This window comes from Parasteatoda tepidariorum, chromosome 3 (genome assembly GCF_982258835.1).
Source record: "Parasteatoda tepidariorum strain Cologne lab strain chromosome 3, Ptep-v5.0, whole genome shotgun sequence".
Taxonomy (NCBI): Eukaryota; Metazoa; Arthropoda; class Arachnida; order Araneae; family Theridiidae; genus Parasteatoda; species Parasteatoda tepidariorum.
Window position 1 is genome coordinate 114,513,126 of NC_141757.1, and position 144,179 is coordinate 114,657,304.

At 29.7% G+C, this 144,179-nt stretch overlaps 4 protein-coding genes, 1 long non-coding RNA gene and 2 other non-coding genes across 8 annotated transcripts; 3 read left to right on the forward strand and 4 right to left on the reverse strand.

Moving 5' to 3' along the window:
• Nucleotides 1-1,946: 1,946 nt before the first annotated feature.
• LOC107457315 (dnaJ homolog subfamily C member 21) lies at nucleotides 1,947-21,252 on the reverse strand. The gene is made up of 14 exons (XM_043054092.3): nucleotides 21,002-21,252; nucleotides 19,872-20,000; nucleotides 18,167-18,255; nucleotides 17,198-17,317; nucleotides 14,432-14,617; nucleotides 13,877-13,927; nucleotides 13,545-13,624; nucleotides 10,529-10,644; nucleotides 10,316-10,385; nucleotides 10,047-10,226; nucleotides 8,153-8,234; nucleotides 5,139-5,287; nucleotides 3,963-4,053; nucleotides 1,947-2,601 (listed from the first exon to the last, which is right to left on the reverse strand). The coding sequence occupies exons 1-14, from the start codon at nucleotides 21,096-21,098 to the stop codon at nucleotides 2,449-2,451; spliced, it is 1,593 nt and encodes a 530-aa protein (XP_042910026.1). The 5' UTR covers nucleotides 21,099-21,252; the 3' UTR covers nucleotides 1,947-2,448.
• Nucleotides 21,253-29,887: 8,635 nt separating this feature from the next.
• Nucleotides 29,888-31,597, reverse strand: LOC147814204 (uncharacterized). The gene is made up of 2 exons (XR_015432711.1): nucleotides 31,464-31,597; nucleotides 29,888-29,950 (listed from the first exon to the last, which is right to left on the reverse strand). It is a non-coding gene; the product is annotated as an uncharacterized LOC147814204 (long non-coding RNA).
• Nucleotides 31,598-31,747: 150 nt separating this feature from the next.
• On the forward strand, nucleotides 31,748-46,409 carry LOC107457321 (ribonuclease P protein subunit p40). 2 transcript variants are annotated; one of them, XM_016075460.4, is made up of 8 exons: nucleotides 31,748-32,135; nucleotides 32,213-32,360; nucleotides 33,037-33,105; nucleotides 33,232-33,333; nucleotides 39,228-39,353; nucleotides 41,313-41,505; nucleotides 44,943-45,074; nucleotides 46,203-46,408. In XM_016075460.4, the coding sequence occupies exons 1-8, from the start codon at nucleotides 32,031-32,033 to the stop codon at nucleotides 46,372-46,374; spliced, it is 1,047 nt and encodes a 348-aa protein (XP_015930946.3). In that variant the 5' UTR covers nucleotides 31,748-32,030; the 3' UTR covers nucleotides 46,375-46,408. The 2 variants fall into 2 exon arrangements, with proteins under 2 accessions (XP_015930946.3, XP_015930947.3); XM_016075461.4 differs by lacking the exon at nucleotides 33,037-33,105 and having other exon boundaries at nucleotides 31,788-32,135; nucleotides 46,203-46,409.
• Nucleotides 46,410-47,251: 842 nt separating this feature from the next.
• LOC107457322 (uncharacterized) lies at nucleotides 47,252-64,394 on the reverse strand. The gene is made up of 5 exons (XM_016075462.5): nucleotides 64,043-64,394; nucleotides 50,930-51,030; nucleotides 50,013-50,071; nucleotides 48,205-48,320; nucleotides 47,252-47,637 (listed from the first exon to the last, which is right to left on the reverse strand). The coding sequence occupies exons 1-5, from the start codon at nucleotides 64,055-64,057 to the stop codon at nucleotides 47,482-47,484; spliced, it is 447 nt and encodes a 148-aa protein (XP_015930948.2). The 5' UTR covers nucleotides 64,058-64,394; the 3' UTR covers nucleotides 47,252-47,481.
• Nucleotides 64,395-71,188: 6,794 nt separating this feature from the next.
• TRNAT-UGU (transfer RNA threonine (anticodon UGU)) lies at nucleotides 71,189-71,261 on the reverse strand. The gene has a single exon. It is a non-coding gene; the product is annotated as a tRNA-Thr (tRNA).
• Nucleotides 71,262-72,665: 1,404 nt separating this feature from the next.
• On the forward strand, nucleotides 72,666-72,738 carry TRNAT-CGU (transfer RNA threonine (anticodon CGU)). The gene has a single exon. It is a non-coding gene; the product is annotated as a tRNA-Thr (tRNA).
• A 56,666-nt stretch (nucleotides 72,739-129,404) lies between these two features.
• On the forward strand, nucleotides 129,405-143,213 carry LOC107442984 (uncharacterized). The gene is made up of 3 exons (XM_016056705.4): nucleotides 129,405-129,551; nucleotides 133,464-133,567; nucleotides 143,004-143,213. The coding sequence occupies exons 1-3, from the start codon at nucleotides 129,462-129,464 to the stop codon at nucleotides 143,098-143,100; spliced, it is 291 nt and encodes a 96-aa protein (XP_015912191.3). The 5' UTR covers nucleotides 129,405-129,461; the 3' UTR covers nucleotides 143,101-143,213.
• Nucleotides 143,214-144,179: the final 966 nt, after the last annotated feature.

Genomic DNA, 144,179 nt, shown 5'->3' on the forward strand with positions numbered 1-144,179 from the left:
TTGAAATATGTTTAACAGTTACAAAATAATAACGAAAGATAGTTTTTGTTTGCATTGAAAGCCATGCATCCTTAAAAAAAAAATTGTTGTACTAATTTTATTCTATGTGTAGGTTAGGTTTTAGTTTCAAGATTTTTCAAATGGAATAACTGTTATTTTTAAACTTTTATAATGTCGCTTATTGATGTATGTGAGGATAACAATTATAACATATATACATATTTCTCTTAAGTGGCACCAAAAACTCTGGTATTTCTTCATGTACTGACGGTGTAATTGCTCATCAATAAAACATCATTTTTTGTTCTTTTAAAATACTTTATTCAGAATTTTTAGATAATTTTTCAATATAATATTTTGTTAGTTTTTACTTTCTATGTTTTCCTCATTTATTTATTTGGTCTCAGCATTTTAATCTGTATGCTGAATCTATTTACCAATATTATTTTAGCTCTTTGTTTTCCCATCTAATCTTCAATCATTATGGGATATTGAACCTAATTAGATTTAGGGTGTAATAGATGGCAATTAATAACTCTTCATGTGTACCATAACATGAATCATGCAATTGTAAAGTTCCATATTTTTTTTCAAGTTTGTCTGCCATATTAATTTTCTGGACCACTAATTTTACATTGTTGGTATATGAACCCTAATGATAAGTATTATTATATAAACATAATCTATAGATAGTTATTTGATTTTATCTAATTACAAAATAACAGAGTGGTCATTTAAAGTGTTGCAGTTACTGCGTAATATAGTCAAAGTAATTGGAAGAAAAAAAAGTTCAAATGATATACATATTTGCAATAAGTACAGATATAATAAGTACAGATATAATAAGAGGAAAAATATTAAAATAAACATCCTAAATATAAATGGTGGGAACAGGAATGAGAGGCAGAGTTCTGTAACAGGGACCAGTGCAGCACACTCCAAATTGTTACAACCATTATTGTTCATAAAGAGTAAAAATAGTTCAATTAGTTTAAACATCAGAGACTGCTAAAATTGTATGAAACCTCTCTTAACTTTTAAGCAAATAAATGAATTAATTTTGAATAAAATATCTTAATATAAAACTTTTAATTGTAATGAAAAATATTCCATGGTAAAGTGCAAATTGTTTTTTTTATGTAATTTTTTCATTGAAATGAAAATTTATATGCATAAGGAAATTGAGAATATAATTGGTGCAATTTAGGTAGACCGATTTGATAGGTGCACTAAGAATGCTCTCTAAGTTTCTGAAAATTATGAGTCAAACTTTATCCTTTTTTAAAGTTTTTAATATATATACAGTACAGAACCTGTTATCCGGAAATCAGAAAACCAAAAAACCGGAACGAAATTCGATACATTTTCCCGCCATTTTTTTAAAAAATTGCTTTTTTCCTCATAAGATTTTAAGATTTTTCTCTCTTTTTTGAAAGATATTTACCTTGCCATCATTTTGGAAATAATCATCAGTGTATTACTTCATCGTTTTTTCTTCTTTTCAAGATTATTTCCGAATATTTTTTTTATTTTTAGTTGGGTTAATAATAAAAAAGCGGCTTTTTGTAGCTATTCAGAAAACCGGAAAAATCAGTTATCCGGAATAGCGATTGTCCCGATCGTTCTGGATAATCGGTTCCCTACTGTATATATATACTGAATTATTTTGAATACTGAAAAATACCATACTATTTGGTGTTGAATAAAATATTTTTATAATGTAACTCTTCATTTAAAAGAAAATTTTGATAAAATATGTTATGTATTGGTAAATTGAAAATCTGATTGGTGTAATTTAGGTACACCAGTTAGACAGAGGCTGTAGGTACGGTTTTTAAGTTTCCGTAAATGATGAATCGAATATTATTATTTAAGTTTTTAATATATATTGTTATATTTTTTTTAAATCTTAAATATTAGATTTATCAAAAAAATTTAAAAAGTAATTTTTTTTTCTAAATAAAATATTAGAATTTGTTAAAACTATAAACAGGGTTGTCTGAAAAGTTTAACTTCTTTTACTTTATTTACATCATACTAGAGCTGTACAATGGGCTTAGAAAGCATTTCTAAGGGTGATTCGCAATTTGATCTTCTGCAGAGGGGATGTATGGTTCCCGACAACCCACACGTAAAATCATCATTAGAGTTTAAAAAGGACACTAATACCGTACATGCTTGGATCCTTTGCATACTGATCACCGTGGTCGCATACCTGACCATGGCCACTGATGTTTGACTTTGGCAATCTACTGGGAACCATGTCTTACAATCAGTCCACTGAAGGACAGAAAAGTCGAGTGAAAGTTTACAACATAAAAGTTGAAGATATTCAAAGAGCCCTCGACTAGCTCCTTGTTACAGAACTCCCCCGTCAACAAATAATTCAAAGTAGTATATTGAATAAAAATAACTACAAAATTTTAAACAATATTCTAGAAATTAGCATTAATTTCTTTTTCTTCGTTGCTTTTTGCTAGATGTAGCATTTTGTTTTGAGTTTACATTCTTATAACTGGCATGTCCACTTTCCTTTAAATGATCAAAAAGTTTGTTTCTTGATTTAAAATTTACATTACATGTTTCACAAACAGTAATAGGCTGTAAAAAGAAAAAGAAATAAATAATTATGGAAGTATTATAGAAAACATTTTCATTATATGGAAGAATCATTAAAAAAAAAAAAACTTTCTTTGGTCATAGAAAATAAACAATTGGGACTATTGTTAACTAAATTGATGTAATTCATTGAAAAAGAATTGTCAGTTTTTTATAGTGTGTTTAACGTGTTAACACTTGTAATTTCAGTCCATCTGCTGCATCAGTCATAAATAAAAGTGTACATAACGAATCTTAGAATGCTTTTAAGCAAGAACTATATAAAACGAAGAGCAAATATAAGAGTTTTTTTTTTTAGATAAAAAGAATTTTTTTCTCATTGTTAAAATCTTAATAAAAAATTTCCAGGTAAATTTTAACAATAACCAGATTTTTTCCTGGTAAATTTTAACAATAATTTAGATTAAGAAATTTACAATATAAGTACATTTTTCATATCTTTTTATTTAATATTTAAATATAATATTTTGCAGTAACAGATTCTAATCAAATGAAAGTTTTGAGTAGTGGATTTTATATTTTATAAAATTATAAGAAAAATCATTTACATAAGAACTGAAAAAATGCAACATTATTATATTAGCCATGAAATAAATAAAAAAAATTAAAACTGCTTTAATAAATCAAAATATACTGTAGTTTATTTGCAGAATCATATTACTGTTAAAGCAATAATTTATTTACTTATGATTAGGAATCAAAATTCACTTGAATATAATATGCTAAATTTTAACATCTATTACCAACCTATTTAAATTGTAATATTTTGCAAATATATTTCCATTTAAAGTTTTTTTAAAAACAAAACTGTTAAAAGAAAGTTCTGCTTATTTTGTTTGTACTAACTAATTTCATATGTTTTAAATTAAGTCAACATTATGATAATTTTAACTTTACAATGATAATGGAAACTTTACAAGAAACAACAGTAATTGATTTTAGAATTATTTACTCTAATGCTTTTACATAAGAGTAAAGAAAGAAATTTTCTTTTTGATTCACTTATATAAAGCTCCATTACAGGAACACAATTTATCCAATCACAATACACGTGATAGTAAAAATTTAATAGAAGTCTTGAAACCAGCTATAGAATGTCAGTAAAACAACCTATTGAAATTAAGTTAATCAAAACTACGGAATAAAATTAACAAATTGTTAAAAATAAAGTTTACTATCAGATAAAGGTAAATAAATAAATCTTTGTAACAAAATAATTATTGTATTTCTATAATATTTAAGTTAATACAATGAAAATAAAAAGTCTATTTTCCTTATTTTGCTTTTTCAAAAAAAAGAACATACATATATAAATACAAAACAATAGATATCTTTCAACAAACCTTTTCAACTTCTTCGTTTTCATTTTCAGCAGGAATTGAAATAATGGAGTTCCCTTTAGAAGCAGCTTTCCCTTTCTTTTTACATGCATTACTTTAAAAAAAAAGAACTTAAAATTTACTGAAATATAACTTAACATATCTTAATGATTATTTAATTAGAAAAAGGTTTGATAAAAAGGAAAGGGATATCCTGCGAAACATTATAAATTAATAATAAAACTACAATACAGTAAAACTTTGATATCACAAAATTGAAGGTAGACACTAAAAATGTTATAACTTTAGAAGTTAAGAATATCAAAAAATATAAATAATTGTAACATTTTCGATTAAGTAAGAACTGTGTTAGCATTTTAAAAGTTATATAACTTGTATTTACATAAAACAATGTCCCTATCTTTGCTTCTTCAGTTGAATTTAGGTTTTACTGAAATTTTTCTGCTTTGTCATCATTCTCTTTGAAGTATCAGTTTCTTTTAAATTTATAATTTAATTTTCAATGTTATGGACTAATGTTCTTATTTATGTACACACATCTTACACCTCGACTTCTTTTTAAACATGACAATTTGACGAACTAGTTCATAAAATTGCAAAAAATTTAAATTTAAGAAAATATTTTAAACTCTTTTAAAATTAGGGGAAATTTTTTTCTTCAAAATTATAAATGTTTCTTTAAGTTAGGGGGTATTGAGAAATGTGTTCCAGTTATAAGACGTTTTCTTTTCTCTTTTATTTGAATAATAAATGTGTATTGAAAATTTAAATTTTTCTATGCATCAGAAAATTCCTACTATTGAAGTTAATGATAGAAATTTGACAATATTACTGAAATATAAAATGAGTATTGCAAAATACATTTTAAGAGCATGTAAATTAAGGAAAAAAAAGTAGTCTGAACTTATGTTTGAATTTAGAGACATATAATTTAAACTTGATAATTCTTCAATGCATAACTTGAACAGGATAACTCCAGGCTATTCTCTAGCATAACAAATTCTATTTTCTATGTATGGCTTACACAGAGCATATGTAACAGCCACATTTAATCAAGAATTGATAAATAAATAATGTAAGAAATTTATAAAATTCATTATTATTGGCAAAAAAATAACATTAAAATTTTTATTGAAATTATATTCAATTTAAATAATATAAATGTAGCTTAATACTTACTTCTTTTTTGTTTCTTCCTCTGAGTCTTTATTATCTTTTATTTCATTATTGGTAATCGTACTCTCATTATCAATATTTATATCCTTGTTGTCATTAATATTCAAAGTTTCAAGTTTTTCTTCTACAATTTCACCTGTTTCGTATAATTTCTAGAATTTAGAAGAAAAATTATATTTCGAAATTAGTATTACAACTCAATGTATGATAGGTTACTTTAACATGAATATAATTTAACACTTAAGAGATCATGATAATAAAAATTTTCCCTTTCATAAAATGCAAAATTTATAATAAAATTTTTGATTAAACAACATCAATACAAAAATATTGCATATTTTTAAAATTCACAGTAAAATTAAAAAAAAAAAAAAAGAAAGCAGAGTTATGTATATTATTGAAATTTTTATAACTATATTTTAAAACTATTTCATAGCAAATTTCTTATCTCATCAATTTCAAATTAATATTTCTGAACCAAAAAATTATCTAATGCTATGTATCAAGAAACACAGTCAATTGACTATACCTCAATCATGAGTTACTGGCCCTTTTATATTCAGTTTGAAGTTAATTATTTTCAATTATTACACCTTTAAACTAAATCTGAAAAAAATAAATAACACTTTCTTGCAATCCATGTAGAATAAACTTAATGGGTCAGAACATGTTGAGTCAGCAAGAGAGAGAGAGAGAGGGTTAATAGCTGTGAGGAATTAATAAACTTGTTTTTTTTGTTGTTTGTGATGTCAGCATTAAAACTGCAGAATATAGCATTGGAATTTCGAAATTAAAGGATTCCATACAAATATAACTGTCAAAAAGGAAAGAACATTTGGAACTTTATTACGCATTATGTTTATTAGTATTCATTTTTTCTTCTTCTTTTAGTATGATCTGTGGCACAATAGTGCTGTCTGTGGTTTTGCAAGTGGCCGCCTTGTTCCTTCAATGCGTAGTTGTAGATTTGTGTTTATCCGTCAATGTTTAATTAAAATAGTTTAAGTCATGATGACTCAGGGGATAGAGTGTTTGCCTTCTAATGAGGCGACTCGCACCGACCACAGTGCTGACGTAAAATATCCTCAGTGGTAGACGGATAATGGGTTAGAGTCCCCTTGCCTACAGACTAACTGTTGGAGACTTTCACGCTTTTCCTCTCCATGTAACGCAAATGCGGGTTAGTGCCATCAAAAAGTCCTCCAGGAAGGCAAATTTCTCCCAATACTTGATCCAGCAGTTCCCTTGTTTTCTAAATTCGGATCAAAATTACAAGGTTACAGAGTTGAACATTGGCAGTCGTAAACCCAAAATTGGGTTGGCTGTTCAGCAACGGTTATAAAATAAAAAAATAAAATAGTTTTCTACTTTCAGCCATTCGATTTTGGATGTTTTTATAGACTTTCTTTTCTAGAAAGCTGTTCATCCGAACCGAAAAAAAGAAAGTCAACAGTAACTGTTCAAATATAAGTCATTCATTTCAATCCTACCAATTTCTGAATAAATTTTATGCTTTTTAATCAGACGTAAGCCAGTAGTTTTGGAAGAAAAAAATAGTGAAATTTTTTTCAGTAACTAAAAAGTTTCAAAAATATTTTTCAAAATGATAAATGAAACAATACTAATTACAAATTAAAGAATAATAAAATTTATTAAAGTAATTATTACATAAATAACATATAAATTTTTTATAAATATATTCGGCACTTTTAATTCAAGTCATCAAATTCCTTTTGTGGTTCAATTTATTAAACCGTAAAATTATAGTTACAAAGTATCATTACTTACTGAAATCTCATTTAGAATAACTTCTTACTAATCACCAACAATCTAATATTCAGTTTAAAATTGTAGTTTAGTGAAATATTTTTTTAAACACATATATTCCGTTTCAATTTCATATAAGTGTTACACTAATTTCAAATGTGACTAAATACTTTTTTCCAAACAAATTAATTTATGACTGACTCTCAGTTAACAATTCTATCATTATTCATTTGTTTTTTTGGAATAAAATCATGTTAAATTAACTGTACAAAGAGATCAATCCATATTGATGAACAAATATATAACCTTCAATTAACCTTTATAAAATTTCCTGTAAGAAAAATAAATACCTTATATATTTTTGTTTTTAATATCATTCAAGATTTATAAAAATTATGGAATAACCAATCTGGTAGAATAGATAAGATACTCCAATCACTTTTGAATAATTTGATTATGATTCCCTAGTTCAATGTACACATTTTTTAAAAATTATTAAGGTATCTTGATGAAAATCTGGTGAAATAAGTGGAATTTTCAGTATTGGCAGAAATGTGGCAGGGTTATTATTTGCTGTTAAAACTTGTGTAGGAGTGTTTATTGCTCAGTGAAATTCATTTCAATGCAAACACTTAATAAATATTTAGAATAGGCAGATTTTTAAAATTTTCGTTTTACCACTGTGACAAATTTTCTGCAAACGTTGTTCTCACATTTGTGTATATTATGCATATAGCTGGATATAGCAATAAGTTATGTTATTCCCCTGAACACTTTTTCAATGTTATTAAAAATATTCTAACAATAATAATCTATAAACTGATAGTCAAAAAGCATGTATTTTTAAAGATGGAATCAACTCTATTATTTATATAATTTTTTATTAAATTTCATAAATTTCCAAAAGTATTAATTAAAATGTTTTATAATACTCATTTTTTTGAAGTCAACAATTGACAATAAATCAATTTTCTGTTAAGTTGAAATTTTTAATTGTTTCTATCAGATTTAACGCATTATAAATTGATGGTAATGCAAAAAATATAACTACAACTTTTTTTTACAATTACACATAAAACTAAAAAAATCAATATTTAAATATTACTAAAAATTAAAATAATAAATGATTAATTAAAATAAATCCTAGGATACAGCTAACACTGAGTTCATTATATATGAACACATAATTACAAATAGTAATTAACATGAAAATTTATGAAGTTAAATAGCCATTTATTTTCAATTCTTACTTCTGTTACATTCAAATCACTTTCTGTATCAATACATTTGGCTTTTTTCTCTTTCTTCTTCTTTCTTTTTGATTTTGTTGAGCTATAAAAAATATAAGGAAAAATGACATAATATTGTTTTAAATTTTGAAAAAATATATCATACATGATTATGAAAGAAGATATACAGAAGAACACAAATAGAGTATCAACAAATACTATAAGCAATGAACTACATCACTCTAAGTATGTCTTGACAGATAGGATAATATATTTAAAAAATGTAATTAAAAGAGAGAAAATTGTTTTTCTCTAGAATGCATTAGATTGAAAGTTTACTAAAATTCAGAGTGAATACTGCGTAAAATTATAATGTGTAAAAGCATAAAAATTGTAGGATACAGACAAAAAATCGATATATAAATGAACAAAAAAACTTCATAACAAAACATCACAATTCAGGTGTAACTTAAACCAAGAATGATTACATTTACTTTTGGCACAGGTTTAGTGAATTAATATCAGTTCTTAGCTTGTCTGCTAAGGAACAGCACTCTGTAGGTACTGGCACAATGCACATAGTTTTATGAGGTTTAATGAGTGTTCAGTGAAGGTCATGCTAATGTCCAGCGAAAAGCCCAGTACTTTGTGACTACTAATTCTAATGTTCTTTAAAAACAGAGTTTGTTTCTTGAATTAAGTAAATGCACAGTTCTATTTTTTAGACAGTAATTTGTTTTATTTTCATTTCATTTTACATTATTTTATAATCAGTGCTGAATAGCCAACCCAATTTTGAGTTTATGACCATCAATGTTCAACTCCGTAGCCTTGCAATTTTGAACTCAAACCAAAAAAACCTAGATCAAACATTGGGACAAACTTGTCTTTGTGGTGGAATTTTTGATGGCATTAATCCCCATTTGCATTACATGGAGAAGAAAACCACATGTACCTCCCACGGTTAACTAAAAGTCAAGGAGGTTCTAATGCAAGATCCACCTATCACTGAGGATATTGTTCATCAGAATTGTGGTCGGTGCGAGTCTGGAACAGAATAACTACCAACGAGCTATCGCTGGGATTCAAACCTGGGTTATCTCATTGGGAGGTAAATGTTCTACTCCCTGAGCCACCGTGATTCAGAAAGTTCATTATGCGATCTTTATTTTAATTGTTAGCTATAAATTACCTTAAAAAAGCAAGATGTTGTGCTGAAAGCAAGAAGTTGTGCTGATAGTTTAACACAAGGGTTATTAGGGCCTACATGGGCTCAAGTAGCTCTACCTCAAAGAAGACAGCAAAAATCTCGGAATCTTGTCTTAAATGGAAATATTTCATGATTTGTCTCATGATCTTTAATGTATTTCAACATATGTTTTTTTCATTTGGATCATTGATAATAAAATTTGTTCTGTTCATCTGAATATTTTGTTAAATTGCATAATTCAACAATCTAATGAGTAGTAACAATGATATTTCAGACTTAGATGAAGACACTGGTGGCATAGAAAAACTTTTTAAAAGAAATTAATTATGAAATGTTGCTCAGAGCTTGCAATGTGCAACAGAAAAATTTGTAAAGAAAATATAAAACAAAAGCAAGCATCAATTAAGGACTTCTAAATCTAAATTAAAATATCATTTACTGAAAAACTTAGGATAACAATATAGAAAATACCTTTTTGCTACAGGTATTCTTCCATAGAGACTTCTTCTCAAAAAATATAAAATTATTGAATTATTTAAAAGCAATAGAATCTTACTTTTTATATATTTTATAAAAAGAAAATGTGAATTTGTGTAAAACACAAGTTGATTAACTCTTAAAGGGAATTTATAGAAATTACAATATCATATAAGAATGCAATAATTTATAAAATATTTACTAAGAGAAATACTTTATTTTCATCACCTTTTTATAAGATCACCTAAAAGAGTTTCACTAGATTCTAAATTATCAGATTCAGGTCCTGCTGAATTATCATCTAGTACATTTACATCCAATGAATTTTCCTCATCTTCTTCTTGCATTAGCAATTTCAAAGTAGCCACATTTTCCTTATGTTTCTTTGAATTTTTATGGTTTTTCATGCTGCATTTAATGGAAGGAAAAAATAAAATTAACAATACTAAAATGTTGTGAAAAAAAACAACAACTATGGAACAAATGTTCCTACATACGCTTGCACTGATCTGAAATCCTTTTCGCAAGCAATGCAATATAATTCTTCATTGTATTCATACTCCTCATCTGTAATCAAGAAAAGAATTAAGTTTTAAAAAAAATATTAATTATGGAAAAGAACAGCACTGATTAAAAGAATATAGAACAAAATGATAGATTATTCATTGAATAACATCAGGGATTAACTGAACCAATAATATTCACGTTACCTGTACAAGATGAATCTGCACCAAAAGTATCATCAATATGATTTTCTAATTCATTAAACTTTTCTTCTAACAGTGACATCGATGCCCATTCAGATTCTTGATAATTTTCTAAAGATCTTTAAAAACAAAGAAACTTAGTTTTCATAATAAAGATTAAATAATAGTAACTAAAACTCGTATACAGTGGTTTTATTTCCTTATAGTGTGTTAAGTGAATAAAGAGTAGTATATAAACAAAGAGTGTTAGCTTATTTTGATTATGAAATCTTGTACGTAGTAATTGGTCTTACTAATGAACACAATATGCCAACTACTAAACATAAGTTAATCACTTGGTTGTACAAATACAAAATGCTAATCTTTAAGAGCATTTTCAGATATAGCGTCATTTTTGTGCACTGTATGCTTTAAGAGATAATATTTCAAAAAGATAGATACGTAATGCATTAGTTGAGATTTTTAGCATAAGTTACATTAAAAGGAAATATGAATAAGCTTCAAATATTATTAAAACAATTGTCATGTCCCTAATCTTACTTATACATTGCCTGCTGCCAACTTAATTCTAAGAGTTAAGAATTGAAATCTAAGAGTTCGTTCGAAGATTTGATTTTATGAAGTGGATGATTTCATAAATTGGAATGTCTACACTTGGGAAAAACCATTCAAAGTTAGACTTTAAAGTTACACTAAAAGCCAAATTGATTAATACATTTATATTTAATATTTAGTGATTCTAATTTTGAGATTTTATTTAAACATGAACACATTACAGCAGGGTTTTAAAATATTAGCATATTTGTTTGACTCACAAAATTTAAAATTAAGAATTCAACATGGTTTGAAAATAGAATATTTGAAATTAGTTTTTTTTTGTAAAGTTCAATATTTACTTTTTTTTGCTATAAAGCTTATTTTAAAAATATCAAATGCTTTTCTGACATCTGTTGAAGATAGATTTACTTTACGTTGAATAATTGAGTAAATGAAGATTATTGATATAGCATTTCATAAGTTTTCTCAATTCATAAACAGTTTTCATTTAGATTTCTTTTGCAGTAGTATAATTATTATTTTCACACCACAATTTCCCTAAGAAGTATAATTCCCATCCATTTCTTTTGCTCGGGTGGGATAGAATGAAATTTGACACTTATACATTTTCATAACTTGAGAAAACAGAAAGTTCTAATTATTCAGATTCATTTTTTAAAATATATGTCCTACAAAAATGCAATAATTATTTTATTGAAATATGGTTTTAGCATGTATTTTTATTGTAATTATTCCAATCTGCAGATCTGATTTTTAAAAAAACTTGCTGATTTCATAACCGAGTGATGTTATTAGTTGCCTTCAACATGTTCTCTTAGAATATTTTTTTAAGCACACAAAACAAAATAAAGACCACAAAATTTATATAAATTCAATTGTGTGCTGGTTAATCTTATATTAAAAAAATTCCTTAGCATACGTCAGTAATTTGTAACAAAGGCAGAGTTCAAATATGATATAAGAATATTTTTTGGGGTATTTCGGACTCTTCTGCCCCTTTATCAGTAAAAATAAGCAAATAACAAACCCTAAGCCCCTTATTATGTGCTTACATAATATTTAAACAGCCCAAATATCCAGTCTAAAGTCTTGAAATGCTAGCTTAGCCTGCTGAGATCTATGTTTGCACAGTTTATATTTTTGAATAGTACAGTGAAGCTTTCAGGAGAGACCACTTTTGGGAGGCACAGAATTTTTTCCATAGACTTTGTATTCAAGAAAATCTTTAGAAGAGACCATAAAAACTTCTTCCAGCGACCGGACAAATAAGGTCAAAAAAAGAAACACGAAAAAATATCAAACTTAGAAATATTAAAAAACAAACAAGTAGATTCAAAGGTATTCAAAATATCTATGAGTGGCTATAATTTAGAGAGCTCATTTTGATGATTGCTGAAAGAGATTGACAAACTCATGTTACAGTCAGAGTACACTAAACACGATGCTATCAATGATTTAGTGTTAGAAGTTAAATTAGGAAAAAAAAGTTATTTTAGAGAAAAAAAAATTAAGCATCTCAAACAAACAAACCTCTCTTTTTTTAAAGTAAACTATTTTTATGATATAAAATTAAATGCCAACTTATATAAAAAACATAATTTTAATCATTTGTTTAAAGTAGTTCTATCATTCATAATTAGTAAATTTGTTTTTACACATAAGTATATCAGAAGATATTCATATAGATCATATCAGAAGATATATCAGAGTATATCAGAAGATACTCATATAGAGAAGATCGTATATAGATCATTTTTAATGACACTAAATTTTATTCATTGATCTGGTTTTAATGACGTCAACGCGAGTGGCATTTCCATACCAAGAAGATGACACAGAGTAAAATTAAAATTGCTAGGAAAAAAGCATGCACTTTCAATAAGATTTTGAAGTCAAAGGAAATAACCCTATAAGAATGACCAACCTCCATTAGCGACCATTTTACTGTGGAACCGAGTGTTCGCTCCCAAGAGGCTTCAGTGTACTTAAGCTTACAATTAAACTTAAAAAGGAAAAATAGTTAGTATAAAATGAAAATACGATAAAAAGGAAATAGAGGATAAAAAGAAATTAGAGCTATTTAGAAATTCTTTTTCAATCAAATTTAAGTTTGAATTACAAAAATACAATAGTTGTCTATTGAAACTGCAACTGAGTTCATTTAGTGAATATCTCAGTAATTTATTAAAATATGCATGTTTATGGCACATGTAATAATTACAAGAATTTAAGCTGAATGAAAAATATAGGTTTATACAGAAGTCAGTTAATAAGAATGATAAATAGATTAAAAAAAATTGTAATGTTTTATAACCATAATTCATCCAAAACATTTGCACTTTTCTCTAGAGAAATATTAAAATATAATTAGTGTGAATGTTATTCATCTAATGCGTGAAAGATATGAAGCGTTCATATACATCAAAAACACCTTTTTTAATAGTAAGAAAATATTACTAACTTATTACGTTCTAAAACTTGCTGTCTTCGCAGCTCCTCTGCTTTTTTTGCTTTCTCAATTTTCCTTTCTTCCTCTAATTTCTAAAATGTAGTATTTAGTTTATTTGGATTAAAATAAAAAGTAAAAATACATATTTTAATAGTATTTTCATAAATCTTAGATTGATCATAAGAGAAGAGAAAAGAAAAACATGCTATTTGACTTCATTTGCATAAATTCATATTACTTTTAACTGGTGTAATATTTTATACATACTTAAATTAACTAAATATCAATTAAAGTCTTTCTTAAATTACTGGGATGAAATTTTTAAATATAAGTGAAGTATTTACCTTTTGAGCTTGAACTCTTTTATCTCGTTTTCGCACAAAAGCTACTAGTTCCTATGTAAATAAAATGTAAAATATTAAGAACAAGCTCACAAAAGCTGCTATAAAAATAATGTTAATAATATAAATTTTTCAAATAAAATATTTAGCAATGTTTGCATTTCAATGAATTTTTGAAGAATAAAAAAAGTTATAATTGTATCAAGATGTACAAGAAAATTTAATTCGATGAGAAGCAAAGTAATAGCATTAAATTGACATAGTTTATTTAAAAGAAAATCAGTAAAATGAGTTAGTCGATTTAATCTACAAAACTAAAATTTTAACTTCATACTTAGTTTTCATTATTAAAAATATATTTAAGCCATTAATAATATACATTTGAAAAATAGAATAGAAGTTTTAATTTACACTACCTGCAAAAAATACAAAACATATATAACAGGAAAACAAATGAGAAAATGTAATGTAGTTACACCATATAACTTTTTTAATTTGGAAAACTCGTATTAAAGTAAATGTAGAATAACCTAAATAAGTTTAAATAAGAAAACATACTCTGACTTCCTCATTTCGGATTTTTCTATGTTGTTCTCTTAGTTTTTTATTTTCTTTTTCCATTGCACGGATTACTGGCCTGCCTGCACCAGATTTTCTAGCCTCAACTAAATCAAACTTATCATCCCAAGAATAAGACTTTACAGTACAATAGCTCTGCCAGTATGCATAAAAACTGTGTACAACCTATAATGGCAAAGTATTGAGTAAGCTTTGTGTTATATAAGAAATACTTTAAATAGACAAAAAAAAAAAAAAAAAAAAAAAAATGCTGAACAAAATGGACACAAAATAATACTTTGGAAAACAAATATATTATCTATTTCATTTGGGAATATCAAGTAAATAATATGCTGGACAAAAATGAAATATATAGATAAATTAAAATTTAAAAAAAATGAGTTTATAAATATAATAACACATTTTTAGCATCCTATTAATAAATTAGGAAGAGAGTAAAAACAAAACATACATATGTGGCTAAGTTATTTATTAGAATACAAACTTATATAAAAATAATAATTGAATAAATTGTAAATAAAAACTAATAATAACATGAAAGAGGCAAGGCGGAGTGAATTGAAAAAATAATACACTAAGAAACACTTATAAATTTTAACTAACACAAATTTATCTTAAAAAAATTGAAATTAAAAGATACATTTCATAAAGATTTCTTCAAACATTGAATATTTGAGAGACTTAAAGATAAAAGTTTTTCTTTTCTTTTTTAGTTTTAAAGAAATAGTCATTATCAAATGAAATATTAGTATTAACTTACAACAGCTAGCTGTAAAAGTTAGAAGCAACTTACTGTTTATACCACTAAGTTGAATTGGAAATTTTTTTATAGTACTTAAGTTCAGTTCTTACATAATATAACGATTTCTATATTATTTGTCGAAGCAGATAATCTATATCAATTTGTGGAAAGATTAAGATATTTCAATTTTCCCTTCATTCTCAGACTTGTCAATAACTCAATAATCTTCAAATTCAATTTTTAATTAATTACAAGCAACAACAAGATTATTAACAAGAAACTCATTTTCAGTTACATACAGTATGGAACCGATTATCCGGAACGGTCGGGACCATCGCTATTCCGGATAACTGATTTTTCCGGTTTTCTGAATCGCTACAAAAAGCTGTTTTTTTATTGTTAAACCCAACTAAAAAAAAAAAAAATTGGAAATAATCTTAAAAATTAGAAAAAATGATGAAGTAATACACTAATGATTATTTCCAAAATGATGGTAAGGTAAACATCTTTAAGAAAAGAAAGAAAAATCGTAAAATCTTATGAGGAAAAATTTCTTTTTTTTTTTTAAAAAATGGCGAGAAAATTCATTGAATTTCGTTCCGGTTTTTTGGTTTTCCGGTTTTCTGATTTCTGGATAACGGGTTCTGTACTGTATTAGAAATAAGTAAATACCAGACTTGATGATCATAACATAACAAGATAAAGCCCCATTTGATAATAGTAACACACACACCAACATTTAACCCTGAGCCTATGTCCTTAAAGGGACATTTAATCACTGATCGGTTAATGGTTAAGGTTGGAAGGCGAGACAAATAGAAGACAGAGAAAAATAGCAAAAAGCAATAAAGAAAAAAAAAGCAAATACAAAATTTAAAAAAAAAAAAAAACTAAAAAACTGAAAGAAGAAAAAAGATTTTTATAATAGTTAGGGCATTTTGATTAGAGGGTATCTAAAGCTAATTGGTTTAGTTTAGTTGAGGTTGGGGCTCACTATTGCATAATTTTGTCATTTTTTTCATGAAAATTACTTCAGGATTTCCTCGCATTCTTCTGGAAAATTAATCAGGTTGGTTGCCTTTTGTTTCAACTTATGATTCTTATAGATAGATCTCTTCCAGGATAAGAGGAATTCTAGCTTTGGTTGTTTAAAGTGGTAGGAGAAGTGGTAAGCGGACATTGTATTACATAGTGCCACACTGTTCCTACTCAACCACAGGCACAAGTGTAGTCAGTAACCAGGCAGAAGCGTTTTAGATATGGCCATGCTCTGTACATGTACTGTATGTTTGTGTATGCTCTGTTCATGGCCATGCCCTGTAAAGAAGAGGATTAGCTGCCTATTCCATTCTACTGGTTTGAATGAGGCATTTGGTAAAATTTCTCTGATTAATATTCTTAATTTGAGTTTGTGATGATGCCAGTAGTGTTGTTAGTCCTTTTAATTTTTTGCGTTTAAGCTTTAAGCTTAATGAATGAATGTGGAATTTTGATGTTGAAAAATTGCCTCTTGTTAATTGCCCCTTTAGCTAAGTTATCTGCTTGTTCGTTTACACTTGTTATTATGTGCTTTAATCTATGAAATTTGGAGGCCGTTAGTATTATTAAGTAGATTTTGGATGTCCTGTACAATCTGGTGAGTGGTATTATAATTCTTAAGTGCCATTATTGTTGAAAGGTTGTCTGACCAGATTGCAGTTTGGTGATAATAGTAATAAGTGCCATAACAAGTGAATGATATTACAAACAAACAGGACCTCAATTTCAGAAAAATAAATGTTATATCAAATTAGTTTACAGTATGCAACAAAACAAAATATGCTTATGAGTAATAAAGCTAAAAGGAATGCAAAATATTTTTACACTGAGTGAGACACCTAATGAATAAAATAAAATACAATAAATAAAAAAAAACATTTCCTATGTAGGCATTATACTAATAAAAAAAGAAGTTATGAATATCACAACACAATAAAAAAAATTGACTTGATAAAAAACATTACTTCTTCATAGGAGCTATCAGAAGAACCAAAGCTTGGAGCTTCAAAATCTTTTTCATCCATAAAAGGTTTGTCTTCAGTGGCTATTGTTTCAAAAACTTGACGATATACAGTATAGAAACCCTTGAAAATAAAATATGAAAAATTTAGAAAACTGAGATACATCATCCATAAAAGGTAAATTACATTGTGTCTTAAATATTGAACAAAATACAACAGTAATTCATTGCTGGATTATGTATAAAAAATTATTATTGAAAATTAAATCATAGCATTTGTTAAAATACTTTAGTAAGACAAAGAAACGCTTCCTTCAAGAAAAAATATAATAACTATAATTTTTATCTGTAAGTTATAATGAAAATTTTAAATGCCAAAGATGTGACCCAAAAAACAACAATTTTTAACCCTTTAAAGACATTTTTATATCTGCTTTATTGCATTATTCATTTAATCATAATGTACATATTATTCAAAATGACCACCTTACTGAATTTTTAATACTCATGTTGCATTACTGAAAAAAAAAAAAAAAAAAAAAACTTCATTTCAAAAGTTTCTTTTCATTTAATTATTTTTTTAATAATTTTTGTTGATTCAAATGACTTATAGTCAGCAGTAGTGATTGTTTTGAAAAAACAAAAATGTTTGACACTTATTTACAAAATGATTTTTAAGGGAATACCAATAAAGAAATATATATATTTTTTTTTGTCAAAGAGTTTAACTCACACATTGCCTCTAAGGAATAGTAAATAGAACTTTATGTATCCTGTCATTATAATGAAGGGGTTACTGTAATGAGAGGTCACTCTAGAAAGCAGACACTGTATAAACATGTATCACTGTCATCGAAGTTAAATAAGAAAAATTTTATAATAATAGATAAAAAATAAAATTACCCCCCCCCCCCAAAAAAAAAAAACAATTTCATCAATCTCACTGAAAAAAAAGAAGATAAATAATACTTGCTTTTTCACCATCATTATAACCCTTAAAACAACTTGTATTGAAATACTGATACACATTTAAGGTATTATTTTTGAAGGCTTCTTCTGCATCTAAAACATAATTAAAATGCATTTAATAGTAATAAAAAATGCAAGGCAATTAATTGTAAAACAACTCATATTGCAGAATAATTCATGAAGATGACAATACAATGTTGTTCATTCAACATCAACATTTACAGTTCTTTTTCTTAAATTATTAATTTTGTAAATGTCATCTGTTTTTCTTCTTCTTCTTTTTTAAACAAGTGTTGAGAATTTTTTAAATTTTTTTTCTGCAATTGTATACGGTGTTTGTTTAATTATAATTTTTTTTATTGTGAAGCAACACTAAAATTTTTATAAGTGTATAAAAATGCTAGAAGGATACTACGAACAATAATGGTATTTTTATAATCAAAAATAAGACTTCTATTAAATTATTAGAGCAAATCTAAAAATATAACTTTTAATTCTTAAAAGTTAAACTTAAATAACTTATACTTGTATTCTCTGTTGGTAAGCAGAAATAATTTAAATTTAAAAATCTATATATAATGGTAATATTGGTATCAAGTTTATTTTAGATAAACAAGACAAAACATTATGATTTAATAACACTGATCAACCATGTGAACTAAATTTTATTTCAATGAACACCATACATGAGCATTATCAAGTGGTTATTTTCTCATGTATTTTATTTTTTTAATTGTAATGCACTCATGCCAACATATCTGATAACATGTAGCAATTAGTACAATTTTGATGCATTAACAATGATTTTGCTACATAAAAGTGAACAAAATTTTGATAATAAGTTAAGTTTTTAAAAACTGTTAGTGAAATAATAGCAACAACATAATTGCCATATTATTACAAATTTCAAAGAAAGGTTAAAGAAAAAAAATCATTAAATATTGCGTTAAAAAAAATCAATGAAAATAAAAGGTGTTACAAGTGTCAAAACGAAAATAAAAAAATAATGGATAAAAAGTAATTTCTAGCTTATCTTTTGAGGCGATATTTTTAATAATTAACCTTGTTGTAATTGAAACAATTAAAGTTTATGAACTCAAAATTACTATGATTCATGATTTTTTTCTTTCTTTTACTCTGATAAATTCCAAGTGAATGTGCTTTCAAATAATTTATATTGGTATTTTTCTTTCTTTCCCCATAAAAAAAGAACAGAAAAAGACACGGTATATATACTGAATAGGAAACATTAATCATTTATAAATCATTTATTTGGTTTTATTTCTATTTAAAATATGTATACATTTGTACGAACAGAGGCCATTGACTATTTTATTAGCTACATTAAAATAGATCAGATAAGACTAAAACAGTACATTACAATAAATAGAAATTAATAGAGGGTAGAAAAAGTTTGATAGCTAAAATTTTATAAACGAATAGAATTTAATCTTTAATAATTTCATCCTTGCTACAGCCCTTGAAGGGCTCTAAGCTCTTTTTCCACTTTTCAAATGATAAGCTGCCTTCTTTTATTTTTGTTCTTCATAAATTAATTAAAACTAATTTCTGTTACTGTAGCCTGGTTAAACATATATAAATATATATTATGATCTAAAAACTCATCTAGTATACAGTCATAATTAAAAATTAAGCTTACATGTATCATACATAAAAAGAAAAAGAACTAATGTGTATAGAGAAATTACCTCCTCTTAATATATCATCTTTATGACGATCGTACCAAGCTCTTTCTTGTGGATCAGAAAGAACTTCATAAGCTTGTTGAATTAGCTGAAAGATTTCTGTTGCTTCAGTTAGTCGATGCAAATTTTTATCTGAAAATATGAAGTGAAGAACGTCAGTAGAAATCATGAAAATACTTTTAATTAAAATAATAAGGAAATCAATATTTAAATTTTAATACATTTTGAAAGGGAAAAATTTAAAAAGAAATTTAAAACAAAGTCATTTACATCTACTCTTATTTATTTTCAGTTACTTATTAACATGTGTGCCACTCTTCAGTCCTGGGGACTGAAATCAGTCTTGAGAAAAATCATTGGACTAAATTCCATCAATATTATTTCACATTTGCTTGTTTAAACTAATTTCCTTTTTTTTCCTTCTTAAAAATTTAATATATTTTCTATCAAAAATAAATTCATTTCTATAAAAACAATGTTATTTTTCACAATCATTATAAAATGATCAAGTATTGATGTCACACTGCAATTAAAGAGAAAGAATGAGATTTGTACTACTGCTGAATATAAATCTGAAGTTACAATTCTTCTCCCCCACTGCATTGGCCATAAATAAATCAAGATTTATTTATTATTATTTTTAATTTTAGTGATAGAACGAAAAATAATGGCGAAGCGAAAAATCAGTAGAGATTGAATAGTTTCCGAAAAAAGTTGTTAGTGGTCTTTTTATTCAGTTTTAGGTGCAAAAAATATACACGATTAGCTGCTTTTTTTTCTGTTAATACCACTAATAGTTTCCGAAAAAAGTTAGTAGTCGGTCTTTTTATTCAGTTTTAGGTGAAAAAAATATACACGATTAGCTGCTTTTTTTTGTTTGCTAAAAATTAATTAAATAAAGAAAAAAAATTAAAGAAAAAAAAAAAAAAACAAGTGATTGAGGCCATTATCACAAAAAGGTAAATTTTGGGGTCAGGGAGTTATAAATTTCTGAAAATTCCAGTAAACAATGCTGTACCATATTAATTTGCCAAAAAATAAGTGTCAAAGAACGAGCGATAAATATTAATGTTCTAAATGATGATTATTTAAGCTCAAATTTAAAAACAGTGTTTAATAGTTAAATATTTTACCAGGATGCCATTCCAATGCTAATTTTCTGTATGCCTTTTTCAGATCTTCGGATGAACAATCAGGGGATAATCCCAAAATTTCGTAATGGCATTTCATTTTGTAACAAAATTGGTTTGATATTTCAAGTCAAATACCCACCTTAATAGAAGCAATTTACCATTATTAAAGAAATCGATCTTGTTTCAAGTTGACGAACACGAAAACTCATTTGTTTACTTTTCAGGTATTAAACTGCTTGTTTTTGCTCAACTAACGTTCTTCTTATTCCATTTTCAATGCAGCAAGCCTGCTGCTTAGGCTGTTGCTTGGCTGACCGCCTTTTTAATAAATAGAGGCATTTGATTGGTCGATTACATCATCGTTTTCATCGTTATCTCTTCATCGTTTTGTCAGGTTTACTAGAATGGCGTTTTTAGCATTTTTGTTTGGCGCAATTTTAATAACGCGCATGCTCAGTTTGATAATTTATTCAAACCAATCTAAGTACTTCGTAGACAAAGAATATAGACGCTTGTATCCCCTCCTTTGCTCGTGTAACTCAAACAAAGACATAAAGATGGAAAGATCAATCACTGTACCAAACAGATGTCAAGGTGAACTTTGACACTGGACACATCACTGGTCTCTATTTTTTTTTATTTGATTTTCATAAATTGTTATGATAAATAATAACATTCTGTTACTGTGCCAGAAAAATCTGATCACATTTTTTTTAAAGATTTATAATTTGTAAATTTTAAATGAAAAAATTAATGTATTTTAAAAAAATGATTTTTATATTGTTCTGAAATTCAAATACTTGAAATAAATAAAAAAAAAAAAAACAATTTAAGTGCTTATTAAAAATATATAAAAAATATAAAATAACTAAAAAAATTAATAAAATGATTAAAATAAAATAGAACAGTTTTATAAGCAATCTAAGCTGCCCAAAGCATTTAATTTCATGATGAACAATAAATTGGAAAATGTTAATAATTGCTGAGATAGAGTCTCATAATTGCCTGTTAGCGTTCAGTTAGTTAGTTATTAAAACTTATTCATGATATTCATTTGTGCGTAATCTAAATTCTAATTATTTTCATTCAAAAAGTCTTTCAAAATATAATTTTATTCCTGTATTTAAATTACAAGTAACTTTGATATCTGGGTTGCCTACAAAAATTCAAAAAAGTACAAAAAAAATTTAGAGCATTTCACAGCATTTACTATTTATCAAAGATGATAAAAAAAATTATTGATTATTAAAAAATAATTTTATTGCGATAATCAACATTAAGCTGGAAACCTATTACTATTAAGCAATTTAAAAGACTTTTTCGTGGTTTTCCTTCGCATGTAACACAAATTTGATTACTTTAACTTAATCTTCATTAAAATAAATTATTCTTATAACTTTCATGAATTTGATTGTATTCTGATACTTAAATTGTTAATTACTTTGATTTCTGAATTGGATTAAGCATAATAAGGGTGTTTCATTACATTCACAAAATAAAAAAGCTCACACTTTGATTTCTGGGTTGAGTTAATAAGAAGAGCTTTTCGTTCTGTTCAGAAAGATGGTACCCTATCTATTAAGGATAATAATAATGAAAAAATTTTTATTTATAATTTTACTCCTATACTTAAATTGCAAATTATTTTATTTTATATACCAATAGCAGCAATCTGAAAAACATTTTTGTCTGTTTTTCATAGCGTATAACGCGAAATTTGATAATTTTAATTTCAATTTAATCTTGATTATAATTAATTATTTTTACAACTTAATTGTTTATTAACTTAATTATTTATTAACTTAATTATTTATTAACTTAATTATTTTAACTTAATTATTTAAAATTAATTTATTAATTAATTTATCAATTAATTAAAATAATTAATTAACTTAATTATTTTTATAAACATAATTATTTTTATAACGTATATATGGTTTTATTCCGATACTAAAATAGCGAGTTACTTTGATTTTCGGTTAAAAACTACAAAAATTTGAAGAACATCTCGTTATAGTCACAAAGAAGTCTCTCAAAGATGCTGAAAAATGATTCATTATAAAAAAAATTCATTGCGATTACTGAACTTCTAAATGGAATCAAGCCATCTGAAAGATATTTTCGTGGTTTCCCTTCACGTATAATGCAAAATATGATTGTTTTCTCAAATTTTTATTCAAGCAAGGAAGAAAAATATTTATACCATTATTAACCACTCCAAAAACCAGAGTAAATGCTTTATTATAAAACTGATGCGTCCAGAATTTGGAATTATGATGAACTTGCCTGTATATTTTGATTCAATAAATTGATTTATTTTCTGCTTCCCTTCTTACCATTATTATTTTTTTTTTTTAAGTGAAAAATGATTCTTCTTCATTACTGTTAGAAAATTTGACGGTTCATCAGGTTGTCTTTTGTCAACATCTGAAAATAAAATTCGAGCAAATAGTATTGTATTTGTAATGGCGAAAATATCCAAATGATAAAATAAACATGAACTTTTTTTACATTGTTAAAATTAAAAAAACTTAAGTACTCGGGTTCCTATGATTTTATTATTTTACTAATAACTTATTCTAGTATGTTATATTGAAATATCTGATATATGTTATATTGAAATATCTGATATATGTCTTATGATTTTATTATTTTACTAATAACTTATTCTAGTATGTTATATTGAAATATCTGATATATGTTATATTGAAATATCTGATATATGTATTTTGAAATATCTGATATATGTATATTGAAATATCTGGAGAAAAAAAAATTTCTAACCAAATGTTCTTTGAGTCAGGAAGAGACAAAAAATACCTGTTGATTTTTTTGAAATATACTTTCTATCACAAACGCCTTAAAACTTTGTTATCGATAAAAATAATTTCAGATGATTTTAATCCTTCATCTCTTATTAACCTCGTTATATCATGCTTTTGATCAAAGTTCAGCAGCGTGTCTGCGTTCTTTCTCTCCTAAATATTAATTTGATCCCTACACACGTTTTTTATTCCATTACTTATAAGGATTCGTAAAATATATATTAACGGCCCGGATTAGAGAACAACTGAATTATCTTCTTCAAAAATGGCAGTTATTTAATTTAAATTTGATACTTTTGTGTGTGATCATATCTCAGTGTCAACCATATCGGTGTCACGTATCAATGACATCCAATAAAAATCTAACTGTCAATGAACTTATTAACTGAGGTGAAGGGATTAATTGAATGCTTAATAAAATAAGAGCTTTCTTTGATGATATGTTTTTTAAATTAGTGGTGAAATCGTCTAATAATTATTTTGAAAAATCGTTGCAAGAAAGGTTTGCAAGGGTATTTTTTTTTCAGACTCATGCGAGTTAATTCAAATCAAATAAATATACTATATGTACTCTCTTTTTCTTTCTTCCGGATTCTAACGAATTAAAGAGTATTCATACTTATCAAGGTATTTTACAACAAAGTGCTAACATAGTACAAAGGTACATATAGTATTGATTTCTGTGCATAGATTTTTTTTTCCTTCTATATTTGCTTTCGGAAATTTAGCTGTATAATATTTTATACCCAGTTATGTAATTCTGTTGCGATCGTAATTTTTCTTAGAAAATTATTATTTAGATGATTAGTTGAATATTCATAAAGTACGTTAAGAAGAGGTTTGAAAAAAAAAGTAATCAATATCATGCGTAAATACTTTGGTTTTTTTTCCATCTTTTTTTAATAATGTGTTACGTTTTCTTTTTTTAAATCATTCATTGCCACTTATTTAATTTAATTACATATAATTTCAAGATAAAAACATATCTCAGTTTTTACATAAGCATGTGAAAATCTAATATTTCATGCAGTCTTTCTGGTGGTTTGTGTTAGAGTGATAAATATTTGTTTCAAAACTATAATGTATGTTTCTGCAACTCTATCTCAGTACTATGACCCTTAGCAGTGAGTTCATTAACTAACATTATATTCAAATGTTCTGTAAATGAAATGAATATAATAATTTTAAAATCTAATATTTTATGCAGTCTTTCTGGTGGTTTGTGTCAGAGTGATAAATATTTGTTTCAAAACTATAATGTATGTTTCCGCAACTTTATCTCAGTACTATGACACTTAACAGTGAGTTCATTAACTAATATTATATTCAAATGATCTGTAAATGAAATGAATATACGTATATTGATTATCACTAAATGTCAAGTTTACTACTATGGATTGCAAATTCATTCAATTTCTTCTATTCTTTATGTAAGTCAATTTCATGAAATTTTGAGAAATTTTTTGTACTATTTAGAGATAAAAGAATTCTTTGCATGCATTCTGAGATGTATAAAGCAAGATTTTAGAAATGTTTAATTAATTTTTTTTAAGTACTTTGAAAACTCTGGTATTTGATAACTCCTTTAATATTTACGCGATTTCGTTATAAATTTGTTATATAGATAACTATTAATCTAACTAAGTAATAACTATTGTTATTTTAATTAAGTAAAGTTAATAAACTGTATACGATTGGAACAATCATTTGAGCAAAGCACAAAACGGGAATAAATTTAACTATTATAGGTTATATTCTCTAAAGAATAACTACCTCGTTTTTTTCCCACAAAAAATTTACTGAATTTAAAAAAAAAAAAAAATTTTTTAAGAAAATAAGATCAATGCAGAAAAGATTATATAGACAATATATAATTGATTTTATTTTGAACTAATATTTATCTAACAGATAAATTTTATTTAGATATAAAAAAAAAGTTATAAGGATAGAATATCTCTTTCTAAAATTAGATATTCATGTAAATAAACTATTTCAGCTTAAAAATTGGCGTTTAACTTCTAAATTGAGTTAATATAAATGAACACATTAAGTTATATTTTTTAATCAAAGTAAAATAATATGTTTCTTAAAATTCAAGCAAATCTTTTTCGTGTATTATATGACCAAGTTTAATCATAATGCAAAACTGAAAATGTGTTTCTCTCATTATAAATATGTAAAGTCACACTTTAGGGCCAAATTAAATACTAAATAAAGAAATTAAAATCATTTTTTCTTTTTTAATTGTGTTGTTATGTCTTTCTGTTTTGTGCATATTCCATATAAATAAGAAAAGATTGGTTGCAGATAAGACATTAATGTATAATTTATTCAAAATAATTCATAAAGTAATCAAGAAGGATAAAATAAAATTATCAAGATCTCTGGAGAAGTTTAATTTTTATTACAGCATTGATTGTTATACCATGTGTTCATTTATTAGTTCAATAATGGATCAGTAAAAACTTATTGCAACATTTCACATATTTCAATAGCAGTTTTGACAACTGTAGAGATTTCTTTCCTCTACTATGTTAAATATAAGTTTAATCTGCGTAATTTAATCTACACAAATAATCAAATGAAGGCTATTAAATCAATTAACCAGTATGTTTTGGAAAGCTAATTATATTGCTTTAAATTCTGATTTTAATTATAAAATCAGAATGTGAGATATATAACTTGCAACATTTTAATATTTCAACAGATTTTTTCTGACAAAATTGTTATAAGTCGGAACAAATTAGATTTGACAATAAAATTCAGTATCATCCTCTTACATGTCATATTTTGCTGGCATTTCAGTATTTCTTTTTCTCTTTGAAAGATAGAACAAGTTTATGTTACATTGGAAGTAAGATAATTTTCAATTTTTTATAGGTTCGAAGTATATTAAAAACGAAAAATAGGTAATGGTTGTAAATAAGTTTTTGCTAATTTGGTTGGCTATAGTAATGGAGATAAACTATCCTGTTCAGTTCTTGCTAAATAGCCATCTAAGTCCTTAAGAAGTTAAACATGTGGCAGCAAAACTAAAAAGAAGTATTTTAATATGTGTATATTCACCACAACATTCAATATTTAATTTCAAAAACTTGTAAATTCGTGGTAACGAAATGTGTGATTTTTCAAATTCTAATTTTAACTTTATAATTACGACACTAATGCTACAGTTTTCTTAATTTATTAAGGACAATATAAGTCCTGTTAAAATATTAAGATACAGACTACTACAAGCATAAAAACTTAATTTTTCTAAATGAAATTTCAAATTTAAGAAAATAAATAAAAAGAGTTTCAAATCTTTGAAAAAATTAAAATTCGCCAAAAATTGACGTCCATGTCCTGAAGGTTCTAGTAAATTGCAGAGTAAATTTTACTTAGAGTTTTTCGTTGAGTTTTGCCGTTGTAGATTATTTAGAGATTTGCAAGTTTTTATTGGAGTTTTACTAATTTTAATTGAATTTAATTTTAGTAGAGAAAATAATGTTCCACTGCTCATACATTCTAAAAGAAAAAATAGTGGCACTATATAAAAATGGAAAATCCATCACAGAAATTAGTTGGGTATTGAATATGTCGTATTATACAGCTAGAACATGGCATTTGAGGCAAATAAATTGTATTTTTAAGTTGAAAATTCGTAATTTAAAGATATATATTTCGAAATAAATTCCTTATTACTTAAGTGTATTAAATTGTAATCAGCATCTGATTTTATTTTTAAATTTTTCATGTATTGTTGCAAAAAAAAATTAGTTTCTCAAAACTATTTGCATTATTAACTCTTTAAACGAACCCTCTATTTTTTTGTAAATTTATGTTAAACTACATTTCAGATTTTTTTGTAAAATAAAAGTTCATGGAGCCTATTATTTTTTATAGTTTGCCTAAAAGTAATTTGGTTTTTAAGACCTATGATGAGTTGTAAAATTTTACCTACAGTAAAGTATTGACCATTCAGTACTTATAAAAAACCGAATTAAAATTATGAATAATTTATAAACAAACGGATAAATATCCAAATATGCAAAAAAAAATTTTTTTTATTCAGAGAAAGTACGTTTCTGTGTCCGATTTCGAAACTTAATAGTTAGCACTAAATAATTTTCATATATGAGGTCACCCTCAGGAACCATTAAGATTGACACTTAGTATGTGAAAATCAGATCATTAGAACGAAAGTTATTGAGGGTGGTTATGAGGGAAAGTTATTATTATTATAATTATTTTTTTTTTTGGTCCACTGTACAATGCTAACATGAATTCGCAGATATTCAATTGTTAATAGTTTTAGTAGTTCCTGTACTTAAGTGAAAAAAGAAATATTTCTTAAAAATGTGTTTTCTTTCTCACAAAAGAGAGAATAAAATTGCCTAAATATAGAAAATCGTTAAGTTGTAGCAAAATACGAGGATTTTCTTTTGAGAAACAGTAGAGTATGATGGGAGTAGTGAGGTAAGAGATTTTTCTATATTCCTCTCACACATCGAATATGCTATCAATTTAAGAGTAATTGTCTCTAATACTGGAAGTAGATTAATATCGTACTTGAGAGCTATGAAGACTTCGTAGTTCATTTTGTTATTTATTTTGTTTCATGAAATTTCTTCAATATTTTTTTAGATAAATAGTAATTTTTCTCCCTATTAATTTCAACAAAATTTTAAAATCACAAAAATTTCGGGACATCTATGGAAATGTTTAATAATTAAGAATACTTTCTTTATCTTATTTTTTTAAAGGAAATTAAGGATTACTTTGAGCCCTGATTATGTACTACTATAAAGCAGTTACATGTTTTGGTGCATGAAATGTTCTGTTATAATTTAATTTTCATAGTGTATTTCAATTATGATTACTTTTATAAAACTTAATTTAATTAGTTATGAAGTTAAGCTTTTAAGTATATTTAGAAAAATTCAATTTATGTTTAAAAGTAGTATTCCTCTTCATTTTATAAATTTTTTTTTAGTAAACACAAAGAGAAAAAAAAAAGGAAGAGAGAGAGACTAAGTCAGTAGAAAAATCATTTATTTATTATAAAATGAAAACAATTTAGACATACATTTGGATCAAAAATACCACAGCTACCTACATTATAAGAAAAATCCAGTACATTTTACAAATTAAATAAATAAAATTTTTAGTCTATGAACAAAATGTAAAATTCTTCTTTTACAGGAGCTCTTTAAAAGCAGTTAAGATAAATAAAATACCAAAAGTAATACTTTTCGATGTGAGTGACAGTCATACATTTCATTCATAATTCTAAATATTTATTAGGCGCCTATTTAACTTTTGAAAGTTTTAGATTACAAGATATGAATATGATAGGCATGCTACAAAAGTTTGAAAACAAAATGACAAAAATTTGACAACAGTTTAGAACAATCATGTTTGAAATTACAAAAGTGCTGGTATTTCTTTTTAATGTTAAGACACTTTATGTAATAAAATGAAACAAAACATTCTAAAATACTATTTATATTGCAATACCAGAGCCATTATAGGGGTAGAGGAAAACAGAGCCATATGACTAGATCTCAATGATTTTACACTGAGATCAGGGTAAACCCGAAAAAAAAATTGTTTTTTTTCCATTGCTTTTTATAACAAATCAACTCTAGTTATTAAGTTTATAATAGAATAATATTTATATTTCCATCACTTCTATATTCTGCGCTTTAAAATTTTTTAATTAACTTTTTTAAAAACATTTATTATTAGAAGAGAGAGATAATGTACTAAGGTGTTGAGTTAATCAATCACAATATAAAAAAAAGGATGATATAAAAAAATGCTACTATATACTTTATTAACTCAAATTTACCCAAGTACTATTAACTATATCATTAAAACAAATTAAAATGTTCAAAACATTATTTTAATCAACATTACTTTCAAGTAGTCAAAATGTATACTAGTCCAATCAGCTTTCTTCATAACATTCATTTGGGTCACCTAGAAATATCTATTTCTGTACTGAGGGACCAAAACTGGATTTTCAACAAGACTGACCTGGCAGTCGTAACAATACTCAGGTCAGAACTGTGAAAAATTCAGTCAATGCAGGAGCCTTATTTCCACATGTAACTGATGATGATGACAACCTAGAACAAAACTAAAAGCATTGCAACTGAATATACATAACACGAAGCACAATTTGTGTTACAATACAACTTGTGCTTTTCAATATTATTCTAAATTTTAAAAATATCACTTATAGTAGTAATGTTATCATAGCAGCATCAAACAAATAATAAAATATGTAAACAGAGAACTTTAACACATGTAAACTAAGTTTTAAAACCAACAATATAATAAAATGGGAATCAATATTTTTATTTGAATACCATTTAAGCATATTCATGCAAAAAAAGTTGATAATTTTATTGGGTATTTTAAAATCACGGTGCAAAATATTATTAATGTAACCTTTTCCTCATACGAAATTTAAAAGTGGTTTCCTTCCAACCTTGTATTATTAAAGTTATAACTCATTTGTCACTCCTTTTTCCTTTCAAATAACATTCAAGAAAATTCAATACACAGAAGTAATTTAACAAATTACACATAACTCCCACTTCAGACATACAGGCACACTGAGGTTGTTGAAGGAGCTTTAAAATAATGCGTTTTATGAGTTGATAAGAAAGTCAACCTATAACAAAACAACACATCATTACATTACAAGTGTTACATATTTGTGCTTCCTATCAACCATCAAAATTTTATTCTACTCCTTTCGTATTATTCCAAACTATAATATCAATTTTCAAAATGTCACTTATAGTAATGTTTAATAAGCAGAATCTCACAAATAATAAGAAATGTATACTATATATAATATATTAACTCTAATTTACCCTAGTACTATTAACTACATCATTAAAACAAATTAAAATGTATACTAATCCAATCAGTTTTCTTCATAACATTCATTTGGTTCACCTAGATTTCTATTTCTGTAGGTACTGAAGGATCAAAACTGGATTTTCAACAAGACTGACCTGGTAGTCGTGACAATACTCAGGTCAGAACTGTGAGAAATTCAGTAAATGCAGAAGCCTTATTTCCATATGTAACTGATGATGATAACAACCTAGAACTAAACTAGAAGCATTGCAACTGAATATACAAATCACGAAGCACAATTTGTGTTACAATACAACTTGTGCTTTTCAATATTATTCTAAATTTTAAAAAAATCATTTATAGTAGTAATGTAATCATAGAAGCATCAAACAAATAATAAAATATGTAAACAGAGAACTTTAACACATGTAAACTAATTTTTAAAACCAACAATGAAAAAAATGTGAATCAATATTTTTATTTTAATACCACTAAAGCATATTCATACAAGAAAAGTTGATAATTTTAATGCGTACCTTAAAATCACGGTGCAAAATATTATTAATTTAACCTTTTACTCATAAGAAACAAAAAAGTGGTTTCCATCCAACCTTGTTTTATTACAGTTATAACTTATTTGTCATTCATATTTCCTTTCAAATAATATTCAATACACACACACACACAAAAATAATCTTTATAATTAACAACAAAAATTCTTGCTTTAAATAAAAACACAGATCCGACAATAATGCTAAGAAAAGTGATGAAAATGATACCTGCAATATGCAATGCTAGCCAGTAAAAATGTCGACACCAAGAGCTATTTTATATTAATTCAGCAAGCGCTGCAATACTAATGTCCAGTATCTAGAAATCACTTTGCATGAATAAAAATATTGTAGTAAAAAATATGTATTTCCTAGCGTATTCGTTACATCTTTCCAGCTCAAACATTTTCGCCATTTTCAATCACGTTCAAAATGCGGGCATCCAAGCAGTTGGCGATAGATTTCGTTTGGCAATCACCCATTTCACCAGATCGCCAAAGTTTAGGGTTATAAGAGGGCGGTCAGCCAAGACAGTGCGTGCTGCTTAATTTTATTTGTAGCTTACTGTAAGCTGAAAGCAAAATATAATTTTAAAGAATTATATTGAATTCCTTCAAACTATCAACAAATAAAAATATTTTATTTTGTAACCAAAATTCCTTCCTTTCTTTATTCTTTCTTCCTTGATGAAAATTTTAAAAGTTTATTTTATCTGAAAAGACAAGAGTTATGATTATCTGAATAATTATCGTGAATAATTAATACCTTTGAAATTTTTGCTCTGATATTATAAGCATGTTAAATTTTCCCCCGCCTGAGCATATTATGAAATTTCATGAATTCGATGAGGAATATCTTCTGAAAAAATGCAAATTATTTGATCGCATTCCTTTTCATTCAGTAAGCTAAAATCAATTTTCATACTGATAATTTCTTCATTCTATCATTGATATTTTCATAATTCATGGTAATTTCAGGTGCACCTGCTTCTTAGTTCATCTGAAACTCTAGTTGATGATTTTAAAACGATTTTGCTTTCAGATGAAAGTAACTATTTCTTCGCACAAAAAGTTCCCGCGTCTTCTCTTATTCATGAGTCGTTTATTGAGAATTTTGTGAGAAAAGGTTTGTATAATTTCACCCATTAATTTCTAAAAGTTAATACTTTATTAGTAGTAGTAATGAAAATGTTTGCAAATATTTCAGTTTCTGTGCAAAATTTGTGCTTTTTCTGCACCATAGAAAAAAAATTACAATGTAGAAAAAAAAATTATAAACATACATAATGATGAAATAATTTTTATTTTTTTGAATTATTAATTTTATTTTACTAAAGTTGTAACTTAAACAAGTCTCATTCTGTACAAGTACTTATAAATTTGGAAAAAAATTCTGTTACCGCTAAGTTTTAATTTATTTAATTTGTTAACTAAGTTCATAAATATACTTTTATTAAAGCGTACAAGTCCTCTTTGAAAATGTTAAGTGTTATCAACTGAATACTTTATGTGTGTTGACATTAAAAACATCAATTTAAAATGAATATCTATTAATTTTGTGTTAGTTGTAAAGAAATGTATACTCCAAAAGAATTTTAGTGTAATGAATAATTTCTGTGAGCTTATGGGCTTTTACAAAAACTTAACACGAAGCATTAATGGGATAGTAAATTAATAAAAGTCATATATGTACATAGATACACACAAAACATAGATAAGTTATGTAAAATTCATAATTTAGTTATGTTTAGTAAATAATGTTTCAATAAAAGTTTAGTAATTATGGCTTTAATTTAATATAGGTTTGTTGTGTGCACTATCACAAAGCAATAATGGAGATGTTGGCAATCTTATAACGATTACAGCATCAGGTAATCAGTTAATAGCTGTGAGAATTGAAATATATTCTTTATTTTATATATTTTTTTTCAAAGTTTATGTATTATGCTAAAATTATAAAATGTTTTTTTTATGAACTTTTTGATTATTAATTACAGGTAAGCTGGTTGTACAATTAGAAAACAATGTTGCTGGGTATTTATCACTTTTGAGAGAAAAATCATCCAACCATCATTTCAAAGAAACAAAATCTCATCAAAGTTAGTTTCTATGTTCTATTTTTTAATACTAACATTTTATTTCACATTCCTATTTTTTATGCAATATTTTTAAGCCCATCATTGGATATATTTTAATAATGATTGTTTCTTATACTTTTGAATCTATATGGTATGATTTCTTTCAAAATCAGAGGAGGTACTAAATCATATACTCCTTTCAGGTTCAATAAATGAGTTCTAAGTTTGTATGGAAAAACAATTAGTAGTTTATAGTCAAGTTTGCAATCAGCCATGATCCTTATGTAGTTTATCATTAGCAATTCAGCCCTGAAGGCTATAGAAGCAAATCTAAAGTCTTATTTTATCATTTCTAAATGTTTCATTCCTCCTGAGCAGGGAGGTCAAGTGAAAAAACTTACCTGAAAGAAATATGTTTCTTTCAACCCAAGTGCAAGAAATGTAGGAACCTTTTTTCAAAGAGAAATAACAAATAGCAATTATTTAAATGGTTTATAAATGAAATCTTGTTAAAATAATAATTTATTAGTTTCCAAGCTATTTATAATGTCATATTTGAATATGTGAAAACTAAAAAGCCACAATCAGAAAGAAAAAAAAAAGTAGTAAACTTCTTAAAATATTAAAAGAACTGTAGTCTTTCAAAATCAAAAGTGTAAATATGAATAGTAAAATCCTAATTTATTGTTGTATAAACTGTTATGATATCATAATCACACTTTATCACATATATACTAACACACTAAATTACAAATAGCACAAGTTTTTTATGTCAAATATTTTTTTAGTGTGAATACTCAAACCTACTTTTAAATAATATGATTTATAGATTACAAAATTTTATGTAAAATTGTAATAAATAATAAAAAAAATAGTTATTTTTATGAAATAGTTGAATTAACTATTAATTACTATTACTATTAATTTAACTTTCTGATACAATTTTTACTTTAATTTGTTTAAATTTAAGCTATTCTTATAATCTACTTCTTCTTTAGTATTGCTAAACAATTGTATTGGTTATTTTTAGTGTCTTCCATTTGGTTCACTTTCTTTCAGTTTTTTCCATTGTCTTGAAAGAAGTAGACCCCGTGGCAGAAACACGGCGACACAGCGACATTGTCGCAGAAAGCGACTGAGTTCTTGCAGAAAGATTTTTTTTATTTGGAAAATAAAAATTTTTGGTTTGCTACAACCAAAAGTTCTCAAAAAAGATTCTGCAGAAACAGAAGCTGTTTTACCAAAAAAAAAAAAAACATTTTCTACAGAAACAAAAAATTTCTGCAGAAGCAATAATGGTTCTGCAAAATTTTTTTCTTACAGAATTGTTTTAAATATTTTTTTTCTAGCGTACTGCGGAAGGAAAAAGCGCTCGTAATTCTCTGTTAATCTCCAACACAAACAGTTACTGGATAAATGGGGGAGAATTTTTTTTCCCCTTTATTAAGCTATTTTTCGAAATTTGCCAACTTCGGCCTCAATCGCTGGCGCAGTAATTTGCTTTGTTTTCTTATGAGAACAGAGCATTTTATATTTTTTGCACTTATGTGGAAAATTTCATGCGTAAAAAGATTCTTTTTTTAAAAAAATCATATCTAGCGAAAAGGTTATTTGTTGCAATTGTGAAGTCACAATAATCAAAACAAATTTGAAAACTGATTTTTCAAAGCGGCATACCGAAGAAGAAATAAGATGGAAGTCGACAACATCTAGTGATGTCAGAGATTTTTTTCTGGAAAGCGACAGGAAAAGAAGCTTCCCACGCTACTAATATTGAAAAAAACAAAACAAAAAAAACGTTCTAGATTCGAATAAAATATTTTTACTAGTAGCGATATCGATAGTAAGGATGAGACAGCATTTCCAACAAATCAAGAAATTTTAGAAGCAGTAAAAAGTAAAAAATGACTATATATATATATATATATTTTTTTTTTTTGTAAAGATAAAATGCCTATATCCTTTGAATTAAGTCGTCAATAAAAAAAGAAAGAAAAATCGCAATCTAACGATAAATGAAATAAAGCCTGAAAGATATCTCACTATCTACGATTTTTTGGAATGCGAATTAAAACCAGATTGGTGGAAAATATTTACTGGTGAAACACTTTCAAACAGGTTTCTATAACGCATGCGAAAAAAATTGCATCCAATGAGTATGGCTATAATACCGATGTTTCAGTACTGATAAAGACTATTTCGTTTCGAGATGTTGAATAGACTTGAGAGCATATTGAGTCGGAAACCGCTTCTGCATACTTCGTGTGGAATCAATGCTATATAGTCAATTCGCTATAACTCAAATATTACTATAACTCGATTTTTTTATGAGGTCCCGACCCTTTTATCTTCAATTTCATGTTAATTATTCTCGATTACTCGAATTTTACTCCCTTTAACTCGATTTTTTTTTTGGATCTTTTAAAGCAAGAGAAAAAACCTAGTAGCTGATATCTTGCCCCTTCCTTTGCAACACACACACAATGTCTTTCGCACTCTTCATGGAGAAGCTAAAGCTGTCCCTCTTGAAGTATGTGAACAGTGGTTAAATGAAACGTTACCAAATTTACTTCAAGGATACAGTGAAAAGGATGTTTTCAATATTGATGAAATGGGTTTATTTTTTAAATGTCTTCCAAATAAGACTATGATGTTTAAGGAGGAAAACTGCTCAGGGGGTAAAATGAGCAAAGAACGTTTGACTGTCCTAGTTGGAGGAAATGCGTCTGGGACAGAGAAATTGCCCTTACTTGTTATCGTTATCCCCGATCCGAAATCCCCGATGTTTCAAAAATGTAAAAACGTGTCCTTTGAATTACAAGTCTAACAAAAAGTTTTGGATGACATCAGTTTTATTTGAAGACTATGTAAGAAAATTTGATCGGAAATTATTCGCTAAAAAAAGAAAAGTGATACTCTTTATGGATAAATGCACAGCGCATAATGATCTACCTAATTTGAAAGCAGTAAACTTGCAGTTTCTCCCGCCAAACACAACAGCAAAGTTGCAGCCGATGGACCAGGGTATCATAAAGTGCTTCAAACAGTCTTATCGTAAATGGCTTGTCAGAAAAATAATCTTAAATATTGTAAGCATTTAGAAGATTTGTAATTAATAAGCATTAATTAAATAATCCGACAATATTTTAAAAGTCAAAAACCGAAACTAACGGTAAGTCGAACTTCCGATATGTCGAAGTTTTTCGTCAGTCCTATCAGATTCGAGTTATCGCGAATTCACCGTATTTACACAATACAGTGCAAAATCACAAACGCTGTGTATTTTTTTCGTTCTGAAGTTAATCTGATCACGAAAAAAGTTTTATTTACCTCCTTTTTTTTAAAAAAAATCTTTCAATAAGTCAGTACAATAGTAATCGAATCTAATTAATCTATAATTAATTCGATAAAATTAATTAGATGTAGAAAAAATTGAAACAGACATTGCTTTCATTTTTTGCTTTTAGAATTCGGTTATAGTCAATTCTATTTTATTATTTTGATTACTCAACTTCAATATTAATTTTTTCACCTGATTTGTTTCTGTACCTGATATAACTACTATAATGAAACATTAAACCATACTGTTTTAAACTGCTTTAATAATTTAATTTTGATATTGTTTTAAACTGATACTTCAAATTCAGTTATCTTGTTTTATAAATTTAATCTTTTTGTCAATTCTTAGCTATTTCTATAAGTTCTGTCTTATTACAGGTTCTGGGTAATCTTTACTAGTAAGCATTTTTGTCTGCAGATCTATACATTTATAACTTTTCGTTATTATCGAAGATTATGCAAATTTATACTTAAACAATTTAAACTTATTAAGAAATGTAAACTTATATTATGAAATTAAGAAAAAAAAATCTACACAGTTTTATTCTATGCATTTAGACTTATTTTATAAACACGAATTTCATCTATTATTATAAATTCATTACACATACATTTATAACGATAAAAATATCTTGCAGAAAGATATTGGTTCTAGTTAGGTTTGTCGCAGAAAGTGAGAAAAAATTCTGCCACAGGGGAAGTAGATTTCTTCTGGTCAAAATATCAATCAAGCTCATGATAAGATATATATTTTTTAACAAACCTTGTATTGTTACATTTAATTTCCTTTCTCTCATATCTTAGATTTTCTGAAATATTTAATTTAGCGATATTGTCTAAATTGCTTTTTTTGTTATTGTAAAATGATAAATTGTTTAACCCATGTTTTAATAAATACAGAAGTGTGATATAACAAGTGTAGCATATTATAAGAATTTGGCTATTACGACAAATTTCTGAGACACTGTCAAAATGTTGAAGTTGCAAAAAATGTATGATTAAAGTTTTCAAAAATTTTATGTTTATAATGAGTTAAAAATTGCTAGTCTTTTAAAAGTTAAAAAAAAAAAAATTTTTTTTTAGAGAAATGCATTTTTCTGTTGTTTAAGGGAACAATATTATACAAAAAAGGTTTGAATGTGAAACATTTTCATTTATTTATATCTGAAATCAATACAGAAAAATTAATAATATGATGAAACATTTGTGAAATGAATGAATTTTGTTTCCTTCTTACAATTTTAATCTCTTATTTTTTATAAAGCAATGTGAGAGCAACCACTGACTAAGTTATCTTCTTTCTAACAAAAGAAAAGTTCTTCTATTTATAGAAATGCTGATGCTTACTTCAAAAGAATCTGCCTTTTGTTGCCCACATATCTCTTATTTCCCTTTTTGGTGACCCCATGTACCATTTCCCATATTCATTCTTTTTTCAACATTCACTTTTATCAATGTCAAAAAACATTAACAGTTGAACCTTATTAATGTGAAACTGATGAATGTGAAATATCACCTTACATGAAATACATGTTTGGTCCCGTGAGTCAGCAATCAATTATTGTTGTATTTTACATGCTTAACATGAAACTTTCAAGCTGATTATCGCTTAACATGAAAAGAAACTGGGGATAGCACAGATAATAAACATATGAATAAAATCCCAATAATTCATTTTGAGGAATGCTATTTCTATTTTCTTGCTTTGTTAGAAGTAGCAAATGGGCAAATAAATGAAATAGAAAAAATAAAATAGTTTAATAAAGTTGTTCAAACTTTTAAGCTCATTCATGATGTGTCGGATAAAGCGAAATTCGGTTAACAGGAAATAATTATGATAGTTCTGCCGAATTCACATCAACAAGGTTCAACTTCATTTCAGTTTCTTCTTGCAAAAGCTTGTTATGATTTGGAAACTTTTATTCTAACATTCCTGCTCTAGACAATTCTGCCATTCTTAAAATACAGAGCTGCATAATCATGGGCATTGCAAAGGTCCATGTTTGAAGGGGACAAAATTAAATTACATGGACCCAATAATTCTCTAATTATAAAAAGAAATCTCTTAAAAGCGACCACAAAATAATGATGAATACAAATGAATACTTAAAATACCACACAAAGATAAATTACTTTATATCTCTCTCGTTTTTAATTGTTAGGAATTTAATTTGATGATAATTCGAGAAAATTTTCTTCGTTTGCCTGAAATATACATGGGAACTTATAGAGATTTTTAATTATTGAGGGAGACATTTCCACCCCCCCCCCCACCATCAGCACTTATTTATGTAATTCAGTCTACAATTTGTGAGCAAAAGTCTATTCTAGAAATGTATTTGAATCAAAATAGTTGTTCAATATTAAAAGATAAAGAAATAACTATGTCTATATAATTTTTAGTATTTTTATTGCTATTTTAATATTAAATATGTGTACTTGCTCACATTGATAAGCTCTCGATAACAACAATTTTACCTGCTGTTATGAAGTTTTGTCATAACAAACCTTTGCTGTATATATTTAATAGATTGTTATTATTTCATTGTTTTTAAATTTATTTAATATTTTTCTAGTTTATTCCATCAATATAAGTTCCAATGACTTTTCACCTGGAAAGAAATTGCATGAAACAGTTTCTTCAGAATTGCAAAAAATTGATCATATTAAATTCGATCTGCTTCTAAAATGGATACCAAGAGGTATTTAGTTATTAGTTTTCTCATTGTGTCACTTTAATCTTTATTATTATTATAGTTTTATTAATTGCTAATCAATTTTTTTTGTTATTCAAAACTGGATAGTAGTAGCTTGCTCAAAAGAACATTCTTATATATCTTTTTTTTTTAATATCTTCTGAAAAACGTATTAATAAACATATCTACAGAACATAAAATTTCTACCTTCTAGTTCGACATTAGTGATCTAAAGTTTAAAACTGGCAAGTAAATTTCTTGTTTTAGAATCTGAATTAACAACTCCTTAGTGAAGTCTGATCAAAAACACTAGCAAAACTGCATGGATTTACGATAGACTCAGAGTGAACAGTGTTGAAAATATGTTGGCAATTTTGAAATACTCTTGTAATATCTCTCGAATAGGTGATCCATTAAAATTGATCACCATTACGTAATGATCACCCATTACGGAAAGGATCAAAAGGTTTAAATTATATAGATTTCCTAAAATTTTGTACTTTTTAGATTTCTAGTGGGAGTAGTTGAACCCATTAAGGGGCGCAGTTTGAAATTTGTTTTTCTTGCTTGTCTTTTTAATAATATGCAGCGGTTTCTGAGACCATTGAAACCTTAAGATAACACTATTTTGAGTGTACATTATTATTGTTTTGTAAGTTTTTAAGTCTTTCATGGTTTAAGTTTTATATGGTTTTAAGTTTTATGGCTTTAAGTTTTTTATATTAAATCTGTAAGCAATTTAAAAATTGTTAATTTTTTTTTATAAATGTAAAATAGTGCTGAGCAAAATTTTTAGTTTGGCAAGTACTTTTAGAATTGAAAGTTCATACCTGACATATAGGTATCAAACATACAGGGTGTTCCGTAATGAATGTCCTTGATATGTATTTTTGGAATCCTTGCTAAAAGTGAAATTTAAAAAAATGTACTCATTAAAAGTCAATTTAATATTAAAGCTAGTAAAAATGTTATTGCACTTGAGATCTTCTAGATAATCTTCTAGATCACTTCTCGATAATTATATTAACTAAATGTTAAATAATAACTTTATTTTGTGATAAACCATTCAATCAGCAGTCTTTTTTTAGAATTGAAATCCATTTCAATAGTTCTCAAAATAGTTCCCAAGGCCATAAAAACTAGCCATTTTTTTATATTTTTAAAGTTAAAAGAGTGACTTTTTCTTCTCTAAATAACACATTAGTATACAAGGTCTTGGCTTTTGGGACTTAGTCAAGAAGTGAATGTGGTCGTAATGCATGTAAGACCCTTAAATTAATACATTGCTTGGAGGAACTTAATTTTGCTATAATATGAGGTTCATTGTCTTTATTATCAGATATGTAAGCTTTTGTGGGTATTGTGTAAAATTTTGAATTCAAGCATGTGTTATTTAGTATGTCTATATTCATTGTTAATTTTTATTTAGTAAAGATAACACTATTAACCCTTAATGGACACAAATGCCCCCATAAAATTGCATGGTACTTTTTTATACTGAGTCTAATGCCATGTGTATTATGAAAAAAAGACTTGTTATTTATATCATTCTCATTATTGTCACATTAACAATTAATTTAATAAGTTTAATTAAGTATACTTATAATTGCATTTAATATTGTAGTTAATTATTATAATTATCTTCTTCTTGGCGCTAGAGCCCAGAACAGACCCAATGCGTTTCTTCAAAGATTGGCCTTCCAGATGCTTGTTTTTCCCCAAGTTTAATAGGATGTAAGCTAGGAATTCTTTATGACCATTAAGTGCTAAATTAATAACAGTGAACACAGGAAACTTATTGCAGCAAAACAGTAAAATTTATACAATATCAAGTGGGTATGAAGGACGATAATAATATCTTCGGCTGATGATAACAACTTTGTAATTTTGTGCCTTTATTTTAATGCTTTTCAGTTTAGATAATTGCTATTAAGCCTTTTTTAAAGCGACATTTTGTATTTATAGGTGATGTATGTTGTGAATCTTTAAGAGAATATTTTGAAAGCAAAGGTTATGAGTGTCATCCATGCCAACCTCAATATAAACCAGAAATAAAATTCGACGTGCCCATTCCTCAGTTAAACTTCGAGAGTATGGATCAAACATTGGTAGAGAGTGCTTTGGAGTGGGTTGGTGCACAAGTCTGTGGTGTTGAATAGTAAGAGTAACTTTTATTTCAATTGTTGCATATTTAATTTCACTACAATTTCAGTCTATTTCCTTTGAATAGTACTGAAACAAGCACTATTTTTCACTTTCTCAATATCATTATCAACTACCTCAAAACATGAGTCACTAATGAAAAAAGATATTACCTTTTGTTGTTGATTTATTAGGCTAATTTTCAAGAGGTGAAGCATCCCTATTGAAAGCTGTTGTACAATTTTTAATATTCTTGAAATGATGACATTTTATCTTGATTTCATAAATGTTTTAAAAAAAAGTGTCCTCATTATTATAGATAGAGCACAATGCTTATTTACTAAAAGTTGATGGCACTACTTAAATTTGAATAAAATCATTATTTGTTGTAAGATGGTTTTTCATAGTGTGTTAAATGTACTACAGATTACAGCTATTTACTTAATTTTATATCAAACCTAATGCAATATCAATCATCTGTTAAGTTTTATAATTGTTGAAATTCTGGTATTAATTGTTCCAAAAAAAATTTTTTTGGCTCTAAAGGAAAAGTTCAATAGCAATTTTAATTCAAATCTATTGGTAGTTTTATATATTTCATGGTAGTTCTAATGACTTCTTTTAATGAATGCCTATTTGGCAAAATTTTTATTTATTTTTTTAATATTGTGTACTATTATTATGATCTTAATACTCATAATTGAACTACATTCTTCTTAAAATATTTTTTTAAATATTATTAATTTAAAATATTTTGTTTTATTTACTTTTAAATATTAAGGTTTTATCTTTTATTTAATGTTTAATTTTGTGATAATGTTTCAAAATTGAAAAAGTTGGAACATATATTTTTTTAGTGATGATTACAAAGCTGAATTTTTTTGTTTGATTATTACTGATGCATTTTTACAATTTTTTAAAAAAAGAGACAATACATGAAAAAAAGCTTATTACTTTTTTATTTTATTTATTTTTTTGTACTGTGTAGTATTTCTAATTTAGTTTATTGCGTCATTTTAAACTTATATTTTCTTTTGATGTCATTTTAATATATTGTTTGTTAATTTAGAAAATAATTTTGAAAAATATAATAATTTTTAAAAAAAAATTTAACTTAAATTGTACTTTATAAATTTGTCTACTCAGAAAGAAAAAAACTGACTATGTACACAATTGTAAAGATTTGTATACTTCTTACACAGTAAAACCCTGATTATCCGACCTCATTCTTCCGAATACCTCTATATTAATCAAAATTATTTAAAAAAAATTTTTTTAACATGCCACCAAATTTTTCAGTTTCAATAATATGCTATCATAACTAGGACTGGGCCATAAATCGATGTATCGCGACATATTTAAGTCGATACAGCGACTTTCGTTCCAGGCGATGCATCAGATTTCTGATGCATCAAAAATCTGATTTAAGTCTTCGAGGAAAGACGATATAGCGATATAAGACTAGCAAGGATCTTCCCTTACGTTCCGATGCCGACTCGGGGTGTTCGTTTCGTTATGTTGAGATGGCCTTGATTGATTAGCGGTAGAATCAGAACCAGAGTTTTGAGAATACTATATCGTGATCTCGCATGTTCGTTTTCGCACCTCTTACTTTTCTTTGTCGCGACTTGATATCATTTCTTGTAGATTATTTTCAGGGGGACTAAGTTCGTGATCGCTGCCGTTGCCTTGTTCTGAACGCAATCTATTATTGAAAAGAATTTATAAAGAGTTTCGTCATTAATTAGGTAATTTTTTTCAACAAAACTTTTTCTTATTTTTAAATGTGAAAATTATCAGAAATCTAATTTAAGGCGCCCATTAAGAATTAAGTTACAAAGTAATTAAATTTGTTAGGTTTTTTCTTTTCTTTTAATTTATTAAAAACTTTTTGGATAAAACTTCTAATAATTTAATGGGTTTTTGCGAATTTTATTAATTTTTTTTTCGTTTTATTAGAGAGTACCTACAATCAGTTTTTTTAAATTTTCTTTTAATATTATTAGTTAATTAGCTAAATATATTATCGAATATCACAATTCTTTTGTTTTTATTTTTAAGAAATTAAACCTTACTTTGTTTTTCAGTCATTATTCAATTTAATGTAATTATTTATGTGAAATAATAATAATAAAAAATAGTGATTTGAAAGCGTTTTATTATTATTATTTTTTTTTAAAATTTATTTAGCACTTTGTTTTGAACATACAATTAATTTTTAACGAACTTATTTTTTAAATTTTCTTTCTATATTGTTAGGTAAATATATTGATAAATTTCTATTTAATTTATTTTTTTATTATTTATTTTTAAATTAAGAAATCTTTCGTTATTTGCGTGATCATTTTTAGAAAATATAACAAACTTGTGTTTACTTTTTCATTTAGAATTTGAACATTACTATCGAACTTAATAATTATGTAATTATAAAAGTTATTTTTATATGGCTCATTTAGTAAAATTATTTTTTATGACTTTAAACTTTTTTTTCTTCAAAATTTCATTCGCTTAAACTAATTGATTTTCAAATAATTCATAAACCTATCGTTTTAAACTTTCTTTTATTTCTAGTTAAAAGCTTAGTAAAGTTACCTAATAATTACATAAATTAATTAATAATTAATTAATAATTTAATTAATTAATAATTTAGGTAATTAGGTACTTAATTAGACTGCTAATACCTTATAAACGATAAAGAGGTGCAAATATTTCATTCTGTATCTACACATTTTTTCACTAATTATTTTAAGTAAGTTTTGTGCATAGTAGTCAATTTATTTAATATCTTTCTTAAGCAAAACATATATATCTTCAAACTTATAAATTGATTTAAATCAATTTGAGTATGGAGTTTCGATAGAAATCTGACTTTCTGTGCCTTACAAGTAAATGAAATTCAAAAATACTATATCGCGATACATCGCTATATCGTGATGCAAAACTGATGATGCATCACGATATATAATTTCTAATATCGCCCAGTCCTAATCATAACTTAGCTATACATTAGGCTTTTAAAGTAGAAAATACTCTTTGTATTGCATGAAAACTTAGAATTGATTATTTTGTAAAAGTAGCAATTAAAGTAAAAAAAAAAAGTGAAGGAGTGGGGCAATAGTTAGTGCAAGTGATAATAATAATTTTAATATCTATTTAACAAAAAAGACAAAATTAGTAAAATTAAATTTAGTTATTAAAAAAAAGTCGTTTCAGAGTTTTGATGAACATATTTAAAAAAAAAGGAAAAAGATGTTATCTAAATATTTCTATTTTCCAAAGTAAGTCTCCCAATAACTTAAAATGATCGATGTCTTCTCATAATTTTAAAAAAATGGCTATAATGAAACATTCTCTGTTGTTTAACTACTTTAAAGTTATGTATTTGTATTTTTTTAAAATTTTTTTTATTTACCATTATTCATTTTATCTTTTTCTTATTATATTATTTCTAGTGCTGATGAGAGTGATGCATATGCTAGTAAGTTTCATGTGCCTGAGTTATCTGAAAAAGGAAAGCTTCACATTTATTCATTTCAAGGTTTTTATACATCAAGTGAAATTAACAAAGCACTACAAATAGCCAAGTAAGGCATTTTTATTGCTCATTATTATTTTTCTTAGATATATTATATTGGATATTTTTATTACGTTAAACATTTTTATTGAATATCAGATATCATTTATTAGTTCTAAATTTTCATGCTAAGCAATTTTAAACCACTTATATTACTTGTGAAGTTATTTAATTAAAAAGAAATGTCACAATTCAAGTTACATTTTAATTCGTGTTTAAATTCATAGTGTTTCATGTCTTTTTGTATCATAGGATTCATTTGATAACACCATTAGGTTACAGATGTATTCTCATTTATAAAATTCTTATTCTGGCAATTCAGTTTAAGGGATTTGGCCACTGGGGCTGGAAAAATTGTATTTTTTCCATAAAGAAAAGAAAGAAATATAAAATTTCCCCCATCACTCACATATGCTTGTCCTTCTTCTTAATCCATTGTTTATCTATCCGTAAAAGATTCATTCATGTAAAACTCATGTTTTAAAAAATTTCAAGCGAAAAATAATTTTTAAATTTAAAGAATGTTCACCTTGAAAGGAATCTAAAAAGTTTTTTTTTTTTGGATGCAAATTTTTGGCTTATCTGGTTAAGTGGAGATTTTAAGAATTTGCCGAAATGGGTAATATCTGCTCTGAAAGAATTTCCATGCCACATGGTTTCATTAAATATAAATAATCAAAAATTTAAAAAAAAAGAGTTTTATTAAAACTAGAGATTTTTTTAAATTCATTTAATGATAGACCTAAACAACAATATAATTCAATATGCTAATAGTAAATTACTTCTATAATATTTTCTATTTTTAGTGACAAATGTTCTACTATTAGATTTTATATGTTTCCAATTTTAAAAAATAATCATGTCAAATATTCTGGGAAATCCCCTCTATCTTTAATGAAACTTAAAATCAACTTTTTAATAATTTGTTTTTTAGTTTTTCGATTTACACAAAAAATATACTTCATATGGAATATCTTATTATAACTATTTAAATTGTGTTAAGCTTATTCCCAAAAAATAGACATCAATATAAAAATCCATAACTTGTCTTCATAAAGTCTATCTCTCCATGTGTTTCATAAATATTTTTGATGATTCACTTCTTTTCATTTAATTTATTACATTTCACCTTTTGCAGGAGTTGTTTTTCAAAAATCCCTAATCTTCCATTTATTACTTTAATGCTAAGTGGATATCAACAATGTTATGTTGATTCTCAAGAGTTTGGAAAATTCATCTCTGCTGATAAACTAATTTGTATATTCATCTCACCTCAATTTAAATATCATATGGTTACATTAAATCTATAAAAATTTCACTGTAATGTAATAAACTATTTTATTAAAAAATTTTGTTTGTATTTTTTTTTTACACTGGGGACACTAATAATAATAAAGTTGCAAAAGTAATATTATTTACATCAACTGGACTGTATAGTTTCAACTAGATATAAATAATGGAATGATGGTTTATGAAGAACGATTTTGAGGTAAATCTATCTAAAGGCAGAAAGTTCTCTTTTCCCCAAAAATAATTATCGTTTCATTACTGATTGATCTATATGTTAAAAATAAACATATTTTCAAAGTTTCTTCACAGCTTTCTGGATATTCTTTAATAATATAACATTTTAGTAAAATCCTTTTTATTTCAGACTGTTAAATTTTTAACTCGCTCACTGCCGACTAAGTAAAGGTGGTTTTGCTGTTTCTATCTTTAAAAATGGAAATCGATGAAGATAAATTCACAATAAATTATAGAAAATATAAATTACATTTTCTTGTTTTAGCAACCGTTTTAGTTTTTAAAGTTCACAATAAGTTTATTTCAATAAACAATGTGTTATTGTGAGAAGAAAATAAAAATAGTTGGTGGATAATATACATCTTGCCACTGCTTGATCTGTTTTATTGACACAAACTTTTAAGAAGAATTTCGTCTCGCGCCATTGAGGATTGGCAGCGAAATTGCTAAACACATTTTTAAACCTAAAAAGTCCACTTTTTTTCATTAAATGAAAATAATTTTTAGTAAATACTTGTTAAAAATATTTTATGGAGGAAATTATATTTGAGTAAATTATTTTTACAATTATATGTATCATAGAATTAAATTTTTAGAAATATGGTATGAAAAACAAAAAATGAAAGTAACAAAAATGAAATAATGAAGTGAATTAATCCTAAGTAGAACGTAGCAAACTACACATTTTATTTTCCTATGATTCCAATCATCAGTTATTTTTTGGACACTCGGTACTGTAATTCCCATTCATTTAAGAACTTTTTTTAAACTACATAGAAAAAGATAACAGAGAACTTATATGTAACTTATACAACTTAAACAAGTCATATCTTTTTCTTAAAACCATTTTGTTTATTAATAAAACCATTAATAGTGCAATCTGTGGTGCCCAATCAGAAGTGAGTATTCATAGCAGATTTTATTCCTAGTACACAGCCCCGTGTTGCCCAAAGACTTCGAGCTAATTTTTTTCTAAAACCTGGTTGATTCAGTCTCCAATGGTTTTTCTTACAAGGTGTTGATTCTTTTTTCATGCAAGCAAAGAAGTTCTGAAAAAAGCAATTTGTATATAGATAAAAAATGAATTCTTTTTTTATGAACTATTTTTAATATAAAATAATACTTCTTAGCTTTTTAACATATTTATATTTATGAGAGACAATTGATGTTTATGTATTTTACTAATTTATATTTTTTTCTACTCTCCTTTTAAATTGAAAAATCTAAATAAAATTTTAAATAAAATCTTCATTTATATACTTGTTTCAAATATCAATACTTTAAAACATTTCTAGGAATTAAAAGAGAAATTTTAAAAGTAGCATAATTTTACTTCAGCTCAAGGATGCATTATTTTTTTTTTAGAATTATGATTTCATAATGAATTTTATTGTATTATTAATTTTAGACTCTTGTATTTTAGACTATTGTTAATTTATTTTTCACCGGAATTCTAAAAATGCAGAGCAATGACAGTGTTAATAATTAATATATGTTTATGTTATATGCATTTATCTAAATTTTGTGAAATAATTATACTGTCTATTTTTATTTTACATTTCAAAGAAGAATCGCTATGGTTGATAATGGGATAGAGAAAATGTTCTTATTTTTACCTTTCTCAGAGCACACTTTGTTTCAAAAGATTTTTCCCAAGGTATATAGTTTAGAAGCCTAAAAACTCCAACTAAACTGCTTCCACATTTATGGAGTGTTGCATCATTGCAACTATCTGAAAAAAGAAAAGATAAATTAATAAAAATCATTAACAATTCCTATAATAGAACAAGATTCGTAGTAGTCCTTGATTTTCCTGATAGAAAAATATTTGTCCTCATTTGTTCTAATTTTTAGATTTTTGTCTTGATATACATTTTAATGTGCATTCAGAACATCTGATTTCCGTACACAAATCTACAAATACAAATTCGGATTTTAATAAAATTGGTTTGAAGAATCGAAAGGTTTTGAATTTTGATTTAACATCTTTTCATTTTAATTAATAATACTAGTGAAAATCGCAAGATTCGATAGTTTAAATTTGGGATCTGTTCACTAATTACACAAATAGTTCAGGTATATAGCTTTATCCGCAATATTCATTGTTTCAAACTTTTTAATAAGACATTCAGACATATTATGAAAAACTTGAATAACAATTTTGAATTATCAAATTTTTATGGTGATGAGTTCATGGGCCATATACTTATTTGTTATTTTCAACAAATACGGTGACTAATTTTGTAGGATAGAGTTTTGTAGTTTTACAATTATTGATTTGTCTCTTGCATCTGATTTTAAAAATAATCATGTGCTGTCAATATAGTAATCATACCATGGAATTTGCCTTTATAAAATTTGCTTTTATTATAGTTAAGTCGAGTAAATTATACTTTTTCTAATTTGTCATTTACCTTTTTGAGTGCCTGTGATAAAAAAAAAATAAATTCTTTTTCCAAAAATAGAATTTATAGAATATAATTTTTTTGAATGTTGTCCTTATTTTATCCTCTGCACACTGTGAGGCTTAGTAGAAGTTATTAAAAAATTTCCAAAATCTTTTGGTTTTTTTAAAACTACTTGATATACATTAATATTAACAGCATTCAAATTATGTAAATAAAATTAACAACTCAAATTTATTGCCGTATTGAACACTTTCAAATGTTGGGACTAGCAAATAGAATTTAGATTAAAATCATAATTTTAAGCGTTTACTGAATATTAAAAAATTGAATCTGTATCTTGAATATTTATTTCATCATTTAAGAGTTAAGTGAATAATGTTTCTAAGTGGCATATTTGAAGAAATTGAATCTTTTTTAGGTAGGGAAGAACTTTTTTAGTGTTATTTAACCTTACAACATTTTGCCTAGTCTTTAACTATCAGAAATCTTAGTGGATAATGTTACTAAGTTATTGTCTCTGACTATTTTTACAGTGGTGAAGTGCATTTTGCAAGAGGAAGTCTAGTGTTTAGATAGAATTTTAAAATGAGTGAACACTATAATGCAAGTAATTAAACAATTTGTAAGGAAATGTAGATACTTCCAATTGGAAATTAATGGATAAGAAGATTCATTTATCCTTTATGTTCCTAGTGGCAATTTAGTTGACTATCTCAGCTGGTCAGCTGTAATAGATCAGTCACACTTTTCACCAACTTCTGTTTAGTTCATCTCATTTTGTATCGTCGCATTTATCTTCCTTATTTCCTATTGCAAACTTACAAATTTTAAAGTTAATTTTTTCAAATTCACTAAAATGTCACTTAAAACTTTCTTCCAACCGCTTCATTTTTTAAAATATGTTTTTAAAGAAAAAGACATTTTACCTAAAAACAAGAGTAAAATTCATGAATTGGAAATTTTTTTAAATATTTATTGTTTCATATTTTATAGAAAAATATATAAACTTTTCTTACCATCATTGGTTTCACTATCAATAGTGTTAGATATATCTTGTACTTCAGATAAGTTTTCCCTGTAAAAAATTCAATAGATTACGGTATTGGTATATGGTATGGCCAGGAATTACGGAAACTGTAAAAACTTTTAAGTTTTGTAAATTAGTATACTCTACAATGCATACTCTCTAATATAAAATTATGAGTTGCATCGACTATTATTATACAGCTATTTGCATTAATAAACTATTTATTAAATTTTTTATGCATAAAAAAAGTCTTGTTATAGAAAAAAAATTTTATAAAAAAAAAGCCTTATTTTTTTTCCTCTTTTAAAGAGATGGCAAATATAAGTTACACCTTTTTTTTTCTCAAAAAAGCATTCACATTATTTTAAATTATGTTGAAAATGCTATTTTTGCAAGCTCTATTATTCAAATAAAATTGAATCATAAAAACATTATTTTATGGTTTGAAACACCAGCTAAACAGTTGCCAAGATTGTACCAGTATTATCTGCAACTTGAAAAAAATGTATTTATTTTTCATTTTTAAAATCCATTTTATTGTTCTTTTTTATTTAAGTGTCACATTTTGTTTAAGTGTTGCAAATTGTTAATTATATAGCTAAATAGTTATTAACGCAATAATTTTTGAAGTTCTGCTCTTTGTTTAGCATGTAATTACTTTTAAAATTATGCGCATTTAAAAATGATGCCTTTTGACATTATTACATATTTTGTGTAATGCATAGTTTCAATTCAGGTTTGTATAAATTAGTTCAAAAGTATAAGTTAAAAAGAAAACGTTAGATATTATTAAAAATTTACAATATTAATAGTGTTAGAATAATATTATATGTATTATTTTTACTACAACTTCATTAAGAAAGGGGTAAAAAATAAACTTATAGTATGTATAGAGAAAATGTTTACCTTAAAGTTGTTGAAATAAGTATCACTGAACGATTTTCCACAGCTTTGCAATGGGTGATGAGAGACAAAATAAGCAGCAGCTGAACAAACTTTAAGGTACTCTAATAAAAATAAAAACATGATTTTAATTATTTGGTTTTGATTGCTTTAAAAAACTAATTTTTAATGATTTAGTTATAGCTTTGTAATGTAACTAATAGATTACTTTAAGGGCTACTATGAATGAATTTTCATGACCCTAATTTTTTTAAACTAGCTGAATACCCCTTCATAATATGGTTGTTGTTAATTTACGTAGCACTAGAGCTGCACAATGGGCTATTGGCGACGGTCTGGGAAACATCCCGGAGGATGATCCGAAGACATGCCATCACAATTTTGATCCTCTGCGGAGGGGATGGCACCCCCGCTTCGGTAGCCCGACGACCTGCGCGCGAAGTCGAGCACTTTACGGTAGCACAATTTAACGAGGACCAATACCGCACACCCTCGGTCCCTACACAGACTGTTCCAAGTGGTCACCCACCCGCACACTGACAGTAGCCAGTGATGCTTGACTTCGGTGATCTGCTGGGAACCGTGTCTTAACGATCAGTCCACTGCGGGTCTTCATAATATGGGGTGAATAAAGAAAGAAAATAATCAATCAGTCAGTACTGATGAACAATACATGCACAGGATGAAAGGCATATACGGACACTATTAATACAGCTAAAGTAATTCCACTTGTTTATTTATTATTATTTTTGATCCTTGTCGGTGGCTTTATGTTATTAGATTAAGCGAAACACCTTTTTTAGTAGTTCATCATATCAAAATAGCAATTAACTGTATTCATTACATTTCGGAATAATGTTATTGCTCGAGGCGAACGCATGAAGGTCAAAATTTATCGCAATCAAACGATTTTCTATGGTACTTATACCTTTCAAAGACCCGTAAAAAAAACCCACATCTTCTACGTTAAAATTTCACAGTATTAATTAGATTTTTAAGTTTCCGAAGGCTGTTAAGTTCCAATCAGAAGTTTGGAATTTAAACAGTATTTTACGTTTATAACCAAACCAAAACTTGATTTAATTACCTTTGCTGAAAAATTTCTGTTTGTTATTTGGACTTTAAATACTTGGTTTTTATTGATTTAATAGACTGATTTCGATTGATTTAGTTTTACATAGTTTTATAACGGTACTAATAGCTTACTTTAAGAGCCACTCTTATTATAGAAGAACCACTCATATTTTTTTACATTTTCAAATTATGACCATTTGAACTTAATAAAACAGCATAGGTTTCTATTAGTAAAATGTATCATTCATCAATTTTTTCATAAAAAAAAGGAAGAGGTTCATTGAAATCTCGAATTTTTCTTTCAAAATAAACTAAAAGTGCGACAAATAATTTTCTTAAAAATTCTGGACAATTTTTCGTGAAAGCAGACCAATTCCCGAGTAAACATTCATTTTTGACTTATCATCATATAAGTTAATATTATGAATTTGTAAGAAAAACTCACATTATAAAAAAATTGCGGTGTATAACGAAAAAATTTTCAGTAATCTCTTTCATTGAAAATTTAGTTAAATTCCACCCCCTCCTAACGTTACAGAGGAAATTTTTGATTTGAGATTCCGAATTTTTTCCCACAGTTGCTGAGCAACGAACTTTTCTAAAAAAGAGTTTCCTTAAAAACTGAATGTCTACTTGTTGGAATGCGTTATAGACGGGAGCAAAGGTTCTCAAGCTTCTTTAGTCGCAGAACCTCTTTGAAGTAGGTAATTCTATTAGTGGTATGAAATTATATCTCGCAGCTATACTGTATTTAGTACTTTCAACGACAGAATAGCATTAACGATGCAAAGTCGTTTCGTCAATTAAGATTACTGGGTATTAGCTATCTCTGTTTAAAGATTTTTATTTCTACGCTTATACATCCCATTGCACGCAGTAGAAGCGTGCACGATAAAATAAAAAAATTTAAAATAAAAAATAATATTTTTAAAAGCCACGTTTTTGTAGTGGAGAATAATAATTAAAAAAAAATTGAAAAACAAAAAACGTGGGGCGCATGAAATACATAAGAGTAATGTTATATTAGTGTGTGTATGTGTGCTCTTGAGAATATGTGTATGGTATATCAGTAATTGTAATTGTATCTGAATGTGGATGTGGAATATGTTTGTGTATATGCATATGTATGTGGATGTATATGTGGCTGTGCATGTGTATGAGTAAGAAAATGTGCATATGTATGTGTATATTTACTGTTATGTATTTCATGCGCCCCACGTTTTTCGTTTTTCAATTTTCTTTTAATTATTATTCCCCACTACAAAAACGTGGTTTTTAAAAATATTATTTTTTATTTTAAATTTTTTATTTTGAATTTTTTTATTCTAAATCATAATTTTTTAAATTTTTATTTTATATTTTTCAAAAATTATTACTTTTCAATTATTATTCTTCACTACAAAAAACGTGGTTTTTAAAAATATATATTTTTATTTAGATTATTTTTCTTAGTCAAGAGTAGTCAAGACTACTACAAGACCACTACTAAAATAATAGAACTTTCGTTTTAACATAGGGATACAAAAATCTTTATAGAAAAACAATACCTTTACGACTTTCATTAGTTTTATGCTGATGACAACCAAAAAAATCTGGAAATGAATGAGGAAAAACTGGATCCTACCACGGGACTTTTCAGCCAATAAAAATACTCCGTCAATAAAAATCTTTTCACCTGACATGTAATTCGCGATCGCAACGAACTATAGGGGGCGTTGTTGTATGAGACGCTTACCTGCGATTTCTATATGAACCGTCATTCAGTTACTCTGGAGACGTCGTTAATGTAGCGTGTAGCATTGCAACGTTCCTTCTTTAATGTGGCTTATTAAATTTAAAAAAGAAAAATGCTTGATATTCTTTCTTGTACAACCGAAAACAAAATGGTATCTCTTTTTATTAGAGAAGGAATATCCAAAACACATCGGAAAAATATTTGTACATTAACAGAAAAAAATATGTATATTCTTATAAGAGTTAAAACCTAATGACCGAGAAATAGTATTACTAAATTTAATGATATAACATGAAAGGCCCATTTAAACTTTACATTCTATAGTTTTAAGAATCATATTACTTCAAAAATTAAAATGAACAAAAAGTATACATAAGCTTCATAATTTTATGAAATTTAATTTTGTGAACAAAGTTTTTTGACAACAATTTTTATCAAAAAATTTCAAGTTTCAATAAAAATCATTATTTAGAAACGAAGAAACGTAAAATAAAGAATGCTGACGAAGCAAAAACAAAAAAACAATTCTTTTTTGTCGCCATTTTTAGTGCTACGAAAATTCGTCTTTGGGATTTGCCAAAAACAAAACAAGATGCAATTTTATTTTTTCAGGAGGGAAATATTTTACCGAAAAAACGAAAATGTACCAATTCCCACAACATGAAACTTTATCTTGGTAAAAGTACGTTTTGGAAATGTTATTTCATTTGGAATCTTATTTATCAGAGTTCATATGGCGATATGATTGTTTTGAATCTATGCTAAACTCTATATCGGCTCATTTTCCACCGAAATCCGATCGACTATTTTGATTTTAAATAAAGTGTTTTATTTTATGAATTGTGCAAAAATTTTAAGTGTAGATTGGCGGCACTTAAAAACCGCCAAATCTGTAGCGGCGGTGGCGTTAATATGTAAGTACCGAATTTTTATTCCATACTTTTCTGAATCATATTACTTCAAACATTGGAATATACAAGAAGTATACATAAACACATAATGTTATACCATTTAATTTTTCAAAAAAAGTATTTTGAGAACAATTTTTATCAAAAAATTATAAACTAAAAAACGGAAAATAAAGAATTCTTAGGATAAAAAAACGATTTTAAGAATTCTTTACATTGAAATAAAAACTTCCATATTGTTTCTTTTTTTATTATTCTTATAGTTCTTAATCAGACGTAAAAAACCATTCTGTAGAGAACCATCATCAAATGAAAAAAAATATTTACAAGCAAATTTTTTATTGTAAAAATCATTGCACTTACCTGATTTATAATTCCCGGAGAATTCCAAAACGATAAGTTCCTTGTTTGAAAACTTTATTCTCAAATAATAGATACATAGTTTATCACTTCATTACTTTTAGATAACATACTACACAGCAAAATTTTATAATTGATATGAATTTGAATATGTATCTTAAAAACAGAACAGCTGAATTCTAGTTGAAATGATCTATTCTTTCAAAACTAAAAAAAACTTACCAAGAAAACGATTCAAATTAATTAAAAATCAGCACAAATGGCACTATTTCAAGTAACTTGGATAATTTTTTATTGTTGTTTTCCGAATTATATGGATACAAAAATATATACTATTCTATAACGAATAAGAATATGCTATAACTATTACAATTCTGTATGTTCTGAATTCATATTTATTCACTGGAATGACGAAAGCAATGTTGACTTCACTTTAATTCGTAATGAATTGAAGACAGAAGAAATGCATTTTACCTTAATACACACATCTGTAACAGTATCCGAAATCGGAAGTCATCAGTTGCAAGTTTGTTGATAATAGAAATAAAAAATTATTGAGGAATTTTTCTTCAAATGTTTGGCATGTTCTGTTCCTGAAAGATTTACTAATATTCTGGAGATTTTTTTCAAGTTCTTCGGCCTTTTCCTTAGGGAAATTTTGCTTCTTATTTGCTGCTAAAAAATGGCGTCTGATTCAGTCAATGACTTTGATGGAACTAAATGAAAACGTGATAAATTAATGTCTGATATTTACAGGCTCCCGCTAGACGGCGTACTCGAGCGTTGCGATCGCGAATGCTAATTTGAAATAATGGAATCGACAACAAAAGACAATCTCGAAAATAATATTTTTTTTAAAATTTTAATTTTATTTTACTTCGTATGTCTTTTTTCTCTTCATTTTCATGCATTGTCATCCAATTCTGAACTATGTGCCAAATTTGAAGTTTGTAGCTAGTCGGGAAATTAGTTTAAAACTGATTACAAAATTCCACCCGGACAGACATACACGAAGGCAAGTTTATATAAACGTGGTAATAAAATAAAATAAAATAAAATTAATTTAAGGATATATTGCGCATCCACAATTTGTTTGTTATTTTATCATTTTGATTCTATTACATTTGTTAAAAAAGAACTTTAGTTTGTTTCGTTGAGCACAAATTTAATAAGAAGAGCGGGATCTGAAAAATGGAATTAAATGTGACTGACGTTCGTATAGTGTTGTCTGGTATTGCCATTTTTGCGTCAATTAGTTTTGTCAAATGTTTGTTTTGTGAAAAACTGACACACTAAATGCCAACTTCCTTTTTATCCTGCTTCTCCTAAACGTTGATATAGAATCGATCTTCGATTTTTTTCCCCTCCTTCAATCACTGAGAGCTCAAAGAATACAATAACGGTATAATCCTGTTTTTTTCGTAAAAAATATTTTAAATTTTGAAATATGTCTTATAATTTTTTTAAGCTTTAAACATATCCTACCATACTCTATAAACATATACTCTAAGTACTTCGTGGAGCATATTTTTTTTTAAAATTTTATAACCGGCGTTGAGCATCCGACTTAGTTTCGGGCATACGACCATCAATGTTCAACACCATAGTTCTTTAATTTTTAGCCGAACCAAGAAGGCAAATAAACTCCTGGATCGAGCATTAAGACAAACTAGCCTTCGTGAAGGACTTTTTGATGGATCCAACCCATGGACGGATCGTGAATTTGTGGGGCCCTGGGCTGAAACTACTTTGGGGCCCTAATAGCCATTTTGTCAAAAAACTGTTTTTTATAGTGATGTAGATAAGTATATAGAAAAAAATAGGACAATAAAATAATTTTATTTACTTTTTTATTTATTTATTTTTATTTGTCTATACAAACAGCAACTGTACAGCATTATTGCAAAAGAAATTAACAGGTTATGTGTAGTTATGCTATATAAATTAAAAAGCAACTTTCTGCATTTTTGTGCTGCAAATTTCATTATTTGCTCATCACATTGTAAGTCCTTCGTTAAATCACAATTTATGGAAAGAACTGATAAATGATTTAGTCGATGGTTCGACATTGTTGTCCTATATTTGTTTTCTATACATGTTATCCTGGAGAAGGAGCGCTCAGCTTCACAGCTAGTGATTGGCAAAGTTAAAAAAAAATCCTTAAGATAGCGTAGCAATTTGGGAAAACATCAACAAATTTCTTTTCATAAATTAGCATAAAAATTTCACTGCAAGAGGTGTAAGACTCTGGCTTAGACTGAAGCAGGGGCATACGCAATGGGGGGGGGGGTTAGGGGTTTAACCCCCCCCCCCCTTGAGCTCAGACAAAGTAAATTTACGAAATAATACAGACAAAAATAAAAAAATTTGTAGAAATTATGCGGGTTATTATTTTTTAAGACTATATATTTTTATTTGCCTTATGCCTACTTTTTTTTTCTCACGGTATTTCTCAGAATACTGATAAAACATTTACTATAATTGGGTTGTATTTCTGAAACCAAATTCACGTGATACTGTTACGGGCGAGCCCCGATCACTGGTTCCTTTCTGTCCTGCCGGTCGCGATAGTTTTCGAGACTGGCTGGCATTCGCGAGGTCTGGAATCCTAGCCGTTCTGTCGTCTTTGAGATAATTCGAGAATTTTGTAGATGCGGTTAAAAAAAATTATATGAAAGGGGGTTACATTTATTTTCGATTTTAGTCAGATTAAGAGTTATCTCTGCCGCTTGTCCTTCGGAGCTTGTTTCTAAATCTGTTTTGTTTTGGAGACTCTGTGCTCGTTGAAGATATTCATTCCGGCTCGAAACTTTGAGATCGTAGCTTAGTGGATATTTCTGTGCCAATATATATGTATATATTTTTGTTGTTCTTGGATCTTTAGGATGTCTAAACGCAGGAATTTAACAATTTTTAATTACTTGAGAAAAAATCACGACCTGAAATTAGTGAGGTGACAGCATCTAGTACCAATGTAAGTTTTTCTGTTGAACAGAAATGTGATACTTCCGTTGAGAAAACGTTTCTAGCTTAACAGAATCTGATGAATGTGAAAGCGTGTGTTACTTCCCACCCATATGACATTGGACTTTTTTCAGAAGATAATACATGCGAGGATAAAAAAACTGGATATACTTAAAAATGTTTGGGAACCCAATCCAGCATTTGTTTTTCCTGAAAAAGGAAAAAGAAAATTGAAATTTCAGTACAAATGGCTTTATTGCTGGAAATGGCTTGCATATTCAGAGGTTAAGGGTGGTGCTTTTTGCAAATTTTGTGTACTTTTCGCCCCAAGTGGTGCCGGTTCTGGAAAACAACCTTTAGGCCAACTGTGCAATGTAAAATTTGACAACTGGAAAAATGCTGTAGAGCGATTTTCTGAACACGAGAAATGTCTTTATCACAAAAAATCGATCGAAACTGCTGGGACATTAAACGATATTTTATTTGGAAAGATGAAACCTGTGGATGAACAAGTTGACAGTGCAGCAAGCAGAAGAAAATTAGAAAATAGAAAAAACATTACTCCAATCATTGAAACCATCTTATTTTGTGGAAATCAAGGTCTCGCTCTAAGAGGACATAAGGATTCGGGAATAATTGCTGGACAACCAGGTGAAGAGAACGACGGAAATTTTCGGGCATTGCTTCGTTTCCGGAGTAAGAACGATTCGACTCTTAAGAACATTTTAGAGTCAAGCAGAAAAAATGCTCAGTATACCAGCCCTCGATTTCAGAACGAAGTTATTGAGGTTTGCAATATTTTAATCCTGCAAAAACTAGTCAGCAAGATAAATGATGCAACTTGCTTTTCCATTCTTGCAGATGAAACAACTGATATTGCAGGTATAGAGCAATTATGGTTATACGTTCGATATGTCGATAAAGAAAATTTTAACATCACCGAACAGTTTTTGTAATTCATTCCGGTGCATGACTTAACCGGAAAAGCAATAGCAACAACAATATTAGACCAATTACAGTCTATGAAAGTTGATATAAAAAAGTTACGTGGACAGGGGTACGATGGTGCTGCATCAATGAGTGGAAAAATTAATGGTGTACAAGCCAACGTAAGAAGTATTGTCCCCTCAGCACTCTATGTACATTGCTCTGCTCATAGCCTCAATTTGGCTGTATCAAATGCATGCGCGAAATAACTGGCATTAGAAATTGCTTAGGGACAATTAAAACATTATACGACTTTTTAAATACGCCAAAAAGACAGTATGTCCTATCTTCAGCAATAGAGGAGATGGAAACCAGCTCTAAGAGGGAGAAAATTAAACAGCTATGTGCAACCCGTTGGATGGAAAGATACGACTCAGTAACCGCTGTGGTGGAACTTTTCGAGCCTATCACCGAAACACTACAAAAAATATCAGAATGGAAGGATAAGGAATCAGCTACCCAGGCTAATTATTTACTGTGCACATTATCTAATTGCCAGTTCGTAATATCTCTTTTGTGCATTTACAAAGTTTTCACCATAACAATCCATCTCTGTAGATACCTACAAAAAACAAGCATAGATTTGATAGAGGCAGTGAGTCTTACAGAAGATGTCATTAAAGATCTAAAATTAATGCGTGAAAATGCCACTGAAACATTCTCTGAAATATTCAGCTCTTCTTCTCTTATGCTAACAAGCATTGGATCTTCCCCTTCCATGCAAATCCCTAGAATAACAGGAAGACAGAAAAATCGCGATAATTTTCCCTCATCGACACCGGAAACATATTTCAGAGTTAGTGTTTTTATTCCATTTATAGAAAATTTTATAACACAATTAAACTTAAGATTTGTATCGCATCGTGATATTTTGAAAGGATTTCAGTGTCTTCTACCTGCCGATCCTTTCATTTGCCAACCTTCAAACATAAAGGCTTTTGAAGCATTAGTGGAATTTAACGCTGGAGATTTGGATACCTGTAAAGAAAGCCTTAAGTCTGAACTAAAATTCTGGTATAAAAGATTAAAAAGGATTAGTGAAGACGGAGGTAGTGTTCCAAAAACTGCGGCGGATGTTCTTGGAATGTGCAATAAAGATATAACACCAAACATTTTCAAACTCCTAGAAATATTGGTCGTTCTACCTGTTTCAACGAGTGCAAACGAAAGATCCTTTTCGACTTTGCGCCGTTTGAAGACTTATTTACGCAACTCAACGGGAAATAATAGAATGAATGGATTGGCGCTCTTAAGCATTCATAGAAAATTTACCCCAGCTGTCGAAGACATTTTAAACGAACTTGCAAAAAAAACCCCATCGTTTGGATATTACAGTATAAATCAATAAATTTTTAGCGTGTTTGTATACTGGTTTAATTCCCCATCTGTTGGTAAGTCATTTTTTAGTTAAATTCATTGGTTTTCTGTGGAATATTCACATTTATATGGTTATTATTTAGGTAGCTGTTACAGTATGAGTAGTTTTTTCTGGCTTGATTTATTCCCACTTTTTAATAAAAATAAAATATTTTAACTAAGCAATGTTGTCTAAATAAAAAGTCAAAATTGTCTAGCTGTCTAAATTAGGGAAGTAATAGTGCTTTATTACATACTCGAATTTCTTTTAGTAATTTCTGAAAATTATGAACCCCCGCCCCCTTGAAAAAATTCTGCGTACGCCACTGGACTGAAGTAAATAGGATTTTAACCGAATGCACACATTCACTAAATGCTCGTCTACGTCATCTGGATAATAATCAACAATATTACGTACACTTTCCAGATCTATGTTTTCCATATTTTTGTCTTGCAAATCCATTAAAAATTTGAATTTCTTACAATACATCTCATAGACTTGGCTCCTTTTGTTTAAATCCATAATCAGCTTATCCAACGCAACGTTTAGCGTGTCTCTTTTAAATTTTTCTGCGCCGTATACTGAGAATTTATCTGTAGACTTATCTGAAAATTTTGGAGTAATGCTTCTCTTGTTTATGTCATTGTAGTCTATTCCCGCACTAGTACTTAATTTTTTAGCTTTCTCTTCGCATTCCTTTAGCTTCTGATCTGATTGGAGTCTTATGTTGTTCACGAAGTCTTTTAATGATACAATTAACTTGTTGCCTTCACAAATAACTTGTTGCCTTCACGTGTCAACCACACTAACATTGATTTCTTATGTTCATTAGAATTTTCATGATTTTCTAAACAAGTTTCTATGTGTTTCCTATTAGAAAATCCGGTTGCGTATTGAGAAGGGATTTTAGAAAAAAGTTTGCTAGTCAAACAAAAAACAGTACCAACCCTGGTTGAATAACATAACCAAAATCTTTCCAGTGATTGACCATTTTTCATTTTCTTAATGAAATACCTATTTGAAAATGTTCTGTTTTGTTCCTTGTATTTCTTTATTGAAGCTGAATATATATTTTTCGGATCTTTATTTTAAAAGTCAGTCATTTCATGTGAGAGTATGTCATTAATAAAATCATTATTTAGCAATTCTGGCCACAAGCCCACGTCAACATATTTCTCAAACTCAAACTTAATGTTCTCTAAATTTCTTTCCGCCTCGGTATTACCGTCCTCTTGCTGAACACCAATATAGTTTTCAGTGGGATCAGAGGGTTTCTGGTAGTCAAGACAGTTATTAATAAACTAAACAAGTTTGTCACTTTGACGACGAGAACAGAAGTGCTGAAAAAGAAACAAAATTACGTCCGGCGTTAAGCGGCGCTGCGGAAGTCCCCCGTAATAGACGCGAAGAAATACACTGACCAAAAACAAGCGACGGGTAATTCCCCGTTCCGTTCGATAGACGCGCACATGCATGGGATGATTGATCTCAGGATTGCCAACCTTATAATATTATTTTTTTTTAATATTAGATATTTGTTTTAATTCAAAATATCACCTATTGTTTTCAGTGGGGACTGGGGCCCTTTGTTTCCACGGGGCCCTGGGCTGCAGCCCAAAAAGCCCTTAAGTAGATCCGCCCCTGATCCAACCCATTTGTGTTTCATAGAGAGGAAAACCTCGAAAACTTGCCACAGATTTGGCTCAACGTTAAGGGAATTCTAACCCATGATCCGTTTCCTAATGAGGATATTTTAAGTCAGTACTGTGGCAGAATTCGTATCGACCACCTATCGTCGGAATTTGTTCTTGGAACATCTCTTTGGGAGGATCTATCACTTGAGCAAGGACTGGAGGCTTTATTGATATATCGAGGCTTTATACTTATAATATGAACTTTTTTAATGTTCTTTCCATGTATCCCATTTTATCTTCAAAACTTAATTTTAAAATATTCTATGAACAGTACATGGAATTAGAATTAACTTTACTTCACACCTCTCTTTTTCCCCCCCTAGGTTTATTGGTAAATTAAACAAAGTTTTTTAGAACTATTTTTAATTTATAACAAAATTATCATTTTAAAATTTAAAGAAAAAGAATCGTTTAAAAAGGTTCAGAAAATATTTTTAAAAAATTCATTATTTTGTTGCCATTCGTATTTGGTAACTTAAGTAAAAAACCTGATTTGAATTTCTTTAAATTTTATTTTGTTTCTTTAAATTTTAAGTTTCAATCAATTTTGTAAATAGTTTTTGTAAATTTTGAAATGAAGCTCTGAGTGAAAAGGGGTTTTCCACAAATTCCATTTTGTATCATGAAACAAAATTTATTAACTTATGATAATACCTTACAATAATCGTCCGTATGACAAAATTTGAAGGTAAGTAAACATGTCAAAGAAAATGTACTTTCACAGGGGATGATTCCCCATAATGAAGACGTCATTATTAATAAATCTTGCTTAATAGTACAAAATGATATTTGTGGAAAAAACCCTTACCATTCAGACTTTTCTTTCAAAATTTACAAAAAGACTAAGAAAATTGCTCGAAACCTTTTGAATTTTTAGTATATTCAAATCGGATTTTTTCATCAATTTTCAAATATGATTCACAAGAACACCATTAAGAGTTGTCTCACTCTTCAAGTAACAAAAAGTGGAGGAAAAACAATATATTCCAACAATATATATTGCGCCACAATGACTCAGGGGATGGAGTGCTCATCCCCCCAATGAAGTGACCTAGGTTTGAATTAATCCCAGCAATGGCTGGTCTATATGAATTCTGCACTCGGCTAACACTGACCCTTGTGCTGACGTAAAATATCCCCGGATCATGGATTAGAGTTCTCTTGCTGTCGGACTAACCGTGTGAGGTTTTCCACTCCATGTCACGCAAATATGGGTTAGTTCTATCAAAGAGTCTTCCTCGAAGGCAATTTTCTCCCATTACTTGATCAAGAAGTTCCTTTGTCTTCTGGATTGGATTCAAAATTACAACGCTACGGAGTTGAACATTGGTAATTGTAAACTCAAAAATTGGGTGGGCTGTTCATGAACTATTATAAAAGATAAACAATTTACTATATTCGTTTCTCGAAGCTATTTCGACAAGGAAAATAAAGAAGCCACCAGTTCACATTTGAGGCAGAACTAAGCTTTTAAACTACATATACCATCTTGCCATAAAGAGCTTTAGAATGGACTAATAATTATTTAGCGTGATTTAGATGAAAATTATCATTATAAACGAATAATTCTCAATTTTTGGAAGTTTTTATAATCTCAGATAATACAGCGCTGGAGTTACTTTTTAAATATTAATAAAACAAATCACAAAACCTTTTCATTTTCACCAAACTATAGTTTAACTTCCTATTAATGTTTTGCGCCATTTTCCGAGAGTTAGCATAGAGGGCGCTGGCTGAACATAAGACAAACTTGGTTTAACAGTCATAAATAACTGTTGCTATGTCATAACAGTTTTAAAAATAGCATATTCACAAAAAAAAAAATAATTTATTTTATGCGACGATAGATTCTGCGAAAAACAGCCTTATGGGTCTGTATTTCAATGAACAAAATTGAAGCTGTTTTACTATTCAAATGAGGTTTTCATAGATATTATTGAATGATAAGATGTGCTGACTGTCTAAATTTATTTTTCATTAAAAATAATCAGTAGAAATCGCTTTAAGATAAACTTTAAACAAAAAGAACAAACTTACCCTCTGATGTAACATTTTGTATTAGCTAATGTATTCTACATGCACATTGTCTTAAAAATCATTTTCATCTGTGGCTTTTCACCCAGTTATTAAAGCTTAGAGTAATTTGAACAATAGATCGTGTAGAATATTGCTGTCTATAAAAATAATGACGTCACCAAAACCGGTCCCTCGGTATTTGGTGGGGCAGGCAAATTATTATTTTTTTTTTTCTTCTCATACTGGCTATCACTTTATGGAATCTCATACTGCGTTTTAGAAACTTAACGGATGATGAGTTTTGGAAAACAAAATAAAAGTATATTTTTTTTCTTCTCTCTATTCTATCCCGTGTGAGTGTTCATTGAGATGTGACCGTAGTCCGAAGCATGCAATAGGATTGTTGTTCTAATCTTCGGTTATTGTTCTATGAAACGAATGTCAAGTTCAAGATAACATTTGGTTAAATGTGTATCATTACAACTGTTGAGAGATTGTGGTTCGATAAGGTTATTATACCCGTCTATTTACCATCAAAAAACAACAATTCCACGAATCTCAATTTTTTTAAAACTTTAAACTAAATAAAATGTTCTATTATTTATTTTATTTACTTTCTTTATGGTCCTAAAATTCACGTTAAAAAAGCGGTTTTTTTTATTAAAAAATGAGAATTTTTTACTGACTAGGATGCTCAGGCCCTGATTATCGCCTAGGTCCAATAGGCATGGGCCTAGGGCTCACAATTTCTGAGGGGCCTCAAAAATGAGTAAAAAGTCTAATGAAAGGTGGGATACCGTCATTCGGGGCTACTTTGTGCAGGATTTCGCAGTTTTTGAACTTTGACATGTAAAAAAACTATGTTAATTCAAACTTTAGTAAAATTTATCGATATTATATTCATAACTGGACTCAGACGAGTGAATTTGATCAATATTGGCATTATTTGTATGTAATATTTACGAATAATGAGTCAAAACATACCTTGCACAAAGTAGCCCCCAAATGGGGCTACTTTGTGCAGCGATAGAAATTCAGTTTAATAATCATGTTTTTAGTAAAATATTGATATAAAATTGCTAAAAAAGTTAATTGTTGACATTTCTAAAGACAAAAACATCAAGATATGTAAAGATATTAGTTTGAAAATAATTTTCAGCGTTAAAAAAACATTTTTTTTGAAGAATTTTTTCTTAAAAAGAATGTTTATTTCAAAACATTTGAGTTTAAACAAAAGGAAACCATATACATTTTTTAACATTGAAATGGATGATATTTCAAAAATAATAATTATTACATATTCATTAACATTTATAATATTGATACATTTGAACATAACATGCTTGAATGAACATGTAAGAACTTGCTCTTCAGTTTCTGTCAAAATCACCTGATGTCCTATAAAATATATTTTTATGTGTTAAATCGTTTGATTAATTCATTAGAAAACTCTTTGTAGAAGAAAAATAATAGTTTACCAGCACGTTTCATGTTTTTCTTGTGAATTTTATTAGAGATAGTATTTCTGTGGATTTTGTACTTCCGAGAAGCTTCTGCAATCGACATACCACCAGCAAATGCCTGCAAACATTGTTGCAGCTTTTCTGAAGTGTAATCACGGTAGTTTCTCGTTCAAAGTATTTTTTTTATAACGTCTGAACATTTTTCTGTCGAAAAAAAAACGAATGAAACTTTGCACAAAGTAGCCCCAAAGTGCATTTTTTTTTCATTTTCCGTTTATTTGTTATTAATTTTCCAATTTTTTTAACGCTAACATGATATAATTGTTTATTAATATATAAATAAAAAATTTCGCACTTACGACAATTGTTTTATCAACGTCTTTGCATTTCACAGCTAAAGTTTCCACGCACACTTTTCGACATCCGACGTCCTCGGAAAATTGTTGGCATTAGATGAACGAAACACACTCTGAGATTGTTTTAAAATTCAAAAAAATGTTTGTAGTAATAGAAGAGACTTCTATCTTCAAATTCCACTTATTTTTAACGTGAAATAAACATAATACTGAATAGCAGCACTTGAAAAATGCCAAATTCGAATTTGCACAAAGTAGCCCCCGCTGCACAAAGTAGCCCCGAATGACGGTAGCTTTGTGTTGGTTTAAGTCTTGGCAAGGTTTAAGTACTAAATAAAAAATAATTACAGCTTACTATAAAAAATAATTCAGATAATCAGTGATTTTTAGCAAAAATCACTGATTTCAATTGTTTGTGGTCACCAAACTATTTTTATTTTAATATAACATTGTTTTGTTGTTTTATATTTTGCTTTAACTTATAGATACGTAAACTTTATCTCCGAAAAATAATCTTCAATTGCCTGCTTTAAAAATTTCCTAGAATGTTTATCTTGAATCATGCAGTTCAGTAGATTCTTTTCTATTGTTAGGAGTAATTACTCAAAATATTACGTTAACTTCAGTGATTTAATTTCAAAATATTTTGTAAGGGGCCCGGAGAATTTGGTGGGCCTTGGGCCTGAATTTGTCTTGATCAGTTCCTGAGGAGGCTTGTTTACTCAGCTCACTAACCTCCACAGTTGCTTTTCCTTCTCTTAAAAGTCGATTAAAGAAGTTTATTTTGTTTTCATAATGCATAATTATATATAAGAATTACATAGAAGAAGATTTTTTTTACTTGCTAATCCTAATGGAATGAAGGGATACTTAGATCAACAGTACTGAAAAAAAGAAAGAGAAATTTAACGTTAAGGAATGCGTGACACAATATGCAGTAATAAATGAACAGTGATTTAGCGATTTATAACGATAACCATATATCGTTCAAATTGGAAACAGTTTTTATCTCATTTGAGGCTTTGGTAGGGCGTTGGGCTCATGTCCAAGAGGTCGTGAGTTCGATCCTCGCTGACTGAAGACACCTCGTGTAGTAAATGGTGACTGATGTATGTTAAATCTGTCTAGTCTGAAAGTCCTCCATGTTCTCATAACAAATCATGCCTCTGGGGTACTGAATTGGAGATTGAGCGTTCAGGTCACAATTACGGTCTGAGGATGAATGAACAGATGTATGAATGGGTCCGTCCTATAAACGGGCTTTGACGTATGTGTGGTTGAAGTCTTATTCTTGGTCACAGATGGCGCCACTGAAAAACAAGAAACTCACTCTCTTCCTTAAATTTGCTTTGTTTCATCACGCAGGCTTGCTGGTATTGCCAAATGACATTAGAAACATCAACAACAAAAATTTTGATACAAATGTTAAGATCTATGCCTGGCAACATTTATTTTTTAAGATTATTTTTATAAATTTTTTTTTGTCATTGTTATTTTCGACAATAATTCAAGCATATATATAATGAAGTTCTCGAGAGAGAGAAATATTTCTATAACAATGGATAAATAGTTATTACTTCAATCGAAAAAAGTTAAAAAATTTTTTCGAAAAAAGCAATTAAGATTGCATAACAAATAAACAAACATCGACAACAAATTAGAATTTCGAAAAGAAAAAATAGTGTTAAGCTCATACATAAGAACGTCCTTTTCTGCATGTCAAATTTTAATGCTGTTGTTAGTTGCATTTTTGTGGCCTGCAGAGTGGTCCACACGGTATTTTTTACTCTAAATTTAATTAATTTTGCAATAACTTTAATTGATGATTCTTGAACTGGTTATCGACTCTTAATGCTTTTTTCTACACATCTTCGTAATTTCAAATTTATAATTCTCATAGTTTGTGCGGAGCTAAAAAAATTAAAACGTAAAATAGAACACCCAAAAAAGCGGCCCTTACGATTTATTTAATATACATAGACTCATTTTAAGTAGACAATATAGGTCGGGTATAAGGTCACCGTGGCTCTGCTGGAGCATATGCATTTGTTTTGCCAATATTTTCTATGGCCATTTTGTATAAATGTGGCTATGCTTCCTTATATTTCCTCTTTCAAAGAATGGGTGGTTATAGGCTTGTTGGTATACATTTTATGATAAAAAATTAAAAAATAGTTTCTATAGTATTAAATTACATGATTTTAGCCCCAGATTTTGATTATCAAAACGGGAAGTTTCAGAGTCAGGCAATGACTCAATGTTCAATATATTGATCAATAATGATCAATTCTTTCCTGTAAATGCTCTTTTTTTTTTCTTCTTTGAAGCCCCGAACTGTCAACTGTTTTATCTTTAGAAATATTTTATCATATAAATAGTGCAAAATTAAAGTCTTGCGTAAGTTTTGGATCAAACTTTATATTTGTTTATCAAAATTAGATTTTTTGTTTATTAGATTTTCGCCTTATTTTATGTTTCTATTTATTATTCCTAATTAAAATATTTTATAGTTTCTTTATTTTTATTTTTTAACATGATGACTTGACATTATGTAAGAGGTTAAAATTTTATTTTTAAGCAGGCAATTTTGCAAATTTATTGTTTAAAAAGGTTTCATTTTTTAACCAAGTTACTAATTTTTGTTTTAATAATACATGTAAAAATATTAATTAATGATTAATTAAAATTATTATTTCTAATTATTGTAATCATTATAATAATAATAATTTTTATTTTAAAATATTTTTTTGATAGTTTTTAAATTTTTTTAAGAAGTTGTGGCTATATGGGTAATTTCTTGGAAACTTGAAAATTCAGAAAATTTTTTTTCTTCAAATTTAAAGTCTTCAAAACAATAAAAAAATTTTTTGTACATTTATTTAGGTAAATTTATTACTGTCTTACAGACAGCAGTGTAGTTTATTGGCATTTGTTGAAGAAAAAAAAAAATAGAAATTCACCAAATTTTGAATGCCATGAAAATGACATATTAGCTTAGAACTTAAGAAACCAGTCATTTTAAGCTAATAGTAAGTAACTCAACTTAAGAAACTTAAAAAGAGAAAGTTGAAAAGTTAATTCTAACTTTTTATGTAAATAAATTCCAAAAATAATTATTGTGAACATGGCGTTTCTTCTCGGCTTCTTTTTTTTTCTCAGTTTTTTTTTCCTTGACTGTTTTTAGGTCTCATGTTTTAAAGTAACCTAGTAAAATTAATTTTATAATAATTTACATAGGAATTTTTTTATTATATTATTTAAATTTGAAATATTTCAAATCATTTTATTTTATAACTTTATTACATTTTTTAATGTATACACCCATGTACAGTTTAAAGACTATGACAGAATTAAATTGTACAGTGATGTTCTTCGATTATTCTTTATATTTTAATTATCTGTGTTTTGAAAAAAAAAAAAAAAACCCTAAGGCCTTTTCATTAGATGGACCATGAATTGTTTAAATTAATTCTCTTATCCACTGTAGAATGAATCCAAAATGTTTTCGTTGTTGATGTGTACAAAATAAAATCGTGTATAATATAATTTAATAAATAAAAAACTTTGATTACATACAAGCATATTACAATCTTACATAAACTGGGTATTAGGTTAATATTTGCTTTCCCTCTTATCATTATACTGTTAAAAAAATTTTTCTGGAAACAGGCATTCATAAGCTAGGAAAATGACAGCCAGGATATTGACAATTTGCCATATGACAGCATTTAACTTTACTTTAATTTAACATTTCGGCTAAAGACGTTTACTTTCAGCAGAAAACAACAGGATTTCTTGAAATAACTCAGGTAAATCTATGTAGTTTTTGTTATTAATGATTTCAGGAAGACAGGAAAATGACAACCTAAAAACCTACTCACCTTGTAAAATATTTTGAACCAGAAAGTTGGTTCTTTATTCCTGAAATAAGACATGTTCTGATAGGATGGTATTCTAATCAATATACCATCCTATCAGAATCCCATTCTATCTTTTTCAATATTTATGGAATTTTTTCATATTTATGGAAATATTTTCAATATTTCGGAAATTATTGAAACATTTGTGGAAAGTTTTGAAGCTAGTTATTATTGGAAATATTGTTTGTGACATGGCTGGAAAATGACATTTTGAAATTCAATTAAATTTTTTAAATATACGAAACAGTCAATGTTTATGCAAAGTAATTTTAATATGCTAACAGCAATGCTATTTATTAATTTTTTTTAAAAAAGTTCTTTTAGTTGTATAGTAGTAGATGTTGGAGTAAAAAACTGTCAATTGTCGTATTTCGTGAGAACCACCCATATATATATTTTTTTTTAACTCCATCATGAAGTTAAAAATACTTGTATCCACAATTTTTTTTAAAAAAAAAAACTTGATTGTATGTAGATTTCATAACATTGTCTTAAATAATTAAGATAAATGAAAAGTTTCAGTGCTTTTTGAATTAAAATTTGTACGGACGAAATAAATTTTATTAAATTTTAAACTCTACTTTCTTAAGACAACGTTTTCTATAATCCTATGTCACAATAAGTTCCTTAATTTTTTAACCGATTTTTTTTACTGTGCATTATTTTTGAAGAATTGAATAATTAATTCAGACTTTTGAGGGAATATTTTAAAATGCGTAAGTTTATTCTATACTACTAGATTATTATTAAGAGGATCTATTCTACATTATTTAAAAGATTACTATAAAGTAGAATAGAATAGTCCTAAAATAATTTTTAAAATGATGTTTGAAAATTTCATGACTTTCCCATTGAAAAAATTTTTTTTTTCTTCCCCCTTGAAATGTAATGATTTTTAAATTCACATCTTGGTTGCTTGAAGTTTGGTAAGTTTGATTCTTTGATTAAAAAAGAAAAGTAAATTGCTTGATTTCTAAAAAAAATGAAAAAGGGAATCAATTTTAAATTTTAATTGCTAATTAATTTTTAGGATAAATTTAAAAATTAATATTAACATCACATTTAAAAAATTTTTTTTATCAAGTTCCGTTTTTCTCTTCATTTACTTTAGAGTAATGGTAGGCTAATTTAATTTTCCTATTTAAATACTTCTGAAAACTATTTCATACAAGTAAACGTGTAAATCTTAAATTAATTCTCCATTTTTTTTAATCTAATAAAAGCAAAGTATGTTAATATTCATTGAGAGAAAAATAATTAATGAAATGTGATTTGACTGACAAAACATAGTAAGCATACTTTTTCTTTTAGGTATTTAAAGGTTACAAACTAGAATAAATTTCGTAAAAAAAAATGAATAACAAATTATTTTTTCGTCACAGTTAATTCATAAGCCTGCAAAAAATACACTTTTCTGTAGCATATAGAAGCCACCAGTGAGGATCGAACTCACGACCCCTGGTTTACAAGACCAGTGCTCTAACCACTGAGCTATGATGGCGTGGCTTGAAGATTTTATTTAAGTATGATAAAAAAATATTATATATAAAAAAAAAAACTTAAAAATAAACAAGTAATATTATTCGTTTTTGAATTGTCATTTATTATAGGCTTAATGTGAATAAAAAGATCCATTGTTTCCTAAAACACCTTTTTAAAGCATTTCACAAATAACATACTTTCGAATGTTACTTGCCATTGAGACAATTTAAATATTAACGTTTCAATGATGTGATTGAAGTTATTATGGATTTCGGAAAACATAGTTATAATCCATATGAAAAACCAGTTAAATATTATTTTTTGAATAATACTCCCTTATCAAAATATAAAAACATTTGCAGATAAATTTTGATATTTGTAGTTTTAAGATTTTTTTGTGATAATTTTATAGTTTTCACAAATTGAATTATTTTCCGAATCTGTTGCATGTAATTTTTTTGACTTTCTCTCAAAAATTTGAAAATTATAAATTATTGTGTTTGTTTTTTGAAAACTTAACTAAGGGCTTAAAACAAATTTTCTGGCACTCTTCATCGATGTATTTATTTTATTTTTCTCTCAGGTAATCAGTATTCTTTATTAAGTATTTATTTGATTTTTTCTATTATTTTTTAATTGTTTAAAAACATTAACTGGAATTTCTTTTCTGCTTTAAGTTTGCTTACTCATAATATAGATGGCGCCATGAACAGCACAGCACACTTCCAGTTTACAATAAGCAGTTTGATTTTATTTGTAATATAGCGTGATTTTAAAATTTTCTATGAATGCGTGAAATTCTTTTAAATTACTAAACGTTTTTCATTTTAATTTAATTCTTTTCAAATTCCTTTGTGCATCCCAAAATCTGCAGTAATTTTGAATCTTTGACGCTTCGCTTTATGAAATGGATCTAACTTAAATTTTTTAGAATTTTCATTCCCCCCCCCCCTGTTAAATATGTATTTTAAATGTAAATCATATCCATTATATTTTAAACTACAATATGTTATACGGATTATATTTTCCTGTTATATCAAATGTATTTTCCTGATGTTGCACTATATTGTTTTGTTTTATTCATATTTTCCATCTGCGCTTCAATCAATGTTACTTTCTTTTCATTTCATTTTTTTTTTAAAAGTCAGTTTTCTGAAACTTATTTATTCCACTCAATTTATATCTTTATCCTTTTCTTCTAAGACTGAAAGTTTTGAATCATTTTTTATTAATATCTGCGAAACGTAATAGAAATTTAAGTTTTTTTTAGCATTAAGAATTTTTATTTTTTCTGTTTATGATATGTGACACTTAATATGCAATAATTGAAATGAAAAACAGAAATTTTAGAAAAATAAATAATTAAAGCTTTAATTATGAATTGTTTTAGAATTTAAATATATTTTCGGCTCCAGCGTTCGACGCCACCATAGCTCAGTGGTTAGAGCACTGGTCTCGTAAACCAGGGGTCGTGAGTTCGAACCTCACTGGTGGCTACTTTATGTTTTACTGTTAATAAATTCCATTGTGACTTCATATAAAATTTGAATCTATTTTAATACATTTACAAACTTTGTTTATGATCTACACTTCCATATTGTTTTCTATGCATTTTTTTCTTCAATCGTAAATGATAATCATTTATTCGAGATTTATTTCATCTTAAATAAGTCTAAATGTTCGTGTTTATTGGCTTTCTCACATTATTCACTCATAATCATTTACTTTTGATTGTTAAACACAGTTTTAAGTTACAAATAATTATTATCTAAATTTATAATTAATATGAGAAGAAATTTAATGTGGGAATTTGAATGAAATTGGAAAAATCATTTGTTTAGATAAAGTTTAAAATTATCGCAAAAATCTTCTTCTTTTCCTAATTAAAAAAAAGAAATGTTATTTTACTCATTTTATCCGCTCATTAATTTACTGATGATTATAACTAACGTGTGATTAAGTTAATAATTATAATATAAATATATGACTCATATGGGAATAAACTTAATATGAGAAATTGAAAACAATTGGAAAGTATAGATAAGCAATAAACTGATGCTGATGATTTTTGTTAATTCAAAAATTATCAACTTTTTAATTCTTTCATTTATAGAATAGGTAATTATGTGAATTGGTGGGAAAATTGTTAATCTTTCAAAAAAGTTTATTTAATTTTCTGAAGACAAGGAAGTCATTTTTGCAAGATTTTTTTTTCTCACGCGTTCTTTCTTATTGTTGATTATTTTACACATACTTATTTTTAGTATTTTCAATTCAACTTTTACTTTTAAAAGCGTAATGTTAAAGATTCGCTGCGCTACTGCTATTATTAGTATAAATAAAAAAAAATTTTAGCTACTCAATGAAACATTCTAACACCAAAGACAAAAAAATTAACGACGTCGAGTTAATAAGCCCGTATGTTTCTTCGAATTGTGGCACACTATTCCAGGTTTTTTCCCATAAGAAAAAAATGGGGGAGAACTTACTTAATTATTCTTTTTTTATTTCTTTATAGATATACTAAATTAATCTAAGCTTCTTATTTCGGCTAACATTTTATCGTCATGAAATTTTATAAACTGTAGTATCCGATTATCCGCGAGTTTATTAGCTGCTTTGCGGTCTGGTCTTTGACTCTGGTCCGGTCTGGACTTTCCCATAGGAAAGAAATGGGGGAGAACTTATATAATTATTCTTTTTTTTATTTCTTTATATATATATATACTAAATTAATCGAAGCTTCTTATTTCGGCTAACATTTTATCGCCATGAAATTTTATAAACTGTAGTATCCGATTATCCGCAAGTTTATTAGCTGCTTTGCGGTCTGGTCTTTGACTCTGGTACGGTCTGGACTTTCCCATAGGAAAGAAATGGGGGAGAACTTATATAATTATTCTTTTTTTTATTTCTTTATATATATATACTAAATTAATCTAAGCTTCTTATTTCGGCTAACATTTTATCGCCATGAAATTTTATAAACTGTAGTATCCGATTATCCGCAAGTTTATTAGCTGCTTTGCGGTCTGGTCTTTGACTCTGGTCCGGTCTGGACTTTCCCATAGGAAAGAAATGGGGGAGAACTTATATAATTATTCTTTTTTTTATTTCTTTATATATATATACTAAATTAATCTAAGCTTCTTATTTCGGCTAACATTTTATCGCCATGAAATTTTATAAACTGTAGTATCCGATTATCCGCAAGTTTATTAGCTGCTTTGCGGTCTGGTCTTTGACTCTGGTCCGGTCTGGACTTTCCCATAGGAAAGAAATGGGGGAGAACTTATATAATTATTCTTTTTTTTATTTCTTTATATATATATACTAAATTAATCTAAGCTTCTTATTTCGGCTAACATTTTATCGCCATGAAATTTTATAAACTGTAGTATCCGATTATCCGCAAGTTTATTAGCTGCTTTGCGGTCTGGTCTTTGACTCTGGTCCGGTCTGGACTTTCCCATAGGAAAGAAATGGGGGAGAACTTATATAATTATTCTTTTTTTTATTTCTTTATATATATATACTAAATTAATCTAAGCTTCTTATTTCGGCTAACATTTTATCGTCATGAAATTTTATAAACTGTAGTATCCGATTATCCGCAAGTTTATTAGCTGCTTTGCGGTCTGGTCTTTGACTCTGGTCCGGTCTGGACTTTCCCATAGGAAAGAAAGGGGGGAGAACTTATATAATTATTCTTTTTTTTATTTCTTTATATATATATATACTAAATTAATCTAAGCTTCTTATTTCGGCTAACATTTTATCGTCATGAAATTTTATAAACTGTAGTATCCGATTATCCGCAAGTTTATTAGCTGCTTTGCGGTCTGGTCTTTGACTCTGGTACGGTCTGGACTTTCCCATAGGAAAGAAATGGGGGAGAACTTATATAATTATTCTTTTTTTTATTTCTTTATATATATATACTAAATTAATCTAAGCTTCTTATTTCGGCTAACATTTTATCGCCATGAAATTTTATAAACTGTAGTATCCGATTATCCGCAAGTTTATTAGCTGCTTTGCGGTCTGGTCTTTGACTCTGGTCCGGTCTGGACTTTCCCATAGGAAAGAAATGGGGGAGAACTTATATAATTATTCTTTTTTTTATTTCTTTATATATATATACTAAATTAATCTAAGCTTCTTATTTCGGCTAACATTTTATCGCCATGAAATTTTATAAACTGTAGTATCCGATTATCCGCAAGTTTATTAGCTGCTTTGCGGTCTGGTCTTTGACTCTGGTCCGGTCTGGACTTTCCCATAGGAAAGAAATGGGGGAGAACTTATATAATTATTCTTTTTTTTATTTCTTTATATATATATACTAAATTAATCTAAGCTTCTTATTTCGGCTAACATTTTATCGCCATGAAATTTTATAAACTGTAGTATCCGATTATCCGCAAGTTTATTAGCTGCTTTGCGGTCTGGTCTTTGACTCTGGTCCGGTCTGGACTTTCCCATAGGAAAGAAATGGGGGAGAACTTATATAATTATTCTTTTTTTTATTTCTTTATATATATATACTAAATTAATCTAAGCTTCTTATTTCGGCTAACATTTTATCGCCATGAAATTTTATAAACTGTAGTATCCGATTATCCGCAAGTTTATTAGCTGCTTTGCGGTCTGGTCTTTGACTCTGGTCCGGTCTGGACTTTCCCATAGGAAAGAAATGGGGGAGAACTTATATAATTATTCTTTTTTTTATTTCTTTATATATATATACTAAATTAATCTAAGCTTCTTATTTCGGCTAACATTTTATCGCCATGAAATTTTATAAACTGTAGTATCCGATTATCCGCAAGTTTATTAGCTGCTTTGCGGTCTGGTCTTTGACTCTGGTCCGGTCTGGACTTTCCCATAGGAAAGAAATGGGGGAGAACTTATATAATTATTCTTTTTTTTATTTCTTTATATATATATACTAAATTAATCTAAGCTTCTTATTTCGGCTAACATTTTATCGTCATGAAATTTTATAAACTGTAGTATCCGATTATCCGCAAGTTTATTAGCTGCTTTGCGGTCTGGTCTTTGACTCTGGTCCGGTCTGGACTTTCCCATAGGAAAGAAAGGGGGGAGAACTTATATAATTATTCTTTTTTTTATTTCTTTATATATATATACTAAATTAATCTAAGCTTCTTATTTCGGCTAACATTTTATCGTCATGAAATTTTATAAACTGTAGTATCCGATTATCCGCAAGTTTATTAGCTGCTTTGCGGTCTGGTCTTTGACTCTGGTACGGTCTGGACTTTCCCATAGGAAAGAAATGGGGGAGAACTTATATAATTATTCTTTTTTTTATTTCTTTATATATATATACTAAATTAATCTAAGCTTCTTATTTCGGCTAACATTTTATCGCCATGAAATTTTATAAACTGTAGTATCCGATTATCCGCAAGTTTATTAGCTGCTTTGCGGTCTGGTCTTTGACTCTGGTCCGGTCTGGACTTTCCCATAGGAAAGAAATGGGGGAGAACTTATATAATTATTCTTTTTTTTATTTCTTTATATATATATACTAAATTAATCTAAGCTTCTTATTTCGGCTAACATTTTATCGCCATGAAATTTTATAAACTGTAGTATCCGATTATCCGCAAGTTTATTAGCTGCTTTGCGGTCTGGTCTTTGACTCTGGTCCGGTCTGGACTTTCCCATAGGAAAGAAATGGGGGAGAACTTATATAATTATTCTTTTTTTTATTTCTTTATATATATATACTAAATTAATCTAAGCTTCTTATTTCGGCTAACATTTTATCGCCATGAAATTTTATAAACTGTAGTATCCGATTATCCGCAAGTTTATTAGCTGCTTTGCGGTCTGGTCTTTGACTCTGGTCCGGTCTGGACTTTCCCATAGGAAAGAAATGGGGGAGAACTTATATAATTATTCTTTTTTTTATTTCTTTATATATATATACTAAATTAATCTAAGCTTCTTATTTCGGCTAACATTTTATCGCCATGAAATTTTATAAACTGTAGTATCCGATTATCCGCAAGTTTATTAGCTGCTTTGCGGTCTGGTCTTTGACTCTGGTCCGGTCTGGACTTTCCCATAGGAAAGAAATGGGGGAGAACTTATATAATTATTCTTTTTTTTATTTCTTTATATATATATACTAAATTAATCTAAGCTTCTTATTTCGGCTAACATTTTATCGCCATGAAATTTTATAAACTGTAGTATCCGATTATCCGCAAGTTTATTAGCTGCTTTGCGGTCTGGTCTTTGACTCTGGTCCGGTCTGGACTTTCCCATAGGAAAGAAAGGGGGGAGAACTTATATAATTATTCTTTTTTTTATTTCTTTATATATATATACTAAATTAATCTAAGCTTCTTATTTCGGCTAACATTTTATCGCCATGAAATTTTATAAACTGTAGTATCCGATTATCCGCAAGTTTATTAGCTGCTTTGCGGTCTGGTCTTTGACTCTGGTCCGGTCTGGACTTTCCCATAGGAAAGAAATGGGGGAGAACTTATATAATTATTCTTTTTTTTATTTCTTTATATATATATACTAAATTAATCTAAGCTTCTTATTTCGGCTAACATTTTATCGTCATGAAATTTTATAAACTGTAGTATCCGATTATCCGCAAGTTTATTAGCTGCTTTGCGGTCTGGTCTTTGACTCTGGTCCGGTCTGGACTTTCCCATAGGAAAGAAATGGGGTAGAACTTATATAATTATTCTTTTTTTTATTTCTTTATATATATATACTAAATTAATCTAAGCTTCTTATTTCGGCTAACATTTTATCGCCATGAAATTTTATAAACTGTAGTATCCGATTATCCGCAAGTTTATTAGCTGCTTTGCGGTCTGGTCTTTGACTCTGGTCCGGTCTGGACTTTCCCATAGGAAAGAAATGGGGGAGAACTTATATAATTATTCTTTTTTTTATTTCTTTATATATATATACTAAATTAATCTAAGCTTCTTATTTCGGCTAACATTTTATCGCCATGAAATTTTATAAACTGTAGTATCCGATTATCCGCAAGTTTATTAGCTGCTTTGCGGTCTGGTCTTTGACTCTGGTCCGGTCTGGACTTTCCCATAGGAAAGAAATGGGGGAGAACTTATATAATTATTCTTTTTTTTATTTCTTTATATATATATACTAAATTAATCTAAGCTTCTTATTTCGGCTAACATTTTATCGTCATGAAATTTTATAAACTGTAGTATCCGATTATCCGCAAGTTTATTAGCTGCTTTGCGGTCTGGTCTTTGACTCTGGTCCGGTCTGGACTTTCCCATAGGAAAGAAAGGGGGGGGGGAGAACTTATATAATTATTCTTTTTTTTATTTCTTTATATATATATACTAAATTAATCTAAGCTTCTTATTTCGGCTAACATTTTATCGTCATGAAATTTTATAAACTGTAGTATCCGATTATCCGCAAGTTTATTAGCTGCTTTGCGGTCTGGTCTTTGACTCTGGTCCGGTCTGGACTTTCCCATAGGAAAGAAATGGGGGAGAACTTATATAATTATTCTTTTTTTTATTTCTTTATATATATATACTAAATTAATCTAAGCTTCTTATTTCGGCTAACATTTTATCGCCATGAAATTTTATAAACTGTAGTATCCGATTATCCGCAAGTTTATTAGCTGCTTTGCGGTCTGGTCTTTGACTCTGGTCCGGTCTGGACTTTCCCATAGGAAAGAAATGGGGGAGAACTTATATAATTATTCTTTTTTTTATTTCTTTATATATATATACTAAATTAATCTAAGCTTCTTATTTCGGCTAACATTTTATCGCCATGAAATTTTATAAACTGTAGTATCCGATTATCCGCAAGTTTATTAGCTGCTTTGCGGTCTGGTCTTTGACTCTGGTCCGGTCTGGACTTTCCCATAGGAAAGAAATGAGGGAGAACTTATATAATTATTCTTTTTTTTATTTCTTTATATATATATACTAAATTAATCTAAGCTTCTTATTTCGGCTAACATTTTATCGTCATGAAATTTTATAAACTGTAGTATCCGATTATCCGCAAGTTTATTAGCTGCTTTGCGGTCTGGTCTTTGACTCTGGTCCGGTCTGGACTTTCCCATAGGAAAGAAAGGGGGGAGAACTTATATAATTATTCTTTTTTTTTATTTCTTTATATATATATACTAAATTAATCTAAGCTTCTTATTTCGGCTAACATTTTATCGTCATGAAATTTTATAAACTGTAGTGTTCGATTATCCGCGAGTTTATTAGCCGCTTTGCGGTCTGGTTCTTCAACGAAATCTTAAGTGTAGGAATTGCTATGATAAGTGGTATTTTTAGATTTTATTCAATGATTTGTCTTTTTAAGATTCTGTCTCATGATATTTTATCTGCGTAGTATTCTACCAATCAATATTTTGTCTGTGCGAGATTCTATTTCATTGCAATGATATTTTGTCTATGCGTGAGTCTATTTCCTACATCTCGACGCCTTTTGTCCATGTGAGATTATGCCCCATGATATTTTGTCCGAGTGAAGTATTGTTGGCCAATATTTTGTCTTCGCGAGATTCTATTCCATGAAATTTTCCCCATGTGCCATTCTACGAGTATCTTCTTTGTCTCCATGTCCACACATCTTGTATGAGTGAGATTCTGTGTCACGATATTTTGTCGCTTTAAGATTCTAGGGAGATTTCTGACCACCGAAGTTTTTTTTTTTTTTTTTTTTTTTTTTTGTCTGGGCGATATTTTGTTTCATGATTAATAAATTTTTTTCTACACGAGATTCTATTGTAAAATAATCGATATATTTTGCTCGAGTGGAATTCTGTCGCGTGATATTATGTCCATATGAGATTCTGTTCCATGATATTTTGTCTTTTACTAACTATTCCACAGTATAGTTTACATTAGTGAGTTTTTGTCTCAAGATGTTTGGTTCGCGTACAAAGTGTTTTTTTAAAATTTCATGTTTTTGTCACGTAAGCCAGGAATATATATGTTACCGGCAAAGTATGAAATCCCGCATTGTATAGAATGACTAGGCATTGTATAGAATGCCTAAAATTAGCCGGCAAAGTATAAAATGATTTATATTTCACACATTGCCTAGGGATTCTATAGAATGCCAAATGAGAAACCGGCAAAGTATAAAATACATCTCCGATTCGTCATAATGTCATTCAAAAATGACAAATTCAAAACGTCATCCGATTTGACATTAATTTATTCGTGGATATAATTATATTTATTCGTAATTTTAATACTTACTGACGATAGATTAGAAGAAACATCAGTGCTTGGATTATCGGGCAAATATATACCGGGCAATGGCACTGAACCTTAAAAAACATCAGTGTAGGGTATACCGGGCAGTGGCACTTAACTAGACCTAGTATAAATTTCGGATATTTACCAAAGGCCTAGTCATACTAGGTCTAGTTAAGTGCCATTGCCCGGTATACCCTACACTTATGTTTTTTTAAGGTCAAGTGCCATTGCCCGGTATACCCTACACTGATGTTTTTTTAAGGTTCAGTGCCATTCTCCGGTATACATTTGCCCGGTTTACCCTTCACTGATGTTTTTTTTAAGGTCAAGTGCGATTGCCCGGTATACCCTACACTCATGTTTTTTTAAGGTTCAGTGCCGTTGCCCGGTATACATTTGCCCGGTTTACCCTACACTGATATTTTTTTAAGGTCAAGTGCCACTGTCCGGTATACATGTGCCCGGTATATCCTGCACTGATGTCTTTTTAAGGTTCAGTGCCACTGCCCAGTATACCCTACACTGATGTTTTTTTTAAGGTCAAGTGCGATTGCCCGGTATACCCTACACTCATGTTTTTTTAAGGTTCAGTGCCGTTGCCCGGTATACATTTGCCCGGTTTACCCTACACTGATATTTTTTTAAGGTCAAGTGCCACTGTCCGGTATACATGTGCCCGGTATATCCTGCACTGATGTCTTTTTAAGGTTCAGTGCCACTGCCCAGTATACCCTACACTGATGTTTTTTTTAAGGTCAAGTGCGATTGCCCGGTATACCCTACACTCATGTTTTTTTAAGGTTCAGTGCCGTTGCCCGGTATACATTTGCCCGGTTTACCCTACACTGATATTTTTTTAAGGTCAAGTGCCACTGTCCGGTATACATGTGCCCGGTATATCCTGCACTGATGTCTTTTTAAGGTTCAGTGCCACTGCCCAGTATACCCTACACTGATGTTTTTTTTAAGGTCAAGTGCGATTGCCCGGTATACCCTACACTCATGTTTTTTTAAGGTTCAGTGCCGTTGCCCGGTATACATTTGCCCGGTTTACCCTACACTGATATTTTTTTAAGGTCAAGTGCCACTGTCCGGTATACATGTGCCCGGTATATCCTGCACTGATGTCTTTTTAAGGTTCAGTGCCATTGCCCAGTATACCCTACACTGATGTTTTTTTTAAGGTCAAGTGCGATTGCCCGGTATACCCTACACTCATGTTTTTTTAAGGTTCAGTGCCGTTGCCCGGTATACATTTGCCCGGTTTACCCTACACTGATATTTTTTTAAGGTCAAGTGCCACTGTCCGGTATACATGTGCCCGGTATATCCTGCACTGATGTCTTTTTAAGGTTCAGTGCCACTGCCCAGTATACCCTACACTGATGTTTTTTTTAAGGTCAAGTGCGATTGCCCGGTATACCCTACACTCATGTTTTTTTAAGGTTCAGTGCCGTTGCTCGGTATACATTTGCCCGGTTTACCCTACACTGATATTTTTTTAAGGTCAAGTGCCACTGTCCGGTATACATGTGCCCGGTATATCCTGCACTGATGTCTTTTTAAGGTTCAGTGCCATTGCCCAGTATACCCTACACTGATGTTTTTTTTAAGGTCAAGTGCGATTGCCCGGTATACCCTACACTCATGTTTTTTTAAGGTTCAGTGCCGTTGCTCGGTATACATTTGCCCGGTTTACCCTACACTGATATTTTTTAAGGTCAAGTGCCACTGTCCGGTATACATGTGCCCGGTATATCCTGCACTGATGTCTTTTTAAGGTTCAGTGCCACTGCCCAGTATACCCTACACTGATGTTTTTTTTAAGGTCAAGTGCGATTGCCCGGTATACCCTACACTCATGTTTTTTTAAGGTTCAGTGCCGTTGCCCGGTATACATTTGCCCGGTTTACCCTACACTGATATTTTTTTAAGGTCAAGTGCCACTGTCCGGTATACATGTGCCCGGTATATCCTGCACTGATGTCTTTTTAAGGTTCAGTGCCATTGCCCAGTATACCCTACACTGATGTTTTTTTTAAGGTCAAGTGCGATTGCCCGGTATACCCTACACTCATGTTTTTTTAAGGTTCAGTGCCGTTGCCCGGTATACATTTGCCCGGTTTACCCTACACTGATATTTTTTTAAGGTCAAGTGCCACTGTCCGGTATACATGTGCCCGGTATATCCTGCACTGATGTCTTTTTAAGGTTCAGTGCCACTGCCCAGTATACCCTACACTGATGTTTTTTTTAAGGTCAAGTGCGATTGCCCGATATACCCTACACTCATGTTTTTTTAAGGTTCAGTGCCGTTGCCCGGTATACATTTGCCCGGTTTACCCTACACTGATATTTTTTTAAGGTCAAGTGCCACTGTCCGGTATACATGTGCCCGGTATATCCTGCACTGATGTCTTTTTAAGGTTCAGTGCCATTGCCCAGTATACCCTACACTGATGTTTTTTTTAAGGTCAAGTGCGATTGCCCGGTATACCCTACACTCATGTTTTTTTAAGGTTCAGTGCCGTTGCCCGGTATACATTTGCCCGGTTTACCCTACACTGATATTTTTTTAAGGTCAAGTGCCACTGTCCGGTATACATGTGCCCGGTATATCCTGCACTGATGTCTTTTTAAGGTTCAGTGCCACTGCCCAGTATACCCTACACTGATGTTTTTTTTAAGGTCAAGTGCGATTGCCCGGTATACCCTACACTCATGTTTTTTTAAGGTTCAGTGCCGTTGCTCGGTATACATTTGCCCGGTTTACCCTACACTGATATTTTTTTAAGGTCAAGTGCCACTGTCCGGTATACATGTGCCCGGTATATCCTGCACTGATGTCTTTTTAAGGTTCAGTGCCATTGCCCAGTATACCCTACACTGATGTTTTTTTTAAGGTCAAGTGCGATTGCCCGGTATACCCTACACTCATGTTTTTTTAAGGTTCAGTGCCGTTGCCCGGTATACATTTGCCCGGTTTACCCTACACTGATATTTTTTTAAGGTCAAGTGCCACTGTCCGGTATACATGTGCCCGGTATATCCTGCACTGATGTCTTTTTAAGGTTCAGTGCCACTGCCCAGTATACCCTACACTGATGTTTTTTTTAAGGTCAAGTGCGATTGCCCGGTATACCCTACACTCATGTTTTTTTAAGGTTCAGTGCCGTTGCCCGGTATACATTTGCCCGGTTTACCCTACACTGATATTTTTTTAAGGTCAAGTGCCACTGTCCGGTATACATGTGCCCGGTATATCCTGCACTGATGTCTTTTTAAGGTTCAGTGCCACTGCCCAGTATACCCTACACTGATGTTTTTTTTAAGGTCAAGTGCGATTGCCCGGTATACCCTACACTCATGTTTTTTTAAGGTTCAGTGCCGTTGCCCGGTATACATTTGCCCGGTTTACCCTACACTGATATTTTTTTAAGGTCAAGTGCCACTGTCCGGTATACATGTGCCCGGTATATCCTGCACTGATGTCTTTTTAAGGTTCAGTGCCATTGCCCAGTATACCCTACACTGATGTTTTTTAAGATCAAGTGCCATTGCCCGGTTATATTTACCCGATACTCCAAACAGTGATGTTTCTTCTAATCTATCGTCAGTATGTATTAAAATATCGAATAAATGTAATTGTATCCGCGAATAAATTAATATCAAATCGGATGTAATAAATATTTCGGACATTCACGAAAGCGACTGTGTGATTGTTAACATTCACCGGTGAAAGTCAACAATCACCGATTTCACTCATTCACAGTAACATGCACGTCATTTACATAATAACCTCATTAGGACGTTTATTTCAGGCTTTGCCTAAATAGCATCCAGCATTGTATAGAATGCCTAGGAATTCTATACACTGCCTAGACAAAGTATGTAATACTTCTCATATTTCATACTTTGCCTAAAAACGTCAGGCATTCTATACAATGCCGGCGTTTCATACTTTGCCATTAACATATGTGTTTTATCTTTACTCCAGCGCCATCTATAGTAAATTCTTTGTAACACTCAGAGTAGCAATAAACAAGCTGGCCGGGATAGCCTGGTCGGTAGGGCGCTGGGCCCATATTCAAGAGGTCGTGGGTTCGATCCTCGCCGGCCGAAGACTCCCCGTGTAGTAAATGGTGACTGATGCACGTTAAATCTGTCGAGTCTCAAAGTCCTCCATGTTCCCACAACAAATCAATACCTCTGGGGGTACTGATCCAGGAGTTTCCTTGTCTTCTGGATTGGTTCAAAATTACAAGGCTACGGAGTTGAACGTAAGTAGTCGTAAACCCATGAAATTGGGTCGGCTGTTCAACGACGGTTATAAAATAAAAATAAAATAAACAAGCTGTCATAAGGTTGTAGTGGTGCTCTCTCTCTTGTCGTGTTCTAATGCTAGCATTTACCAGATTTAGAAAAATTACTAAATTTTAGGTCTTACCAGCGATAATACAGTCCACCGTAATTAGAAGGGAAGATTCATGGATAAATAATCCCCCTTTTTGTTACCCCGCATCAACAACAATATGTACTAAAACGCTTATTAACGAAATGTTTTTTCCTTTATCAATTCTGTGAAAACAATACTAAAAGCAAATGGAGCAGAGACATTTAACTGTTTCGCTTTGAATGTTTATGTTTGCCTCATAGGCAAACGAAAGCAAGGGAAGTGGTTCAATAGGTTTTATTACGTAACACGTTCTGCTTTGAAATAGGGAAAATCTTTCTTCAGAATCGAATTCTGTTAATATTCAGAGCAAGGAAGAGGTTTTCAAGCAAAAAGCGATTACGTTTCGTCTTTCAGCTCGGTTAACAGTTAACTTAGCTTAGCCTAGCCACAAAATGAAAATTTGACTACTTGTCTATTCGCACTTTTGCATATCATTACCTAAATGAGAAACATTGAGATGACCCGTGGCAACTATCATGAATTTTTAATCACTACTCCAAAAACAGAATGTCAGATTTATTTTATTTATTTATTTTTTTAAGGAATGCAACTTAACTTCTTTAACAAATGGAAAAGAAAATCGTAGTCAAAATACAAGCTTTTTGTTGTTGTCTATTATTGTTAAGTAATTTATTATATGGTGCAAAGAAGAAAAATTCTTTTTATAAACAAATGCGAACAAAAAACAAAAAAATAAATAAAAAATACTACAAAAATAATTGTCGAGGTATTAAGTTTATTCGTATATATTGAGATTTATCTCATTGCTTATTATGAATAATCAACCGATTATATATCCGGTCTAAAAGTCGATTCCCCCTCTTTTATTAAAAATTGATAGGTTAAAAAATAATTTATCAAACTGCTTTTGATTCGTGAGTTGTCGGTTTTAAAATTTAAAGTTATCTAAAAAATAATCAACTCCCTCTTCCATTTGAGTGGTGGAATTATTTTTTATTATGTTGCTTATGATGCGCGATCAGCGGATTTTATAACTTGTGCAGAAATCGACTCTCATTTTCATTATAATTGAGGGGTTGAAAAATTATTCATGTCGTTGCTTATAGTACGCGATCACCTGTTTTTTTGACCGGTGTTTAAGTCGACTCTCTCTTTCACTGTAATTAAGGAGTTGAAAAATTATTCATCTCGTTGCTTGTAGTACGCGATAACCTGTTTTTTTGACCGGTGTTTAAGTCGACTCTCTCTTTCATTGTAAATAAGGAGTTGAAAAATTATTCATCTCGTTGCTTGTAGTACGCGATAACCTGTTTTTTTGACCGGTGTTTAAGTCGACTCTCTCTTTCATTGTAATTAAGGAGTTGAAAAATTATTCATCTCGTTGCTTGTAGTACGCGATAACCTGTTTTTTTGACCGGTGTTTAAGTCGACTCTCTCTTTCATTGTAAATAAGGAGTTGAAAAATTATTCATCTCGTTGCTTGTAGTACGCGATAACCTGTTTTTTTGACCGGTGTTTAAGTCGACTCTCTCTTTCACTGTAATTAAGGAGTTGAAAAATTATTCACCTCGTTGCTTGTGTACCGTTACCTCTCTAGCTGTGATCTCTGAATTTAACTTTAGTAACGGTTACCCAGGTTATACAGAAGACAAGTATCTGATAAATTACAAGAAACTCTTAACATTTAAAACTCATTTTTATTGCAACTCTAGATCTTCAAAAAACATAAATCCACACATTTCCAAATGCTAACATGGGAATAAACACTTCCCTTTATACATTAATTAAAACAACATGCAACCTTAAAACACTCAAGCATAACCTTCAATTCATACAGTTCAAAAAAGGCATTTAAGAAATAAAAACTGCATTTAACATTACTAAAAGCACTTAAGACTTGGTTTATGATGTCTATAAATCACACTTAAATACTCATTGTTCTCCTATACAAAAAAAACAAAAAAAAGAAAAAAAACACAACATAAACAGTTTAGAATTTACGGTAAATGATTCCTCTAAAATGTTAACGAAATAAAATTTAAAGTTTTATAAGTACCTAAAAGAATTTACTGTTCGCCCTCTGGAAACGCCCACAGGAATGGTAGATGAGCTCGTGGGCAAACTCCTCGGCTAGAATCATAACCTTAAATCCGTTGCATTGTCAGTGGGATTGTTTTCACTCATTTTTTACAATTGTTATCCACTAAGTTTGAAAATAAAAACTACTACCTTATTAAATTATATGTGTATCAAATCAAACTAAAATATTTATAGAAAAACAATACTTTTATTATTTTTATGCTAGTGAGAACCAAAAAAATATGGAAATGAATGAGGGAAAACTGGATCCTACCACGTGATTTCCCGGCCAATAAAAATGTAGCGTTAAACTTTTAACGCAGCCTTGTTGGAAGTCGCATAAGAAGTATTACTTCAAAAAAACAAAAATGGGACAAACCCAGTTTTGACTGATTACATATATCATTACAATTGCCAGTGGAGACCTACACTTCACACTTATGTACATAAAAGGACTGTGGTCCACCTACAAAATAAAAACAGTCTCCACCGACCTACTACATTCCAGCCTATGTAACCAAATATATACACCCCCAGATATAAACTCCTCCTCCATACTCTGGAGAACATTTGACATTCCACCCAAAACATTTATAAACCAATTTAAAACAAGAAAAATTTAGTTAAACCCCCCTCTTACAAAAATTAATTTCTTACGACCCGTCCATTTACTCGTGGTCTAAAGTTATAACAAGGTTGCGGAAAAGGCACGAATTTACCTGTCTCATACAGTAGATTTCCTAGAGCAGGCGTCTCTACTCTTTCCCTATTTACACTGCCACTGATTTGGTCACCGAACCCACTATTCTGAATCGCAAAATTTCCAATCTTTGCTCCGCCTTTGCCACATGCTCCATATGAACAACCCTAGTATAGCTAATATTTTTTGTATGTTGGATTTTCAAAGTGACCGGAGATATGACTTCAATCACCCTGAAAGGGCCCTCATTAAATTTAGAAAATTTCTTGCACTGGTTTTTCTTTAACACAGGGTTGAACCAGTATACCTCATCCCCTACTTGGAAATTATATTGCTTGATGTTTTTGTCTCTACGAGCCTATCTATTTTCCGCGGAATTTTCTAGATTCTCCCTTGCTGATGCATAAGTACTATGCAATTCACTAAGTAAATCTTTGGCAAAGTCCTCAGCACCCGCATAAGAGAAAGGTTCATGGTTCTTGAGAAATTCCAGGGGTAAAATTAATTTCCTACCATATGTTAACAGTGCCGGAGTAAAGTTAGTTGACTCCTGAATAGCTGTTCGGTATGCTAATAAGGCAAATGGTATTTGCGTATCCCAGTCATCATGTGTAGAATTAACTATATGACATAAAAAATTTGCAATTGTTTTATGCTTGATTTCTATAGCACCATTACTTTGGGGGCGATATGGGATAATATTAATTTTTTCTATTCCTAAAGATTTATAAATTACTTTCAAACCCTCACTTATCAGATTAGATCCTCTGTCTGTGATTAAAGTTTTTGGAGATCCAAAACGAGGTATAAAATTTAAAAGTACTACGGCAATATTCTTACTGTTGACCGATGAGACAGGGATAGCTTCTAGCCACTTTGTAAAGTGATCAACAATTGTGACCAAATACCTATTTCCATCTTGAGTTAAAGGGTCCTACCACATCACATGCTATTTTCTCAAAAGGGCCATCTGGAGGTGGCACTTTCTGCAAAGGGGCTAATCGCTTGGGTTGATGAGCCTTTCTTTGTAAACAGCTATTACACGACTTAATGAAGTTCACAATATGGGAAGACATTTTGGGCCAAAAATAAATTTTCTTTATCTTTTTAAAAGTTTTACTAATTCCAGGATGGCAAACCAATGGAGAATTATGATACAAGTTTAAAATGTCTTTTACCAAATTCAGTGGAATAACTACTTTTTCACTCTCAGCAATTTCGTTTTTCTTACACCTTAATACTTTATCTTTAATAAAAAAATGAAAGTTTTTATTAAAGGCACTGGTTCATTTTTGCCCAAAGCCTCAACAATTTCTTTGCAAAAAGGATCTTTCTCCTGCTCTTCAATTAATTTTGTCAAGGAACAAAGTGATTCATTACAATCCACTTCATTAAATAAAATTTTGTTATTGATAGTTTCTGCTTCCTTAACATTTCTACTTAGAAAGTCTGCAATATTATTAATCGTTCCCGGAATATATTTTACCTCAAACTGGAATTGTGACAAAGAAATAGACCACCGCGCAATTCTACAAAAAGAATCCTTCAACTTCAAGGTATTAGCTATAGGGGAATGATCAGTGTAAATAAAAAATTTCCTTCCCAGCAAATAGTGTCTAAAGTAATTAGTGAAATAAACTATTGCTAAGGTTTCACGCTCGGTCACCGAATACCTAGTTTCTGGTGGTTTCAGTTTTCTACTTCCAAAAGCTATAGGGTGAGGAAAACCTTCATCATCCAGTTGAGCTAACACTGATCTGATAGCATGATTACTGGCATCAGTATATAAGTGAAAAGATTTTGACATGTTGGGTAAAACTAAGACAGGTTCGAAAATCAAGAATTTTTTTAAACTTACAAACTCCGTTTCTGCTTGGTTGTCCCATTCAAATTTGCCACTTTTAGTTAAGGCTGTCAGCCGAAGTGATTTTGGACCAATATTCGGAATAAATTTTCTATAGTACCCGATACATCCTAAAAATGATTGAACATCGGTTTTGTTTTTTGGTGTTTTAAAATTTTTAATAACCTCTATATTTTGTTGGTCTGGATAAACCTTACCATCTTGAATAACAAAACCTAAATAATTAATTCTATTAGTGAGGAATGAGCATTTACTTGGTTTTAACTTTAACTTATTTTTTAATAATCTTTCAAATACCAATTTAAGTTTCGGGAAGTGATCCTCAACACTGTTTCTGGCAATTACAATATCATCAATATAAATGCCAATATTCAAAGGTTCGAGACCCGATAATACCACGTTCATTAATCTTTGGAAGGAATTGGCACTGGTTCGAAGACCAAAAGATGTGCGTGTAAATTGATACAGTCCTTTATGAGTTGCAATGGCTAACTTATGTCTATCCTCCGGTGAAACAATTTCTTGGAAAAAAACCCGGAGTCAGATCTAACGTACTGAAAACCCTTCCTCCTGCTAAATTATCAATAGCCTCATTAATGTTGGGTATAGGGTAGGAATCCGGAACAACCTTAGCATTCAAGGCTCTGAAATCTGTGACCAGGCTATAATCTCCGGTCGATTTTTTTACCAATAGAATAGGGGAACTGTAAGCTGACACTGAGGGTTCCAGTATTCCCGCTTCCAATAGAATATTTATCTGCGAGTCAATTTCCTCACGTAAATTGTATGGTACCCTATAAGCTCTACGTTTTACCGGCACATTATCAATTAGGGGAACCCTGTGTAGCACGGTATCACAGCCCGGTAGGTCTTTAACTGAGGCCGCAAACACATTTTTGTTTTCCTTTAAAAATTTTATTAACCTATCTTCAGTACTATTATCTAGATGGTCCAACTTAAAAGTTTGATCAAATTCAAGGTCGGCCTCACACTCACCGAAATCTTCATGAGCCTCGATATGAAAATTAGGTAGATTGCTATCACTTGATGAAGTTATTTTTTCCAGTTTAACCAATTTAGTATTTTTACTTAAATTTATGTCATTTCCAGTGGGATTTAACACTAAAACCGGAATACTATGATTATTCTTAAATTTGTTAACTGACCTCGCCACACAGTATTCCCTGTCGTTAAAAATAGGTTCCACCAAACAAAATTCCGAATTAAAATATTTCCTAACGTTTACATTTACTATCGATTCAGAAAAAGGTGCAAGGGTATACTTTTTATTTAAATAACCGTAAATATCTTCTTTCCAAGTTTGTTCAATTACGTTTGCCATTTTCCCCTCTTCAATACATAACCAAGGTATCATTTCTTCACCTATTTCAATTTTATTATCTTGATAATTAATGATGCATCTGTGTTTGTGAAGGAAATTACTTCTCAAAAGCATGGAAAAATTCTTAGATAATTTAGAGGGTAACACATAAAAATCACATTTGCATTTGTACGAGCCAACTAGAATATTAATTTGAACTTTATGCTGTAAAGCAATCTTACTGTCTGCCACAGATGAAACATACACATTGCAATTTTGACGCTTAATATTAAGCGGTAAGCAAGATTCCTCAATTAAATTTAGAGCTGCTCCTGAATCAATAAGAGATAAAACTTTTAAATTTTGAAAAGTCACACTGATAATGGGAAGGGTCTCTACAGTTTCATTAGTATAAATTTGCACGAACTTGGACACACACGCTGTCACTTGTGCCTGTAAAGCACCCGAACTTAGTTTTCCTGTAGACTGTCTTCAACTGCATTATCTACAGGTTGACTTTGGACATTTCTACTCATTCTCGGTCCGGCACGACAGCATCTAGCAATATGCCCAACTCTACCACAATTGCAACAGGGACCAATTCTTCTCTCATTATTTCTATTATCTCTAAACGCCGTTGCCCCTCTCTCGTTATTTCCCATATTTCTATTTACCCTTGTTTCGAGTTTTTTCTAATTTTTCAGTTAATTTCTCTATGGTAGAAAACAGGTTTGCACAAACAGCCGCTAACCCGTTCTCAGTCTGCTCAACTTTAAACACTTCTGCTGGGAGCTGTAAAAATGGATTATTCGTGGCTTTCACGGTTAACCACGCACTCTCCTCTAGAATCGCCAACTTTTTTAACTCCTCCAAACTTTGCGGGTTTCTAGCCAAAACTCCTCTCAGAATATTAGGGTGTAAATTTAACTTCAACATGCTAAATAGCATATGTTTTCTTTGTGTCTCTTTTGTTTCAGAGTCACATTGCCCAAAATCCAAAAATTTACTTTTCTGCACAGCCTGTGCCAAATATCTCTCAACTGGCATATCTACGGGTTGCCTAAAAGCCATAAATTCAAAAAGAGCCGTTGAAGGAGAAACCTTTTTACCGTATAAAGCTAGCAACTTATTTTTCAACTTTTTAAAATTGTCAATGTCTTCCCCAAATTCATTTATACAGTCTCTGGCTTCCCCAAACAACCTATCTTTTAAGGCAAAAAATTTTTCCGACTCTGTCCACTGCCACTGAGACGCGGAATCTTGTAGGCTCTCAAGAAATTCCTCCACCGATACTGTAGAGTCCCTTCCTCTAAATGTGGGGAGTACTTGCAACGTTAAAAGGGGAAAATTGCCTGGTATGAACACACCCGTTAGACCATCCTGAGGCGAAGGCTTATCTTTAGGACACATATTCGATTATAACTCAAATATCACAAGTACACTATTAATTGAATATATCCGAACTTGTTTACGTCTATCTTAAAACTGGGAACACATAAATACACTCAAATATGATACAACTTAAAACACATAAAAAGTCAGCATCTGGAAATGCAAAAGATTACGGCACCAATTTGTACCGTTACCCCTCTAGCTGTGATCTCTGAATTTAACTTTAGTAACGGTTACCCAGGTTATACAGTAGAAAAGTATCTAATAAATTACAAGAAACTCTTAACATTTAAAACTCATTTTTATTGCAACTCTAAATCTTCAAAAAACATAATTCCACACATTTCCAAATGCTAACATGGGAATAAACACTTCCCTTTATACATTAATTAAAACAACATGCAACCTCAAAACACTCAAGCATAACCTTCAATTCATACAGTTCAAAAAAGACATTTAAGAAATAAAAACTGCATTTAACATTACTAAAAGCACTTAAGACTTGGTTTATGATGTCTATAAATCACACTTAAATACTCATTGTTCTCCTATACAAAAAAAAAAAAAAAAAGAAAAAAAACATAAACAGTTTAGAATTTACGGTAAATGATTCCTCTAAAATGTTAACGAAATAAAATTTAAAGTTTTATAAGTACCCAAAAGAATTTTCTGTTCGCCCTCTGGAAACGCCCACCGGAATGGTAGATGAGCTCGTGGGCAAACTCCTCGGCTATAATCTCAAAATTTCTCCAGCTATTCAAACTTCATTAGGCTTAGGCTTGCAGAAGGGGAACAGCGGACTTCTAGCATGGATACGTTCGGACTTGGCCCACCGTCTCGAAGATATCGGCCTTCGGCTAATCACGGTCGTTCTTCCCGCTAGAGACTTCAGTTTAGCTTTCCTTAAGTTCACGATCCACCATCTCCAAGGTGCTGCCACACTCTTCACTTCTCTTTTATCCTCCCTTCAGCAAGGCGAAAGAATCTAGATTGACCTGTTTACCAAATTCAGAGTCATCCCGCATCCGGCGGACGTCAGAACCAAAAAAAAAAAAAAAAAGATCCCTGAGAAAAAACAGTCATTAGCCCACTAATACCCTATAGAAGTTATAATACCATCTTCAATAAATACTAATAAATTTGGTTACCCAGATTTCACCCCTAAAATCCCATTTTAAACGACTAATTCAAAATTTCCAAAAAAAATATCATTATTATGATTGAATTTAAACTTTACCATAGTGGTGCCATCTACAGAAAAATAATCTATCTTTAAAAGTATTGAAAAAAAAACTATAATAAATTTCTATTTATAACACCTGTAGTACGCGATCACCCGTTTTTATGACCGGTGTTTAAGTCGACTCTCTCTTTCATTGTAATTAAGGGGTTGAAAAATTATTCACCTCGCTGCTTGTAGTACGCGATCACCCGTTTTTATGACCGGTGTTTAAGTCGACTCTCTCTTTCATTGTAATTAAGGGGTTGAAAAATTATTCACCTCGCTGCTTGTAGTACGCGATCACCCGTTTTTATGACCGGTGTTTAAGTCGACTCTCTCTTTCATTGTAATTAAGGGGTTGAAAAATTATTCACCTCGCTGCTTGTAGTACGCGATCACCCGTTTTTATGACCGGTGTTTAAGTCGACTCTCTCTTTCATTGTAATTAAGGGGTTGAAAAATTATTCACCTCGCTGCTTGTAGTACGCGATCACCCGTTTTTATGACCGGTGTTTAAGTCGACTCTCTCTTTCATTGTAATTAAGGGGTTGAAAAATTATTCACCTCGCTGCTTGTAGTACGCGATCACCCGTTTTTATGACCGGTGTTTAAGTCGACTCTCTCTTTCATTGTAATTAAGGGGTTGAAAAATTATTCACCTCGCTGCTTGTAGTACGCGATCACCCGTTTTTATGACCGGTGTTTAAGTCGACTCTCTCTTTCATTGTAATTAAGGGGTTGAAAAATTATTCACCCCGCTGCTTGTAGTACGCGATCACCCGTTTTTATGACCGGTGTTTAAGTCGACTCTCTCTTTCATTGTAATTAAGGGGTTGAAAAATTATTCACCTCGCTGCTTGTAGTACGCGATCACCCGTTTTTATGATCGGTGTTTAAGTCGACTCTCTCTTTCATTGTAATTAAGGGGTTGAAAAATTATTCACCTCGCTGCTTGTAGTACGCGATCACCCGTTTTTATGACCGGTGTTTAAGTCGACTCTCTCTTTCATTGTAATTAAGGGGTTGAAAAATTATTCACCTCGTTGCTAGTAGTACGCGATCACCCGTTTTTATGATCGGTGTTTAAGTCGACTCTCTCTTTCATTGTAATTAAGGGGTTGAAAAATTATTCACCTCGTTGCTAGTAGTACGTGATCACCCGTTTTTATGATCGGTGTTTAAGTCGACTCTCTCTTTCATTGTAATTAAGGGGTTGAAAAATTATTCACCTCGCTGCTTGTAGTACGCGATCACCCGTTTTTATGACCGGTGTTTAAGTCGACTCTCTCTTTCATTGTAATTAAGGGGTTGAAAAATTATTCACCTCGCTGCTTGTAGTACGCGATCACCCGTTTTTATGACCGGTGTTTAAGTCGACTCTCTCTTTCATTGTAATTAAGGGGTTGAAAAATTATTCACCTCGCTGCTTGTAGTACGCGATCACCCGTTTTTATGACCGGTGTTTAAGTCGACTCTCTCTTTCATTGTAATTAAGGGGTTGAAAAATTATTCACCTCGCTGCTTGTAGTACGCGATCACCCGTTTTTATGACCGGTGTTTAAGTCGACTCTCTCTTTCATTGTAATTAAGGGGTTGAAAAATTATTCACCTCGTTGCTAGTAGTACGCGATCACCCGTTTTTATGATCGGTGTTTAAGTCGACTCTCTCTTTCATTGTAATTAAGGGGTTGAAAAATTATTCACCTCGCTGCTTGTAGTACGCGATCACCCGTTTTTATGACCGGTGTTTAAGTCGACTCTCTCTTTCATTGTAATTAAGGGGTTGAAAAATTATTCACCTCGCTGCTTGTAGTACGCGATCACCCGTTTTTATGACCGGTGTTTAAGTCGACTCTCTCTTTCATTGTAATTAAGGGGTTGAAAAATTATTCACCTCGCTGCTAGTAGTACGCGATCACCCGTTTTTATGATCGGTGTTTAAGTCGACTCTCTCTTTCATTGTAATTAAGGGGTTGAAAAATTATTCACCTCGCTGCTTGTAGTACGCGATCACCCGTTTTTATGACCGGTGTTTAAGTCGACTCTCTCTTTCATTGTAATTAAGGGGTTGAAAAATTATTCACCTCGCTGCTTGTAGTACGCGATCACCCGTTTTTATGACCGGTGTTTAAGTCGACTCTCTCTTTCATTGTAATTAAGGGGTTGAAAAATTATTCACCTCGCTGCTTGTAGTACGCGATCACCCGTTTTTATGACCGGTGTTTAAGTCGACTCTCTCTTTCATTGTAATTAAGGGGTTGAAAAATTATTCACCCCGCTGCTTGTAGTACGCGATCACCCGTTTTTATGATCGGTGTTTAAGTCGACTCTCTCTTTCATTGTAATTAAGGGGTTGAAAAATTATTTATCTCGTTGCTAGTAGTACGCGATCACCCGTTTTTATGATCGGTGTTTAAGTCGACTCTCTCTTTCATTGTAATTAAGGGGTTGAAAAATTATTCACCTCGCTGCTTGTAGTACGCGATCACCCGTTTTTATGACCGGTGTTTAAGTCGACTCTCTCTTTCATTGTAATTAAGGGGTTGAAAAATTATTCACCTCGTTGCTAGTAGTACGCGATCACCCGTTTTTATGATCGGTGTTTAAGTCGACTCTCTCTTTCATTGTAATTAAGGGGTTGAAAAATTATTCACCTCGTTGCTAGTAGTACGTGATCACCCGTTTTTATGATCGGTGTTTAAGTCGACTCTCTCTTTCATTGTAATTAAGGGGTTGAAAAATTATTCACCTCGCTGCTTGTAGTACGCGATCACCCGTTTTTATGACCGGTGTTTAAGTCGACTCTCTCTTTCATTGTAATTAAGGGGTTGAAAAATTATTCACCTCGCTGCTTGTAGTACGCGATCACCCGTTTTTATGACCGGTGTTTAAGTCGACTCTCTCTTTCATTGTAATTAAGGGGTTGAAAAATTATTCACCTCGCTGCTTGTAGTACGCGATCACCCGTTTTTATGACCGGTGTTTAAGTCGACTCTCTCTTTCATTGTAATTAAGGGGTTGAAAAATTATTCACCTCGCTGCTTGTAGTACGCGATCACCCGTTTTTATGACCGGTGTTTAAGTCGACTCTCTCTTTCATTGTAATTAAGGGGTTGAAAAATTATTCACCTCGTTGCTAGTAGTACGCGATCACCCGTTTTTATGACCGGTGTTTAAGTCGACTCTCTCTTTCATTGTAATTAAGGGGTTGAAAAATTATTCACCTCGCTGCTTGTAGTACGCGATCACCCGTTTTTATGACCGGTGTTTAAGTCGACTCTCTCTTTCATTGTAATTAAGGGGTTGAAAAATTATTCACCTCGCTGCTTGTAGTACGCGATCACCCGTTTTTATGACCGGTGTTTAAGTCGACTCTCTCTTTCATTGTAATTAAGGGGTTGAAAAATTATTCACCTCGTTGCTAGTAGTACGCGATCACCCGTTTTTATGATCGGTGTTTAAGTCGACTCTCTCTTTCATTGTAATTAAGGGGTTGAAAAATTATTCACCTCGTTGCTAGTAGTACGCGATCACCCGTTTTTATGACCGGTGTTTAAGTCGACTCTCTCTTTCATTGTAATTAAGGGGTTGAAAAATTATTCACCTCGTTGCTAGTAGTACGCGATCACCCGTTTTTATGATCGGTGTTTAAGTCGACTCTCTCCTTCATTGTAATTAAGGGGTTGAAAAATTATTCACCTCGCTGCTTGTAGTACGCGATCACCCGTTTTTATGACCGGTGTTTAAGTCGACTCTCTCTTTCATTGTAATTAAGGGGTTGAAAAATTATTCACCTCGTTGCTGGTAGTACGCGATCACCCGTTTTTATGATCGGTGTTTAAGTCGACTCTCTCTTTCATTGTAATTAAGGGGTTGAAAAATTATTCACCTCGCTGCTTGTAGTACGCGATCACCCGTTTTTATGACCGGTGTTTAAGTCGACTCTCTCTTTCATTGTAATTAAGGGGTTGAAAAATTATTCACCTCGTTGCTAGTAGTACGCGATCACCCGTTTTTATGATCGGTGTTTAAGTCGACTCTCTCTTTCATTGTAATTAAGGGGTTGAAAAATTATTCACCTCGCTGCTTGTAGTACGCGATCACCCGTTTTTATGACCGGTGTTTAAGTCGACTCTCTCTTTCATTGTAATTAAGGGGTTGAAAAATTATTCACCTCGCTGCTTGTAGTACGCGATCACCCGTTTTTATGACCGGTGTTTAAGTCGACTCTCTCTTTCATTGTAATTAAGGGGTTGAAAAATTATTCACCTCGTTGCTAGTAGTACGCGATCACCCGTTTTTATGATCGGTGTTTAAGTCGACTCTCTCTTTCATTGTAATTAAGGGGTTGAAAAATTATTCACCTCGCTGCTTGTAGTACGCGATCACCCGTTTTTATGATCGGTGTTTAAGTCGACTCTCTCTTTCATTGTAATTAAGGGGTTGAAAAATTATTCACCTCGTTGCTAGTAGTACGCGATCACCCGTTTTTATGATCGGTGTTTAAGTCGACTCTCTCTTTCATTGTAATTAAGGGGTTGAAAAATTATTCACCTCGCTGCTTGTAGTACGCGATCACCCGTTTTTATGACCGGTGTTTAAGTCGACTCTCTCTTTCATTGTAATTAAGGGGTTGAAAAATTATTCACCTCGCTGCTTGTAGTACGCGATCACCCGTTTTTATGACCGGTGTTTAAGTCGACTCTCTCTTTCATTGTAATTAAGGGGTTGAAAAATTATTCACCTCGCTGCTTGTAGTACGCGATCACCCGTTTTTATGACCGGTGTTTAAGTCGACTCTCTCTTTCATTGTAATTAAGGGGTTGAAAAATGATTCACCTCGTTGATAGTAGTACGCGATCACCCGTTTTTATGACCGGTGTTTAAGTCGACTCTCTCTTTCATTGTAATTAAGGGGTTGAAAAATTATTTATCTCGTTGCTAGTAGTACGCGATCACCCGTATATATGACCGGTGTTTAAGTCGACTCTCTCTTTCATTGTAATTAAGGCAGCGTTTCTCAACCTTTCAGTAATCGCGGCCCAGTTTCTAATCAAAATTTTCATCGCGCCCCAGCTTACAGTAAAATGTATACAACAATAATGTATATTGAGTATTTTGAATTCTGTTTTTAAATTTTTTTTTAATTGCCAAAACAAAAGTAAAGTTAAAACCAGCAGCAATTGAGATTGTAAAAACTATGTTTGGAGATAATTTTTCAAAACAATTACAGTCCACACCTCTTTCAAATGATACTGTTGTTTGTCAAATTGGTGATCTAGCTGAAGATGTAAAATGACAGCTTTTCTCAAAATTGCGTGTCAAATTGTTTTCAATACAACTTGATTAAGCACAGATATTAATATAGATGCTCTTTTAATTGCCTATATTCGATTTTGTGATAATATGTCAGCAGTAGAACTACTTTACTGCAAATTAATCGAACTCAAAACAACAGCACTCGCATCATTTGCTATTTTAAATGATTTTATGAATGCGAAAAACATAGAAGGCAAAAATTGCGTCGGAATATGCACCGATGGTGCTCGTTCAATGTCCGGAAGATTCAAAAGTATACAAGCACTTGTAAAACAAAAATCGCCTAAATGCGACTGGACACATCGCATGATCCACAGAGAAGCTTTGGCTTCGAAAGAAATGAGTCTTGGTTTGAATATTGTGTTAACTACGGTTGTAACCATAGTAAATTATATAAGAATGGGACCCCTGAGATCGAGAATCTTTTCCGTACTTCGTAAAGACATGGGTTCAGTACATTCAGCGTTACTATTTAATTGCGAGGCAAGATGTTTATCACGTGAAAAATTTTTACAACGTGTTTATGAATTAAGAGACGAAATCACCATTTTCCTAGATAGAAGATAGCAGACTGGAAGACGAGAATTTTCGCAATTGTTTATTTGTGATGAAATTGAGCTACTTGGTTGTCTTATTCAAGAAATTAAATAACTTGAATCTTCAACTCCAAAAAGCAAATACACATATGTTGGATACGAGTGATAAAATTAATGCTTTTTGTAAAAAATTGGAATTGTGTGACAGAAATTTAACGCAAAAAAATCTAACAATGTTTTTAAATGTGGATAATTGTAGTAAAACTTATAAAGCTAAAGAACATATACATGTTGTTTTTGTAACCATTGAAAATCATTTAGCCATTCTGGCAAAGAATTTGAAAAAGTATTTTCTTGCTGACGACAAACTGATAGCAAGTGACGAGTGGGTTAGGGATCCATTTCATAAGACTTCCGAAGGACTCTCAATTGATGAGGAAGAAAAATTCACAGACTTCACGACAAGTGGCGAAACCAAAATACAATTTAGTAATTAATCACTATTTAAATTTTGGGCAAGAGTAGAGGATGATTTTCTGCACTAAAAACAAGGGCATTTCGCTTTCTATTACCATTTTTAACATCCTACCTTTGTGAAACAGGATTTTCTGCTGTGGCTTCTTTGAAGACAAAATATAGATCTCGGCTAAATATAGAAACAGAACTGAGAGTGGCTATTTCTTATATGAAGCCTTACCTCGAAAAACTCTGCTCTGCAAGACAGGCCCGAGGAAGTTACTAATAATTATCAAATTTGTTTTTAATTTAGTATGTTTTTATTAAGTAAGGTGGGTGAACCAAAAGTGGTTAGTGCTTCCAACGTAGCCCACCCCCCAAAAGTAGAATTTAATTTATTTTGAATCACAATATGGCCTTACTGCATTGTAAATCTTGTATCTGAGGTGCACGTGGATGAATTGGAGGATATTTCCTTGAATGGCCTCCATTGTATGAAGTGGTTTTATTTTTTGCAGTTCTAATTTTCGGTTATCTAAGAAAATATTGTAATTTATATGTGTTTAAATTCTTAGAACTTTGAGTTATAATATGTTTTCTGAAAGTTTATTTCTTTTTATTTAACCACACTAGCCGCTAAAGGCGGCCAGCTGTCCGCCACGCTAACGGTTTTCACAAATAAAGCTTTTTAAAACATAGCAGGAAATCTGAAAATTAGTGGACAATTAAAGTGTTCCTGTCCTGCAATTTCATATCCAGTTCTGTTGCAGATGTGTTATAGCTCTTGAGGATGTTTGAAGATGTAACTTTGGTATGGTAACATAAGGCCTATGGTAACCTAAGGCCTATGGTAATCTAACCTATAATATAAATATCAGGTGGAGACTTGATTTTTTTAAATTTTTTTTTAAAAAGGCCTCAGAAATTGTAAAAGCATAATACAAAAGTTGCTTTCGAAATCATCATTAGGTGAAAACCTCTTCTAATCTTTGACGTTTCTCTGATACTTCTTGGGCTCTAGAATTGCTTGTCGAAATTCGGTCATGTTCCATCCTTCTTCGACGTTCCACAGATGTTTCTTGGGCCCTTCTTCTTCTTTGAGAATCTCTTAATATCCTTTTCTTTGACAAAATACAAAGTTTTTTGGAAGGCGATTCTGCCATGTCATGTCAGTAATCGGGTTTTTAAGAAGTCAACGAATACTTTAGAACATACTATGAAAGCAAATCATGAAACTTCAGTATTAAAATCTAAGTGCTTACCTGCAAACTGAAACTTTCTGAAATAACTAATTACATTTAATAAAAACTGTTAAAATAAAGAATAGAAAAACCAAAGAGATCCAAGGTAAGTGTGATCGTTCCTTCAAAAACAATTAAATTCCTATTTTATATATTATATGGCTACAACGCTCAAGAAAAAAAACTAAAATGCTAAATACATGAAAAGAACACAAAAACGGGGGAAAATATACTTGAGGGTGCCCCTTGGCGAAATCGGCGACTTATGTTTGGCGTCTTACTTGGTTGCCAGAACTCCGTGGTAACAGGAATAGCGGCCAAAACATAGTGATATTTCAATGAAACAATTGAAAATTCAAGCAAAGCTTTTTAAAATTGCAGTGAACAGAATAGAATCAAAATTAATAAACCCACTATAATGCATTTTGAATCGAAACAAAAATTAATGGAGTAAGCACAGAAAGAAAAAGAGAAAAATAACTCACTTCTTCATTAAGCTTGAATATCTTCAGATTTTGGTGCACAGAATTCTCTAATTGCAGTTAGGTACTGTCTAAACTACGATCCCTTTCTAATAGATCTTTTTATGTTGGGAGCATTTGAACCTTTCACACGACCCATTCAAATCCATCTGATCAATCTTTACGTTCAACCAGAGACATCTTTCCCACAAACAGGACATTTATATCTATTACTAATTAAACCTTCATTCATACACCAGTCAATCACTACTTTTTTTCCTTTGTTATTCAAATCGTACAGAAACTTAAGATTTGTCTTATCGACAGTATTCATTTTTAGTACCAGAAGCAAAAGTAACCTTACCAGCCAGTATCCAAAGTAGAACTAACGGATCTCTGAAATTACATTTAAAAACAACGCTAAATTCTTAACCAATCAGAATCACGATTAAAATCTAAACCAATCAGAATAACGATTGGTTTTCAACATCGCCCAGCTTGGCGATCAACCTCGATCACAACTTGGCGGGGGCACCCTCAAATATAGTCTACCCCAAAAACGAATTAATTTTTTATGATATCAATTTCTATTTCTATATAATTTTTTATGGTATCAATTTCTATTTCTACATTGCTACAAAAATTATCATCTTCGCTTAAGAAAAAAAAATAGAGCGTGGAAAGAAGAAGAAAAACTTATAATAACAATTATGAACATCGACAAATAAATCAAAGCAAAGCGTTCTATTTACGTATGGAATGTGTTGCCACATTTTTAATGCAAAAGTTAAACTTTTCTCCACTTTGATAAATGTAAACAAATGCGAACCTTACAATTAAATTATTAATTCCTTCGTATATTATTGGTTTAAGTTGTCGAAATTTAATATTTCAATTGTAAGGCTCGCATTAGCATACATTTATAAGAGATATGCATTTTTTAATAGTTTTTTTAATATGGCTCTTATTTGAAGACGAAAAAGCATAGATTTTCTTACAAAATGACTGATAACTAAAAAACTAATCCAAATTTTTGAAAAAGAAAAAAAATACTTCTTCATTATGTCAAAACACAATTTTGTGTCAAGTTTCGTGCCTGGGCGAGGCTTCTGGGGCGATATATTCGCGATCGCAACGCTCGAGTACGCCATCTAGCGAGAGACTGAAAATATCGGACATTAGTTCCCACAAAACCATTGGCAACGACGGACGCCATTTCATTAGCAGCAAATAAGAAGCAAAATTTCCCTAAGGAAAAGGTAGAACTTCTTGAAAAAACTAATCAGAACATGCCAAACATTGAAGCAGAACACGCCAAGCATTTGAAGAACAATTTCTGGATAATTTTTACCTTTCTATTACCAACAACATAACTTCCAATTTCATGATAACTTGCTGTTACAGATTGTGTGCATTACGGTAAAATAATTTTTTCTGTCTTCAATTCATTACAAATTAAAGTGAAATCAGCATTGCTTTCGTCATTCCAATGAATAAATAAGAATTCAGAATATGCACAGAACTGTATAATATGTAGTTATAGAATATTGTTCTTCTTTATAGAACAGTATATATTTCTGTATCTATTATTCGTAAAACAACAATAAAGAATCATCCGAACTACTTGAAATAGATTCATTTGTGCTGATTATTAATAAATTTGAATCGTTTTCTTGGTAATTATTATTTTGTTTTGAAGGAATAATTTCAACTAGAATTCAGCTATTCTGTTTTTAGCTACATATTCAAATTCATATCAATTATAAAATTTTACTGTGTAGTATGTTATCTAAAAGTAATGAAGGGATAAACTATGCATATATTATTTGAGAATAAAGTTTTCAAACAAGGAACTTATCATTTTGGAATTCTCCGGGAATTATAAATCAGGTAAGTGCAATGATTTTTATAATAAAAAATTTGCTTGTAAATATTTTTTTTTTCATTTGATGTTGGTTCTCTACAGAATGGTTTTTTACGTCTGATTAAGAACTATAAGAATAATAAAAAAAGAAACAATATGAAAGTTTTTATTTCAATGTAAAGAATTCTTAAAATCGTTTTTTTATCCTAAGAATTCTTTATTTTCCGTTTTTTAGTTTATAATTTTTTGATAAAAATTGTTCTCAAAATACTTTTTCTGAAAAATTAAATGGTATAACATTATGTGTTTATGTATACTTCTTGTATATTCCAATGTTTGAAGTAATATGATTCAGAAAAGTATGGAATAAAAATTCGGTACTTACTTATTAACGCTACCGCCGCTACAGATTTGGCGGTTTTTAAGTGCCGCCAATCTACACTTAAAATTTTTGCGACAATTCATAAAATAAAACACTTTATTTAAAATCAAAATAGTCAATCGGATTTCGGTGGAAAATGAGCCGATATAGAGTTTAGCATAGATTCAAAACAATCATATCGCCATATGAACTCTGATAAATAAGATTCCAAATGAAATAACATTTCCAAAACGTACGTTTACCAAGATAAAGTTTTATGTTGTGGGAATTGGTACATTTTCGTTTTTTCGGTAAAATATTTCCCTCCTGAAAAAATAAAATTGCTTCTTGTTTTGTTTTTGGCAAATCCCAAAGACGAATTTTCGTAGCACTAAAAATGGCGACAAAAAAGAATTGTTTTTTTTTGTTTTTGTTTCGTCAGCATTCTTTATTTTACGTTTCTTAGTTTCTAAATAATGATTTTTATTGAAACTTGAAATTTTTTGATAAAAATTGTTGTCAAAAAACTTTGCTTACAAAATTAAATTTCATAAAATTATGAGGCTTATGTATACTTTTTGTTCATTTTAATTTTTGAAGTAATATGATTCTTAAAACTATAGAATGTAAAGTTTAAATGGGCCTTTCATGTTATATCATTAAATTTAGTAATACTATTTCTCGGGAAATTAGGTTTTAACTCTTATAAGAAATATACATATTTTTTTCTGTTAATGTACAAATATTTTTCCGATGCGTTTTGGATATTCCTTCTCTAATAAAAAGAGATACCATTTAGTTTTCGTTTGCAGAAGAAAGAATATCAAGCATTTTTCTTTTTTAAATTTAATTAGCCACAATAAAGAAGGAACGTTGCAATGCTACACGCTACGTTAACGACGTCTCCAGAGTAACTGAATGACGGTTCATATAGAAATCGCAGGTAAGCGGCTCACACAACAACGCCCCCTATAGTTCGTTGCGATCGCGAATTGTGATTACAGACAGACACACAGCCGCTTTTATTATTATGTATAAAGTGTTCCTGTCCTGCAATTTTGTCTTCATATCCAGTTCTGCTGCAGATGTGTTATAGCTCTTGAGGATGTTTGAAATTATATAGCTACAACGCTTAAGAAATAAAAAACTAAAATGCTAAATACATGAAAAGAACACGAAAACGAATAAATTTTTTATGGTATCAATTTCTATTTCTATATAATTTTTTATGGTATCAAATTCTATTTCTATATCTGTTACGTCAAGCACTCAGGTATTATAATTTGATCTAGTTGTGCTTGTATAATTTTGATCTAGTTGCGCTTTCTACGTCATTTTGTTAACATCGTTTGGTTTGTTATTTAACATCGTTTGGTTTGTTATTTCTAAGTTAACTTTCAAAAAATTGGCTGGCATCAGCATTTTTATTCTTTAAGTTGCTTATTTTTTCTTTTGGAATTCGTTCCTTTTTAGCAAAATGTTTTTCAACCTAATCGAATTCTTTGCCGACTGTTCTCTGTATATATAAAGAAAATAAAGTAAATATTTTTAAAGTGTTGTGAAAAGAATTTTTAGTTGTACAAAGTACTACAATATCGCTACAAAAATTATCGTCTTCGCTTAAGAAAAAAAAAAATAGAGAGTGGAAAGAAGAAGAAAAACTTATTATAACAATTATGAACAGCGACAAATATATCAAAGCGAAGCGTTCTATTTACGTATCGAATATGTTGCCACATTTTTAATACAAAAGTTAAACTTTTCTCCACTTTAATAAATGTAAACTAATGCGAACTTTACAATTAAATTATTAATTCCTTCGTATATCATTGGTTTAAGTTGTCGAAAATTAATATTTCAATTGTAAGGTTCGCATTAGCATGCATTTATAAGAGTGGGGAAAAGTATATGCATTTTTTAATAGTTTTTTGAATATGGCTCTTTGAAGACGAAAAAGCAGACGAAAAGCATAGACTTACAAAATGACTGATAACTAAATAACTAATCAAAATTTTTGAAAAAGAAAAAAAATACTTCTTCATTATGTCAAAACACAATTATGTGCCGAGTTTCGTGCCTTGGCGAGGCTTCTGGGGCGATATATTGTGATTACAGACAGACAGACACACACACAGCCGCTTTTATTATTATGTATAGATGTATAGATTACTTTAATTCAAATTAATCTATCAGATTAATAGTTTTAAGTTGTACAAAAGGTGACCATATGAATGTTCCCAAGGTGGCCTGACAACGGTGCCGCCTTGGGGACACGTGGGCCACCTTCGGAAACAAACGTGAAATCTATAAAAGAGTTAGTTAAAAATCATTACGTAGCATATTATTTATCAAAAAGGAATGATTTAATTGAAAAACAATTGATTAGTTCATTTTAATTTTTATGTGGTATTTTTTAAATTTTTATAATATTTTGACGTTCTGCACTTTAGTAGAGTTTGCGATATTTTGCTTCAAATTTTTTGTTTTGTTTGCATTTTAAAGTGATTTTTCAAGTATTTTTGTGGTAGTTATGAGTGTTTTTGTCGTAGATTCTGGTATTTTCTTGTAAATTTGGGTATTTTTTATACTAGTTATGGGTTAGGTTAGTTAACTCTAGTAGTTATTTAACTCTTACTCATTAGTTATGGGTTAGGTTAGTTAATTCTAGTATGGTTATTTAATTCTTACTTATTAGTTATGGTTCGCTAACCCTTTTGACAGAATGAAATCAGTAATTCTTGATTTATTGTAATGAGTTAACTCAAAATAATCACTAGTGACTTCACACAAAAGCTATATCACTGTAAAATATTAATAAACATATTATACACTCTAAAATCAAATATCCTTTTTTAAAATCCGGAAAACTTGTATTGTACCAGCAAACTTGTATTTTATTGTAAAAACAAGACACTTAAGGTACTTTTTTAAAAGACGTTTGCCAGTTCAAGTGTCATTTCTAAAGATAATTTGAGTAAGTGATTTTAATATAGGGCTCACCTTTAGAACCTGTGGGAAGCGCAGAAGCTACAATTTTGAAATTGTACTATAAAATAAATGAAATTTTATTTCACAATTCAAAGTATGCGTGGTATATATTAGAGATAGGTATAAGATGTTACAGAATCATTTCAGTTACATAGACTTAACCAGAAAATTAGGAAATCCTCAAAGCTAAGCCACCTTTGGCTCCCCTCCTTAAGTTTTGATTTAATAAGTTGTTTCACTTTGATAAATTATTAAATATGTCGAAATGTATTGCGTTTTCTTTGTGTATTTGCGCTTTCCTTCCATCCAGTTAATCAATTTCTTTAAATAATATTTTCTCTTGGGTACTCTCGCGCCACCCCTCAAGTGTGCTAGCGCCCCCCTAGAGGGGCGCGCCCCACAGGTTGAGAATCGCTGAATTAAGGGGTTGAAAAATTATTCATCTCGTTGCTTGTGGTGCGTGATTAGCTATTTTTATAACCTGCGTGAAAGCCCACTATCTTTTTTCTTTAAATGATATTAAATGGTTAAAAAATTATTCATGTCGTTGCTTGTGACGCTCGATTAATGAATTTTATAACCGGCTTAAAAATAGGCACTCTTTTTCATTGTAAGATAAGTTATTAATTTCGTTGTGCTTATGATGCGCTATGAGCCGATTTTTATAACAAGTATAAAAGTAGACTTTCTTACATTGCGTTTGTTGTTATTGCTTCTTTTTAATTGTTTCACCGGTTGCAACTTTATAAAACGGTGTAGAAGTCTACTAGCCTCCGCTTTTGTTGTAATTGAAGGATCGAAAACATTACTAAGAAACCGAAAAATGTGAGCTGCAATAATTTAGATCCCCCCCCCCCCATCATTTAGGAGATAATTTGTTTTCTTCTCCTTGATCTTCGAGATTTCATTACTTATCTTTATTTGGAAAAATAATGAACGTAACAAAAATTTTTGTTGAGTGTTTTACTTGCCTTTAGTTGATTATTTTTGTAAGTTATCATGATTTTATTTAAAAAATAAATGCCATAGAAAAGTAAGTAATAAAATATATCAAACTAATCTGTCATCGAAATGCACCAAATCGATAAAGATTTCCTTCGATTTCATAATTAATAGTGTCTGCGTTTTAGGAATTCGCAGTGACAGGAGTTAAAAATTTACATCTCGACTTTCGACCAATCGAAGCTTAAGATAACGCCGACATTTAAATTCCGTTTTGTGAAAGATTGATAAGATACTTGAAAAATTTGGTGACAAAACTATGATATCGGTTGGGTTGGTATTTTAGATCTCGAAAAGATAATTCTCAAGTTTATTGCTCATTTTATTTTATACAGCTACCAACTATTGAGCAAGGAATTGTATCAAAATTATTTAAGGCTGTTTTTCGAAAGCTCTATCATCACATGAAATGATGCTTGTTTGCGAATAATGTGCTACTTTCATAACTGCTGGGAGTTTGCAACAGCTATTCGTGTCTGGTAGGTCAAGTATCTTTGTCCAGCGCCCTCTATGATTATTCTGAAAATGGCAGAAAGCATCAATATGCAGAAAAGTCACTTTAAGAAAATAAAAAGCGTTCGTGGTCTAATTTTTTAATACTTAAAAATTTACTCCAATGCTGCCTTATCTCCACATCCCGCTTGCACCGACCTCAGTGCTGACGTAAAATATATCCTCAGTGGTAGACGGATCATGGGTTAGAGTCCCCTTGCTGTCAGGCTAACCGTGGGAGTTTCTCGTGATCTTCCTCTCCATGTAACGCAAATACGGGTTAGCTCCATCAAAAGTCCTTCACGAAGGCAAATTTCTCCCAATACTCGATCCAGGAGTTGCCTTGCTTTCTGGATTGGGTTCAAAATTATAAGTTTACGGAGTTGAATATTAGTAGCATACCTGCCAACTTTTAAGCTTTCCGAGACTGATTTTCCCCAGTGGTAATAATATGGAATGTAATTTACAATTTTAGGCAGAAACATTCGTTGTGTTTTGAGGTGGCTTCTGCGGACTATCCCCATAGTATTCCATATTATTATATATACTTATTTTTTTTAAAAATAGTGGTGATTAAAAAAAATTATAAATTTAGTTTATAAATGCAAGGAATAAATAGAAAGCATATATTTTACTACCATTTTAAATATAAAAATAAAATTTTACGCCAAATGCGTAAAAGTTGTCAGGTATGTAGTAGTCGTAAACTCATAAAATTGAGTCGGCTGCTCTACGACGGTTATAAAATAAAATGCTGCCTTATGTGGGTTTATAAAATTTGCAAAAACTGATTAATAAGGTATTGATTTTGATAATTTTATTCTTGGCGGAAATTTATCGCGAAATTGGCCATTTTAAAAAAAAGTTTAATAAGTCCGCTCTGAAGCTCAGATAATTCTTTACGACAAGATGGCGTCAAGTTTAAAATTATAGCTTTGCTTCCAGTGTAAGGCACTTAAACAGTGACTTGGCGGAAGAACTTTGAAAAACTAAGTTTAAAATAGCAGTTTGACAACAATGTAAGATAATGATTTTAAATAGTAGCCCATACCTAATTTTATTCTGTTGAGAATTTCACACTGATTCTTTTAAATACTAAATAAATTTCAAAAAGAAAAAAAAAATTCGGCGTTCTCAAACTGAGGGTCAAGCTCACTAAGGTGTTCAAGTGAGAAATGCAGTGATACCTATTGTTTGTCTGTAGAAAGAACTCCCCTCTTCATAAAGTCTAAGGCCAAAAGGGGAGCTTCCATCGCCCAATATTCCCATTCTCTCTCCGACCGGAGCCAAAACCTGTTTTAAATAAGATTTTTTTGTGGTTTGTAAATCTTAGTAATGCGACTTTCTATGAAAAAATATAATTTATCTTCATTGGAAGGAATCTATGAAAAAACAATCAGAAAGATAAGAAATTCGATTCAATTAACCTTTTGGATAACAAATATCGAATTATTGAAGTCTAAGAGATTTCGTTTCTGGACAAAAGTTTGAAGAATTACACTATAAAAATATCCTACAAAATGCAAATAACACCAAAAATTAATTTTTTATTTATTTAATTATTAAAAATAACTAAAACGTTGTTGTCGTAGACCTTAAGGCAAGGGGTGCGATGGTTCTTGTTTTCCAGTGGCGCCATCTATGGCCAAGAATTCGACTTCTGCAACACACATACGTCATACCCGTTTATAGAGTGGATCCATTCATTCCTCCACAGATCGTAATTTTGACCTGAACCTGTGAACGTTCAATCTCCTATTCAGTACCACCAGAGGTATAATGTGTAATGGGATCATGGAAGACTTTGTGACCTGACAGATTTAACGTCCATCCGTTGCTAATTACTTCACTGCAAGTCTACTGCCAGCTGGATTTACATTCTCACGAACGTCTGTTCAGCGCCCTGCCAACCAGACTATCCCGGCTTACTAAAACGCTAATTAACCATTTCTTTTAAATATTTTATTGCTTTTAGGAGCTCTTCTAAGGAGCATATTTCAAAACAAAAATGGCATTTTCTGTTTTAATTTAAACTTGAGTTTCAGTATATATATATATATATATATATATATATATATATATATATATATATATATATATATATATATATATATATATATATATATATATATATATATATATATATATATATATATATTTATTTCTAGTCTTTTCCGTGGTTTCAGATAAGGTCTAATCAAGTTTCAGATAGTTTTTGAGGAGACTAGAAGTCTAAATTTATTCCTAGTCTCCTTCGGGGTTTCACCTAAGCAAACACAAATGTTGCACGTAATACAAAAACAATTCATGCTTTATCTATAGATCTTATAAGTATTGTTTGTACTTTTGGTAAGACGGCATGCATCCATACCTGCTGGACTCCAATATTGCACAGTGAAACCTGTCAAGTCCCTATGAGTCGATCTTTATTGCCAATAACCCAATATATTCCATATAATAAAAGAGAGCATAACCTTTGTAACCTGACCACTCGTCTAACTTTTATGTAGACATCTGTCATTAAATGTGTCCAATAGTGTTATTGAATGCTATTTTAAAACATTCATGAGTAACACAGAAATTTTTTTAAATAGTTATATTTCAATGCAATTAGGTTAAGTTAAATACGCTAAATTGGTAAAAATATCATGTACCCATTCACGCCGGTTATTTTATCTTGCAAAAATATGAAAAGTGCTATTGCGAAAAGAGTGATTGTTCATTGATGTTTAAATCAAGCGGGAATTTTCTTACGTTAGCTCGAATTTAGTTTTTTTTTAAAGAATCACCCATCCTTGATTATAAATTGAAATTTAAAGCTTTATGTTTCTAAAATATATCACGGAGGGAATAGATCGATATGTATTTCCAATATAAAACTTAAAAAAGAAAAAAAAATGGGCGTTTATTTTTGAGCGCATGAAACATGTCTGTTATTTACAATTTCTATATTTTTGATTGCTGCTGTTGTAGCTGTAGTTCATTTACGTCGCACTAGAGCTGCACAATGGGCTATTGGCAACGGTCTGGGAAACATCCATGAGGATGATCCGATGACATGCCATCACAATTTCGATCCTCTGCAGAGGGGATGGCACCCCCACTTCGGTAGCCCGACGACCTGCTCGTGAAGTCGAGTACTTTCAACACCTCCTAGAAAAGAGTAGGCCTCTGCACGGGTTACCATAAATATCCTTTAGTAGTTCAAACGTAATGACATATGTCGTATTTTCAACCACTGCGCAGCTTAGTACCCCGAACGTAATGACATCTTTCTTATTTTTCATCAACTGCGCAGTTAACTTCGTCACATCGGACTACTAAATTGATCCGTGCTGAGGCCTTCATACTTCTAGGAGGTGCTGGTACTTTACGGTCGAACAGTTTAACGAGGACCGATACTGCACACCCTCGGTCCCTACGGAGACTAATCCAAGTGGTCACCCACCAGCACACTGACCGCAGCCAGTGATGATCTGCTGGGATCCGTGTCTTAGCGATCAGTCCACTGCGGGACTGTATATTTTTGAAGTGAATGAAGTTTTTAATCAAGTAATATCTTACCTCTTCAGTGACTCCGCGGTCCCTGGTACGAGCCCTGCCTATTACATTCCGATTCTACAGATCTAACATATTATCCGACAGAACCCTATAACCTACTCGATGGAACCCGATATAATACCCGATTCTATACATTTACATCTACATGAAACATCTACAAACTTAGAAAACCTTTGCCAAAAATGTAGTTAAAGTTTTTTCGAAAGTGATAGACTAAATCTGTATGTTAGATTTGATTTCCTTTTTACTTCATTTCCAAGATAGAACACAGCTTATTGTAAGTTGTATCGGTATTAATTGTGTTACTTTTTTTAATATTTTAACTTTTCCTTTATTGTATTAGATGGCCATCTCACCTCGATATTAAGGAGAGATGGCCACTTATTAGTTTAATTTCAAACTTTTTTCTTCTTCTTCTTCATATTTTGTACTCAATATTCCATTCTTTTTTGCTCAAAATAAGTTGGGTATATGTATAATAATTTAAAATATGCATAAATAATTCTCGTATCTCTAATCTTAGTGCTTTTGTTTAGATTTGGATGAAAAAAAAATGGCCATCTATCTTAGACCAGAGGTTACAAAATGATGTTCCGCGAAACTCTAGGAACCTACATAAGTTAGAACTACTTTTAACCAGTAATGATTTTTTGAAACCTGTAATAGATTTGTATCCAACCAATAATCCATTATTTATTTAATATATTAAGATTATTTCCATGAAATCATTTATGTATAGATAAGATAAACTTTAAATAGGAAATTTTTAAAAATATATTTTTTTCCGATAACAATACACTGAATAAATTGCTAAACGATATCCATTAAAAAATTACTACATCAGTATTTCTCTTCGAACTTTGAAATTCAAAATAAAATATACAAATTCAAGAATAAAGAATTATTTTTCTCTGATAACCTTTCTCACGATTTATAACAGTCGTTTCTCAAAAATTATAATTCAGCTTATTTTATTCAGTTTCAACTTAAACGGCAAAAACTACTAAACTAAAACAGCAAAAGACTTAGGCCTCTTGTAAATTCAACTACCTAACCTAAAACCTATTTTTCAGATTTATTGATTAAACAATGAAATTTTTTTATTCACATTAAAAGTTTTTTTAATTTCGTTTGCATATTTACACCTGCTAATGGATGTTTTTAAAAAGTCAAGGTTCCACCAGAGAAGTTCAATCGTTTAGGGTTCCATAGCAGAAAAAAATTGGGAACCGCTGTCCTAGACATACCCAATATATATTTTTTTAATTTTTTTAATAAGTGCTTTTAAAAAAACTAAAAAATGACAGTTTTGCGGTACTTTTTCTTTTAAAAAATAATAATAATCATATTCACTTCACCAAAGTTCCATATAAATAAATATAAACAAGTTAATTTAAAAAATTGTTTCCAAAAAGAAAGAAAAAAATGTTTATTGAATTATGGAGAGGTAATGTTAAGTTTTCAGGAAGATTTGATCAAATTCGCCATACTTGCCGTACAGCGCGAAACTTTTTAAAGAAGCCTCATTTCTAAAATTCGATTTCTCAGGAATTAATAGACCGATTTCCCTCAAATTTTGTGTTTTAAAATGTTAAATTACATTCTTTAAAACGATGTAAAAATCTGTATACCTTACAATTAAAAATTTTTTCAGATCCTTTTTAAATAAAATAATAAAAAATCCTTGATATTTATTAAAATTTATATTTTGCATAGAATTGTCTTCGGATAAATGAATTTTATAATTGTGTGCAAAATTTTTCAATTCGCTTGAAAAGTTATCATGATGTATGAAGAAATACGCAAAAAATAAAACTAACATTAAGGGGTCCAACTTTTTACCGTATTTCCCAGATTGCGGCTATTTTGGAGGTCAGAAATCCGAATCCGTCGAAAAAATGGTAAGTGTATTCAGAGAAGGTACGTTTTTGTGTCTGATTCCGTAACTTAAAATATCGTCTGCACAAATTAATTAGCATAAATGAGGTCATCTCCTCTAACCTTTAAGATTGAGTCCTAAGAAAGTGAGGATGCGATCATGGTTGTCTGTTTTTTAATTTGCTCACTGTGAATTTGAAAACAATACGGTGTTTAAAAATGTTTTGTGGAAAAAATAATTTTTCAGTTTAGTAATGGTAAATATAACATTAAGTTAGGTTAACATTTATGAATGAAAACAAAACAATTATAGTTTATCAACAATTGTTTTGTTATAGAGCTCATATAAAAATACAAAATTCTGATGAAATATGGGCGCAATTCTGTACAAAAAATATGATTTATCAATGACATTTTAAATATTTTTTTCTTTTTTTGAACCAAATGATTTAAAGCTTGAGTAGTGGCTCTCATTATTTAATATAAAATTATAAAGTTATGAAATTTTAAACTTTTACCAAATTATCATTTTTACAAGATTTTTCCAATTTAGCTTATTTTTACTAGATTTACTTCAAAATTTATCTATTATGTGAAATTCTTATCAGGGTTTGCAAAACAATTCATTTCAGTATTTGTGAGATTAATTTTAATTGCAAATAAAAAATAAGAAGTTTTTATGTATTTTTTAATACTGAACATTAAATTCTCATGTACACGCGTGCATAAGTTAGAAGTATTTTTAAGAGATTTTTGTCACTATAAATCTATTTATTATGTGAAGTTCTCATCAGAGTTGGCAAAATAACTAATTTCAATATTTGCGAAGTTAACTTAAAGTGAGAATACAAGAAAGTGTTTTTATGTATTTTTTTTAATACTTAAATTCTAACTTTCTTGTACACGTGTGCATTTTTTAAAAGATTTTCGTCAAAATAAATCTATTATGTGAAGTTTTTATCAGAATTTGTAAAACAACTTATTTCAATATTTACAAAGTCAACATCAATTGCAATTAAAATATAAGAAAGCGTTTTTTCATGAATTTTTAAGCTCTGAACTTTCAACTATCCCTTACACGTGTCGCATAAGTATTCATTTTTTAAAGATTTTAATCAGAATTAATCTATTATGTGAAATTCTTATCGAGATTTTAAAAAAAAAATGTTTCTCGTTAAACTTTGACTGTTCTCAGAATTCGTACAGCTACAATATTTTTTTTCTTTCGATTCTCATCTGTTCTGGAAGTTAGGCAAGGAAGCCACGTTCATCTTAAGTTAAATGAGGCAATTAAACAAATGATAATAAAAATAAAAAAATGTTTACACGAACTGCAAATAAAAAAACAAAATCTGTTATCTGATTATAAGATTATGACGACTACATTTATTTGATTTCTTCAGAAAATTGAAAAAAAAAAGAAGTTTTTTTTTGAAAAAATAGTGAGATAGTAAAGAGATAATCTTGCTGATTTTCTCAGAAGACAACTGCAGATGGGTGACATAACGCAATTCTGATAATGTCATCGCGGGAAACGTGACAATCTTGTCATCGTATGACTTATTGCCGTTAATAGGGTCAACACGAATTCTCTTTCCTAAGTTTTCACTGGCTTGATTATAAACACAACACACGTGGTTATTTTGCCGGCGACCTTCATCGAAAACTACGCCCTTTCTTATTCCTATGAATGGACAGTTGCTCATGACGTCATTCGAAATTTTCGCTATTTGGCGAGAACGCGTTGTAAATTCTTTTATGAAGTATTTTAGTAAGAATCTCTCTTTTTTTATAGTTAAAAATATTTTAAATCAATCTACATTTTGATGAGAGCTATTTAATAATTAATAAATATTCAAAATAGAATCCCCTTTCCTCCCTCAGTCACAAAAAGTAACTATTTAAAAAAAAAAAAAAAAACATCTCCCTGCCTATCAAGCATTACCAGATTTGTAGACGGCTTCTTATTCAATTTGTCCAAAAAGAATTATTCTATTGAAATGTTTAAGAATGCTTTGAAATAAATTTAATTTCGAGAAAAAGATTTTGAATTGTTTTTAAAAATTTATAAAAAAAATCGATACAAGTATCGATACACGTATTTTTAAAATTTACTATCTTTCCTTTGGTTCAAGTTTTTATGATTATTCTGTTTTAAGTTTTTATTTGAAAACCGAAAATTGTCGTGTTTATAAAAATTAATATATGTATTTTAATGAAGAATTTTTTAAATTCACCTTTAATTATTTGCAGTGGTTCGAAATATGAATAAAGGCAGAATTTGTCCAAAAAATATCGAATCACTCAGAAGATCGTTAAACAATCGCTAATAGGATATATTCAGAATTTGTCAAATTTAAAATGTCGGGTTAGTTACTCAAAATAAAGTTAATTTATTTTGAATTTTTGGTATTTTAACCCTTTTTGCACCTATTTATGCAAAAAACATTTAATGACAGAAATATTTTAATAATTTAAAGTTTCTATAAATTAAGCTACAAAGGCTATAGAAATTGAAAATTCCCTTTTTTGTTTTGTTTAAAATTGTTTTGTTTGAAATTTCATTTTATTTAATTTGTTCGAAAAATATTTTTTTACTTAAATGTTTCAGAATATCTTGTTATAAGTTTGCATGATAATATCTGAAAAAATAAATATTTTGAAAATTCATAGAAATGCTACAAAGTTGCGTTTTTAAAATCTACTTTCTTTTAGCTAAATTTGTTAAAAAAAATTTCAGAACATTTTGTTTAAGTTTATCTTTAAAAACGGAATTTGGTTATTATATTCATTTTCTTGATAATAGTGGGAAAATGAAATGGTTTTAAAAACTTATTGAAGTCAATATGCATTTGGTAATATCACCAAATACATATTGTACACTTTAATATGTATTTTGGTGAGTCAAATACATATTGAAGTGTATTTGACTCACCCTATACATTTTTTTTTCTAAAGAAATTTGAAATTAACTTTTATTTATCTTATTTTGTTCAAAAGTTTTAGAATATATTCTGAATTTGCCCAAAATTTTACAAAATCGTATAATATTTATTTAAAGTAAAATTACTTCAATGCTTACTTATTAAGAACCCCGTATTTTCAAATTCAGTTCAAAAGGAAAATAAACAATGTAAATTTGAAATAAAAATTGAATTTTATAAAAGAAAAAATTGGATTTTTTTCTCGAAGAATTACAGAGGTCAACAATTTTGAATACAAAAGATTCTTGAAAAATATTCTATCGGAAAAATTTTAAACTGAATTAAAACGTACCTTTTATTTTATGGTTAGTTAAATTTTTTATTTGAATTTCATTCTAATCTAAGATTGCTGTAGTAAAAGTCAAAATTTAAGCGAAAATCGGGAGGGGGAGGTGTTCCAGCTTTCTTACGTAAGCATAAGAAGGGGTTTGTAATTTGCTTATTTTTGCTGACAAAGAGGTAGGGGGAGTTTTAAATTGCCAAAAAAATAGGATTTTGTAACATTTGATTGGCCTCTTTTTTATGTATCTGTTATTTTTGCTTTTTTACTTTTGCACGATATGATTCTCTCAACGTAATTCTTTTTTATGACTGCAATATGTTAATAACTACAGTTTTTAGAAAAAAAAATGCAACGAAGGGTATTCAAATTCATACTTATACAAGAAAAAAAAAGCGTTTCAAACAAAAGTTTTACCCTGAGAATCTTACTTTAAATTACTTCAAAGAAAAAGCGTTAATAAAACTCCTTTCAAAAAACTTAATAAACGAAATGAATGAAGGGAATAAGGTTAGGACGAAACTTTAGGTCAGATTTATGCAAGTCTTTTCTTTGCCATATCTAGCTTTTAACTATTTATTTTGTCATTATATTTATTTTTTGTTTTTGATAATAATACGAAATTACACACACATAGATTTCAAAATTGGAGTAAATTACTGTGATTAGATTTTTCATTTTAACAAAAGGTCAAAAACCGATTAAGCGAGGAATTATCATTAATGGAGGAAAAAAAAATGAAGCATAATTTTCTTATTTTGTGTGAAGCAAAAGAACCAGTTTCATACGGTTTTCTTCTGATAGTGTGTTGTATGGTATAAGTGATTTACTTATTTTTTCTTTTTTGAAAAAAAAAAAGCTCAATCTAAAATTCTGAACAATTCTATGAATTCATCCAACTTTATCTTTTTCTTCTAAATTTCTAAACGAGACTTATATTTTAGCATAAATGTATGCATTCTTTATTGTTATCATAAAATACATATGCGTAAAAGTTAAGAGTGCTGTGGGTCATTTTATTCCCTTTTATTTCTTCTTTTTTTTCTTTTTGGAAGAATAAAGTTCTATTCTTTTTAAGTATGGAGAATTTCTAACAACCTTAGATTGTTGTAACAGAAAAAAAAATTGATATGAGCCAGTTTTTTTTAAAAAAAATTTATAAAATCCCTTTACAATCAAACCTATTCTTTGAATATCAGAAATAAGCAAATTTCGTTTTAAATTATGTTTAATATGCACAAGGGTTAATCGAAGCAGCTTCTAATTTGAGGAGACACCAAAGTGGTTCTGATATTCTTTAGAAACTATTAAACTGTTTTTATAATAAAATAATACCACAAACTATTTTTGCTTGCAATTAGAGCCTCAAAAAAATATGTATTTATTAAAGGGTCACCGGTATCCCATTTGAGTCAAAGGTCAATCGAAGCAACTTCTAATTTAAGGAGACACCAAAGCGGTTCTGATATTTTTTAGAAACTATTCAACTGTTTTTATAACAAAAAAAATTATCGAAAAATATTTTTGCTTGCTATTAGAGCGTCAAAAAAATATGTATATATAAAAGGATCACCGGTATCCCATCTGCGTCAAAGGTTAATCGAAGCAACGTCTAAATTAAGGAGACACCAAAGTGGTTTTGATATTTTTATCAGTTTATTAGTGATTCAAAATATTTAGACAACGATTTCGTTTTTTCTTCTTATGAATATAAATTTGTGACTCTTGATGTGTATACTTCATGTTCTACAAAGATTCTAAAAATAGGGCGGGTATTGCGGAAGAGACAGTTCCGTAACACTCTGTTTATAAAGATTTTCTATCAAACTCACCTTTAATATCCTCCTCTAAATTCATCTATCTAATCATATCCCATTTATATCTTTCACTCCGAAATCTGTATGTGTTGATTTGTGACTAATAACTTACTGGAATTTGTTTTTTTTTTTGTTGATTGAAATAATTCTAAATCTGGGTATGTACTATGATTGTCGTTACGGAGTGTTGGAATTTTAAGCTCTGAAAACAATTAAGCTTAAATTACGATTAACAGTCAAAATTCGAGGGAAAATTTATAATTCAGGATTTAACATAAATTGTTGAAAATATTTTCGATACATTCTTTAAAAATATTTAAAAGGAAAGAGGGCTAATTTTAGTCATTTATACTTCTAATTAAACCAATATAAAATCAAAAATAAAATTAATAGTGTAAAGATATTTACAAATAAAAATAAGATAATGAAGTTTAAATAAAATGATTACTTGATGATACTCGTAACAAACGAAAACCCCTTTTTTCCTAAAAAAAAAATTTTGTTTTTAGAAAAAAGCAGGGAAGAGTGGGGGTAGTTAAGATTCGAATGCCTTTTTTGAACTAAACGGTTCGGCCTGGAAACTGCCAGATTTAATCAAGATATTCGTTGTTTAATTGTGTACAATATATCACTCCCGAAAAGTCATAGGATCACTCATTTTTTTATAAATGATTTTTTTATCTGGAAAAAGTCCACCTGTTAACTTTATGAAAAGTTTAAATTAAACTCAAAGTCGAAAGTTTGAATTAATTATATTTGGTGACAGGATTTAGCATAAATTACTGAAAATATTTTCGATGAATTCTTTAAAAAGATTTAAAAAGAAAGGGGACCCATTTTAGACCTTTAAACTTCCAGCTGAATCAATTTAAAATTAAAAGAAAAAAAATAGTTTTTGGATATTTAATATAAATAAAAATAAGAGAATAAAGTTTAAATAAAATGATTACTTAATACTACTCTTAACAAACGGCAACCTTTTTTTTAAAAATTTTTTTGCGCAAAAAGCAGGGGAAAGTGGGGTAGTACCGGGTAGCTAAGATTCGAAGACCTTTTTTGATCTAAACGGTTCGGCCTGGAAACTACCAGATTTAATCAAGATATTTATTGTTTAGTTCTGTGCAATGTATCATTCCCGAAAAATCATAGATGCTCTTCTTTTTCTAAAAAGGATTTTTTTTCAGAAGAAAATAAATTAACTGTATGAAAAATTTAGAAAAACTAGAATTTTAGTGAAAAAGTAGCAGACACTTTTATTTTATCCGAAAATTTAAGAATTTTATGTATGTGATCTTCTTCCATCGCTGCACTTCAGCTTACGTTTGCCCAGCATAGACACACATCAAGGGAGTTGGTGTGAAAGAAATCAATTCTAAAAGAGGATATAGCTGTAAAAATTTCTGGATCAGATTCCGGTAAAAAGTACCGGCACTTAAAGTGCCGGTGCTTTTTACCGTTAGATGCATTTATACTGTAACATGTTACGGAACAAAACATTTTATGTACAGTAATTCTTTCAGTAATAATTGCCGTTAAATCACTGAATCACTCTAATTAAATAGATATATTTGTAAAAATTACAGTGTAATACAGGGTGTTTATAAAGTCCCGGACCCATTTTGATGCTTAATAACTCATAAAATAATAAAGATAGAGTAAAATTAATAACATAAATGGTTAGATAGACTCAAAAAGTTTCATGGCCCTTGTCAATGAACTTCCACATGTACCCCCTTTGTCGCACGAAGAATATCAAGTCGATAGTCAATTTCACTCCAGGTAGCGGCAAGCATGTCGACATCCATAGAGGCTATTGCTGTTGTAATTCTGGCGTTTAGGTCATCAGTGTTCGACACGATCCTCCTGTAAACATTGTCCTTTATAAATCTTCAAATAAAAAAGTCCAGCGGAGTTATATCAGGTGATCTGGGTGGCCAAGGAATTGCACCTCCTTGCCCAATTCATCTTCCTGGATCCTTCAAAGAACCATGAACGATGATATCCCAATGAGGTGGTGCACCATCTTGTTGCAAAAAGACATGTGGCTGAGGCTCTTCTAGTTGTGGAAATACGAAGTTTTCCAACATGTTTAAGTATGCGACTGATGAGACCGTCTTTTCTGTAAGAAAGAAAGGCCCAATGACTCGATCGTGCATTAGTCCACACCACACATTAACCTTTGGGGAATCCCTTTGTGTCTCATGGGGGTTTTCAGATCCCCATATGCGCACATTATTGCGATTAACAATGCCAGAAACATGAAAGGATGTTTCGTCGGAGAACATTATGCACTTCAGAAAATCAGCATAATCTTCTACCATATCTGTTGTAAACCTCTAAAAAAGAAGGGGGCACACGTGGAAGTTCATTGACAAGGGTCATGAAACTTTTTGAGTCTATCTAACCATTCATGTTATTAATTTTAATCTATCTTTATTATTTTATGAGTTATTAAACATCAAAATGGGTCCGGGACTTTATAAACACCCTGTATTTTACGGTAGAAATCGATTTTATGGTACGACCCTTATGCAACTGAAACAAAATTCGATCGAACTAGTGGTTTCTGCTCGATTTTTTTTCGAAAAAATGTCCACACGATGTCCACAAAAATGTGACGGCACAATAACTTAACTTGGAAGGCTGAGTTAGATAGAACTAAGTTCGATAGAACTATGTCTGACCAATCACAAAGCAGATGTTCTCCGTTTAATAGTGAGTGGAGAGAAATCAAAGAGTTAGGAAGATAAAATTTTTAAATAAAAATCATATTTTTTTCTTTATTACTGATAAAAACAAATTGCTAATATTTGATTAATTATAAATTTTTACAAGGTAATTTCAATTATATTATCTCATTACAGCTCTTGATACAGACTAATGTTTCCTGATCTGGTTAGATGGACAAAATAATGGAAACACTTCTACAACAATACGTTTTTTCATATTTGTCAAGAAATTCATAAGGAATAATTTTATAACTTCTGAAGTGCTTAGATCATGCGATTTCTCATAATTATCGATGAAGTTTAAAGCTGTTAGAGGTTTAAAGGAACCTACAATAAATTACAAATGGAAAATAGTGTTTTTGAACACTCTTTCCCCCCAAAAGTAGCAATAAATTTGTAACTTGTAGCAATTATTTGGGTTACTGTATTGCAATAAGTGCACAAAATTTCGTTACGCTAGCTTGAATATTTATGGAGATATAGACGTTTTTATGAAAAACTATTTTATTTTCTTTGTCTTGCCGTTTTTTGCTATAGCTTTGAAAAATATTCAATGAAATGAAATAGAATTTGTAGAGCAGTTTGAAGTCAGATAGAAAATCATCGTTTTAAAATTTAAGAAAAAATCGTTTAAAATTGCGCAAGATATGAGTAATTAAAGTAGTTTTTTTATACTGTACATGCGCAGAAAAAAATGTGAAAAATTTTTTTTCCTTCTTAATTTTGCAGAGAATCAATTTTGGCAACTAATAAAAGAAGTCCGGTCGAAAATCTTAAAAATTTAAAAAGTTTTAAACAACTTTCTAAGCAGTTTTAGTACTTCATATGAAAAACTCAAAAAGACAACTGGTTTTCTACAAATATTGTTTTATATCATAAGACAAAAATTAAGAAATGATAATGCCTAACAATAAACGTTCATACACGGAAGTATGATTGTATATCGAAAGAAAACAGGCGAAAGAAAATATATTTTTATGGGGTATGATCCCCATGCCGTTGTCATTTTCAATAAATCTTATTTAATGGTACAAAATGAAATTTTGGAAAACTCCTTATCATTTTGAGTTTATTTAAAAAAAGCACAAAAACTACTTAGAAAATTGCTCGAAACTTATTAAATTTTTAAAATATTTAAATCAGACTTTCCTTTATTAGTTGCTAAAAACGATTTTCTACAAAAAAAAAAGAAAAAAAAAATTCAAATTTTTACTGCGCATGCGCTGTATAAAATAACTATTTTAATTACTCATATCTTGCTCAATTTAAAACGAATTTTTTTTAAAATTTCGAAGCAGTAATTTTGTGATTAATTTTTAATTGTTCTAAAACTTTGTTTAATTTTATTTAATATTTTTAAAATTATAACAAAAAAGGAAGGCAAAAAAGTTAGTTTTTTAAAAATAAAAATGTCCATATCTACATAAATATCTGAGCTAGACTTACGAAATTTTGGGCAATTATTTGCATATAATAACCAAAATATTTGCTACGAGTTACAAATTTCTAGCTAGATTTTTTTGGCGTAGAGTGTTCAAGTGTATTTTCCGTTTGTAATTTATTGTCGGCCCCTCAGACCTCTAGAAGCTTTAAACTTCATTGATAAGTATGAGAAATCGCATGATCTTCGGACTTCTGAAGTTATAAAATGATTCCTTAAGTATTTCTTGAGAAATATGAAAAAATGTATTAGTATAGAAGTGTTTCCATTATTTTGTCCGCCCCCTGCATGTGTTTTTTGCATGCATAAATATTTTGAAATTGTTTAAAAAAAAAGGTTGGAAATTACAAAATATTATCTAAGATGAATATAAAAAAATTATTATTATTTTTTAAAAATATAAAACATATAATCATAAGAGTTTAAACCGCTTAATAAAAAGAATCTTAATGAAAATTCTTCATCATTGTATATTCGAAATCGTTTAAAATAAGTTTTTTAATCAAACAAACTTTATCAATTCTATTTTAAAAATATTTAAAAAAAAACGCTGTTAATACTTTGAAATATTTAAAGAGTTTAAGTAATATTTCAGATGAAAATACCCCCTCTCACAAGTCACAGTTAAGAATACCCCCCTAGCCCAGGGGTCGGCAATCTATTGAAATGGAAGAACCAAAAGTTACAATATATAAACTTTCCTAGTTTTTAAAGAGCCACTAAAAATTTTCGATTTAATATTATAGTATTCGTTTTTACGTATATTTGATTTTTGATTTAAAATAAACATCTTTAAATACGGAATAATATTTATTCAAATAAAAACAAAAATATAGATAGTTACGTTAATGGCTTTGCATGCCTTTTGAAAGTTTAAATCTGTGTAATAACTTGTTGTTTTAAATTTAAAACAGCACAACTCTAGATTTTTATTTGTTAGTTGACTTTTAACTTTACTTTTTATTATATTCATGCAACAGAACGCTTGCTCACACAAATAGGTCGACCCAAAAATCATCAGCACTCTGCAACTTCTTCACCTCACTGTAGTATTTTGGAACACTATTCTGCCGAATATTACCTTATACGAGGGTTGCTATTTACATTTCTGGCCTAATAATGAAAAAACAAATATGTAGGATCGAAATTGGTTTTATTGTTTTTCAAAATATTCTCCACGATGATCAATACACTTTTGCATGCGTTTGAGCCAATTTTCAAAGCACTTTTTCCAGTCCGATTGAGGTAACTCCAAAACATGCGTTTTGAATGCATCAACCGCTTCTTCGGGGGTCGAAAATCGTTGTCCACGTAATTTATTTTTGATGTGTGGGAATAAGAAGAAGTCATTGGGTGTCAAATCAGGGCTATACTGCGGATGACTCATCAGTTCGATCTTTCGCTCCGTCAGAAATGCCTTTGTTTGAGTCGATGTGTGAGAGCTCGCATTGTCATGATGAAGAATGATTCTCCTGTTCTTCTGTTTTTTTCGAATTTCTCCGATGACTTCTGGCAAACAAATGGTCGTATATCATTCAGAATTGACCGTCCTGCGTTGCTCTAACGCCACTATTGCCACATGACCGTTAATGCCGAAGAAACAGGTAATCATTTGTTTCGATGTGCTTCTTCCTCGAACAACTTTTGTTGGTTTTGCCTCGTCTTGGAAGACCCACATACAGTTGATTGCTGTTTTGTTTCCGGCTCATATGCATAGATCCATGATTCGTCACCTGTGTAGATGTTTTACACAGCCTTTGATGTACCTTGAACGTATTTTTCCAACATTTCCTTGCACCAATCGACACGAGCCTTTTTTGAGCGTTTGTCAGATTATGCGGGATCCAACGCGAACAAATTTTTTTTACGCTTAAATGTTCATGCAATATTTTATTGATGCTAGTCATACTAATGTCCAAAGACGCCTCTATCTCACGGTATGTCACATGACGATCTTGCTTTATCAGTTCACGCACAGCATCGATCTTTTCTGGCACAACAACGGATTTTGGACGACCTGCACGGGATTCGTCCTGGATCGAACATCGACCACGATTAAATTCGTTATACCAATTTTTTACAGTGCTGTAGGATGGCGCTTTATCGCTGAATAAAGAATTAAGTTCATCGAAGCACTCTTGTCTTGACAATCCACGTTGAAAGTTATGAAAAATAATGGTACGAAAATGTTCACGATTCAATTCCATTTTTTGAAAGAGAAGAAATTTTCAATTTACTGTCAACAACACAAATGAAGCTATAATGGTAAATTGTCTGCTGAATTTATGTTTAAAAATATCAAACTTTCGATTAAAATCGTCTGCGGTTGCCTAGCAACACTTACTGTTGCCAAGGCCAGAAATATAAATAGCAACCCTCGTATATGCCGAATATGAGGGCATCAACTTGCAGAATTTCTTTTAGAGCTGTCCAGTTACGTTGCGCGATGTGCATACATTTTTGGACCTCCAACTTGCTCTTGAGTTCTGTGAACTTTCCACCCCACAAATCTTTGGTTTTCATATTCAGCAATTGCATTTGAAGTGATTCAGCTTCAGCATAGCTTTAATTTCCAAACGTCTCAATGTTAATCTCCTCTGTATTTGTGTTGAGAGGATTTACTATGAAAGCGAGAATACTTTTGTTTGTTTTGAATTCCTTAAATCTCTCGGAGAATACATTCTTCATATTTTTTCAAGCTATGCTGAAGTAATTCATGTCAATAGTTGCATTCGTCTCATCACGATATTGCTTCAGATTTTTAAACTGAAGTAATTTACCGCTCTCCATACTTTCAACAAAAATATGTAATTTGTTTACGAAATAAACAACTTCTTCAAGCAAAGCGTAGAGTGGGTTGTCCTTTGCTTGCAGTTTCAGGTTTAGTTTATTTAGTTTCATTGTGGTATTTACCATGAAGTTGAATTATTGCAGCTATTTGTCTTTCATAGTATCGAAAATTGCACAGAAAAAGAAGAATTCTGCATAAACTGTCACTCATCCAACCAAGACTCCAATTTAAATCTGGACTGTAATCACAGAGCCTCCTCACCTTCCTGCCCAACTTACTTGCACGAACTAAAAGAGCTACGTCAATCCAATCAAGTCTATACATATCCCTACTAAAAAAACATATATATTTTTGTTTATTAAGATTTCTCTATATCTAGTAATACTTTCATCTCTATTAGTTTTGTTTTTAACGCTATTTTTTTCTTTCTTTCTTATTAATTTATTTGATTCATTTCTTTTCAATAATTTCCCATTTCACATGTATATTTTTTTTGTTAGTCTTATTTCTTTTTAAATTCCACACTTTCAGTAAAAAAAAAAATAAATAAAAAAATAATTTAAATATCATGTTATATAGGCTGGAGTGGAGCTGGATTAGTGGCCAAGTCTTGGGCTATATGGTTAAGGGTTTTTCATAACCTAGGTACATGCCCAGGGCTTGGAGGAAAGAAAAAAAAAAAAAAAGCTATTTGTCTTCCTCCAATTCGGATGATCAATGCTTTTTTCATTGAGGAATGTTTTATTTCACTCAAGCACATAGCAAAACATTGCAATAAGTTACCTCTGAAAAGCCATCGCACTTTATTGTGAAGAAGTAGTTCAGAAAACAAGCTATCTTTAAATTGGTGATGGTAGAGTGGTTTTGCCATTATTATATGTTATCTATTTTGTATGATATGTAATGTTTTTTGAAATAGCAAGTTTTAGACATACTGATATTAATTAATTGAAATAAATGATGCCTTTTTTATTAGTTATATAATTATTACAGACAACAATGGATTTTCTTATTCATTAATTTGTCTTAAAACATGAAATAAACGTATTCTTAATTAGTAGTGAAAAATGGAGAAAAACTAATTTTTGCTTTAAATAAGGAAAAAAAGAAGGAAAAAATAACGGAGAAAAGTGCCTTTTATTCGGGATCAAATTATTAGAATGAAGCTTTTCAAACAAGCTGCGCAAAAAAATATCATTAAAAATAAAAACATCAATAATTGAAATTTTAATAGCTATTGTCAATTACTTTTTAATCTTTAAAAAAATTATGGTTAAAAGAGTATTTTTTCCCCTCATCAAAGAAATTAGATAAAATGAATCACATCACATTATTTATCATTACTAATTTCAAATAATTAAAAATATACTATAAAAGCATTATATTTGCTTAAAATATATTAATTTCTATCTAAAACATGTAGCACGTGAGAATTCTTGGAATGTGTGAATAAATTTGCACCTGCATTCATTTGAAATGGAGATCTTTGCCCCATTTTCAGCATAACGAACCTTAGAATGGTCACTGGTATTAGTAACACAAAATTTTGCTTCTAAACAAAATTTAACAGCTGTTCATCTGATAAATATTTGTTTCTAAGAAGTATTTTTATATTTTTTTAAAATTCATTTTAAATTCCAAATTCGATTTAGTTTTTGCAAATATATAAGCAAATAATTTGGTGTAGAAAATATTTATTTGAATTTCGACTGAGATCTTTTTCAATTCCAATGTATTCTAATATTTCTAATCTTCATTTTAATGAGTAAATTTAAATTGTGATATGAATTGATTAGTTCTGGTTAAAATTAAATTCGTAGAATTATTTTGAAATTGATATGAATCAATGATTCAGTTATCCATCATAAAAGAACCAGGATGCCTGTTCAACTGTTTTCAAAAAGAGGCAATTTAGTTTTTGGAAATATATAAGTAAATTATTTGGGTTTGAAAATGATTATTTGAATTTCGACGAAGATCTTTTGCAAATCACTGCTGTATTTTAATAATTATAATGTTTCGACCAGCGAATTGAAATTGTGATTTGAATTAATAAGTTCTGTATAAAAATAAAATTCGTAGATTTATTTTAAAATTGATTTGAATCAGTGATTTAGCTATCCAACATAAAGGATACCAGGACTGTTTTCAACTGCTTTTACTAGAGAAGCAAAACTGTTATTTTATGCGAGCTCGTCTATAAAGTTATTGAGACAATAAAGTAGGAAACATGTTCCTATTAGTCTACATATATTAGTCTATCGTTATCATCACTCATGGTAAGCTGTCTATCTGTATTATTAGTCTATCTATATTATTGGTCAATCAATATTATCACTCATGGTGAACTAACTATCAATAAAATTTTAGTTTATCAGTATTATCATTCACGGTGAGCTGTCTATGTATATTATTAGTCTATGAATAACATTAGTCTATGAATAATATTAGTCTGAATATTATTAGTCTATGAATATTACTAAGTAATGAGTAATATAGATTAGTATATAGTAATATAGATTAGTAGTCTATCTATATTACTTATCTATCTATATTATCTCTCATGGTGAGCTTTTGTTTGTCAAAATTATTAGTCTATGAATATTACTAGTCTATGAATACTAGCAGTCTATTTATATTATTTATCGATCTATATTATTACTCATAGTGAGCTTTTGCTTGTCTATATATATTTTTTATTTTCATTATAAGATAATACATTACAAGATAATACATTATAAGATAATCCATTATAAAATAAGCTATTCAAAGATAATCCTACACTTTCCAAGATATGTTAAGTAAATAGGTTAAGGTCAATAGGTAAATAGGTCAAAATACATTAAGTAAATAGGGGTCAATAGGAGCAAAGATCGCTACAATATTTACTCGATACATATTTACATAATACAAAATATATATTTACACTGTATGTTATACATTACAAAAAGTAGTATCATAGTTAGAACTATCAAAGAAAACGATCGTTAAAAGCAGTTATTATAGCTATCGACATAATCGTTTCATAAAAGTTACGAATATGTTAGTTTGAATCAGTGATACAATTTATTATAGTTTTTGAACAGATTCACATTTCTGAGATTTGTCAGAATTCAGATTTATTCAAATTAATAAATTTACATGACTACAGCTGTAAATCTGTTAACTTTAATAAATAAATTCTATTCAATGGATTCTTATGAGTTGATTTAAATCCTTTAATTCGAATATTTGAATAGAATTGATTAGTCTATTTTGAATTTTATTTGAATTAGTGTTTTCATTTGTTTATTCTAATAAACTAAGTGAGCTGATTCGTTTTATTCGTAAAATAAGGATAATTTTGATTTGTTTTACCTTACCATAAGAAATGCGATGTATGTTTATTTTCATAATTTAAAATATCTAGAAAAGAAACGAAATAAATTTAAAAATAAATAAATAAATTTAAAAATAAATAAATATATAAAATGACCCGAAATTTTTAAAAGATTTTTTTTGTTCCCTTGCAAAAGATAAAGAAAACAGCGATAATAAATAATTTAAACCAACAATTTTTTTTTTTAAATACGAACAAAATCACTAGCGGAGATTTTATCATTTGGCTTAATTTTTTCATCATAGAAATAGCTGAAGAATTCTTTTTGGCAACCCACCAAATTTCTTGTTTGTGGGTGCAGTCATAGTTACGTAGTGATTGTCATGTTTATAAAAGCAAGTAACTCTTCAATGGATCCTTAAGATGTTGATTCAAATGAAAGTGAAAATGTTGTTAAGGTTTACGTTTATCTGTTTATTTCTTTTCTCCTGTTTGGAGGCTCGATACATCAAGGTAAATATATAAAAACAACAACGATTACTTTTATCCAATTGTTCTATGTATCTATATTCTTTGCAAAAAATTGTTTTTCTTATTTACACTAACTTCAAAGAATAAAATGTGTTGCTGTTTTTTTATTTGACTATTTTATAGTTTTATTTTTATAGGATTAAAATCAATATGAATAAGAGAAAAATTTTAATCTTATAAATTACTTGCTTATGTTTTTTCTTTGAAACTAAGACTTTTATAATTTTTTGTTCTTTCATTGTATTATTATTTATTATTGCATTATTATTTTATTCAAAATAAATTTAAGTACAACTGAGTGGATCTTTTTTTTCCATACAGCTTAAAATTTAAAGTGTTTTATTTTTATAGTATTAAAATAAAATTGAATAAAGAAATTCTTTAATATGATATTTAAGCATCTTTTTTATGTTCTTTCTATAGAACTAACTCGAACTCGAGAATGTAATTATTTTTTTCCTTCCCTTTTTCTTTGTCTTTTAAGTTTACCATTGTACTAGTCAAAATGAATTTTCGAACAATTTGTAAAGGAGAATAAAGAAGAATATATATTCATCAGTAGGAAAGCTTTTGTAAGTTATATTTATTTTCACAGAATTTTTCAGAAAAATGTGACAGTTAGAACAGGCAATAATATAACAATAATATTTTTATAGCATAATATATAATAGAATAATATTTTTGTTTGAATGAGTTATTTTATAATTTCATATCTATTTCTTTTCATTATTTTTTTCCCGCAATTTTATTTTATAGTTTCATTTGTGTTAGATTTCAGTATATAGTATTTGGATTCAATAATCAGTTGTTTTTAAAGCAAAATATACTATTTGCAATTATTAAAATTAACGCTAGTTGTAACTAAAATTAATAGTACACTTTGTGTTGAAATTTTCAAGCAATATTTCTTAAAAATTTTTAATAATGATTTTAACCGCTGAACTGAATTATAATATATTTTTATTATTTGTTAATGAAACTTAATTACATTGAAATTTTTTAATCAATTAATTATAATATTTTCAAGTAATATTTATTTCATAAAAGATAGTACGATGAAAGTCTTAAGAGCATTAAAATTGATTTTTTAAATTATAAATAAATATTCAAAATTTTTTTAATAATATAGTTCAGTATTTTGTAAGAAATTTTTTGCTGTAATAGTTTACAACTGTTCAGGCATTTAGTTAGCTCAGTTATTTTGATATCTGAATTAAGATTGTTTTTTTCTCTTTGCGTTAACTTTTTCAGTCTATCTTTTTATGTTTTACAAGACAAATTTTGCAAAATTTAAATTCTGAGACTTTTTGTTTTTACGCTGTTTAAAGTACTGAATGTAATCTGAATTACCCTGAAAAAGTTAAGAAATTTTTTTAATTTTTTAAAAAACTCAGTAAGATATTTAATTTCAGAAAAAAATATTTTTCTAAATGAAATTTTTTCTAAATTTTTTTAGTGTCAGGAAAATTATGTAATTATTTTTGTCCTTCATTTTAATAAATGATATTTTTTCTAATTTGGTATTTATTAAAAAAACACATTTTCGCAAAAATTTTCATTTAGTTTCTACTTTATTAAAAAATATTTCTATATGATATGTTAATAAATACAATGGAAAAATAGGCGAATTATTTTTAGAAAACCCTATTTAAATGCATGTTTAAATATAATAGTCTATAACTTCATTTTAGTACCCTTAATAAATTTTTCCTTTTTTGTTTCATGATAGATAATTTAAATCTGTTTTTATATTTTTTACTTGGAAATCTATAATTTTTATTTAAATGCTTTTTCTGAGAAAGAAAAAAAAGCAAGATACCGTTTGGCAATGTGCACTTTAAGTTTAATTTAAATTTGTGGGGCTGTTTTTTTACCATTTATTATTTTATTTTATTGATTAGTAAATTTAAGATAATATTGAAGAAAAAAAAGTAATTTTGGTAATTATAGCATAAAATTCTGGAGAGCATGAACTTTCGAGGACTTTGCCAAGCATCCAAAACAATTTGTTTTGTATTTTTGTGTATTTTTCAGTTCCAAAACATGCAAACTATTTTTCTTGTCTAGATAGTCACTAGTTAGTAGTGAGACTAGTATAAATTAGCACACGTCAAAATTAATACTAAAAAAACTTTTTTAATTTCCAACTATTGACTCGTGTATGGTGTCTTTTGACTCAACGCAAAAGCATGCATAAAAAATAATATTTTGTCTAGATCTAGATAGCAATGTTAGATACGTAAATTTTGTATATAAAACCTTGGTCAGACGTACTTTTTATTAAAGGTCAGCCTTACTTTTCTGTTCATAAAACCATATATTTTTTAAACCATTAGTCTTGTTATCTCGTACTAGGCGTATGGTTTATACTTTAACAATCAATAAGGATTTGCTGGAGTAATAGCGTGGGGAGTAATAGCTGGAGTAATAGCGTAGCTTAACCTCTCGGGTTAAGACCGGGTACTAGGATCACCATGTAAAGCCGATTTAGAATATCAGAATAAAGAAGAAAAAAAAAAAGAGCTATCAAGAGATGGTACTTTACTTATGTTGCACTAGAGCTGCACAATGAACTATTGGCGACGTTCTGGGAAACATCCCTGAGGATGATCCGATCTTCTGCAGAGGGGATGGCTTCTCTGCTTTGGTTGCCCGACGACCTGCGCGCGCGATGTCGAGCATTTTACGGTAGAACAGTTTAACGAGGAACGACACCGCATACCCGCGGTCCCTACGCAGGTTGATCAAAGTGTTTATCCACTGTTTTCTGATCGCAGCCAGTGATGCGGTATTCTGCGGGAAAGTCATTTCGAGTGGAAAAAAAGAGAAAAGTTGAGGATCTGAAACTCAGCCCATGAAAGATCAATCCTGTGAAGAAGCCATCAATCGTGTGAAGAAGATAATTACTTCACATATGAATTTCGTACATAATATTCTTAAATTTTCTTCTAAAATATTAAAATATCTGCAAAATTTTAATTCTAAATTTCCCATAGAGTTTTCATATGCACTAGGTCTTACCTTATTATAAAGGGATTAGATCGGGTGATTTGACTTTTTCCAAAAAAGAATCATTTATAAAAAAAGTAGTGCATCTATGAATTTTTCAAAAATTAAATATTCTTCACTAATAATAATGAATTTCTTGATTAAATCTGACAGTTAACTGTTAAAACTTTCTTAAGAAACGTCTTTCCCTAGCTGAATATCCGTTCTCTGTACTGGGTGGAAAAAAGTAAACAATCGATATATCAGTACTAAACAACAATACGAAATCCTGAACAAAACTGGAAGACATGCTCTAACATAATGAAGCTAAAATAATTCCGTTTTTTAAGTTTGTTATTATATTTTGTTCAAACAGCTGGCTTTACGCTGTTAGATTTAGCAAAATAAAAATTAAGTGTATTCAGAATCGTTTGGTATGATGCTGTTTGCTCGAGGCCAACTCATGATAATCAAAATTTACCACAACCACGAGATTTTCTCCGGTACTTACACTTTTTTAGAATGAATTAATTTAGAACGAATTTTAGGATCGGAGTTAAATTTGCCCTTCGCAGCCTCTATCTAAATTTAAGAATGACAGAATAAACGGTACTGGAGGTTATAAGAGCGACAGACAGCGAAAAACTCTGCATTTTATTATTAAAGATCATTCTTGAAGAAAATGTAACAATAGATTTGACGAGGTCGCCTCTGACGATTGTATTGGTCTCGATTAATATCGCGATTTTGTCGTTGCTGGTAAATACTCAATGCTTATTTAAGGCATGGTATTAGCGATATATAACTAATAGATACTTCCTATAGTTTGTTTGATACAAGTTTTACTATGTTTAATATTTTTATGATATAAAACAATCTTTCCGCAATTATTATTTTATTTTGCAGAGAGATATTGGTGAAAATCGTCCGATTTGTGAGGGTGATACACCATGTGGCTGGGAAATTTATAAACCATATATTAGAATAGTTGAAACTTTCGTGAAAAGCCCGTAAGTATATTATTTCACTCTTTGTTCGTAATAAAATAAATTTTTAAAAGCTATTTACTTAAAGGAGCAAACGTTAAATTTACAGCCTATTTTTGGTTTCATTTAGGTATATTGAATATGAAATATGTTTCAGACCTTATGATATATTTATACTGCTCGTGTTAACTTTTACTGTTTTTTATTTTGCTCGTATTTATTTTTTCAGCTATTTATTCGATGCTTGATAAATTTTTTGTTCGTTTACTCTTAATTCCAGTAATCTTTTTTTTTTAAACGAAAAAAAATATTGAAGTAAAATATTATAATTCTATTTAATATTTTTCTAAGTGCGTTTGTTTTCGGGAGTCTTACTTTGCGTGTGTTGATGTAATTTAGACTATTTATACTTAATTTTTTAAGCATGAATTAACCCCTTCAGGACCATAATCATACATATGTGATCCCGCGATTCTCCCTTCACTATCCACCCTATCATCAAGTCAGCATATCATAAGAGTTTTGTGGAAAAACCAGGTAAGTGACATTTTAGCGAACTTGAGTAAATGAGCTTTAAAGTTTATACGTTTCTTATTTTTGTTACTTCGTTCAATCTTTATGTTTTAGGATAGCTGTAAAAACATCATAACATTTTGGACGTACATTTATATGGCCCTAACTCTTTTTATAAAAGAGGATTTTTAACGGTTTCAGTACATAGCATCCTATATTAACGAAATGAGACTTTAGCAACCACAATTTGGGAGAAACTGGCATTAAGTTTTATCCTCCCTTCTTGGTCCGAAAATCGTCCAAAAACGATTCAAAGGCAGCCTCAGCTCAACTTTCGCAAAGCAGATGATTTACCGATATTTATCGCTTTAATGGGCGAGAATTCGGTAATGATTAAGAATTCTTCTTAATAGCGCTGAGTGTGGTGCAAATGTTATGTCATTTCGTTATATTATGTCTCTGACTGAATAAAAATATTTTTAATAGTTTAATACAAAAAAGCTATTGAAACACAATTATTTTCAATTTTTTTCATTTCAAAATTAGTTTTTTCATTCAAAAATGCCACTTTTTTTAAAAACATTTAAACGGAAACCTCTCATGGTTACAATGGATTGCGTTGATGATAATTTGCATCATCAACGCAATCTCTGCAGGTAAGAAACAAAAGAATTTAACCGCCTATCTCTGTGATTCGTTCCTATGTCGACTTAATCTGTCACAGATTTGTCACTGAAAAAGTGACTATTAATTTTGCTAAATATATGAGAAAACGTTTAACATTTCAAATTTAAAGCTTAATATTTTACGCACAAACTGCTTTTCAATTCAAAAACAATCATCCAAAGAATATAAACCTTTTTGTGATTGGGCATTACTGATATTATGTTGATAAGTGCTCTTTTAGTTGGTTCGAAGTATATTAATATAGGTACTACAATACCTAATATAAGTATTGTGGAAATAAATTTTTGCGGCCCATCGAATGGAATAAGTACCGGTGAAAATTGTAGATTATGGCAATGTTTGACTATCAGGAGTTATAACATTATGCCAAAAGATACTGAATACAATTAATCTTTGTTTTGATGAGATGAATTACTATAAATGTGATTTGTTTCATCTAATAACATTAAGCCGCCAGGAAGAGCAACAAATAATAATGAATTTAAAAAACCTGGAATTTCTGTAATTTAATTAATTGTGTCAGTATATCTCTTTCACTTTTATGCACTGTTTGGTATTTATCGATTTTTGTATTTTGGTTATTACCGATTTATTGATTTTGCTTGCTTCTTTTTCCCCGAAATCATTCGGAAAACGTGTATTCGGCTAGTAACAGTATTTATTTTAGGTTAGTAATAGTATTAATTAACAGTATTAAATTTACTAACATAAAAAAATTATTTATTTTCAACACGGGTTTGCTCCCTGAAATTATACGTTGAAGCTATTTAAGAGGCATTTCTTTCCTTTTTTATTATTAATATGTAAAAAAATCTACATTTGTCCTCGATGTATAAAAGCTGCTGTTCCAAAATTTCCGTTTCGCGTATTAAGCGAGGTTTTTTCTAGGGTTGTTTGTTGATTATTTGTTATCAAGTCACTTATTTGTTTTTCCACCCAAAGAATACTCAAATAATGTCACTTACCTCCTTCTTTCACGAAGTACCTTCGGAATTGAAAGATTTAACATTATAAATGAATGGTATGTGTTTAAATAAGACTAAAATAAGAACTTTTCCCCAAAAAATCTCAATTTTTTTTTTGAAAAAAAAAAATGTCATTTACTAGTTTTTTTTCACAAAGCTCTTCATATGAAATGATTTCTGACTCAAGCAATCCATGACCACACGGACGTGGTCTCAATCATCACCTAGAACAAAAAGGGTTACCATAGACGCGAATCCGATCCTTTAGTAGTTCGAACTGTGCGACATATTTCTTATTTAACCCCACAGCGCAGTTTATGTTCGTTGCGTCGGGTTTCTAAATTGATCCGTGCGGAGGCCTTCTTTCTTCTAGGAGGTGTTGTCTCAATACGGTTCTCTCGTATTAGTATATATACGTATTCTGTTGTGCGTATAAACTCGGACTGGGGAGGCAGTTTTTTCTCCCTCAACTGTTCCTGAAGGTGCTGAACTTTTTTTTTGTGTTTAGTACAATATTTCTTGAACTAAAATAGTTTTGTTCTTTAAAATATAGTTAATATTTGATTTTAGACTTCTCTATTTACCAAAAGGTATTTAATATTTTCCGATTAAATGAACGATTGGGCGATGAAAGTGTGCAATTATAAAGAAAAAGAAGAAAGTATTAATTGACCATTTTATGAATAAGTAAATTAAAAAATAGGCGAATCAATGAATCATATTAGGGAATAAATAAAACAACGAATCGGCCTATCGGCTAATGACCGAATTCATGAATGGACAAATTCCTTTATAAATAAATAAAAATAGGTTTAAAAAAACCTCTAAATTTTGGTTAACGACGACAACATTTTTATTTACTTATTTATTCGTTCGAATTATTTTCTGTTCATTAAATTTTTGAACATAAATACTTAAAAGATTTTGTCTTATAGAAGTGCACGAAATTAATTCTGTATTTATGTTTCGAATAAAACAAATAAAAGTACTCTTTAAAATTTCATGCAATAATACAATTTATTACAGTAGAATACTTTGTACGGCAATGCAAATTAATTATGTTTATAAAAGTTTAAAATTACAAAAAGTTTAAGTTATAAGACCAAAAAATATTAAGTGACAGTTAGTTAAAAGTTTAAGTTGCAACAACAAAAGTTTAAAATTAAACAACTCATAAAGTCACTTCTTGAATATTTTTTTCCTCCAGAATTATTTATTAGAATCACTATTTAAATTAATCTTGATTCAAAATTCATCTACAGCAATAGATTGTTAAAACTAATCTTAGTTAAAAACTGAAAAAAAACTTGTAACGATTACAATTCATTTTACAATAAAAGATTGTTAAAACTAATCTTAGTTACAAAAATAACAAATAAATAAAACTAAGCAAAAACCTCAAACATGATACATTAAATTTTTTATCACCAGTCCACTAATTATTCATGTTATATTTTAATAAGAAAGGTAATTCTTTACATAGGTTGGCTAAATGTTATTAATTAAAGTAATATAGCTTATTACTTGTAATCATGATTACATGTAACTCATTACTTTTAATCAATTACATTTCGCCTAGTAGAGATAATACGTAAATATTTTCTGTTTGATTTTGTTGCGATACATTTTAGAGCAACAGCTTTGTATTTAATTCACTTAAATAAATACGATCAATAATTTTTGGTTTTTACCTATGCGTATTAAGTTGCTTGATTGGATTATGAAATTTTATTGTAAATATTAAATTATAATAAATTATCATTGCCCGCAAACACAAATACCTCCATCTTCTATTGCTGTTCTGTTTTTCTTGTTCAAAAACACACACTCGATTTACATTATATTTACTTTTTTATCCAAGGTCGGATGCCACAATTTTGGATTCAGGCCAAATACGAATCAAATTATTTAAATCGTAATTATATGCTGTGTCATTCATCTGACCATAGCATAGGTATGCTTAAGATCTAATGGATATTATAATTTTAAATAAAAGATGATTATCTGATGGAAAATTTTTTTATCGAATAAAATATGTTTGGAACTTTTTTTGTTAATGGGAGCTGGATGTGCTATCCCTGCCTATGTTAATCAAATAATTTATAATGTAAATACTTCTATTGTAAAAACACTTTTCTTTTGTTCTTCTTGTTATTTTATTTTTTATTTTACAATCGTCGTTGAACAGTCGACCCAACATTTTGGGTTTACGACTACTAATGCTCACCTCCGTAGCCTTGTAATTTTGAACCCAATCCAGAAGACAAGGGAACTCTTGTATCAAATATTGGGAGAAATTTTGCTTTCGAGGAGGACTTTTTGATGGAACTAGCCAGCATTTACGTTACATGGAGAGGAAAACCAAGAAAACCTCCCACGATTACCCTGACGGTAAGAGGAGGATATTTTAAATCAGCAATGTGGTCAGTGTAAGCCTGATGCGGAATTCGTATCGAACAGTCATCGCCAGGATTCGAACCCGGTTCACCTCATTGGAAGGCGAACGCGGTATCCCCTGAGCCATCGCGGATCCCCTTCTTGTTATCATAAAAAAAAAAGGTTAAATCACTCTACTCTGAAGAAAAAAAAGAACAAATTTATATATGTTAAAATTTACCATGTTTCTGGCTCTATGGGAATACCAAAAAAAAATATTTTTTCGGAAGCTCTTTGGTAATGATTTTGGTAAAATTAATAATAAAATATGGTTTTATAATAGATGAAAAAATTTGGTACATGTGGCTAAATTTGGTGATTTTATTATGGCATATAAAATCATTTATACGGTTAAATTTAATTTTCAGTTTTGCATTTTTTTACTACGTGTCTTATAATAAAAACTATCATTTTAAAAACCAGAATTTCCGGTTAATATGAATGGAAAAATTAGTAAATGAATGGTTTAAATACCATATATGTTGGTTTTATTAACCTAAAATATGTTGCTTTTTTCGTTACCAGAAATGTCATTACTATGCAGTAAGGTAATTTTCTCTGATTTTTTTTCCGTGTAAAGAGGTATAAAAAATTAGCTTATTTTGGGAATTGTTTTTTAAATAAAAATGGAATAAAGCGAAATTCTGAAACTACAAAAGGAAATGGCGGATTGTAAAGCTTTATTTTTGATAAAGCATTTTTCTTTAAATTTTTATCGAATGGCAAAACTATTTGCACCAATAGTTTTTCTATGAATGATGAAAGACTTTTTTTCAATTATGTACTTAAATGACTTTAGAAACAGATAAAAATCTATTAAAATGCAAATTATCGCAAAAATAGGGTGGTTTTAAAAAATAAATTCAATTTTATTCACACAAAATTACCGGAAAATTTTTCATAACAAAAGAAACTATGCAATAAAATCAAATAATTTTATGTAATAAAATTGTAATTTTTGAAATATTTCAATTTTAAATATAGATTTCAAATTTGAATATCTTTTCCAGTTATGAGATGGAAAAAATTTAATTCGAATGTAATTGAAATATCATCGAAACTTGAAATACAATTGAAGGAGGAGTTTCTGATTTTTTTCGTACTAATGCTCTGAGTAAAAACGCGAATTTTGGTCATTGAGATTAGTTTGAAGAGGTTTCTGCACAAATCTTATAGAAATTAATTCGCTCTGTCAAAGTGGCTGATAATTTAGCATGTTGTAGTTCAAAACATCCAGAGTTCTCATTGACACAATGTCTGTCTAAAAATGGATAATTTGCGAGATACGGAGTTGCACATTTAAGAGTTGTAGGCAATGGGGTGAAAGGTGCTTCAAGCGCACAGCATTGGCTTAGGTCAGTGGTCGGCAAAGTGCGGCTCCAGAGCCGCATGTGGCTCTTTGGCTCCTTATGTGCGGCTCTGGCGCAAATATCCACGGAGGGCGCAATAATATTTTCATTTTAAAAAAAAGCTTAAAAAACTGAAATACAATTGCTGGATTTAAAAAACAAGAAGATATGGGGCTCTAAATGTTAGTTCACAACACAAGTGGTCTGCTTTGAATGACCTGGAGAAGGAAAACATGATCATTTTCAACGCTTGGAATAGTATTCCTGACTCTTTCGATCAGCTGAAAAAGCTAGCATTTGCTGTTCTTTTCCTTTTCGGTTCTACATATATATGATAACAATCTTTTTTAAGCATGAACATTATCAAGAGTAAACTGAGAAGTCGTCTTATTGATGGGAACTTGGAATCATGCCTAAAATTAAAAACAACAACATACAAACCTGACTTACTCAAACTTTCCCATGAGATGCAAGCACATTGTTCGCATTAATAAATACTTATTAAGTATGACATTTAGTTTATTTAGTGTACTACTTATTTAGTGTAATAAAAGCTTACTAAACAAGCAGATTTGGCTCCCAATTTTTTAAAAAATTGTTGTAATGTTCATATTTGGCTCTTTGGCTAATAAGTTTGCCGACCACTGGCTTAGGTGAATGCGAAAAAGGAATGCTACTCATTTAGCATTCTAAAATGCTATTAGCTTTCACATTACTTAATCTAAACTTTCAGTACCTCATTATTAACTTTTTTTCTTCAATTTCCTTGGTTAATGCTAATATCGCGCAAGGAATTACTATTTATGTTTTTTTTATAGTTCTATTTTATATCCGTTATTAAATAGTCGACTCAATTTTTAAGTCCGACTACCAATGTTCGTAGCCTTGTAATTTGTTCCCAATTCAGAAGACAAGGGAACTCTTGGATCAAGTATTGGGAGAAATTTGCCTTCTTGGAGGACTTTTTTGAAGGAACTTACCCTCGTTACATGGATAGAAAGACATCCCACGGTTAGCCTACCAAAAAGGATACTCTAACTTATGATCCGTCTACCACTGAGGATATTTTATGTCAGCACTGTGGTCGGTGGGAGCCGGTAGCGGAGTTCGTATCGACCAGTCATCACTAGGATTCAAACCCTGGCCACCTCTTTTGGGAGACGAGTGCTTTATTCCCTGAGCCACCACGACTCCACTGTTTATGATTTGAGGCTTCGTATCTCGGAAACTAACTCGGAATTTTTGGATGATTAGAATATTTTGAGCTACAACACATTAAATTTCCTGCCAATTTGACAGGGAATTAATTTCCATAAGATTTGTGCAGAGTCTTTATGATTGTACCCATAGAAATTTAAAACCAAAATATTGCGTTTTTTTTTGCAATAATTGTTTTTAATAAAAAAATTGTAATAAACAAAAATTCGCATTTAAATAGATTCACAACATTCTGATTTGTGCCAGAAAATACTTGCATTTAAAGCATTTTCCTTAGAAATATATAGAATTTTTTCTTTTAATACATATTTTTTTTGTGTGGTCTTGATGTGTAAAAATAGCTAACGATAATCGGTATTAGTCAATATCCTCTGGAAATATTTAGCTTAAGCAAATATTGCACCGGAAGTTAGATATGGTTGCAATTTTTCTGTTTCAACGACCTCCGTTTTTTTGATAACATGAAAGAATTTACTACACTATAGCTATTACGAATTTTTTTTTTAATGAAATTTCTTAGAAGTCGTCATTTGCTTAAAACTATTTTCGTTCGCTGATAACGTCATAAACTAATTATCTTATTATCAAACTACTTTTATGAATAACTATGATATAAACAAACCAAGCATTAAGTATAAAGTTTTTTTTTCTTTCATTTATGTTTTCGGCTTAAGAACAGGTATAGAATATTAGAAGAGATATTTTTTTATTGCAGTTAATATTAAATAAAATAATCTTCTAACTATCGAATGTAGATAAGAAAAATTGTCCATGATAATGAAAATGCTTATAATTTGTGCTTTAATATTAAAAGAGGGGCTATATGATAGATTATGAATTATTATGGTTTGTTATTTTGCTATTTTTTTCTACAAAGATTGTATTAGTTTTTTTATGCCCCTTTTAATTAAAAAAACAGCTTTGGTTTCCCCTGTAAAAAAAATTAACTAATAAATAAACTAATAAATATACTAGTACCTTTAAGCTTTGTAGTGTTCTAGCAAGGTTGTAAAAATCGTGATTTTTTTTTCTAAAATAGGTAAATAAATAAAAAAAAAAGAAAAAGAAAGGTTGAATTTTTGAAATTTTTTTTAATTGGATTATCTTGATTTAATCAGATTTTTTTTACATACGCTAATCAACGCTTTGTTAAAATACATTAATAATCCTTAACGTTACTAAAAATAATATTACAATTAAATTAATTATTATTTATAATTTAAATTGCTAAAATTGTTTAATTATTACAAACTAATGACTGAAAAAGTAAAATTATTTTAAATCAAGCTCAATATTTTCATGAATTTGTATAGACAAAGACTAAATTTGTCAATTAGATATCAAATGAAAAATAAATTAATTTAGATCAGGAAACAAAAGAAAAAAAAATATTTTAAATTACTTTTGGCTGGACTAGAGTTATTTAATTACTTATATACACAAAATACATTTGTTTAATAAGTTTTATAAGTATTTGTATTTAAATGCACATAAAACTGAATTGGAATAATTGAATTATGTTTATTAAATAGAAATTTATTTTGCATACAGCTTATGAAAAGTTACAATTTAAGAGTTCCATATCACTTTAATCTCTAATTAATACTTTTTATTTTATTGTCTATTTTGAGCACATCTACTATTTTAACATACATTAACTTTTCCTTATTTCTTTAATTTAAATCTTCAATAACACTGAGATTAGGCCTTTAAAAAAATTATAACTTTAAAAACATATTTATAAATTATGCAATATAATTTTTTTTAAGCTTGATCCAATGTTTTTTTTTAATAAAAAAATAAGCTGATTTAAATAATTGAATCAAGTAATTTAATCATGAATCATTGAATACTGTAGGTACATTACTATGCACTATACAATATAGTAAAAACTATTTGGTGATAATGTCAAAAACTATTCATACTTAAATTTCTTATGTAGAATCTATTAGAGATTTTGCCATCCTGTATATATAGTATGTACGCAAAGTAATATAATGAGCACCCTGAATGGCATTTTGATGCAATGATCAGATTCTCACGCATGTTCACTTAATTGTTACAGGGTCTATAATATGTTCATTAATTTGTACAGACAATATTTTCAATAATAATGACTTGATGTTATGATGATATTTTTGGACTGAGGCTGTACCTCAGTCCAAAAATAATCTTCTAAATACTTTTACATTCTTGAAATCTAAATCATCTCCAATAAGTGATACATTATTTATCTCAAATTTTTTTCCAAAAAATATCAATGTAACTTATTGTGACTTCATTTATTTTAAGGTGTGACTGTCCGAGTAACAGCCAGTGCGTGCGGTCAGGTGATGACATATCCATTGCTGCATTCGTTCATCGTTGTTCTCCAACATCTATAAAATGAATGGAATGGACGGAACTGTATTCTCATCACAACTGTTATTTATTATCTTGTATATTGACATTTTATACATTTCTCAGTATTAATCACATCATTAAAAGTTTGCTTTTATTATACCTTTCATGTTTTTAGAATCCTACACGATGTACCGTGCACAAAATAAGAACACGTGTACTGCCATGCATTAGAAGAATCAAGGCCAGGATAGCCTGGTTGGTAGGGCGTTGGGTCCATGTCCAAGAGGGCGTGAGTTCGATTCCCGTTGGCCGTAGACTCCCCGTGTAGTAAATAGTGACTGGTGCACGTTAGCAAACTATACCTCTGCGAGTATTAAGTTGGAGATTGATCTTTCCCTGGGTTAGATCAAAATAAAAATCTATGTATGAATGGGTCCGTGTCTTCTAAACAGGTTGTGTTTTGTGTGTGGCTGAAGTCTTATTCTTGACCAAGGATGGCGCCACTCACCCTCTGCCTTAACTTCACTTGATTTTACCAAGCAGGCTTTCTGATATTGGCAAGTGGCAATAGAAAAATTCGAAATTAAGATTTTTATACATTTGGCTTTATGCATTATGATAAAGCTATGGTATTTTGCATTATGATAAAGCTACATGTTGCAGTATTTTTTTTTTTCAAAATACCTTTTGTTTTATCAGTTTTTTAAATTTCTACTTTACCTACTCGTAACAATTACAATTAAACGAAAATAGTTGTCACTAACTCTATCGTAAACACTATCGTAAACACCACAGTTGCTGTTTCAATTGCAGGGTAGTGTATATTTAATGAGAAAATTTTCATCGAATGCATATTAATCTGTGTAAAATTTTATCATTAGATCTTTGAATTTGAGATAAAATTCTATGTTCTAATGAAAAAACTTTTCTCGGACAAAATGCAGTTTTAGTGTTTGAAGGGATAGATACATGCTGAATTTAAAGTGCAGACGATATTTTATGTCACCAAATCAAAACAAAGACGCTTTTCCAAAACATGTTTATGCTTTTTTTTTTGGCGGATTCTGATTATTTTTTATAATACTTGAAGGTAAAATATTTCGCAATATGGACTCGTAATATTTT

Coding starts and splice junctions, on each gene's coding strand:
- LOC107457315 (XM_043054092.3), bottom strand. CDS start 21,098: ATGAAATGCCATTACGAAATTTTGGGATTATCCCCTGATTGTTCATCC. Junction 13,928..14,431: donor TCCGAAATGAGGAAGTCAGA/GTATGTTTTCTT, acceptor TTATTTACATAG/GAACTAGTAGCTTTTGTGCG. Junction 10,386..10,528: donor TGCAGATTCATCTTGTACAG/GTAACGTGAATA, acceptor TCTTGATTACAG/ATGAGGAGTATGAATACAAT.
- LOC107457321 (XM_016075460.4), top strand. CDS start 32,031: ATGTTAAATTTTCCCCCGCCTGAGCATATTATGAAATTTCATGAATTC. Junction 33,106..33,231: donor TATAACGATTACAGCATCAG/GTAATCAGTTAA, acceptor TATTAATTACAG/GTAAGCTGGTTGTACAATTA. Junction 33,334..39,227: donor AGAAACAAAATCTCATCAAA/GTTAGTTTCTAT, acceptor ATATTTTTCTAG/TTTATTCCATCAATATAAGT.
- LOC107457322 (XM_016075462.5), bottom strand. Junction 50,072..50,929: donor CTTATTTCAACAACTTTAAG/GTAAACATTTTC, acceptor AATTTTTTACAG/GGAAAACTTATCTGAAGTAC. Junction 47,638..48,204: donor CAAAGTGTGCTCTGAGAAAG/GTAAAAATAAGA, acceptor TGCTTTTTTCAG/AACTTCTTTGCTTGCATGAA.
- LOC107442984 (XM_016056705.4), top strand. CDS start 129,462: ATGTTGATTCAAATGAAAGTGAAAATGTTGTTAAGGTTTACGTTTATC. Junction 129,552..133,463: donor TGGAGGCTCGATACATCAAG/GTAAATATATAA, acceptor TTTATTTTGCAG/AGAGATATTGGTGAAAATCG. Junction 133,568..143,003: donor GAAACTTTCGTGAAAAGCCC/GTAAGTATATTA, acceptor ATTTATTTTAAG/GTGTGACTGTCCGAGTAACA.